Raw genomic sequence first — 144179 nt, forward strand, 5'->3', positions numbered from 1 at the left:
GAAAGCAATACATCAGGGCTTTATATTGTCACCCTGCTCATTTAACTTATATGCAGAGTACCTCATGAGAAATGTTAGGCTGAATGAAGCACAAACTGGAATGAAGATTGCTGGGAGAAATATCAATAACCTCAGATATGCAGATGACACCACCCTTATGGCAGAAAGTGAAGAGGAACTGAACACCTTCTTGGTGAAAGTGACAGAGGAGAGTGAAAAAGCTGGCGTAAAACTCAACATTCAAAAAACAAAGATCATGGCAACCGGTCCCATCACTTCATGGCAAATAGATGGGGAAACAGGGGAAAGACTGCCAAACTTTCTTTTCTTGGGCTCCAAAATCAGTACAGATTGTGACTGCAGCCATGAAATTAAAAGACACTTGTTCCTTGGAAGAAAAGCTATGACCAACCTAAATAGCATATTCTAAAGCAGAGATATTACTTTTCTGACAAAGGTCCATCTAGTGAGAGCTATGGTTTTCCCAGTAGTCATGTATGGATATGAGAGTTAGACTATAGAGAAAGCTGAGTGCCAAAGAATTGATGCTTTTGAACTGTGGTGTTGAAGAAGACTCTTGAGAGTCCCTTGGACTGCAAGGAGATCAAGCCAGTTGATCCTAAAGGAAATCAGTCCTGAATATTCATTGGAAGGACTGATGCTAAAGCTGAAGCTCCAATACTTTGGCCACCTAATGCGAAAAACTGGCTCATTGAAAAATACCCTAATGTTGGGAGAGATTGAAGGCAAGAACAGATGGGTTTGACAGTGGATGAGATGGTTGGGTGGCATCATCAACTTGATGGACATGAGTTTGACCAAGCTCCAGGATTTGGTGATGTACAGGGAGGCCTGGTGTTCTGTAGTCCATAGTGTTGCAAAGAGTTGAACATGACTGAGTGACTGAGTTGAACTGAAATAAAGAAAATGTGATGCTTCAAAAAGACTGTAGAGACAGTCTTTATTCATCAACTCTCATAACTTAAGATAAATAAATGGGTTTGCTTATCTTTATTACCATTGTTTACCTTGGGGTGAGGTAGGCCTTGTCTGCCTTTGTTACCCCACCCCAGGAGAAGTAGAACAACTTTCTGACATCACAGAATTGGTAATGGAAAATGTAGTGTTCCCACTCAATCTTGTCTTCAAAGCTTTCCCCCTATTTTGCCATGTTTCAAAGTATTGTAGAAAATATAGCAACTAGTTGGTTCAGTGTTTACCAGTTCCTCCCCATGGTGAGTGCATAATTCTATAGAGATGCTGGAACTATTCAGGCAGAACAGTAAGAGATAATTTAAGTTTAAATGTGATAATAAGCCATCCTAATACTAGTAAAAATAGTAGTAAGATTTAAAAACACAACAATAACAATATCTGAAATATACTGGATACATACAATTTGCCAAGCAAAACACAACTATAAATTAGATATTCTTGCATTACATATGAGACAATAGGCACAGAAGCATCAACTAACTTGGAATCGTGATTTGAAAGTAGGAGTCATAGTGAAAAAAACTCCTGTGGTTAACCATCATGCAATGTTCTAGAAATATTTCCATAGGTGCCTACCACCTAGGCATTTTTACAGTCCGTAAGGCAGCTGTATTTTAAAAATGTTCTCTTAAAAAATAAAAATGTTCATCTGCATATAAAATGCCCCATTGTTTCCTCAAAATGTTTATTTCTGATGATAGTGTCAGTTATATCTAGTTTTCTGCCTTTTCTCATTTTCTTTTCAAATCTGCACATCATTTGGGTAAGAAATCAATGTCCCCAAACTTCTGAGAACAGAAAAAAATCAGGATGTTTTAGTCTATGTTCCCTTGAGTCATCTTAAAACCCTCCCTCTAGTCGCAAGAATGATCCATATTAAATGCTTCCAAAGTGGTGGAAAAAAAATCACACAATCTTTAGACCCTCTCATCAAGACAATTAGGATCTTGAAACATAATCTATATCTTGAAGAAAGTCCTTCCTCACCAGAAGCTCACTAAGAATAAAGGGAACAAAGTTCAGCAAGAGGAAACTGTGTTGTGAACTGGACTGAGGAAATAACTGCATTTCAATGTGGTTCAGGGCTGTTAGGAGAGTTTATTATTTGGAGTATTCCTTTGTCTTCCTGATGTATTATTAATGCCGTGTAAATAAGGGCTCACAATGTACCAGCTTACATGAATTTTCAGCAACCAGTCCTGCTCCAGGGAGCTGTACTTGTAATAAAAGGAATAAAATCAGTATACTTCTTGTGTCATTTGATGTAAGTCGAGTCTCACTCTACAGGCAGAGAGAGTTTTGAATTATGACTGTGAGTGGATATGTTTGTTTTATTCAGTTTTAAGCTACTTAAATCTCAGCTAAGCTAATCATTATGGTTAAGTTTAGGTTACATGGAAGAACTGAGAAAATATTGTCTCTTGATCTTATGCTGGACTTCAATATGCCCTCATTGCATATTTTATTTCTGCTTTTCAAACTTGCCCATTTGACAAGATAATTCACTCTCTTTTTGGTTGCCTTTTAGCTCCCTGTTGATTTTCAGTTTGCTCTCTGTCTGGTTCTGTATGTTAATTTGCTATTTCTGCCATGCTCTTGGGTTACATTTGCATCAGTTGAACCATAATAAATACAAGCTTAATCTTTTTATCACATAAAGGAGAGCTTGGACTTTTTCATGATTTAGTCCAAATTACAAATAGTACTTGTATAATTTCCTGAAAGTTCTTAATTTACACTGAAAGATAGAATTGTTGAAATTGAACTTTTATTTTTAAGAAGTGTTAACTCAATATTGGAAAGTGGTGTGTGTGTGTGTGTGTGTGTGCGCACGCACCCACATGTGTGTGTTTAAGAGATGCAGACATACATAAAGAATCTAAACATTTGGAGGGTTGACAAAAAATTATGGTTGAAAGACAATGAGTGAAGTTTCCATCAAAGACCTTGCTCCAATGCCATAAATGTGTCTTTCCAAGTCACTACATTATATCCCTAGTCTTCATTTTTTGTGACTTCAATCTGAACAGGGTTGCTGAAGTCATTCTATGTCATAGCTGGAAATCATTTTGCCAAAAGGTAGATAGCAATGAATATATTAAAACTGAGGTAGATAATCTTCCTCCTCCAAGCATATTTGATTCAAATGAAGCAAGTACTTATGTTGTGATTTATGTCACATCAGTCTCTAATTTACCTGAAAGCTTTGGCTACTTGAGAAGGTGTCCTTAAAGAGCTAGTGTGACATGGTATCAATAGTGATGAATTGATTAAGACATATTTCTTTGAGGCAGGCAGAGGAGTATTATTTACTCATGATGGGCATCACAATCATTGACTATACAATAGCTGGATTTAATGTGTTTCATCTCTGTCAGTCACTGTTTCAAAGGTTTTCTGTGTATCGACTCATGGAATTATCACAACCATCTTAGAAGGTAGAAACTTTTGTCCTTACTTTATAGCTGAGGAAACTGAAACATGAAGCGTGTAAGTAATTTGTCTAAAATCAAACAGCTAATATCCTGCTTATTTATCCCAGACCCTTCATTCAATCATTGTGCTAGTCTACCTCTGGAAGTATGCTTATCCAGATCATGGACTGATACAGAGCAATTCCTGAAAGTTTCTACCTCTAACCTAATGCAAGGTATCAGAAATAACATAAGAGTTGTGGCTTTCACACTCTAGAATAAAAATAACATGTGTTTTCTACATAACTGTATTCAACTCACATTAAGGGTGTTGAGTGTCTCCTATCAGTGTCCAGTCCAGGTACCTGAGACCCTCAGTGTATTCACTGGAATATCTGCTTCTTCACCTGGTCTAGACAGTGCTCCATTTTGCTTGCAGCTCACACCTAAGTGCCAAGGAAGTAAAGTTCTTCCATATTATAAAGCCACTTGCTTGTTTCACTTGTGGTTGTGAAATACCATGTTTGTACCAAATGTGGTTGTGAAATACTGTGGTTTTCTTGCCTTTAACCAAGTTTCCAACCAACTTACTTAAGTTTTCAAAACTTTAGTTTCCTCATGTGTGCAGTAGGCAAGAGTAAAAATGATGCCTTCTTTATGTGGCTTTGTGTCTATATATGGAGTTTTTACATGTAAATTATTTTGCATCCATAATAACAGATGTTAGTTATTAGAGTGGGTACTGATACACTTCTGTCACTGCATTCAGGGTCAATGAGAAGAGATGCAGATTGGAAATGTCATATTTTTATTAGGGTCTGAACAAAAAATAAATCTTTTATTGCAAGGCTTCATGAGTTCCTGTGCTGCTCCATTCCACTACTTGACACCAGCAGAAGCTGAGGGTCAGGGTGCCTCTTGGGCTGTTTGGACTATAGTGGTTGTTGACTGAAAAAATATAAACAGACAAGCAAACAAAAACAAATAAACAAAAAAAAAGAAAGCACAATATGAGAGTTATGAGTTAAGTTTTATTGGGGGCAAAATGACAACTATAGCCCAGGAGACAGGACCTGAGATAACTCTGAGGAACTGCTCCAAAAAAGGGGGTCTGAAATAAAATTCACATTGTATGGCAAGACAGGAAAAATTAAAATTCTTCTCTGTCCTTTGCAGTCCCTCTTCCCTCACTGTGCATTGTATATCCACACTATGCATTGACCAAACATTCCCCCATCAGCAAGAATACCAGCCCAACCATCAACAGCAATCTTTTCCTAGCATCAGCAAAACAACTCCATAAAAGATGGCATTTCTTCTCAATCTTGTAAAGGGTCACAAGGTCTACCACTGAATGAAGAAGCTCAGTCATGTTAGACTCTTTGTAATCCCACTGACTGTGTAGCCCACCAGGCTCCTCTGTCCATGGGATTCTCCAGGCAAGAATACTGAAATGGATTGCCATTTCCTTCTCCAGAGGATCTTCCCGACCCACAGGCTGAACCTGGATCTCCTGAGGTGCAGGTAGATTCCTTACCATTTGACCGACAGGGAAGACCTTGAAAGGTCTACCACAATGGCACTTAAATCTGGATTGTGTAAACTATCTCTAATACATCATTTAATGTACAACCCTTTGCCTCAGAAACATATAAACTGTGTCTTGATTTCCAGTGGGTAGAACAATTCTCAGAGCTTTCTGAGATGCTCTTCCTATGTTATAATCTTCAAATTTGACTCAAAATTTTCTAATTCTTTCTTAGATCAACTAACTAATTTTTTGTTTACAGGTCTGTCAATTACAAATTGGCTCTTGCCATTGGCATTAGCTGTCCACTTGTACAAGGATTAAATCACATGCTACTGTAGCTGCTGGTTTTCAACACCCCCTGAAAGGAGTCCTGGGTGGAGAGCAGAAATGAGGCACTCTGTGCTTGGGAGAAAACTGGCAGGACAGGTCTTCAGATAAATATTTTCAGGAGTCGATTTTATGAGCCCAATTCTTATATCTCCTCATATCTTAAAAAAGCACTAAATCCTTCAGGGTGATGTCTGCTTCTTGTGAATTGTAGAAATGTGCAAAAACAAAACAAAACAAAACAAAGTGCTTGATTGTATGTACTCCACCTTCACCAAAATCACATATATATTGACCTTCCTTCTCCCTCCTCAGAGCAATTTCTCAGAGCTATCTGAGGTGCTATCTCTTCGGGTGCAGCCCTCATTTTGTCCCAAATAAGACTTAACTTGTAACTCTCACACTGTGCATTTTTTTTAAGTCAACAAGGGGAAGGTCAGTATTATATATAATTTTAGTCAAGCAGGGTATGTGCAGTCAAGCACATATTTTGGCAGAGGTTTGTCACAAGAAGCAGATGTCACCGTTAAAGATTTTAGTGCTTTTCTAGATGTGACGAGACACAAGAAGTTGGGCTCCTAAAGAAGTTAAAATCTCCTAAAAATACCCATCTAAAGACCTGTTCTGCCAGTTTTTCCCAGAGCACAGAGCGCCACATTCCTGATCTCCACCCTGAACTCCTTTCAGGGATGCTGAAGGTCAGTGACTACAGACCTCATGATTTAATCCTTTTAGAGACAGATGCAAGTGCCAATTTTTTGTTGTCATTAAGAGGAAGCAAACAAAAAATGTTTTCTTTCTTCCTTTCTAGATTCTTCAGCCAGTTTAATATTTAAAATGACATAAGATGATTAACAGAGAAAAAATTACACATATATGTGAGTCTCATAAGTACAGCCAATTAATTGAAGCTTATATAATGCCCTGAGCTAAGGAAAGGGGAAGCATCATAGATATCAAACCAGTCAACCCTAAAGGAAATCAACCCTGAATATTCATTGGAAAGAATTTTGCTGAAGTTCCAATACTTTGGCCAACTGATGTGAAGAGCCAACACATTGGAAAAGTTCCTGATACTGGGAAAGACTAAGGGTAGGAGGAGAAGGGGGCAACAGAGGATAAGATGATTACATAGCACTGCCAACTCATGAGGACATGAGTTTGAACAAGCTCTGAGAGATAGCGAAGGACAGGGAAACCTGGCATGCTGCAGTCCATGGAGTCGCAAAGAGTCGGGCTTGACTGAGCAACTGAATAACATCAAGGGATACAAAGAGGATAAGGGTTTTCACAGGTAGGCAGGGGACATGTTTAGAAAACAAATATTGCTCTGTTAGATGTTTCTCAGGTAATAACACATCAATGGTAATAGCACTCTTTCCAATGTAAATATCAGCAGTTGAATGTGTGCTAAGTCTCTTCAGTCATGTCTTACTTTTTGTGACCCTATGGACTGTAACCCTCCAGGCTCCTCTCTCTGTGGGGTTCTCCAGGCAAGAATACTGGAATAGGTTGCTATGTCCTTCAGCAGTTGCTTTTGTTGTTTACCTGCTTGGTTATGTCTGACTCTTTGAGACCTCATGGACTGTAGCCCACCAGGCTCCTCTGTCCCTGGGATTTCTAAAGCAGGAATCCTGGAATGGGTTGTCATTTTCTTCTCCAGGGGATTTTCCCAATCTAGGAATAAAACCGGGTCTCCTGGTTGGCAGGCAGATTTTTTATCACTAGCACCACCAGGGAAGTCCATTAAATTAAATCAGCAGTTGATGAAGAGGTAAATAGCTTTTCTTGAATGGACTGGGTTTTTGATTGCCTTTTATATCAAAATAATTCTCATAACAAAGTGACATATGTGGAGGTAGAGAAACCTACCCCCCTAAGCAGTAATGGACCTAACATCATAAATCACTTTGTAGACACTCTTCAGCAGTAACCAGATAAAGAGAACCAAGATCTTATGCCCTGAATTCCTCAAAGCCATTCTCTATGTACCTTTGACTTTGGAAATATTGGCTATAACATGTGCCAACTAAAAATCGGCACTTGCCATCTGCCTCTACAAGAACTAAGTCACAAGAACTAAGTCAGCTGCTATGGCTGCTGACCTTCAACATCCATTGAAAGGAATTCAGGGTGGAGATCAGGAATGAGGCATTCTGTACTCTGGGAAAAAGTGGTAGAGCAGGCCTTTATATAGTTAGATATTTTGAGGAGATTTTATGAGCCCAATTCTTTCATTTCCTTGTATCTTGTAAAGCAATAAAATCATTAATGGTCACATCTGTTCCTCATGGCTAGCAGCAATCTTCTGCAAAAATGTGTGCTTGACTGCACATGCCCACCTTCACGATAGTCACATATATCATGACCTTCCCTCCTACCTCTCCAGAGCATTTTCTCAGAGACAGCTGCAATGTTGTCTCCCAGGCTGTAGCCCTTGTTTGCCCCAAAGAAAGCTGGACTCACAACTGTCACATTGTGCGTTTATTTTCCCAGTGGGCACATCAGCCAAGGAAAATGGGGAAAGATACACTGTTCTTTCTAATTTCCAGGTCTCTCAGAAGGGAGAGAGGGAAAATAAAATTCTTATTTATTATTTTTAAGCAATTTAGGAAATCCTTTTCTGGAAATGCACACAGGTCAATTCTTACTCATTTAATGTCCTCTTGTGTAAAACTGACCACCATTATATCATCAGCTAATTTATATCACCTCCTCCCCTCAAAAATGTGCAAACCCACATCTTTCCTTTGGCACTAGGGATGTGTGTTTAAAAGTTATTCTTGAAGGGTTTCGTTTTTATAAGAAGTTGTGTTTCAGTCCTCAGTTCCCATTTGTTCTCCTAGATAAACAATATGGAACAGTTGCTGTTGTGCATGTTTGCTCAGTCCTGTTCGACTCTTTTTGACCCCATGGACTCTATCCCACCATATTCCTCTGTCTGTGGACTTCTCCAGGCAAGAATACTGGACTTCTCCAAGAATACTGGAGTATGTTGCCAGGTGATCTTCCCAACCCAGGGAATGAATTCACATCTGCATTGACAGGTGGATTCTTTATCACTACACCACCTAACATGTGACTGGGCACATGAACTATCTGGATCCAGATTAGTTTCCAGCTGTTAATATAAGCAGCTTAGCCTAGGGGCCCAGGTTTAGTCCACATAAACTTTGCTAATCAGGAATCATTCTCAGAACTAATATCTCCTGCAACAGTGATTTAGGAAGCGTATGCTGTTTCATGGTGTGACTTTAGATCCTTCATAACTTCCATTAGTCCTCAGAAGCTATCCCAAGTTAATAGACTATTAAAATGTTGCATTTTCTATGCAATGTAGTTTTGAGGCAGGAGATAGATGGGCCCCAGGCTGAGTAGCTGGAGTTTGTACTCCAAGACGAAGATAGGAGAGGCTGAGGCTTGCCCAGATGAAAGATAGAGACTGTGCATTTCTCATTCTCAATGTCAAGGAGACCTTCCCAACTATAACGCTCCTTGAAGGTCAAAAAGGGAGAGGGGCCAAACTATAATAGGTGATGTCACTATCCATTGACCTCTTTGCTAGAATCTATCTTGGGTAGGAGATGCATGTGCACACACATGGGAGGATCCTGAAATAAACCAAATATGGACTCAGAAACAGGCAAAGTGAAATGATTGGCTAAAGGAAATCTGGAAGATATGCCCCATAAAGGTGATTCAAACTACCAAGAGGGCACTACTCTCTCTTAGCCTGCCCTTGTATAGTGTCTATACACATGTACTCTTTTCCCTCCTAATAAACACTTTACTTGTTTCACCACTTTCCATCTTTGTGGGGATTCTTTTCTGCAAAGCCAAAGGGCCAGGGCCTTATCACTGACCACTGGTCTAGTGACTAGGATTCAACGTTCTTACTGCCACAACCTGTCCTCAATCTCTGGCCAGGAACTGAAACCCTGCTTCAAGATGCTGCAGGCTGAGGCCACCAGAGATCAGTTTCAAGAAGTGGAAAATAAGACTGCTTCTGTGAGCCATACTTAATAAGTCAAAGCTTGATGGCTATGAATATGGTGTCCCTTTCCTTGATGCTTTCTAAATGAGGGACAGTTACTTAAATCTATTCAGTTGACTGAAACTGACACTTCCTAGAATGCATCATTAGAAGAGGGCATGGTCTTTAATGGAACCTAGACTAGGAAAACTCCCAGAGGCAAAATTTAGCTTTGACTGGGGCACCTGTTATTAAAAATGGATGGTAGGAAAATCAGAATCTATTATTTAGAGAGTGGATAAACAGCAAGGTCCTACTTATAGAACAGGTAACTATATTCACTATGCTGTGATTAAATCACAATAGCAAAGAATATTAAAAAGAATATATATATATATATATATATATGTATGTATGTGTGTATGTGCGTGTGTGTGTGTATGTACAAGTGAATCACTTTGCTGCACAGTGGAAATTAACACATTGTAAAACAACTGCCCTTCATTTAAAAACAAGACAAACCAATACAATATTGTAAAGTTAAAAAATTAAAATTAAAAAAATTAAAAAAAAAAGAAACCCAAATCATTGTTCCTGATTATACAAGTGACCTTGGGCAGGTTTAGAAGATTATTTTATACTTCCATAAAAATCAAACACCTTGTACATTTGTTTTCCAGGTTAAATTAAATGAAATGAGTTGAAAAAAAATAAAAACAAGACAAACAAACAAAAAACACATACAAAGAATCTTCAAGTTACATGTGTTTTGAAGAGCTTGAGACACAGTCCCTAGAAGAGGTTCCCTTGACCTCTCCACAACAAGAGCAAATATTTCTCCAAACTATTCACTCTCTTTTGCCAAATTTACCAAGAATGTCAAGCAGCTTTCTTGTTAGTAAATCAGCTTTAGAGGTTTTTTGCATTTAACGGGGTAAGGGATACTTGGAGAGGGTGCACCGATGAAGCAGTCACTGGAAAATAATACATCTGTTCAACATTACTTGAGGAGGATTCTGGCTAAAGTAATAAGACCATCACATAAACCCAGTTGTCAAGAACTGGCTGGCAAATCTGATCTTTTCTAGTTGTGTTATGTTTTGTAGACCTCAAAAAAAGTATTTCCATCTAAGAACTGGTGTCCTGAGAGGACCAGAGCAAGTCAGCTTCAACTCTTAAGCTGCTGCTATAACAGGTACAGGGCATGATTTCAGAGCCAACAGGAAATTCCTGCTGCTCCAAAAATCTTGCAGCCACTTCTTGTGACAGTGACTGAAATTTTACCATAAGTTGCAATTTGGCACGATCAACACTTGTCAAGGTTATTGACAAGGTAAATTGTGACATGCCTGTTCAGCTCAGGCTGAAAGCTGTCTAGCAAGAAGTGTTACTTGTGTATTTTGTCTCAATTTGGTAAAGTTCAATGTGATTACCATTTTGGTGAAGCACAACTAGTTTCTTGTACAGAAATATTTATGGCTCTAAACAGACCAGAATGATTGTCTAAATGTTCCATGAAGATGCTAAAAGGAATCTTGAAATGATCATTTTAGTTCAAGCCCTTGATGATCATAGTTTAAGGATTAAGACATGGCAATTATTAAAACACTATATTTATTGGACAATTTGGTGACCATATAGCACTCTTCGTGGGAGGACTAGCATTTATGAAAAATGCTCGCTCTATGCCAAGGACAGTGCTAACATCTTTGTTTATGCACCTCATTTAAACATTATCATAACCAGGTAGAGTAAATTGTATGTTCATTTTAGAAATGGAGAGACTAGGACTCAGAGGAGTCAAGGATTGATTGTGCCTTCATACTTAGGACAAATGAAATCTAAGCCACCACATTAAATTATCTAATTCAGGACAAAATACTCATGTTGGCCACTGCATGTACTCTTTGGGAGAGAATCAAAGTTCTATTAACTTCTGTATTATGCAAATTTTAATTTTTTGATTCTTGTACTATATGGAAAGAGAGAGAAAAAGCTACCTGATTTTGTTCACCAACCAGAAAGAATTTGATGTTTATATATAGTACTAATAGTAATGTTTTGGCATCATCAGACTTAGCAAAACCACAGTATGTCACCTAGGAAGATTATAATATAAAGAAGAAAATGATGTGATAGAGACTTAAAATTTCTGGAGTCTTTTTTCTTACTAAAATTCTTTTATTTTTTAATTCAATTAATCATCACAATTTGGATAAGAAATAATCAAATCAATGTGTACTGAATAGTGATTTTCCAAAACAAGAGCTAGCTTGAACTGCACCTTTCCCACTTTAATAACTGTCCTTTGTGCAATTAAAGATGTGTGAGAGCAGAGGTATAGGGACTAGAAAGTTTGGGTTGGAAGCAGGTGGCTGAGACATCAATCTCTTCTTTTTATTTAAAATATATACATTCCACATGAAAATAAATTATATTGGAGCCTTATTTCATAATTTATTTAGTCTCCTCCATGAACTTTTGACCATCAAATTGCAATAATTTAATTTTCCTCTCTTGGAAAATTGCTGCAGTATGTTATGATGTGCACCCCAATTCCTGCTACATATTCCTCATTTATTTGGAAATGTGCCAAGTACGCTTTCGTGGAAGGGAGAAGCTATGGATGTTAGCAGGACTATGATCTATAATCATGAAAACATTGCACAGTAAAATATTTAACAAATAGGTCTAAACCTTACGAATCGAACACAGACTGGGAAGACATTCAGAAGCTAAACTTAATTTTGATTGGAGCACCAACTATTTGCTGCCACTAGCAACAAGCATAAGACAATTGTGGTCTTACTTAAGTACTTACATCTATATCCATTTCTATTTATTTATCAATCTATATACTTACCAATCAATCATCTATCATCTTTCTAGAAATTGTGAAATAGCATCTGGCTTGTGGCTTCCCCAGTGGCTCAGATGGTAAAGACTCTGTCTGCCATGAAGGAGACCCAGGTTTGATCCCTTATCCGGGAAGACCCCCTGGAGAAAGGAATGGCTGGCTACTCCAGTATTCTTGCCTGGAAAATTCCATGGACAGAGGAGTCTGGTGAGCTACAGCCCATGGGGTCATAAAGAGTGACTAACACTTTACTTTTCACTTTTGTGTTTCTCATAGTTCACGTTATTTTGTTTTCTATATGACAATTCTCCATTGGTAAAATATGTGATGAAAGACGAAGCATTCAAGGAAACCTCAGAACGGATACTCTCTCTGTGTAGACAATTTTATGGTCTCTGAGTGTTCAAGGTCTTCCTTATCCCCAGCTGGTCCACCTACTCAGCTCCATCTTCCAGTTGGAAATATCTATTGGTGAAAGCTGCTCTCCTCTCTGTCTTTCTCCTCCATCTATGGTTTGATCCTATCTCCTTCTGGAGCATAAAAAACCTCTCTCCACTTATGGACATGAACTTGGGCAAACTCTGGGAAATTCTGAGGTACAGGAAAGTCTGGTGTGCTGCAGTTCATGGGGTTGTGAAGAGTTGGACATAACTTGGGGACTGAACAACAACACCTTTCCAGGCCTTATCCATCCTTTCCTGCTCATCACAGATCCTATTCCTTCCAGAACATAACTCAGGTACATAGTGAACTTTTACTTTTCTGAGTTCTTAAAGCTTTCTAGTTCAGATATGGGTGTGTAAATACCTCAGTAAAAGCCATACTAATGTCACTGTTCATGCTGGAGGTAGATGGTGAAGCTTGTGATTATAGGAATGTATGAATGTGCCCTGTGACACGGTGACATTCATTCTGAGAGAATACCTTTCCTAGACAACTGAATATAGGGTCATGACTTTTGTCCAAACAACACATACCTTAATAAATGTATTTGCATTCTCATGTTTCATATGTGTAAATGTAATGTCTCAGATCACAGGCGAATTTAGGAAAGGGGCAGGTCATTTTTGTTAAACAATGTTTTCAGTGCCTGAATCATAGTGTAAATAAACCACTATTTGTAGAATAATGAAATTAATGGGTTGAGGCCTCTTTCAAAAGTAGAAAGCATCATTTAATCAAACTTGTATTTTTAGTATGTAGAAGACATACAATAAACATTTAATAAATATAATAAAATTTAAATAATAACAAATATTTATATATTAATATTCTATTTTTATATTATTATTGGTGCAAAGATAGGTCAATACATATAGAAGTTCAGGAAGCAATACCTTCTTCCTCCAACCACCAACACTGACTTTAATCTACACATTTCCCTTGTTCAGGAGTTTATTATAAATACAATTGTAACTACAGAAAGAAACCAGGTAATTTTATAAGGTAAATAACAGGAATTTTTACTAAACAATCATTCTCCAATCAGCAGGTCAGTTATCTTTGTGTCTCAACCTCTGATTTTGTACAACTATCATAAACTATAGTTTATGCTGTGTGCACAAACATTGGTCACTAAAATTGGGAAACCAGCTGGACAAATAAAAATAAAGATACCATGAAATTTTCATTAAGGACATGCAGTGTAAACTTAACACACTTTAATGAGACAATTCCAAGATGCTACACTCCTCCTATTAGTGTCTCCAACTAACAAGGGCTGGACCAGCTGTTGGACACACAACATTTTTCTTCTTGGAGGCAGGAGGTGCATTCTGTTAAATGAGGCTTTGAAACAGGTTTAGTTTCAAAGCAATAATGAAACAGTTTCAGCGGCAATAAAAACAAGAACTCATCAATCAGAGCCTACAATTGGCATTTCCAGAAACATTTGACATTTTTCTCTTGGAATTCAGAAATACATGTGGCACAGCATGCCAGAACTCTCATCAATGACTCGCAGATGCTGATATAAAACCTGTACTCAAACTCCAGTGTCTACTCTTTTGCTACCCCCAGAATTCTACTTAGCAATGTGTTCTTTACTGTCATATTAACTTGCTGGTGGTGTTTTACTTTAAAGCAGTTTAGCCTATATTCTTCTTGATCATTTGCTGTTTTCTCCTATAGTTATACGTCATATTTTCTTCCTTATCACCCTACACACTCTGACTTGATGTTCACAGCACCTTCTCGTCAAGCTGCCAATGAGATAATTGCAATAACTTGAATCAGTAATGCTTAGAATAGGCAACCAACAAACTCTGGTACAATGGATTTATTGCAGTAGAGTGTGTTTATATGTTATAGACAAATAAAAAGACCAAAAGGAGTTGAGAGACTGAAAGACGTGTCATATTTCTTCATCTTAACCAAAACAAAACAAAATCAAACAAAAAATGATCTATAAAGTTGTCTTATTATAATGCTTTTGTATAGATAACCTTTGGACTCTCAATGATAGAAAGCCCTGAATTTCAGTTGCAATGATGTATTAAGGCAGAATCTCTATATTTTGTCACTTTGTAAATTAATATGTATATACTATACATCATCTTAAGAATTGAATTTCTAGTCTTTTAAATTCAAAACTTTCCTTGTCTTATTTAACTCTGTTTTCCTTTTTTCTTTTTTAGCATAATAATTGTTTCTTTTACTCATTAGCTTGCCTGAGTCTCAAGTAAGTGTCTTTATTTTCTTACATTCTGCTAAGGACCTTTAGTGTTGCATTGTTGATGTAATTCTGTGCTTCTTTGTCTTCTAATTGTGCCAAACTCTGTCTTCCTATAGGGCTCATCTGTTAGTTGCTAAGTCGTTTCTGACTCTTGTCACCTTATGGACTATAGCCCACCAGGCTCCTCTGTCCATAGCATTTCCCATCCTGGAGTGGGTTGCTCTTTCCTTCTTCATCCTATAGGGCAGTATTTTTTGAACAACTAAATAAAAACTTCATAAATCTTTCACACCACTATAAATGACAATCTATTTCAATTTTTCATCATCTAATCCTTCTTTTATCTCACTTTAATTAAGATTATGCCAGAAATAGTTCTTTTTTAAAACCACCTCCCATATGAACTCCTTCCATTTGCCTTTATTTCCTTATGTCATTTAAATCCAAGCTCTATTTTTTACCATATGAAAGGGAGCAATGGATTAATGATTGCTCTAATCTAATATTAAAGATTAAATTCAGGAATCACTTCTTGATGAGCAGGTGGCAAACTAATGCTTGAGAGAGAAATTAAAAATGGATTCATATGCAAATCTAGTATTGTGCATCTTTAGCCCACTTAATGAAAGGTGCTATTGTTTTAATTAGGTTAATAATTTTGGATATGTAGATAATCAATTAGAAGAGTACAGCTCAATGGAAAAAGTCATATCTTGAATAGACAAATTATCAAGGTTGAAGGCTCCAACTGACTGAAGTGTCACTCTATTCATCCTGGTATTAATTACATTCATCAACTAACATGTTAGTCATGGCAATAATTTAACTTTTCAGCAAACCTGTGATCCAGTCCAAATATTTCTCTTTCTTCCCTGTTGCCTACTCAGAAAGCATGTATCAAAAACTTCTACATAAAATGAATAGAATATTGGAAATAGAAGGAAACTTGAAGTTTATTTTGTCCATTACTATTTATCCAACATTTATCCAATTTGTTCCTCAACATCATCCAGCATTGGGAAGCTGACATCACCCAGACAGGACAAGCATCTGAGGCTGGACAACTGCTGCTGCTGCTGCTGCTAAGTCGCTTCAGTCGTGTCCGACTCTGTGTGACCCCATAGATGGCAGCCCACCAGGCTCCCCCGTCCCTGGGATTCTCCAGGCAAGAACACTGGAGTGGGTTGCCATTTCTTTCTCCAATGCATGAAAGTGAAAAGTGAAAGTGAAGTCGCTCTGTCGTGCCCAACTCTTAGCAACCCCATGGACTGCAGCCTTCCAGGCTCCTCCGTCCATGTGATTTTCCAGGCAAGGACAACTGCAGATCATCCTAAACCGAAATTGAATATTCTGAACTCAAGTTTGCCTTTCTTTCAGTGATGCTGCTCTACCTGCTAAAATCTAGACCAGCAGCCTGGGATATATTTTGAAATATATAATAATACTTTTAACATATACATATGGTTATCATGTGCTCCATGAGATCTCTCTTTATAGCCTAATCATAAGGAAAATTGTTTTCAAAATATACCTTTTTTAAAATAACATTTTTTTGTGTGTTACATTAAGTTCAGAAGTAATTACCATATTCCAGATAAGTCTAGCTAATGAATATTCTATGACAATGTTTCATTAAAATGTTCATACAAATACAATTTATTTCCTTTTTTGTGTAATAATAATTTCATCTAACTTAAAAACTGATTCCCCTTTTAATAATCTGTACTTTTACTTTTTAATGTGCCCAAGACTTCTTTGTGTTTTTCTTACAAAAAATGTATATGACAGATATTTCATAAGTTGAGATTTTTAAATTTTTTCACCCAGTGATTTCCAAATGTTATTCCTAAGTCTCCCCAATTTAAATTGTTGCCACGATGATTGATGGTTTAGTCGCTAAGTTGTGTCCAACTCTTGCAACCCCATGGACTGTAGCCTGCCAGGCTCCTCTGTCCAGAGGACTTTTCCAGGCAAGAATACTGGAATGAGTTGCCATTTCCTTCTCCAGGGGGTGTTCCTGACCCAGGGATCAAACCAGGATCTCCTGCACTGCAGGAAGATTCTTTACCAACTGAGCTACCAGGGAAGCCCACCATGACAATTAGGGGTGGTAAAAGGAGAAAAGAATTTGATTTCCTCAGACTGAAAGGTTTTCTTCAGAGTTCCTTAAAACATAGAACTCTTTGATGCAATCAAAATCATAAATATTCTGTTCAATGTTTGTGGTTAATTGCTCAGTCCTGTCCAACTCTTTGCAACCCCATTGACTATAGCCTGCCAGGCTCCTCTTGTCCATGGGAATTCTCCAGGCAGGAATACTGGAGTGGGTTGTCATGCCCTCCTCCAGGGGATCTTCCTAACCCAGGGATCAAACCCAGATCTCCCAAATTGCAGGTGGATTCTTTACCATCTGAGCCACCTGGGAAGCCTTCTGTTCAATATAAACAATACATTTTAAAATGGATTTCTTTGGTTTGTTGATCAGTGTTTTTAAATAATTTGTCAGCTCATTTGCTATCTTATCTCAAGAACACAGAAAGATTAAGAAAAAGAATAAGAGAATCTCAACACAAATAAATATCTCTGTGACCTTGGACAAGAAACGAGCTTCTCCAAGATTCAGTTTTTCTCTCATGTGGAAAGTAGGCTATTTTTTTATTATTATTATTTTGCAAGATCATTTATGTGGATTAAAAGACATTATTAATGCATGTCAACCATATAATACAGTGTCTGCATCAAGATAGATGAAACAAGTGAAGTGAAGTTGCTCAGTTGTGTCCGATTCTTTGTGACCCTATGGACTGTAGCATACCAGGCTCCTCCATCCATGGGATTTTCCAGGCAAGTACTGAAGTGGATTGCCATTTCTTTCTTTTTCTTTTTTTTTCAAGTCTAGTGTATCTCTTTTTTTTTTTTTAATTTAATTTTATTTTTAAACTTTACATAACTGTATTAGTTTCTGCAGGCGATCTTCCTGACCCAAGGGTCAAACCCGGGTCTCCTGCATTGTAGGCAGATACTTTACCGTCTGAGCCACCAGGGAAGTCATAGATGAAAGAACATATTAGCAATTATTACTTTTTAAAATGTGAAAAGTTAAATGAGCAGGATATTTTATGTTAAGTATGTTGGTTTCTGACTAATTTAAGGAACACACATTTCAAAATATCTGTCTGGCTTGGCTTAAGACTCTGCTTATTCATTGTGAACTGCTATATACATGAAGAGAGACAGCAACTAACTATGCATGTTTGACAAGAACACTTAGATGACAAGCCATGTTGATGTAGTTGTTTTGGCACAAAAGCTACATAAATATTGTAGAATTTCTAGTACTAAATGATATGAGCAACTGACACCCTCTATCATACCTCTCTTCTTGTTCCATCCCTAACTCACACCACAGCATTTGCTCTATTTTTAGGTTTCATAGGATAGGATTTCACAGTTAGGGCAATCCCCAAGGATAGCACTGCTTCGGATAACTTGAAAGGTGATGTTATTAATAATTTATCTCTGTGGAGACATAAACAGAGAGTGGAGGTTCAGCATCCATCCAGCCAGAGTAACTGAAAACATATATCAAGGTTTACCAGATGTTTCAGCCAGTGCCTTCTCCTGTCTCACATTTCATATTCATGATGATGCTATAGTTTTCAAAATACTACAGAGGCTGATTAAAAAATCCACTGTTTTCAAAGGATGTTTGAGATCATGAAAAAGTGAAGTGTGTCACCCTTTAATAAACTACTCTCTCAGGGAGCTAGGATTAGTCTTTCAGGGGCGATCTGAGTCCAGAGATCATACTTTTTGACAACTAAGAACTTTACTATAATATGGCAATGGTGGCAAAATATGCCACTCCAATATATGCCACTTGGGCATAAGGGTTATTTTGGTCTAAAGGCATTTGAGAAACAACAGATGCAATAAGGGTGTCCTAACCTCATTTTTTTCTCCTAAAATTGACAGATAAAAAGCTCCTGTGAAATATGCTCTCCCTGTATCAGAAGAAAACAAACATTCTTTGACAGGGAGTTAAAGCTGAGAAAATTCTGTAAAAATAGAACTTATTAAAATAGTTTTTATTTTCTTTTAGCCACTCCATATGATTTTGTTACTTTCCCCAAATTGCTTCTCTTTGTTCAAATAAAAGAAATTAAGTCTTGCCACTTTGAGTTTTCCTTATGAAAGCTCTCATATCATAAAAAAAATTCAATAAATAAATTCATGTGTTTGCCTCTTATTAATCTGTCTAATAGTTTTAGTCCCAGGCAAAAAGCTCAAAGAGGACAGAGGTAAATTTTTCATCTCCTTTGCAAGTGCCTGAGTTAAAATTACATTTCTGTTTCTGCCACTCTCTTGCTTATGCATTCTGGCTATGGTGTACTGAATTTACATATTCTTCATTTCCACAATGCCAGGCAAAACTCCTTTTGTGTTTTAACAGTTCTAATGTTGGGAGACAAAAAGAGATGAATCAAAGTGTAAAGTAACTGGTCCTTACTGAGCATCCACTACATTGACAATGACCACATTGTCTCCTACATTTACTATCTCACTAAATATTTACTACATTGTTAAAAGTAATGATTATTTGTCCTTTTAACAGATAAAGAACCCAAAGCATTATAGAGATTGAACAAGTTACCAAATACATAGGTTGGTAAATAGAAAAATTAAAATCAATATTCATGTGTGATTAATTCTAAGTCTGTACAGTTTTTATAATCATCTGCTGTCCTTCTAGAAAAAAATACACTACTTATTAAAGCAGAGAGGTATTCTATAATAAGTGATAATGGAAAATAATTTGAAAAATAATATAAATATAATTATATATTATGCTGCTGCTGCTGCTGCTAAGTCGCTTCAGTCGTGTCCGACTCTGAGCGACCCCATACACGGCAGCCTACCAGGCTCCCCCATCCCTGGGATTCTCCAGGCAAAAACACTGGAGTTAACTAAATCAGTTTGTTGTATGCCAGAAAGTAACACAACATTGTAAATAAAATATGTTTCAATGAAAAACAAAGAATACATTTATAAAATAAAAAATAGACATAGGTGAAATGTATTCACAAATATTTTCATAAAAATAATGAGAATATTAAAAGCTCTATAATCTAAAATAAAAAACCTCAGTTATCTGAAAAATTAACTTTTATGGAACATATCATTCTCTAACACCGCTGAATAAATGAGGCATTGCTGTGACTGAGAAAGAGAATAAAATGATTGATAAAACACAAAATGTTACATGTGAACTTGCTTTTAAAACTTAAGACTCTTCTTTGCTTGATGAAGATTTATATCAATTGGATTTTACATCTGTGAACGGTCACTTCAAATTGTTCTAGTGTAAAATAAATTCAACATTGACAGCATTAAGAAAATGTTTGCATCCATATATTTATACAACAGACTCTATACTTACTTAGATTCAATTAAAGCTAAATGAAACAAGGACTGTCACATTATTGGCTGAAATGCTACTTGTCAAAATTAACACAGCAGTGCATCAGAAGATGAATGCAGTATTTCTGAAAATGCAATATAAAAATTTATACACACAAACATATACACATCTGAAACACAAATTGTCACATAACGAAGTTACTTGGAAATAGATTTCCAACATACAAATGAATAAGGGTAAAATGAGGAAAATTTTAAAAGAAAGTGAAAAAATCTAGCAATCATATATCAATCCCAGAGAACTTGCAATCTTTCTCTCATTTATTCTCTCCTAATCTTTCTCCAACTTTTCAGAGCTTAGAAACAAGAAATCAGTTTTTGGGAGGAGCCAAGATGGCGGAGGAGTAGGACGGGGAGAACACTTTCTCCCCCACAAATTCATCAAAAGAGCATTTAAACGTCGAGTAAATTCCACAGAACAACTTCTGAATGCTGGCAGAGGACATCAGGCACCCAGAAAAGCAACCCAACTCTTCGAAAGGAGGTAGGAAGTCTTAACAGAGAGAAGTTTCCAAACACCAGGAAACTTTCTCACTGCCGAATCTGTGCCGAGCTTTGGAAGCACAGAGGGCAACATAAAAGGGAGAAAAAATAAATAAATAAACAATTAAAAATCGCAGATTGTGAGCCCTATGGTAACTCCCCCAGCGGAGAAGCAGCACAGACGCCTGCACGCGGCATTAGCAAGCGGAGGCTGGGCAGGGAAGCGCGGCGCGGGCTGTGTCCCTTAGAGTAAGAATCCGCCCGAATGTCCTGAGCGCTATCTGAGCGAAATAATTTGGGCTAGCAAACTAGACTGTGGGATATCTACCACGCGAAAAGCCAGCCCTAACCTAAGACACCGCCAGGCCTGCACACGGAACAAAGGACTGAACTGAGATAGCCGGTGGCAGACCTTCCCCCTCCGGTGACAGGCAGCCAGAGCCGGAAGGGGGCAATCGCAGCCCAAGAGAGACACTATCTATAAAACTGTAAGCAGGCTTCTTTGCTAACTAAAACTTCTTGGGGGTCTGGACGGTCAACATCTGCCTGAGAAGGTGCGCCGGTTTTACACCCAGATAACCGAGTGGCGGGGAGGCGATAAGTCGCAGCATTGGCGCCCGCCAAACACATCACCTGAGCTGCTCGGATCTGGGAAGAGCACAAAACGCAGGCCCAACCGAGTCTGCGCCTCTGAGGACTACACGAGTGCCTGAACCTGAGCGGCTTGGACCTGGGAGCTCAGCCCAGGGCGGGCCTCTGATTGTTTCCGGCGGAACAAACTAGAGCCCGAGCAGTGTGGGCAGGGAGGCTACACGCGCCGTGAGCGGGGGCAGACCCAGAGTGGCTGAAGCACTGCGAGCGCACGCCAGTGTTATCTGTTTGCAGCATCCCTCCCTCCCTCCCCACAGCGCGGCTGAACAAGTGAGCCTAAATAAAATTAAAAAAATAGTGTCCTCCACCGTCCCCTTTGTGTCAGGGCGGGAACCAGACACTGAAGAGACCAGCAAACAGAAGAAGCTATAACAGAGGGAAACGCCTTGGAAGCTACAGGCCATAGATTAAAACCCTGTGGTTACTACGGACTACATAGGATCTTGAGAAATATAAGTCAGACCAAGGAACTAGCCAAAAATGAGCTGAACCCACAATACTCACAACAAAACCAGAGAAAGACCTAGATATATTTTTACTATTTTTACGATCAATCTTTCTTTCTTTTTTTTTAATTAAAAAAAAAAATTTAAGTCCTCTATTGTCCTTTAATTTTCACTTTCATAACTATTACTTTGCAAAAAAAAAAAAAGACCCTATTTTTTTTTCTTCTTCAGCAAACTTCATATATATATTTTATAATTTTTTGACCGTGTTTTTTTTTTTTTTTTTCTTTTTCTTCTTTTCTTTAACATTGTATTTTTGAAATTCCAAACTCGACTCTAGATTTTTAATTTTAGCCTTTTGGTATATGTTATCAATTTTGTACCTATAGTTTTTTTCATAATTTATGTGACTTTTTTTTCCTCTGTTTCTTTCTCTTCTTCTTTTGTATAACATCATATATCTGCAATTCCAAACTCTACTCAAGATTTTTAATTTATGCTTTTTGGTATTTGATATCAATTTTGTACCTGTATTTTCTTTATAATTTTTGTGACATTGTTTTTGTTGGTTTGTTGGTTTTCTCTCTTTATTTTTCTTCTTTTTTTTAACATTGTATTTTTGAAATTCCAAACTCTACTCTAGATTTTTAACTTTTGCTTTTTGGTATTAGTTATCAATTTTGTACCTGTAGTTTCTTTATAATTTTCATGACCTTGTTTGATTTTCTTTGTTTGTTTTTTCTCTCTTTCTTTTCCTTCTTCTTTTCTTTAACATCGTATTTTTGAAATTCCAAACTCTACTCTAGATTTTTAATTTTAGCCTTTTGGTATATGTTATCAATTTTGTACATATAGTTTTTTTTATAATTTCTGTGACTTTTTTTTTCTTTTTTTCCCCTCTGTTTCTTTCTCTTCTTATTTTATATAACATAGTATATCTGCAATTCCAAACTCTACTCAAGATTTTTAATTTATGCTTTTTGGTATTTGATATCAATTGTGTACCTGTATTTTCTTTATAATTTTTGCAACATTGTTTTTGTTGGTTTGTTTGTTTTCTCTCTTTATTTTTCTTCTTCTTTTTTTTTTTTTAACATTGTATTTTTGAAATTCCAAACTCTACTCTAGATTTTTAATTTTTGCTTTTTGGTATTAGTTATCAATTTTGTACCTGTAGTTTCTTTATAATTTTCGCGACCTTGTTTGTTTTTCTTTGTTTGTTTTTTCTCTTTCTTTTCCTTCTTCTTTTCATAAACATCACATTTTTGAAATTCCAAACTCTACTCTAGATTTTTAATTTTTGCTTTTATGTATTTGTTACCAATTTTGTACCTTTAAGAACCCAATCTTCAGGACCCATTTTTCACTAGAGAACGAGATTACTGGCTTGACTGCTCTCTCTCCCTTTGGACTCTCTGTTTTCTCCACCAGGTCGCCTGTATCTCCTCCCTAACCCCTCTCTACTCTACCCAACTCTGTGAATTTCTGTGTGTTCCAGACGGTGGAGAACACTTAGGGAACTGATTACTGGCTGGATCTGTCTCCCTCCTTTTCATTCCCACCTTTTATCCTTCTGGCCACCTCTGTCTCCTGCCTCCTTCTTCTCTTCTCTGTATAACTCCGTGAACATCTCTGAGCGGTCCAGTTGTGGAGTGCACATAAGGAAGTGACTACTGGCTAGCCCACTCTCTCCACTATTGATTCCACCTCATCTCATTTGGGTCAACTCTAACTCCCTCCTCCCACTTCTCTTCTCCATGTAATGCTGTGAACCTCCCTGAGTGACCCTCACAGTAGAGAAACTTTTCATCTTCAACGTAGGTGTTTTATCAATGGTGCTGTATAGAAGGAGAAGTTTTGAAACTACTGTAAAAATAAGACTGATAACTGGAAGTAGGAGGCTTAAATCCAAACCCTGACTCCAGGGAACTCCTGACTCCAAGGAACATTAATTGACAGGAGCTCATCAAACGCCTCCATACCGACACTGAAACCAAGCACCACACAAGGGCCAACAAGTTCCAGGGCAAGACATACCAAGCAAATTCTCCAGCAACAAAGGAACACAGCCCTGAGCTTCAAGATACAGGCTGCCCAAAGTCACCCCAAAACCATAGACATCTCATAACTCATTACTGGACATTTCATTACACTCCAGAGAGAAGAAATTCAGCTCCATCCACCAGAACATCAACACAAGCTTCCCTAACCAGGAAAACTTGACAAGCCACCTGTACAAACCCACACACAGTGACGAAAGGCCACAATAAAGAGAACTCCACAAACTGCCAGAATACAGAAAGGACACCCCAAACTCAGCAATTTAAACAAGATGAAGAGACAGAGGAATACCCAGCAGATAAAGGAACAGGATAAATGCACACCAAACCAAACCAAAGAGGAAGAGATAGGGAATCTACCTGATAAAGAATTCCGAATAATGATAGTGAAATTGATCCAAAATCTTGAAATTAAAATGGAATCACAGATAAATAGCCTGGAGGCAAGGATTGAGAAGATGCAAGAAAGGTTTAACAAGGACTTAGAAGAAATAAAAAAGAGTCAATATATAATGAATAATGCAATAAGTGAAATTAAAAACACTCTGGAGGCAACAAATAGTAGAATAACAGAGGCAGAAGATAGGATTAGTGAATTAGAAGATAGAATGGCAGAAATAAATGAATCAGAGAGGATAAAAGAAAAACGAATTAAAAGAAATGAGGACAATCTCAGAGACCTCCAGGACAATATTAAATGCTACAACATTCGAATCATAGGGGTCCCAGAAGAAGAAGACAAAAAGAAAGACCATGAGAAAATACTTGAGGAGATAATAGTTGAAAACTTCCCTAAAATGGGGAAGGAAATAATCACCCAAGTCCAAGAAACCCAGAGAGTCCCAAACAGGATAAACCCAAGGCGAAACACCCCAAGACACATATTAATCAAATTAACAAAGATCAAACACAAAGAACAAATATTAAAAGCAGCAAGGGAAAAACAACAAATAACACACAAGGGAATACCCATAAGGATAACAGCTGATCTTTCAATAGAAACTCTTCAAGCCAGGAGGGAATGGCAAGACATACTTAAAATGATGAAAGAAAATAACCTACAGCCCAGATTATTGTACCCAGCAAGGATCTCATTCAAGTATGAAGGAGAAATCAAAAGCTTTTCAGACAAGCAAAAGCTGAGAGAATTCTGCACCACCAAACCAGCTCTCCAACAAATACTAAAGGATATTCTCTAGACAGGAAACACAAAAACAGTGTATAAATTCAAACCCAAAACAATAAAGTAAATGGCAACGGGATCATACTTATCAGTTATTACCTTAAACATAAATGGGTTGAATGCCCCAACCAAAAGACAAAGACTGGCTGAATGGATACAAAAACAAGACCCCTACATATGTTGTCTACAAGAGACACACCTCAAAACAGGGGACACATACAGACTGAAAGTGAAGGGCTGGAAAAAGATTTTCCATGCAAATAGGGACCAAAAGAAAGCAGGAGTAGCAATACTCATATCAGATAAAATAGACTTTAAAACAAAGACTGTGAAAAGAGACAAAGATGGTCACTACATAATGATCAAAGGATAAATCCAAGAAGAAGATATAACAATTATAAATATATATGCACCCAACACGGGAGCACCGCAGTATGTAAGACAAATGCTAACAAGTATGAAAGGAGAAATTAACAATAACACATTAATAGTGGGAGACTTTAATACCCCACTCACACCTATGGATAGATCAACTAAACAGAAAATTAACAAGGAAACACAAACTTTAAATGATACAATAGACCAGTTAGACCTAATTGATATCTATAGGACATTTCATCCCAAAACAATAAATTTCACCTTTTTCTCAAGCCCACATGGAACCTTCTCCAGGATAGATCACATCCTGGGCCATAAAGCTAGCCTTGGTAAATTCAAAAAAATAGAAATCATTCCAAGCATCTTTTCTGACCACAATGCAGTAAGATTAGATCTCAATTACAGGACAAAAACTATTAAAAATTCCAACATATGGAGGCTGAACAACACGCTGCTGAATAACCAACAAATCACAGAAGAAATCAAAAAAGAAATAAAAATTTGCATAGAAACGAATGAAAATGAAAACACAACAACCCAAAACCTGTGGGACACGGTAAAAGGGGAAAGTTCATAGCAATACAGGCACACCTCAAGAAACAAGAACAAAGTCAAATAAATAACCTAACTCTACACCTAAAGCAACTAGAAAAGGAAGAAATGAAGAACCCCAGGGTTAGTAGAAGGAAAGAAATCTTAAAACTTAGAGCAGAAATAAATGCAAAAGAAACAAAAGAGATCATAGCAAAAATCAACAAAACCAAAAGCTGGTTTTTTGAAAGGATAAATAAAATTGACAAGCCATTATCCAGACTCATCAAGAAACAAAGGGAGAAGAATCAAATCAATAAAATTAGAAATGAAAATGGAGAGATCACAACAGACAACACAGAAATACAAAGGATCATAAGAGACTACTATCAACAATTATATGCCAATAAAATGGACAACGTGGAAGAAATGGACAAATTCTTAGAAAAGTACAACTTTCCAAAACTGGACCAGGAAGAAATAGAAAATCTTAACAGACTCATCACAAGCACGGAAATTGAAACTGTAATCAAAAATCTTCCAGCAAACAAAAGCCCAGGTTCAGACGGCTTCACAGCTGAATTCTACCAAAAATTTAGAGAAGAGCTAACACCTATCCTGCTCAAACTCTTCCAGAAAATTGCAGAGGATGGTAAACTTCCAAACTCATTCTATGAGGCCACCATCACCCTAATACCAAAACCTGACAAAGATCCCACAAAAAAAGAAAACTACAGGCCAATATCACTGATGAACATAGATGCAAAAATCCTTAACAAAATTCTAGCAATCAGAATCCAACAACACATTAAAAAGATCATACACCATGACCAAGTGGGCTTTATCCCAGGGATGCAAGGATTCTTCAATATCCGCAAATCAATCAATGTAATACACCACATTAACAAATTGAAAAATAAAAACCATATGATTATCTCAATAGATGCAAAGAAAGCCTTTGACAACTTTCAACATCCATTTATGATAAAAACTCTCCAGAAAGCAGGAATAGAAGGAACATACCTCAACATAATAAAAGCTATATATGACAAACCCACAGCAAACATTATCCTCAATGGTGAAAAATTGAAAGCATTTCCTCTAAAGTCAGGAACAAGACAAGGGAGCCCACTTTCACCATTACTATTCAACATAGTTTTGGAAGTTTTGGCCACAGCAATCAGAGCAGAAAAAGAAATAAAAGGAATCCAAATTGGAAAAGAAGAAGTAAAGCTCTCACTATTTGCAGATGACATGATCCTCTACATAGAAAACCCTAAAGACTCCACCAGAAAATTACTAGAACTAATCAATGACTATAGTAAAGTTGCAGGATATAAAATCAACACACAGAAATCCCTTGCATTCCTATACACTAATAATGAGAAAACAGAAAGAGAAATTAAGGAAACAATTCCATTCACCATTGCAACGGAAAGAATAAAATACTTAGGAATATATCTACCTAAAGAAACTAAAGACCTATATATAGAAAACTATAAAACACTGGTGAAAGAAATCAAAGAGGACACTAACAGATGGAGAAATATACCATGTTCATGGATTGGAAGAATCAATATAGTGAAAATGAGTATACTACCCAAAGCAATCTATAGATTCAATGCAATCCCTATCAAGCTACCAACAGTATTCTTCACAGAGCTAGAACAAATAATTTCACAATTTGTATGGAAATACAAAAAACCTCAAATAGCCAAAGCGATCTTGAGAAAGAAGAATGGAACTGGAGTAATCAACCTACCTGACTTCAGGCTCTACTACAAAGCCACAGTTATCAAGACAGTATGGTACTGGCACAAAGACAGGAATATAGATCAATGGAACAAAATAGAAAGCCCAGAGATAAATCCACGCACATATGGACACCTTATCTTTGACAAAGGAGGCAAGAATATACAATGGATTAAAGACAATCTCTTTAACAAGTGGTGCTGGGAAATCTGGTCAACCACTTGTAAAAGAATGAAACTAGAACACTTTCTAACACCATACACAAAAATAAACTCAAAATGGATTAAAGATCTAAACGTAAGACCAGAAACTATAAAACTCCTAGAGGAGAACATAGGCAAAACACTCTCTGACATACATCACAGCAGGATCCTCTATGACCCACCTCCCAGAATATTGGAAATAAAAGCAAAAATAAACAAATGGGACCTAATTAACCTTAAAAGCTTCTGCACATCAAAAGAAACTATTAGAAAGGTGAAAAGACAGCCTTCAGAATGGGAGAAGATAATAGCAAATGAAGCAACTGACAAACAACTAATCTCGAGAATATACAAGCAACTCCTACAGCTGAACTCCAGAAAAATAAATGATCCAATCAAAAAATGGGTCAAAGAACTAAATAGACATTTCTCCAAAGAAGACATACAGATGGCTAACAAACACATGAAAAGATGCTCAACATCACTCATTATCAGAGAAATGCAAATCAAAACCACTATGAGGTACCATTTCACACCAGTCAGAATGGCTGCGATCCAAAAGTCTACAAGTAATAAATGCTGGAGAGGGTGTGGAGAAAAGGGAACCCTCTTACACTGTTGGTGGGAATGCAAACTAGTACAGCCACTACGGAGAACAGTGTGGAGATTCCTTAAAAAACTGGAAATAGAACTGCCTTATGATCCAGCAATCCCACTGCTGGGCATACACACTGAGGAAACCAGAAGGGAAAGAGACACATGTACCCCAATGTTCATCGCAGCACTGTTTATAATAGCCAGGACATGGAAGCAACCTAGATGTCCATCAGCAGATGAATGGATAAGAAAGCAGTGGTACATATACACAATGGAGTATTACTCAGCCATTAAAAAGAATACATTTGAATCAGTTCTAATGAGGTGGATGAAACTGGAGCCTATTATACAGAGTGAAGTAAGCCAGAAAGAAAAACACCAATACAGTATACTAATGCATATATATGGAATTTAGAAAGATGGTAACAATAACCCTGTGTATGAGACAGCAAAAGAGACACTGATGTATAGAACAGTCTTATGGACTCTGAGAGAGAGGGAGGGAGAGGGCGGGAAGATTTGGGAGAATGGCATTGAAACATGTAAAATATCATGTATGAAACGAGCTGCCAGTCCAGGTTCGATGCACGATACTGGATGCTTGGGGCTGGTGCACTGGGACGACCCAGAGGGATGGAATGGGGAGGGAGGAGGGAGGAGGGTTTAGGATGGGGAACACATGTATCCCTGTTGCGGATTCATTTTGATATTTGGCAAAACTAATACAATTATGTAAAGTTTAAAAATAAAATAAAATTAAAAAAAAAAGAAGAAATCAAGCTGACAGCTTTTCTTTGTTTTATTTTTAAATTGATGGAATGCACATAAGAAATTTTGAATATGTTTAATCTCATAGGCTGCTGGTGGTAAGTAGTTTAAGTTGATGTAAATATCTTGGACATAAATTAGACAGATAGACGATAAGTCTATATGAATATACATGTTTGAAATAATTTTCCTCAAAATTTCAGTTCTCAGAATTTATGCAAGATATACAAAAGTATTTATTTAACATTCTTTATCATCATAAAAATTTAAAACATTCTCAATGTCCTACCTATACCAATCTTAAAGAAACTATATAAGCAAGAAAATAAAGTAAAATGTTGTAACTAAATGTTAATTATATATGGACACACACGAAGTAAACCAGTCTATAATATGTATAGAAAAACACTAAATAAAATCTGATGTTAACATTTCAATTTTGAGTAATATTTTCTTTCTTCATTTACATTTTCAGTGTCTAATTTTTCATAAATAAAATATATTGTTTTTGTTGTCAGAAAAAGAAAATTTTATTCATTCCTAATTTATCTAATCATCTGAGAAAAGATAATCCATTCATTCACACACACACACACACACACATATATGGAGAAATCACAACGTGTTTGATATTGTATGATGTTATATAATGGTCTGGGAAAAATAGGGAATGTTGTTGTTGTTGTTCAGTCACCACGTCGTGCCAACTCTTCGAGACCCCATGTAGTGCAGCATGCCAGGCCTCCCTGTCTCTCTTCATCTCCTGGAATTGGCTCAGGCTCATGTTCATTGCATTGGTGATGCCATACAATCATCTCATCCTCTGATGCCTTCTTCTCCTCTGCCCTCGATCTTTCCCAGAATCAGGGACTTTTCCAATGAGTTGTCTGTTTGCATCAGGTGACCAAAATACTGGAGCTTCAGCTTCAGGATCAGTCCTTCCAGTGAATATTCAGGGTTGACTTCCCTAAAGATTGACTGGCTTGATCTCCTTGCTGTCCAAGGGAATTTCAAGGGCTTCTCCAGCAACACAATTTGAAGGCATCAATTCTTTGGCATTCTGCCTTCTTTATGATCCAGCTGTCACAACCAGACGTGATCGCTGGGAAGACCATAACCTTGACTATATGGACCTTTGTTGGCAGAGTACCGTCTCTGCTTTTCAACACACTGTCTACATTTGTCCTCATTTTCCTGCCAAAAAGCAATCGTCTTCTGATTTCATAGCTGCAGTCACCGTCTGCAGTGATTTTGGAGCCCAAGAAGAAATCTGTCATTACTTCCACATTTTACCCTTCTATTTGTCATGCAGTAATGAGGCCAGTTCATGGTTCATGTATTGCTGAAGCTTGGCTTAGATAATTTTGAGCATTACTTTACCATGGTGTGAGATGAGTGCAATTGTGTGATGGCTTGAGCATTCTTTGACATTGCCCTTCTTTGGGATTGGAATGAAAATTGACCTTTTCCAGTCCTGTGGACACTGCTGAGTTTTCCAAATTTGCTGGCATATTGAGTGCAGCACTTTCACAGCATCAACTTTCAGGATTTGAAATAGCTCAACTGGAATTCCATAATCTCCACTAGTTTTGTTTGTAGTGATGCTTTCTAAGGCCCACTTGACTTCACATTCCAGAATGTTTGGCTCTAGGTGAGTGACCACACAATCATGATTCTCCAAGCCAGGCTTCAGCAGTGTGTGAACTGTGAAATTCCAGATGTTCAAGCTGGTTTTAGAAAAGGCAGAGGAACCAGAAACCAAATTGCCAACATCCGCTGAATCATGGAAAAAGTAAGAGAGTTCCAGAAAAACATTTATTTCTGCTTTATTGACTATGCCAAAGCCTTTGACTGTGTGGATCACAATAAACTGTGGAAAATTCTGAAAGAGATGAGAATACCAGACCACCTGACCTGACTCCTGAGAAGCCTATATGCAGGTCAGGAAGCAACAGTTAGAACTGGACATGGAACAACAGACTGGTTCCAAATAGGAAAATGAGTACGTCAAGGCTGTATATTGTCACCCTGCTTATTTAACTTATATGCAGAGTACATCATGAGAAATGCTGGGCTGGAAGAAGCACAAGCTGGAATCAAGATTGCCAGGAGAAATATCAATAACCTCAGATATGCAGATGACACCACCGTTATGGCAGAAAGTGAAGAGGAACTGAAAAGCCTCTTGATGAAAGTGAAAGAGGACAGTGAAAAAGTTGGCTTAAAGCTCAACATTCAGAAGACTAAGATCATGGCATCTGGTCCCATCACTTCATGGGAAACAGATGGGGAAACAATGGAAACAGTGGCTGACTTTAATTTTTTGGGCTCCAAAATCACTGCAGATGGTGATTGCAGCCATGAAATTAAAAGACGCTTACTCCTTAGAAGGAAAATTATGACCAAACTAGATAGCATATTGAAAAGCAGAGACATTGCTTTGCCAACAACAGTCCATCTAGTCAAGGCTATGGTTTTTCCAGTGGTCACGTATGGATGTGAGAGTTGAACCTTGAAGAAAACTGAACGCTGAAGAATTGATGCTTTTGAACTATGGTGTTGGAGAAGACTCTTGAGAGTCACTTGGACTGCAAGGAGATCCAACCAGTCCATTCTGAAGGAGATCAGCCCTGGGTGTTCTTTGGAAGGAATGATGCTAAAGCTGAAACTCCAGTACTTTGGCCACCTCATGCGAAGAGTTGACTCATTGGAAAAGACTCTGATGTTGGGAGGGATTGGGGGCAGGAGGAAAGGGGGACGACAGAGGATGAGATGGTTGGATGGCATCACCGACTGGATGGACGTGAATTTGAGTGAATTTCGGGAGTTGGTGATGGACAGGGAGGCCTGGCGTGCTGCAGTTCATGGGGTCACAAAGAGTCGGACACGACTGAGCGACTGAACTGAACTGAACTGAACTGAACTGAATGAGGCCAGGTGCTATTTATGATCTTAGTTTTTTTTTGTTTGTTTGTTTTTTTTTTTTTTTTTACTATTTAGTCTTAAGCTGGATCTTTTACTCTCCTCCTTCACCCACATCAAGAGGCTCTTTAGCTCCTCTTTATTTTCTGCCATTACAGTGTTAGGGAATGCAGAAGACAGAAAGTTAATAATTCTTGTTCTGCAGTAACTCACCATTTATCCATGACTGTGTGTACGGAAAGCAAAGTCATCTTAACAATAAAGTACAAAGTGAAGCACTTCCTTGTTGTTAAAATGCTGACTTTTGCTCCCAGAAATTCAGATTTCATGAGAGAATGAAATAAAAAAATATTAGACTGGTTAAAATAGTGTTATTAAATTTTACTGTGGAATGTAAAGAGATTTAAATAAACATTAAATGTAAAAGCATTTTACATTTATCAAATTGCTTAATTGATACAGAATTTAATAAAATTGTTTCCTTTTTGTAAAATTTGCTAATTTGGAAGTTCATACTCAATATGAGACATAGAATAATTCAAATGAATTATTACTTTACTGGATCTCACACTTTATTTTGAACATAATTTTTAAAAAATCTTATTTTACATGTAAATAATGACTAAGATAAAGCAATGTCCTAACATTTCCTTCAATTTTGTGTATTCTGAGCAAGAACTTTGAGACCACTGGTGTCTAAGCCTGAACATCTTTGAACCCTGATTGCTCAAGTCAAAAATGTATTTCTATGGATATTCTATTAAAAAAAAAGTCATATTCAACCACTAGTCATTAGCAGTTGAGAATCACATGTGTAGCTATTATCACCATGTCATCTTTGTTCCAATTATCCTCACCATCATCATCACCACCCTCACCACCTTCAGTAACAGCAGCAACAGCAACAGTACCATCACTATTATAAGCACCATTATTCGACATCATCAGCTGTTGATTCTATTTTAATGATTATGAAATATGCTAGAGGGATTTACTTGGATTTTTCTCAATTAATGTTCACTTTGACCTAATGAGATTTCTATACACTAATTATTACCACTCACGGATGTGTAGCAGAGCCTTAGAGGTGTTATCTGAGATCACATTGGAAATAAATGTCAAAAGTTCCAAAAGCCTGACCCAGGATCCTGTTTTATTTCTTGTGCTTTAGAGCAGTTGGAGCAATATCTGGCTGAATACATAGTTCATGTCATCTGACCCATGTATCTGTTGTGAGACTAAAACAAAATAATTCCTACAAAGTAGTAAAATGTAGATTAACGTGAAACATAAAGACATCTAAACATATTCTCATTAATTAGAGTACCTTAGGTGTAACTTGATAAAGTTTAGGTTATGAGAAAGAAGTGTATAAATGTATGTAGAAGGATGTGAAAGTGAAAGTCACTCACTCATGTCTGACTTTGCAACTCCATGGAATATACAGTCCATGGAATTCTTTAGGCCAGAATACTGGAGTGGGTAGCCTTTCCCTTCTCCAGGGGATCGTCCCAACCCACGAATCAAACCCAGGTCTCCTGCATTGCAGACGGATTCTTTACCAGCTGAGCCACCAGGGGAGCCCAAGAATACTGGAGTGGTAGCCTATCCCTTCTCCAGCAGATCTTCCCTACCCATGAATAGAACCAGAGTCTCCTGAATTGCAGGCTGCTTCTTTACCACCTGAGTATCAGGGAAGCAAAGAAGAATGTAGTATCACCCAAATGTTATCATAAGATTTTTCTTTTTGAACATGGACAAATTTAAGAAGCTATAATTTAATTATAGTACTCTTTTCTTACATGTGCCATATAAAGTCTTCTCATTCCCAAGACCTCTGTTTTGATACTCATGTGGGAGTATCAAAAGTATCAAGTATCAAGAGTCATGTGGGACTCTGAAAGAGGAGACGGAAACCTTTCTGATACCTTCTTTTCTTTAGCAAATCAGAAACAGATTTCTTTAGCAAAACATGATCAGCTTTTCAAAGATAATATCAAATTTTATAAAATAGATCTTATGTGAATATATGTATATGAAACTAAATTTTTCACACTGTAATAGATTGAAGCTTTTGTACAAGTGTAATTAATTAACATTAATTTTAAGTTTCATTAGAAAATATAAATATATTTAAATTCAGTTTACTACAGTAAAATCACATTTCATGGAGATTTTTAAACGTGAATGATGTAAAAACACCTTTTATTATAGCATTTGTTTTATTATATGAGTTTGCAGATGCCAATTACTCTTTCCTTGATAGGCATGCCCATACTTTAGGATGCTTCCTACAAATTTTTTCCCTTTCATATAAAAAAGTTATTTTTTTTTGCATTTTTTTCCCTTTGTCATTCTGTAAAAAGTGTGCCCCCTATAAGAAATAGCTGGGCTTCCCTGATGGCTCATTGGTTAAAGAATCCACCTGCAGTACAGAAGACAGAGGAGATGTGGGTTTGACCCCTGGGTAGAGGAGAGTCTCTGGAGGAGGAAATGTCAACCCATTCCAGTATGTTTGTCTGAAAAATCCCATGGGCAGAGGAGCTTGGCAGGCTACAGGACAAAGGATTGCAAAGAAACAGATATGACTGAGAGCAACACAGCACTAAGAAATGGCCACCTGTCCTTGGGGTTAGTATAACACAGTCTGGAAGTTTTTCTGGTATGTAGCCGCAGTGTTTTCATTACAAGCAAGTTTGTTTTTGAGAACAGAACTGACTCTCATATGTGTATATGAAGGCTAGGATAATTTCCAAAGTTCTTTGAAGATGTTTGACAAATTATCTCTCTATTAAAATGCTTTCATATTTTCTATAGATGTCTTGCTACAGTGGAGATGTAATTTTACATACAACATACTGAAAGAAGATGCAAATATATTTATTAAATATATGAATTTCTATAAAGGGTCATTGTCATGATTTGGATCCATCTTATATTCTTTATAAATTTCCCTCAAATGAGATGATATCTTTTAAAAAAATCTTAACAGAAAAACAGCTGGGCTAAGTGCAAGGCATTTTTAGACTTTCTTGCAAAACATATCCATTGCAACTACCTGATGTCAGATATCTTTATAATAAATTTCTGAAAGAACACATTTTGTCTAAGAATCTTCATATAGTCTTATTTGAGCCTCATAATAAAGCCAATCAATGGTAGGACAGGTTCTGTTCCCTCTTTGTCAGTTGAGAAACATACATGTAAAGAAACTTATTTCCTCAGAACTAGAGATCTAATGCCTAGAAGGCAATGGCACCCCACTCCAGTACTCTTGCCTGGAAAATCCCATGGATGGAGGAGCCTGGTGGGCTGCAGTCCCTGGGGTCGCTAAGAGTCAGACAAGACTGAGCGACTTCACTTTCACTTTTCAGTTTCATGCACTGGAGAAGGAAATGGCAACCCACTCCAGTGTTCTTGCCTGGAGAATCCCAGGGAAGGGGGAACCTGGTGGGCTGCTGTCTATGGGGTCGCACAGAGTCAGACATGACTGAAGCGACTTAGCAGCAGCAGCAGCAGAGATCTAATGAATTCTAATGCACAATTCCAGTTTTCTATTCCTTCCATCTCTGCATTTACTGACTAAACTTCCATGATCCCTATTAATATATATATTATCTGCCAATAATAGCTGATTATTGAACACAGTCACAATATTTGTTAGGCAACTGCTTAATTATAGACTGTATACACACTGCCTCATTTAAACATCACAACTAGATAGAGTTGATACTATTTTCTGTGAATTACACATAAGAAAATTATAGTATACATTGGTAGGTTCACCTCTATTACCTCCATCATTTTGATTCTGTTACAACTTTGTGCATAGCAATTGGTATAGTGTTATATGTCATTTGAATGAAGATTAATATTTTATTCTGTGGAAATCATGGTAATTAAACCAGTGCATAGAGTTTATTAGCTACTTAATATAATTCTTAATTATACAGAGGAACCCGTTAAGGAATGGCATTGTATCTATAGAATATACCCAAGTGAAGTGGTCAATGATCATTAGGCTCTAATATTTCCCAATGGCTAAACATAATTCATTTAAAACAAAGCAAAACACAAACTGGTTATTTTTTTTTTTTCTTCTTGGATTGAGGAAATTCACTTGGGTGCTGGTTATTATTGTTTACTGTACTGCTTATTTACATTCCCTTAAGGATTCCTCTGGGATTTTGTGCCCATTGTCTGTTATGTCAGAGATACAACCCAACTGATTGTGCAGGGAAGAAGATGAACTTTTTGAATACTGCTATTATTTATTTCAAGTAGACAAGCAAACCGCTCTCTCAGACATGGGCCTGTAATTAACCTTATAATGTGAATTTTTTTGTAAAGAGATGAGATAATTCCAGAAAATGACTAGGAGGGAGCCTCCAGAAATTCTGACACCTAAATCTTTCAGGTGAAAAGTTGAAGGCTATTATACATCTTTTAAGTCAAACACATTTTGTGAAATTTATAAAAAGAACAAAGAGTTTGTGTCACTTATGATGTGGGAAACTTTTCTTTCAATTTGCTTTTTCTCTTGACTTTATCTTTTCATTACTTCTCTTCTTGTAGCAAGATTGTAGCACTAAGCTTCTGAATTCTGCCTCTAACCTCCAATCCCAAGAAATGCTTTCTCTTTCTGTTTTGAATAAAAATCATTTTCTTACATACCTTCTCTATGGAGCATGGAATTGTGCAGTGGTTCGGAAACTTCAACATACATAAAAATCACCTAGAGCCTATGATTACAATGCAATCCAGACTATTCTGAATAGGTCCTCAGGATAGTGCCCAGGGACCTTTTAACAGATGACTTTCATGTACTGTTTGAGGGAAGCACACCAAATCAGTAGTCTAAAGCTGGGGTTGACAAAATATGACCAATGAGAAAAATCCAGCCTGATGCTTGCTTTGTTAAGTTTCATGGGAACACTGCCAAGTTAATTTGTTTACATGTTGTTTATGGCTTTATTCATACTCCAAGGAGAGTTGAGTACTTGCAACAGGTCTTTATGGACTGTGAAACTTAACATACTTACTCTCTGGTGTTTTGTAGAAAAAGTTTGCTGACTCCTGGTTTAAAATCCTGAAATATATTTGAATTATGTGTTCAGGCTCATGTACAGAATATTGTCAAATACTATTCCTATCAAAAAATGAAATACTATCACCTTAGAGACACTTGTTTCCATTCAGACCTTTGGGAAAGCTTCCATTGCCATGACACTAAATGAAAGTTTCCAATGCCATGACCTAAATGAATTAAAATGTGCATAAAGATAGCTTCCCCCTTCTGATGGTAAAATAATTGACCAGGTGAGCTTGTGTACATATTTTCTGCCATCTGTCCAACTGTAACTTGAAAGTTAGGTTGACTCTGAAAGGATTTAGTCGTTCATAGTTCTATCTTGAAAAAAGAAGGAAAATAATTTTAGAGTGGGTAGTGGACTGACTTTGTGCTTATTTCCTGGAGTAATCTTGATACTGAGAGATAGTAAACTTTGGAGTGAAGATGTTTCAACCTGCAAGCATGAGCTGGGATTTATTATTTTTTTTTTTAATTTTATTTTATTTTTAAACTTTACATAACTGTATTAGGGATTTATTTTTAAGTTTACTAATGACTAATTCAATTTATGAACATTTTTAAACATTTTTTGAACCTCACACATGCTACTCTTTAAGTTACAATTTCAAATCCCATTTACTGCACACTGCTTACCTTTCAACCACCTTAAATATCTGTATCAATCATGGCCTCATATATGAAATTTAAGTATATTTAAAAGGATAATTGAATCCTTAACACACTTAAAAGTATATATATTTATTTTTGTTAGCAAAATGGTGGACCAGGAAGCTCCAAACTCTTGTTTCTCCACAGAAACATTGAAAACAAACAAACAAAAAACTGATGTCTAAACCAACTTAGAGCTCTGAAAATAGTCAAAAGTTTACAACAATTAACCAAATTCTAATCAATATTTTTCTTTAAAATCATAGGAACGTATTGTGGTATTCATATCTGTCCTTGCATCAGTCCTTCCATAGCATAGCAGTGGTCTTCATCTTGAGCAGGTGCAAACTCAGTTCTAAGTCCTGCACCCCTCAAAATTGAAGAAAGCAGGACAAACTTTATTGGTAAATTATTGTGTATAATTGTCCTAACTTGCCTGAGGGGCATTCAAAAGATTGATACAATATATGTATCTGTTTTGCATAACATGGAAGGCAAGGGAAGAAAATGATGGACACTGCTTTTAAAAACTACAAGAAGACTGCAAAACCACAATGGCTTGGGGCAAGAGATTGTGGGTGGAAAAATATAACAGACCAACTAAGGAAGGTCCAGGAAGGAAGATCTAAGGAAGGAAAAGAAGGGGTTTACATTCCAAAGTGATTGTACATACGAGTGCCTGCATGCCCAAGGAAGGTATGTGCTCAGCAAAGCCCTGAGAATGGCTTAGGGTTTCATCTTGACCAATCCAGAGACTCAGAGAAAGCTTAGTTAAATGAAGAATCAGCACAGTGCCCATTTACAAACACTGGGAGAAGTGGCTGATATCCCTCTTATAAATATATTTTGGGAACTTCATCTATGTGTTTGTTTCTTTCATCTCTTGGCATTCCAGGAAATCACTGTCAAAAGTTTAACTGAACACAAACTAAAGGATCAGACTTAAGAGTCACTCATGAAGAGGAAAGTCTGTAAAAATAATTTGGAAGTTTCTTAAAATGAAAAGACTATAACAGTCTTCAAAAGCCCAAACAAAAATCAAGGCAAAACCAACAAAATCCAATCAGCAAGTCCTGGGGAATAAGGAAAACCTGATTGCTAGAGTAATCATGTTAAAATAGTCAAATAATCAAATCTCAACAAGAGCAAAAAATTACAATAAATGCAAAGAAATAGAAAGAATTGCTTAATTCAAAGGCACAAGTAAATTGACATCTATCTGTAGGCTACAGATAGATAGATATGCATATATAAAGTGAGCCTGGATACTGAAACTACTAATCAAATATTTTAAAATAATTGTCTTAAGTATATTCAAAGAGCTAAGGAAAAAACAAAAATGCACAAAGAGCTAAAAACAACAAAGGGGGAAAAAAACAAAAAAAAGTGTATGGTTTAAAGAAAGGAAGTATCAATAGAAAGAAATTACAATAAGCATTCACACAGTATTTCTGAAGTGGATATGCACAATAACAAAAACAAACAGTTATTATATGTATCTGACAACAAGTTTATACAAGCAGAAGGAAGAATCAGCAAACTTGGAAGATAAGATGACTGAAGTTACCAAGTCTGAAGGGAAAAAGAAAAAAAAAAAAAAGAAAGTGAAGCATCTAGTGAATTGCTGGGAGGGACATCATCAAACAGACCAGTATAATTATTATGGACATTACAGAAGAAAAGAAAGAAAATGAGGCTAAAGATTGTAGAGTAGCATGGAAACGTATGCATGACCATATGTAAAATAGATTGTCAGTGGAAATTTGCTGAATGATGCAGAGAGCTCAGATTAGGTGCTCTGTGACAACCTAGAGGGGTGGGATAGGGTGAGAGTGGGAGGGAGGTTCAAGAGGGATGGAATATGTGTGTATATATTTGTATATATACCTGTGGCTGGATGTTGATGTATGGCAGAGACCAAAACAATATTGTAAAGCAATTATCCTCCATCAAAAATTTAAAAAAATCTCAAAAATAAATTTAAAAAGTTAAAAAAAATAATAGACACAACTTCTCTAATTTTATGAAAAAACTGAATTGACAAATCTGTCATGCAATAAACTTTAAGTGGGAAAAACCCAAACAGACTTGGAGACACAAAGGGCTCAAGATTGAGAAAAAAAAAAAAAAAAGACATCTAAAAATAGCAAGAGAGGAACAATTTGTTATGTATAAGAGTTTCTCCATAATATTATCAGCTAATTTCTCATGAGAAACTGTAGAGGTAAGAAGGCAGTGAAATGATCTATTTAAAGTACTGAGGGAAAAAATTACAAAAAAAAAAAAGAAAAGAAAGAAAGAAACCCACAAAGAATTTTACATCTGGAAAAAGTGTCCTTCAAAGTAAGGAAGAATGTAAGACATACCAAGATTTTTGAAAAGCTGAGGTAGTTTACTACGTATAGGCTTGTTATACAGAAAGAAAAAAATTAGAAAGAAAGGAAAAATTTAATCCATTAGGCTGAAATAAAAGAATGCTGAAAAGTAACCTCAAAAATATGAAGTTATAAAATTTCCAGTGAAGATAAATACATGGGCAAATATAAAAACCACTATTATTCTAAATAATTATGATTTGTCACTCCAGGTTTCTTCCTATAGACTTAATGCATGAATGTGTAATTTGTGACATCAATAACAAAAAAAGGAAATGAAGTTGTACAAGAGTACAGTTTTGATATGAGGTTGAACTTCAGTTTATATCAATTCAAATTAGATAGTTTTAACTTTTAGGATGTCATATGCAATCCCCATGTTAACCACAATTAAAATATCAATAGAATACACATGAAAGGAGGTGAAACTGTTACCAAGTTCAAGCTCACTCTGCTTGCCACATAACAGGCCAAAAATCCTAGAGACAAGGTGGTGAAAAAGGGGCATGACTTTATTCAGAAAGCCAGCTGACCAAGAAGATGGTGAACTTATGTTTCAAAATAACCATCTTTTTGGCATCTGGATGCCAGGTTGTTTTATAGAACAGAGATGTGGGAAAGGTGAGGCAATAAAGTAAAGAAAGGCAAAATGGAGAGGGAGAAGAGATGAAGAAATAAAGTGAAAAGGGCCATGGAAGGGAGGTGTTAATCTCTTCTTTCTTGCAGCCTTTCACAAGGTGAGATCATTTCTCTGTGAGCTGAACAAAGGCACTGTAACTTAACAGTCAGGCTGAGGAGTGGGGTTTTCTGAGACAGGCCATTAGGTATGTTTATAATAACAAAAGCATTGAAAATAAAAGGAAACAGTTCCAGCATGGAGTTAAATTTTGCTCTTCCCTGTAACAAAACTGGAATCAAAATGTATCACCACAGGACATCAGCAAAAGACTAGACTAGGAAGCTCCAGGCCTTCATTGCTTATTTCCCCATAAAAACAAAAAACAATAATATAAAGACAAAAGTAGCTTTGTGGAACACTGGAATCCAATTAAGTTTCTGTAGCAATCAAACAAATGCCTAACTGAGAAAAGCACATTCAAAATTATAGAAAATATTGTGATCTTTTTCCTTACCTTTAGCCCAACCCCATACTCAAGACCATGGGACGTGGTCAGAAAAAAACCATCTAGTTCCTGTTTCCTCTTTCAGGTTGGAAGCTGAAGCAGAAACTTGCTGTCATTTTCATCTCAAGAATTGGTAAAGGAACTGCCTAAGTGTGTCTGTCTCTCCTAACCTAGAGGGCTAACAAGAAAGGTGGTTATCAAGACAGAGGTCAATGCAAGACACTGAGCCACAAGATTGCTCAGTGTGGCTTGCCTAGGGCCAAGAAAGTATCCATAAGGAAATGCTATAGAAGAAATAGCTAAGACTCTCAGAAGAAGCAAGGATAAGATTGTCAGAAAATTAAGGCCTTTAAACACAACAATGTATACAATGGAACTAGAATATAAATTCATACACAGACTCAGAGAAAATACACCCCCAGAAAATGCTTGAGCTTTTAGAACAGGCTGATTTCTGTTCTAAAAGCAATGGCCAGACCACAAAGAATGAGAAAAGTAATTGTTTTCTCAAAGGCCCAATTTTCAACAAAATATCACAGGACATCAGAAAGAAACACACAAAAATAACACAAAAGTATAAACAAGGAAAAAAAAACCCATTCAAAAAAAATAAATCTTTAATATATAAACAAAATGAGAATATAAACAAGAGGTAAAAAGGAAGAAATAACCCCCAAATTCTGAAGTTGAAAAACACAATAACTGAATTGAAAAGTTTACTTCAGAGGGTCCAACAAGAGTAGAACACTTAGAAGTAATAATTAGGGAACTGAACTCAAGTCATTTGAAATTATTGAATCTGAGGAGAAAATAATAATAATAGCTGAACAGAGACTAAGGCACTTATGAGACACCATTATGCAGAGCAGTATATGAATATAGGTATTCCAGAAGGTGGATAGAGTGTGAAAAGTGCAGAGATCTTATTTAAAAAAAATATTGACCAAAATTTTTCCAAATTTGGAAAAAGTAAAATATGAAAATGCAAATGCAAGAAGCTAACACAATGCAAGGAGGAAAAAAATCCAAAGAGACTCACATTGGAGCATATTATGATCAAACTTTTCAAAGTCAATGACAGAAAATCTTGAAAATACAGAAGAAAAGTGACTTGTCATATATCTGGGGACCTCTATAAACTTATCAACTGATTTCTCAGCAGAAACTTTGCAGGGCAGAATACAATGGAATGAAGTAATTTGTGTTAAAGGAAAAAAGTAATATAAAACAATTCCACATATAACAAAACTGCCCTTCAAAAATGGTAGATAATTTATGAATTTCCCAGATAAATAAAACCTGAGGAAATACACTGCATGATTTTCATTAAAGGGAGTCATTCAAGTTAAAACAAAAGATAGTAGACAGTATCTAGAATGCATTCATGCTATGTTGCTTCAGTCATGTCCAACTCTTTGTGAACCTGTGGACTGTAGCCCAGCAGGATCCTCTGTCCATGAGATTCTCCAGGTAAGAATATTGGATTGCCATGCACTCATCCAGGAGATCTTCCTGACCAGGGATCAAACCAACGTCTCTTATATCTCCTGCATTGGCAAGTGGGTTATTTAACACTAGCGCCACCTGGAAAGCACACCCCCCAGGAATGCATAAGAAAATATAAAGTTCTCAGATAAAGGTAAATAGTTAGACAAAATCTTGTCATACTGTAAATTTATTGCTAGCTATACTTTTCATTCATTTATGCAATTTAAAAGACAAAAGTATACATGATGATTTTAGATCTATATTAAAAGATATGCTTAGTCATTAGTCTTGTCTGACTCTTTGCAACCCCATGGACTATAGCCCATCAGCCTCCTTTGTCCATGGGGATTCTCCAGTCACAGATAGTGTTGGTATGCTCTCAAGATCTCCAGGGGATCTCCCCAACCCAGGAATCAAACCCAGGTGTCCCATTTTGCAGGCAGATTCTTTACAGTCTGAGCCACCAGTAAAGGTCATATTAAAGGATAAATAGTACATAAATATATTACTTGTGACACAAAAGATATAAAGTAAGGAAGGGACAAGGCAGTGAAAGGATAGAGAATTTTTATGTGATTGAAGTTAAGTTGCTATCAACTAAAAGGGATTGTTATAACTTTAAGATATTTTATGTAATCAGCTATAGGAAAACAAACATAGAATATATCACACACACACAAAATCTGAAAACAAAGGAAGACATAATAAAAACAAAGGACAATAAAGCTCTAAGGCATAAAAAGAAACAGAAACAAAATAGCAGTGTAAGTCCTCCCCTATCATCAATTACTTAAAAAAAAAAAAAAAAGTGGATTAATCAACAGACCTGGCTTAGTAGAATGGATAAGAAAAGAAGTATTATGCTCTATACTATTTTTAAGAAATTCACTTTTGATAAAAGGGCAAGCAAGCATTGGTTGAAAATGAAAAGATGGAAAAAGAGAGCATGCAATTTGTAACCAAAAACAAACAAACAATCCAAAGGTGAATAAAACAAAATTTAACAAATAAACTTTAAGTAAAAAACAGTTACAAATGATAAGTTAAGAAACTATATAATGATGTGTAATTTCATCAAAAGATACAGCAATTATGAACTAATGTTCATGAGATATATGAACTCCTAAATATACGACCAGTGTGTTAGTCACTCAGCAGTGTCAGACTGTCTGCAACTCCATGAACTATATCCCACCTGGCTCCTCTGTCCAAGGGATTTTCCAGGACAGAATACTAGACTGGGTTGTTCTTCCTTTCTCCAGGGGGGTCTTCCCAACCCAGGAATGAAACTTTGGTCTCCTGCATTGCAGGAGGAATCCTTACCATCTAAGCCACCAGGAAACCCAATAAATATATGAAGCAAACATTAACAGAATTGAAGGTAAATATCAACAGTTTTCCAGTAATAGAATATTTCAACAGCTTATTTTGGATAACACATAGAACTACAATAGCAGGTCAATAAGGAAATATAGCACATCAACAATACTACAGTTCAGATGAATCTAAAAAACATTTTTGGAATGCTGTAGTCAACAAGAGCAGATTATTATATTGCCCTTAAATAGACATAGAATATTCTCTAAAACAGACTGTATATGAGGTTTAAATTCTTAAAAAATTTGAAAACATTTATAAGACAGAGTATCTTTCTAATCACAGTGGGATAAAATTTGAAATTGATAGTAAGAGGAGAATTTTAAAAATCCAAAAATAACTTGCAGTTAAGAAGCACACCCTTTGCAATCAATTCTAAAAAGAAGTATCACAAGAGAATTAGAAAATGTCTTGAGATAAATGAATACGAAAAAAATATCAAAATGTATGGGATGTAGCAAAAGCAGTGCTGATAAAGAAAATTTATAGCTGTAAATACTTAGAGTAAAAAAGAACAAAGATGTTAAAGCAAAAATCTAAATTTTCAGCTTAAAGAACTAGAAAAAAAAATAATCCCAAGCTCTTAGAAGGAAGGAAATAATAAAGATTAGAAAAGAGAGAAACAAAACAAAGAATCAAAAGTATGGGGGGGGGAACCCTAAGAGTTGGTTATTCAAAAAGATCAGCAAAATTGGCAAACAAACAAATTGGAGGTTCACTAAGGAAAAAAAAAGACACAAAGAAGTAAAATCAAAAATAAGAAAGGAAATGTTTACAACTGATTTACCAGAAAAAAAAAAAAAGAAAAAAAAATATATATATGAGAGTACTTTGAAGAGCTACACACTGAAAAACTGGAAAATCTAAATGAAATGGATAACTCTATGGAAAAGGGTGGTTTGCCAGACTGAATTATGAAAAAAATAGAAAATTTAGGATACCTATAACTAGTAAGGAGACTGAATCTATAATCAAATTTCTCAAATAAAGAAAACCCAAGTACCGGAAATCTTGACTAGTGAACTCTACCAAACATGTAAAGAATAAAAAGCAATCAAGAAACACTTACTCTCTTCAAATTTTTACAAAAATTTGAAAAGAAGTGAACACTTCCAAACTCATTCAGTGAGACCAGACTTTCCTGGTATCAAAGCCAGACAGAAGTATTATAAGAAAATCAGTTCAGTTCAGTTCAGGTGCTCAGTCATGTCTGACTCTTTGCAACCCCATGAATCGCAGCACGCCAGGCCTCCCTGTCCATCACCATCATCATCCAGACTCACGTCCATCGAGCCGGTGATGCCATCCAGCCATCTCATCCTCTGTTGTCCCCTTCTCCTCTGCCCCCAATCCCTCCCAGCATCAGAGTCTTTTCCCATGAGTCAACTCTTCGCATGAGGTGGCCAAAGTACTGGAGTTTCAGCTTTAGCATCATCCCTTCCAAAGAACACCCAGGACTGATCTCCTTCAGAATGGACTGGTTGGATGTCCTTGCAGTCCAAGGGACTCACAAGAGTGTTTTCCGCCACCACAGTTCAAAAGCATCAATTCTTCGGCGCTCAGCCTTCTTCACAGTCCAACTCTCACATCCATACATGACCACAGGAAAAACCATAGCCTTGACTAGATGGACTGTTGTTGGCAAAGTAATGTCTCTGCTTTTGAATATGCTATCTAGGTTGGTCATAACTTTCCTTCCAAAGAATAAGCGTCTTTTAATTTCATGGCTGCAGTCACCCTCTGTAGTGATTTTGGAACCCAGAAAAATAAAGTCTGACACTGTTTCCACTGTTTCCCCATCTATTTGCCATGAAGTGATGGGACCAGATGCCATGATCTTCATTTTCTGAATGTTGAGCTTTAAGCCAACTTTTTCACTCTCCTCTTTCACTTTTATCAAGAGGCTTTTGAGTTCCTCTTCACTTTCTGCCATAAGGGTGGTGTCATCTGCATATCTGAGGTTATTGATATTTCTCTCTCTTCGGCTACAAAGCATATAATCAATTGACCATCTGGTGATGTCCATGTGTAGAGTCTTCTCTTGTGTTGTTGGAAGAGGATGTTTGCTATGTCAAGGTTTTTTCAACAAGTGAATAGATTTTTGATAGTGTACATATATTTATATACAATGGGATATTATTCAAGTTTTAAAAGGATGGGAATTCTGACACATGCCACAATGTAAAGTTAAGGACATTGTTAATTGAAATAAGCTCATTACAAAAAGACAAATACTGATGATTCCATTTACATGAGGTACATAGAATAGTTAAAATATGACACAGAAAGTAAAAGAGGGGCAGGAGGTTAAAAGAAATGGAGAGTGGCTATTTAATCAGTACAGTTACTGCTTGAGTTGATGAAACATTTCTGGGAATGGTTAGTGGTGACATTTGTGCACCAAATGAATGAACTCAATGTAGTAAGTTTGATACTTATAATGATACAATGGTAAATTTTATCTTATGTATCTTACCATAATGAAAAACTAAATGAAGGAGAGAAAATGAAAAGGGAGGGAAGAAGAAGGAAGGAGGAGGAAAAGAAGTGAAATAGAGGGAAAGAGGAGAAAAGACAGAAAGGACAGAGACTTCCTGGCTAATCCTAGTTAGGCTACACATTATATGCAAGTTTAACTGTAAAGTTAAAAAAATAAAAAATAAATCGAAAAAAATAAAAAAATTAAAAAAAAATAATTATCATCAAATAAAATGAGACTGGAACTTAAGCTTTTCCAGTCTCATTTTATTTGATGATAATTATTTTTTTTAATTTTTTTATTTTTTTCGATTTATTTTTTATTTTTTTAATTTTACAGTATTGTATTGGTTTTGCCATATATCAACATGAATCCACCACAGGTATACATGTGTTCCCCATCCTGAACCCTCCTCCCTCCTCCCTCCCCATACCATCCCTCTGGGTCGTCCCAGTGCACCAGCCCCAAGCATCCAGTGTCGTGCATTGAACCTGGACTGGCGACTACTTTCATATATATTATACATGTTTCAATGTCATTCTCCAAAATCATCCCACCCTCTCCCTCTCCCACAGAGTCCAAAAGACTGTTCTATACATCAATGTCTCTTTTGCTGTCTCATATACAGGGTTATTGTTACCATCTTTCTAAATTCCATATATATGCGTTAGTATACTGTATTGGTGTTTTTCTTTCTGGCTTACTTCACTCTGTATAATAGGCTCCAGTTTCATCCACCTCATTAGAACTGATTCAAATGTATTCTTTTTCATGGCTGAGTAATACTCCATTGTGTATATGTACCACAGCTTTCTTATCCATTCATCTGCTGATGGACATCTAGGTTGCTTCCAAGTCCTGGCTATTATAAACAGTGCTGTGACGCACATTGGGGTACACATGTCTTTCAATTCTGGTTTCCTCGGTGTGTATGCCTAGCAGTGGGATTGCTGGGTCATAAGGCAGTTCTATTTCCAGTTTTTTAAGGAATCTCCACACTGTTCTCCATAGTGGCTGTACTCGGTACTTTGCATTCCCACCAACAGTGTAAGAGGGTTCTCTTTCCTCCACACCCTCTCCAGCATTTATTGCTTGTAGACTTTTGGATCACAGCCATTCTGACTGGCGTGTAATGGTACCTCATAGTGGTTTTGATTTGCATTTCTCTGATAATGAGTGATGTTGAGCATCTTTTCATGGTTTGTTAGCCATCTGTATGTCTTCTTTGGAGAAATGTCTATTTAGTTCTTTGGCCCATTTTTTTGATTGGGTCATTTATTTTTCTGGAATTGAGCTGTAGGAGTTGCTTGTATATATTTGAGATTAGTTGTTTGTCAGTTGCTTCATTTGCTATTATTTTCTCCCATTCTGAAGGCTGTCTTTTCACCTTATTTTAATCAGAGGCTAAATACCTAGTTTTTAGGTTTGTTATTTATTTTAATTAGAGGCTAAATATCTAGTTTTTAGGTTTTCTTAAATCTTATATTAAATAAACATGAAATTTTTCAGTCATCATTCTAAATGAAATCAGTTATTTCAAGGAAATTTTGTGGTAATTTATAAATATAAGTTGGCACAGTAAAATTATACATATATATTAATGTGTTTACAAGATTGTACATAGCTTGATAAAGGGAATACATTTCATATTTTCTTTTGTAACAGTGCAGTTGATACAGCTGTAAGTATCTGGGTGTTTTGAATTTTATTTGATCCAGATTTATTTATTCAGTTTTACTAACTGAAACAAAAAGAAGTTTAGGAATAATCTAGGGAATTCAAACTATTGCTACATTATCTATTTCTAGGTTTTAGTTTAATAAACTAAAAAAAAAAGTCTTCGAGAAAATTCTAATCTCCCCAAAGTTATGCAAGCACTAAAACTGAAGACTCCAAAAGATGAACAGAAAAGAATTTGAATATAACTTAGCAGTGGCCACAGGACTGGAAAGGTCAGTTTTCATTCCAATCCCAAAGAAAGGCAATGCCAAAGAATGCTCAAACTACCGCACAATTGCACTCATCTCACACGCTAGTAAAGTCATGCTCAAAATTCTTCAAGCCAGGCTTCAGCAATATGTGAACCATGAACTTCCTGATGTTCAAGCTGGTTTTAGAAAAGGCAGAGGAACCAGAGATCAAATTGCCAACATCTGCTGGATCATCAAAAAAGCAAGAGAGTTCTAGAAAAACATCTATTTCTGCTTTATTGACTATGCCAAAGCCTTTGACTGTGTGGATCACAATAAACTGTGGGAAATTCTGAAAGAGATGGGAATACCAGACCACCTGACCTGCCTCTTGAGAAACCTATATGCAGGTCAAGAAGCAACAGTTAGAACTGGACATGGAACAACAGACTGGTTCCAAATAGGAAAAGGAGTACGTCAAGGCTGTATATTGTCACCCTGCTTATTTAATGTTTATGCAGAGTACATCATGAGAAACACTGGACTGGAAGAAACACAAGCTGGAATCAAGATTGCCGGGAGAAATATCAATAACGTCAGATATGCAGATGACACCACCCTTATGGGAGAAAGTGAAGAGGAACTAAAAGCCTCATGATGAAAGTGAAAGTGGAGAGTGAAAACAGTTGGTTTAAAGCTCAACATTCAGAAAACGAAGATCATGGCATCTGGTCCCATCACTTCATGGCAAATAGATGGGGAAACAGTGGAAACAGTGTCAGACTTTATTTTTCTGGGCTCCAAAATCACTACAGAGGGTGACTGCAGCCATGAAATTAAAAGACGTTTACTCCTTGGAAGGAAAGTTATGACCAATCTAGATAGCATATTGAAAAACAGAGACATTACTTTGCCAACAACAGTCCGTCTAGTCAAGGCTATGGTTTTTCCTGTGGTCATGTATGGATGTGAGAGATGGACTGTGAAGAAGGCTGAGGGCCGAAGAATTGATGCTTTTGAACTGTGGTGTTGGAAAACACTCTTGTGAGTCCCTTGGACTGCAAGGACATCCAACCAGTCCATTCTGAAGGAGATCAGTCCTGGGTGTTCTTTGGAAGGGATGATGCTAAAGCTGAAACTCCAGTACTTTGGCCACCTCATGCGAAGAGTTGACTCATGGGAAAAGACTCTGATGCTGGGAAGGATTGGGGGGCAGGAGGAGAAGGGGACGACAGAGGATGAGGTGACTGGATGGCATCACTGACTCGATGGACATGAGTCTGGGTGAACTCCCGGAGTTGGTGATGGACAGGGAGGCCTGGCATGCTGCGATTCATGGGGTCGCAAAGAGTCGGACATGACTGAGCAACTGAACTTAACTGAAGACCAATATAGTACTGTAGTACTGTTACTTTCATTGAAAATACAGAGATAATATATAGATATGTATCTTCCAAAACGCAAAAGCAGTGACCTGACTGGTAACTTCAAGAAGTGAAATAATATTGTTAATAGCCTCCAAAATGGCAGATTCAGCAAGATTAACAAGAATCTCTCTAGGATGACTGTGGGAAATAATTTACCAGTGACACTTAGAGCCAAATATATATTGAATGTGTCAACGGTATCTTAAATTTATTCTTTATTTTAATTCAAATAAGATGCCAAATTCTTATTGAAGAAAACCCATTTGTAATATTTGCATCCTACTCCTGGAACAATTTAGCTCTTTATTCACACTGTTTATATGCAATGTACTGTGATATAAATGGTTTTCATAAAAGTTGCCAACTTCCAACCACCTGCTGTTTACTGACAGCAGTAACAGCAATTCTGCTCCTGCAAAATAACATTCATTTGCAATATCTACTGTCAGATCCACAAATCGTTTTCTTAGGTTAAGTGGTTTGTTGGAATAAAACTGAATTTACTAGTTCTCCTTTTCTCTTTCAGTCTTCCTGGCATTATTCTCCTTGATTGATTCCACCAAGGCATGGAGCAAGCAGAAATGTGATCCTCTTTGGAAAGCTCATTTTCCTGTGGTTCATATACGGAGCAGCTACTGGAAAACATAAGGTTTAGAGAGTTCGCAGATATAAACAGTCCCAGGGATAGAAAATGTAGTGTAAAATGGAAATGCCTTACTGCCCATTCAGCTGTTTCTATGCCATTTTGCAGGCATATATTTCATTGCAAAACTTGGAGCTGATAGACTAGGATGCCAGCAAGAAAGTGCTTAAGAAGGCTCCAAGTTAATCTGAGTGAGGAAATACTTGTATGGAAAAGAAATGTTTTCTCCATATACTGAGACATCTTGATATTATTTGGAAGGAATGATGGGAAAAAAATAAAGCAAGGGTACGTTACTAAGTCACTTCCATCATCTCTGACCCTGTGCAACCCCATAGACAGCAGCCCACCAGGATCTCCAGTTCCTGGGATTCTCCAGGCAAGAACACTAGAGTGGGTTGCCATTTCCTTCTCCAATGCATGAAAGTGAAAAGTGAAAATGAAGTCGCTCAGTCGTGTCCGACTCTTTGCGACCCTATGGACTGCAGCCTACCAGGTTCCTCTATCCATGGGATATTCCAATAAGAGTACTCGAGCGGGGTGCCATTGCCTTCTTCGAAGGGTAGGTTACCTTTAATGAAATTTCAAAAGCACAAATCCTCCATCAGTGACCACATCAGTTCAGTTTAGTTCAGTTCAGTCGCTCAGTCATGTCTGACTCTTTGCGACCCCATGAATCGCATCAGGCCAGGCCTCCCTGTCATCACCAACTCCTGGCGTTCACTCACACTCACGTCCATCGAGTCAGCGATGCCATCAAGCCATCTCATCCTCTGTCCTCCCCTTCTCCTCCTGCCCCCCAATCCCTCCCAGCATCAGAGTCTTTTCCAATGAGTCAACTCTTCGCATGAGGTGGCCAAAGTACTGGAGTTTCAGCTTTAGCATCATCCCTTCCAAAGAACACCCAGGACTGATCTCCTTCAGAATGGACTGGTTGGATGTCCTTGCAGTCCAAGGGACTCACAAGAGTGTTTTCCAACACCACAGTTCAAAACCATCAATTCTTTGGTGCTCAGCCTTCTTCACAGTCCAACTCTCACATCCATACATGACCACTGGAAAAACCATAGCCTTGACTAGATGGACCTTTGTTGGCAAAGTAATGTCTCTGCTTTTCAATATGCTATCTAGATTGGTCATAACTTTCCTTCCAAGGAGTAAGCATCTTTTAATTTCATGGCTGCAGTCACCCTCTGCAGTGATTTTGGAGCCCAGAAAAATAAAGTCTGACACTGTTTCCACTGTTTCCCCATCTATTTGCCATGAAGTGATGGGACCAGATGCTATGATCTTCGTTTTCTGACTGTTGAGCTTTAAGCCAACTTTTTCACTCTCCATTTTCACTTTCACTTTCATCAAGAGGCTTTTGAGTTCCTCTTCACTTTCTGCCATAAGGGTGATGTCATCTGCATATCTGAGGTTATTGATATTTCTCCTGGCAATCTTGATTCCAGCTTGTGTTTCTTCCAGTCCAGTGTTTCTCATGACCACATAGCAGCAGTTAAAGTGGCATTTGGGGATCCTGAAGCCAACATAAATGGTTTAAGCAACCCAAGAATATATACCTAGATGTAAATGAAGAGATCCTTGGGAATGGTATTTGCCCCATTTAAGGGATGCAATTGCTTGTCAGCTCCTTCCCATTGTTGTCAAATTAGTATGAGTCCATATTCCACATTATCAGATATTTTTTCTTCTTTTTATGAAAGTCAGAAATTTTAATTTTATGTAAAGTATTGCAAAATTCCAAGTGATATAGCTTGGGGAGTAGTGTCTTCAGGGGGCACAGAGCAGAATAGAGAACAGTAAAGAATGTATTATATCTGTTGAAATGGAAAGTGTGTTTATGGGGGGGAGGTGGAGAAGACAGGGAGCAAATGTTAAAAAACAATGCATACTATTTTCTCATTCCTTTAAATAGTAAGGTGTACTTTCCATCTCCACCTTCGTGGAAGAATAAAAGGAAGTCATTTATAAAGAAATCCAGCCAATATTTGAGGAAGAAGTTATTACAAGCCTGCTAAGTCACTTCAGTCATGTCCGACTCTGTGCAACCCCATAGATGGTAGCCCACCAGGCTCCCCAGTCCCTGGCATTCTCCAGGCAAGAACACTGGAGTGGGTTGCCATTTCCTTCTCCAATGCATGAAAGTGAAAAGTGAAAGTGAAGTCGCTCAGTGGTGTCCGACTCTTAGCGAACCCATGGACTGCATGCAGCCCACCAGGCTCCTCTGTCCATGGGATTTTCCAGGCAAGAGTACTGGAGTGGGGTGCCATCGCTTTCTCCAATTACAAGCCTAGTGAACAACATATCTTAAGACCTGGGTATTTACTGTAATAATTATAAAATGTAAATATTTCAATAAGGCTGCAATGAGTTTATAAAAAATTCAACAAAGAAGGCAAGCCTGGGTCATAATTAGGAGTTTGGTTTCATCCTGAAGCAGATTTCTAGCAATCAGTTTACATTTTAGAAAAGAGCTAATCTGCAGCATTATATGTGTAAAATATTCCAAGGTGAGCATGCTAATGTAGATAAACTCATTTAGATCTGAATGGCATGACAGCTTTCAGTATTCTTCAAGGATACACAAATTCATTTATTTCCCCAGACTCTTGTCTCTGATTCCTATAGGAAATAGGACAAATTGCATGCTTATTTCAATAGAATCTGTTCACTCAAAGTCCCTTTATCTATGTCATCTCAACATGTTCTAGTTCTGAGTGAGTCCTGTGATGTGTAGCCAAATCCTGGTCCTTTTGAAGATGACTTTCTTTATGAACCACACACATATACACAGAGACACAAACATATGGAGTAAATTATTCAAAGTATGACACTTTTTCTGTGGTGAAATAGTGGAATGTGTTAGCAAAACATCTTTCTTGTAAATAGAACAGAAAAATAGGTGTAGGTTAGCACAGTTTGCGGAGAAGGCAATGGCAACCCACTCCAGTACTCTTGCCTGGACAATCTCATGGATGGAGGAGGCTGGTAGGCTACAGTCCATGGTGTCGCTTAGAGTCGGACATGACTGAGCGACTTCACTTTCACTTTTCACTTTCATGCATTGGAGAAGGAAATGGCAACCCACTCCAGTGTTCTTGCCTGGAGAATCCCAGGGACTGGGGAGCCTTGTGGGCTGCCATCTATGGGGTTGCACAGAGTCGGACATGACTGGTGTGACTTAGCAGCAGCAGCAGCAGCATGGTTTGAGAAGTCTTCTCAGGCAAACCAGATTTTCACTTCTTCAGTCTTCAGAAGTGAAACAGAGCTACAGAATAAGACAAAAATAACTGAATGAGAGTGAAATAATTTTCAAAGAAAAATTTGGAGTGGGGTTGGAGCAGGTACAGGGAGGCGATACATACTATTCTTAGGAGAGTGACCAGAACATTTAATATGTTCTATATTAGTCATATCAGTTCAGTTCCTGAGTTGTGTCCGAATCTTTGCAACCCAATGGACTGCAGCACACCAGACTTCCCTGTCCATCACCAACTCCTGGAGCCCACTCAAACTCATGTCCATTGACTAGGTGATGCAATCCAACCACCTCATACTCCATCATGCTCTCCTCTTCCTGTCTTCAATCTTTCCCAGCATCAAGGTCTTTTCCAATGAGTCAACTCTTCAAATGAGGTGGCCAAAGTATTGGAGTTTCAGCTTCAGCATCAGTCCTTCCAATGAACACCCAGGACTGATGTCCTTTAGGATGGACTGGTTGGATATCCTTGCAGTCCAAGGGACTCTCAAGAGTCTTCTCCAACACCACACTTCAAAAGCATTAATTCTTCGGTGCTCAGCTTTCTTTATAGTCCAACTCTCACATCCATACATAACCACTGGAAAAACCATAGCCTTGACTAGATGGACCGTTTTGGCAAAGTAATGGCTCTGCTTTTTAATATGCTGTCTAGGTTGGTCATAGCTTTTCTTCCAAGGAGCAAGTGTCTTTTAATTTCATGGCTACAGTCACTAGCTACAGTAATTTTGGAGCCCCCAAAATAAAGTCTTTCACAGTTTCCATTGTTTCCCCATCTATTTGCCATAAAGTGATGGGACCAGATGCCATGATCTTCATTTTCTTTTTTTTTTATTTTTATTTTATTTTTAAACTTTACATAATTGTATTAGTTTTGCCAAATATCAAAATGAATCCACCACAGGTATACATGTGTTCCCCATCCTGAACCCTCCTCCCTCCTCCCTCCCCATTCCATCCCTCTGGGTCGTCCCAGTGCACCAGCCCCAAGCATCCAGTACTGTGCATCGAACCTGAACTGGCAACTCGTTTCATACATGATATTTTACATGTTTCAATGCCATTCTCCCAAATCTTCCCACCCTCTCCCTCTCTCACAGAGTCCATAAGACTGTTCTATACATCAGTGTCTCTTTTGCTGTCTCGTACACAGGGTTATTGTTACCATCTTTCTAAATTCCATATATATGCATTAGTATACTGTATTGGTGTTTTTCTTTCTGGCTTACTTCACTCTGTATAATAGGCTCCAGTTTCATCCACCTCATTAGAACTGATTCAAATGGATTCTTTTTCATGGCTGAGTAATACTCCATTGTGTATATGTACCACTGCTTTCTTATCCATTCATCTGCTGATGGACATCTAGGTTGCTTCCATGTCCTGGCTATTATAAACAGTGTTGCGATGAACATTGGGTACACGTGTCTCTTTCCCTTCTGGTTTCCTCAGCGTGTATGCCCAGCAGTGGGATTGCTGGATCATAAGGCAGTTCTATTTCCAGTTTTTTAAGGAATCTCCACACTGTTCTCCATAGTGGCTGTACTAGTTTGCATTCCCACCAACAGTGTAAGAGGGTTCCCTTTTCTCCACACCCTCTCCAGCATTTATTACTTGTAGACTTTTGGATCGCAGCCATTCTGACTGGTGTGAAATGGTACCTCATAGTGGTTTTGATTTGCATTTCTCTGATAATGAGTGATGTTGAGCATCTTTTCATGTGTTTGTTAGCCATTGATCTTCATTTTCTGAATGAGATTTGAGTCAGCTTTTTCACTCTCCTCTTTTACTTTCATCAAGAGGCTCTTTAGTTTTTCTTCAGTTTCTTCCATAAAGGTGGTGTCATCTGCATATCTGAGGTTATTGATATTTCTCCCAGCAATCTTGATTCCAGGTTGTGCTTCATCAAGCCCTGGATTTTGCATGATGTACTCTCCATATAAATTAAATAAGCAAGGTGACAATATACAGTCTTGACATACTCCTTTCTCAATTTGGAATCAGTCCATTGTTCTATGTCTGGTTCTAACTGTTGCTTCTTGACCTGCATACCGATTTCTCAGGAAGCAGGTAAGGTGGTTTGATATTCCCATCTCTTTCAGAATTTTCCACAGTTTGTAGTGATCCACACAGTCAAAGGCTTTGCCTTAGTCAATAAAGCAGAAGTAAATGTTTTATTGGAGCTCTTTTGCTTTTTTGATGATCCAATGTATGTTCATTGGCTATTTGATCTGGTTCTTCTCCTTTTTCTAAATCCAGCTTGAACATCTGGAAGTTCATGGTTCACTGTTGAAGGCTAGGTTGGAGAATTTTGAGGATTATTTTGCTAACTTGTGAGAAGCATGTATTTGGGTGGTACTTTGAACATCAGACATTAGTCATATAATGTTCATATATGAACATTAGTCATATAATTTACATCAACTCTACTGAAGTTTGGGGCAGTAAAGTGTGCTGGGTCTCCAGCATGAGGAGATTGGTAAAATGCAGATTTGGGAGCTCCAATCTAAACCAGCATCTCTTGGGATGGAATCTAGAAATTTTAATTTTAAAAATATGTACACAATTATAGTATATCTGCTGAAGTTTAATAATTAATTTACTATTAAAATCTTGGAACCAATTAGTGATTAATGGCTAATGCTTGAAAATAATTCTTCTTGTTTCTAGAAATAAGAAGTTGATGGTAGCAGAGAGATCAAGCAAAATCAATGTGGTTTTGGTGTCAGGCAAACCAAGGCAATTAGATTAATTTTTATGTTTTGGAGTCCTCATAAAATAAAGCAGATGATTTCATTTCTTAGATTAAATTAATGAGTATAATATTTGCCCTAACTTCTGAATGAAGGTGAAATGAGATGAGTCTCTTGCATATAAGTGACTACTAAATAGGGGTTCATTGTTATTTGGGAATATTTTGTGTGAAATAAATGACAAGCAATATTTAGGAAAAATTAATTTAATATTAATATTTTAACATTCAGGAAAATGTTAAATGATTAGACTATTTAATGGGGTACTCTTTTTTAAAACTAATTGTTATTGGCATATAGTTGCTTTACAATGTTGTATTAGTTTCTGTTATACATCAAAGTCCATCAGCTATATGTACACATATATCCTCTCTTTTCTTGGATTTCCTTCACATTTAGCTCACCACAGAGCACTGAGTAGATTTCCCTGTGCTATACAGTAGGTTCTCTTCAGTTATCTGTTTTATAAATAGTATCAATAGTGTTCATATGTCAATCTTAGTCTCCCATTTCATCCCCTCCCTTCCCCTTTGGTGTCTGTAAGTTTTTACTCTATGCCCATGTCTCTATTGAATGGACTATTCTCTCCCACTTTTTTTTTTTTTTGGTCATGTCTGTGTAGCTTGCAGGATCATAATTCCCTGTCCAGGGATCAAACCCAGTACCAGCAGTAAGAGCACTGAGTCCTAACCACTGGACCTTCAGGAAATTCCTAATGTGTTACTCTTTTAAAGTTACATCCCTCCACTCCATACCAACTTGCTATATTCCCACTTTATAAACCAGTCAATAGTTGATTTAGAGCCTAAAATCATAAAACTTCTCAACTGTTTAAGTGGAATGGGTGTTTCCATTCTTTCCCAGTTAATTTTAATGGTAGGAATATTTGAAGTAGTATTATTTTCATAAAGTAATGAGGTAATTTTAAGATATAAATCATAGTTTATCCAACAAAGTTCAGATCCACCTTAAACTTTAAAGTGCCAGTTTTGTAAGATTTAATCTTAAAGATAAAAAAGAATAAGTGAAGACTCTGAATACTAAGCAATACATTTTAAAACATCTTATTAAATTTTTATTCCCATCCTATTGTCTGTCAGAAAATTCTCCATCATGAACTACACCATCTTTTTTAAGTGTTTATATATTTGCTATTTCCCTTGCACTTCTCCAGGTTTCATCTTTATAAGGCCACAACAATGTCTCATTTCTGTTTAAAAATCGTGAAAATAAAGGTTGAAGGAGCAAGATCTGACTGTTTTTAAAGACTGAAGTCAGTAAGAATTCTAGTTATATTGAGCATATTTTACTGACTGATAAACGAAAAATCATTCACTAGTTAACTTGTCCATTGACTGAATAGAATTTTATTATTTTTATTAATAGAGGAAATAAGCCAGTATTCTTAAAAATAAAAGTTTGAACAAAGGGACTAAATGTGGCAATTCAGTTCAGTTCAGTCGCTCGGTCATGTCCGACTCTTTGCGACCCCATGAATCACAGTGTGCCAGGCCTCCCTGTCCATCACCAACTCCTGGAGTCCACCCAAACTCATGTCCATCGAGTTGGTAATGCTATCCAGCCATCTCATCCTCTGTCGTCCCCTTCTCCTCCTACCTCAAATCCCTCCCAGCATCAGGGTCTTTTCCAATGAGTCAACTCTTCACATGAGGTGGCCAAAGTATCGGAGTTTCAGCTTCAGCATCAGTCCTTCCCATGAACACACAGGACTGATCTCCTTTAGGATGGACTGGTTGGATCTCCTTGCAGCCCAGCATTTCTCATGATGTACTCTGCATATAAGTTAAATAAGCAGGGTGACAATATACAGCCTTGACGGGCTCCTTTTCCTATTTGGAACCAGTCTGTTATTCCATGTGATTAACTATACCTAAAACAACCAAGATGATGCAAGCCAGACCACTGATGACCAATTTGAAGATGACTGTTAGAGATGACTCTTAACATTTCTACATGTAACCTCCCCCCTGCAACTGTGTCTATAAAAGTTCTCACCCCCTGTTTGTCAGGGGTGGGGAAGTCTGCCTTTGCACAGATGTCTTCAACCCTTCCCTCCAGTTGCTGGCATCTGAAATAAAGCAAACTTCCCTTTCCAACAACCTGGCCTGTTTACTGGCTTTTGAGTAGCAAGCAGTCTGACCCCCATGCATACCTTTTGATAACACTATGATTATACAGGACAAAACAATGGTTGGGTAAAAAAGAGGGTATATTACTGTAGCCAGGAGGTAGAGAATACAAGATGGCCAGATGGAGACCAGAGATGTGCCAAGAAAATGCACCAAATGTGTCCTTTAAAACAAGCAAGAAACTATGGGGCTCCTGGGTATGAAACCTACTTTGTATCCCCTATTTTTGTTTGTAAGAAATAGGTTTCATTAAGCCTCCTTGAAGGTGGGAGAAGGGGACAACAGAGGATGAGACGGTTGGATGGCATCATCAACGTGATGGACATGAGTTTGAGTAGGCTCTGGGAGTTGGTTGATGGACAGGGAAACCTGGCATGCTGCAGTCCATGGGGTCTTAAGGAGTCAGACACAACTGAGTGACTAAAATGGACTGGAGCCTCATTGACATTCCCTGAGTTCCAAAGGGTAGGTTAAAACAGTTGCTAACTAGAGAAGGGAGAGGATGCAGAGACAGGGGAGAAGCAGACTAGAATAGAGTAACCTTCAGGCAGGATCCTATCTCAAAGGATACACATAATATATCTTTGAACTCTTCTGCAGAACTAAAATCCCCAACAAATGGTAATTTAACTACTTGATGAAGCATTCTTCATTCCAGAGAAGATCACAATTTGATAAACTCTAGAAAAATAGATTCCAAAACACTCATAGGCAAGTCTGGCTCAGTCTCTTATGGGATTACATGGGTTGACAGTGGCATGTGTCAGGATCAGGGATACTGGCAGTACAGTCCTGAGAGGTACAATGTTTTGGCTTAGGCCTTCTTGGAGGAGGTCACCATTAGCTCTACCATAGACCCTATAGCCTTACCACAGAGACTGCAGACTCCAGGACTGAGACACCTCAGAGGAAACTATTGGAGGGTGGTGCATAGCTCCATCCATCAGCAGGAAATTAGACTAAAGATTTACTGAGCATGGTCCTGCCCACTGGAGCAAGTTTTCCTTGCAGCCAGTCACTCCCATCAAGAAGCTTGCACAAACCTCTTATCATCATCCATCAGAGGGCAGGCAGAATGAAAACCACAATCACAGAAAACTAACCAAAATGATCACATGGATCACAGCCTTGTATAACTCAATGAAACTATAAACCATGCCATGCAAGACTACCCAAGACTGATGGGTCACCATGGAGAGTTCTTACAAGTGGTCCACTGGAGAAACAAATGGCAGACCACTTCAGCATTCATGCTCTGAGAACCCCATGAACACTATGAAAAAGCAAAAAAAAAATATATATATATATATATATATATGTAAAACACTAAAAGATGAGCCCCCAGGTTAGTAGGTGTCCAATATGCTACTGGGAAAGAGCAGAGGAATAGTTCCATAAGGAATGAAGAGGTTGAGCCATGCAAAAATGGGCGCAATGAAGGGCAGAAATGGTAAGGACCTAACAGAAGCAGAACCGATTAAGAAGAGGTGGTAAGAATACACAGAATAATTGTACAAAAAAAAAGATCTTAATGACCCAAAGAGTCACAATGGTGTGGTCACTGTCCTACAGCCAAACATCATGCAGTGTGAAGTCAAGTGGGCTTTAGGAAGAGTTACTATGAACAAAGCTAGTGAATGTGATGGAATTCCAGCTGAGCTATTTGAAATTCTAAAAGATAATGCTGTTAAAGTGTTGCACTCAATGTGCCAGCAAATTTGGAAAACTCATCAGTGGCCACAGGACTGGAAAAGGTCAGTTTTTATTCCAACTCCAAAGAAAGGCAATACCTAAGAATGCTCAAACTACCGCACAATTGCATTCATCTCACACGCTAGTAAAGTCATGCTCAAAATCCTCCAAGACAGGCTTCAGTAATATGTGAACGGTGGACTTTAAGATGTTCAAGCTGGTTTTAGAAAAGGCAGAGTAACCAGAAATCAAATTGCCAACATCCGTTAGATCATCAAAAAAGCAAGAGAGTTCCAGAAAAACATCTATTTCTGCTTTATTGACTATGCCAAAGCCTTTAACTGTGTGGATCACAATAAACTGTGGAAAATTCTGAAAGGATGGGAATACCAGACCACCTGACCTGCCTCTTGAGAAACCTATATGCAGGTCGGAAGCAATGGTTAGAACTGGACATGGAACAACAGACTGGTTCCAAATAAGAAAAGGAGTACATCAACGCTGTATATTGTCACCCTGCTTATTTAACTTATATGCAGAGTCCATCATGAGAAACGCTGGGCTGGAATGAGCACAAGCTGGAATCAAGATTGCCAGAAAAATATCAATAACCTCAGATATGCAGATGACACCATCCTTATGGCAGAAAGTGAAGAGGAACTAAAAAGCCTCTTGATAAAAGTGAAAGAGGAGAGTGAAAAAGTTGGCTTAAAGCTCAACATTCAAAAAACGAAGATCATGGCATCTGGTCCCATCACTTCATGGGAAATAGATAGGGAAACAGTGAAACCAGTGTCAGACTTTATTTTTGGGGCTCCAAAATCACTGCAGAGGGTAATTGCAGCCATGAAATTAAAAGACCCTTACTCCTTGGAAGGAAAGTTATGACCAACCTATCTAGCATATTCAAAAGCAGAAATATTACTTTGCCAACAAAGGTCCATCTAGTCAAGGCTATGGTTTTTCCAGTGGTCATGTATGGATGTGAAAGTTGGACTGTAAATAATGCTGAGCACTGAAGAACTGATGCTTCTGAACTGTGGTGTTGGAGAAAACTCTTGAGAGTCCTTTGGACTGCAAGGAGATACAACCAGTCCATTCTAAAGGAGATCAGTCCTGGATGTTCATTGGAAGGACTGATGCTGAAGCTGAAACTCCAATACTTCAGCCACTTCATGTGAAGAGTTTACTCATTGGAAAAGAGTCTAATGCTGGGAGGGATTGGGGGCATGAGAAGAAGGGGACGCAGAGGATGAGATGGCTGGATGGCATCACCGACTCAATGAACATGAGTTTGAGTAAACTCTGGGAGTTGGTAATGGACAGGGAGGCCTGGCATGCTGCGATTCATTGGGCCGCAAAGAGTTGGACATGACTGAGCGGCTGAACCGAACTGAACTGAAGGACAAGGAAGCTTGGTATGCTGCAGTCCATGGGTTTGCAAACAGTCCAACAGGACTTAAGCACTGAGCAACAACACAAGAACACAGAAGCTCATCAGGAGATCACCTGAGGCCAGATTAAAGGAGTGCAGGCTCTACACAAACCCTGATCCTTATCAACAATTCAGCCCTTAAACTATTGCTATAAAACTCCTCACCAAATCCTCCCTAATGTGGAACACACATTTTTTGAATGCTTAAGCCCATTGTATCCACATTTGCTGGCAACACAATAAGACTATTCTTTTCTTCTTCACCAAAAATTCTGTCTCCAAGATTCAACACTGGTGCACAGAGGTCAAGTTTTGGCATCAGGCTTACAATTTAGTCACTGTGACTTTCAAACTTGTGGGCACTCTTCCATATATTTCCTTCAATTTGACCTTGGACTACAACTGTCCCCTATAGTGACAGTAGAGAATTGAGTTTGCCATATTTAGGTTAATATGCAGCTCTAATCTTTGACATTATGGTAAGAAGTTTCCTGTATGATACTTTAATAATTTTCCTTAGGGGGAAAAAAAACTGGAATCCAATTTCTATCTCTTCACTGACCTTCAGGATATCCATTAGGAGTTAAGCTATATATTGTTTTAGCAATAAATTAGGAGATAAGGGTAAGGTACTGTAGTTAAAAATGAAAACAGTGAGTGAGTGAGCAATAATTTCTTTCTATGGTTCACTCCTCCATATATCCTTCAAACACTAATTAACAAAAGCCATAGATTTACCTTGCTTGATGAAACAGTTCAATTAAAGTTCAGCTATAGTTTAAATGTAATGAATGCTTTAAGAGTGGCGACTTTGTGACAGGACATTATTTTAATATTAGAGGGAGATAAAATAAAGTACAACAAATTCTCTGTTGTAACAGGCTTATTTATAATAAATCCTTGAGAAATTTCATTTTGGTTTACCTGCAGTCCTAATTAAGAGTGAACAAGCATGTTTTTCTAACAGATAGTATTGAAGTCACTCACTTTACTCCAATAATATTAGACTCTTAGAGATAACTGAACTTAGAATGTTCACAAGAAATGTATAGTGATAACAATCATTCAGTACTCATGTAAAAATATCTAGCATTTAGGAGTTCTATTTGCTTCATTGCTGATACAGATCATAAAGCCTCTATCTCAAGAGTTAGTGATGGTGTGGAAAGCAGAAAGTCATAAAGAAGTAATAGGAAAAATTGTTGCTGTTCCTTAATATTGTACATGCATAGAAACTCCTAGAGGGAGAAACACCAGTGTTGGAGTTCGGAAGATGGAATATAAACAGAACTGTATCAACATTATGGAGAGCAGGAAATAGGAGGGAAGGAGGCAGAAATAGGAAAGAAAATTTCATCAAATGTGAAAATGGATTAGAGCAGACAACACAAAACATGGTAGCAGACTCAATTAATCCTTGTTCATAAAGAATTGCTTATGCACTTTTGTTTTTTGATAATTTTACTGATACTTTGCAAGATCTAGGTAAGGTATCTGTAAATGGTCTTTATTTGTTAGGTTATATTATGCATAATAGTGTATCATCACATGATATCTTGAAAATGAATTTATCAAATACTTGAAAATTAAATATTGAATAACTCCAATAATTGGCATCTTATGTACAATATTAAAATTATGTTATTAGCAAAGCTTTGTGAAATAAAGGTTCAGAAAGCTAAGGTCTAGTCATACTTAAAAAGCTCAAAAATATGTCAGTAGTAATTCACTCTTACATTTCACATTCTAGTAGGATCACTGTGTGGAGTAAGAGAGAAAAGAGAATAAAGGAAATAATGCTTGTTTGGGTACATAAGAAGCAAAATGGTTTCAGAAAAGCACCCATATTGCTCCTTATAAAACAGAGAATAACTGCTACACCTCAGGAAACTTCTAGGTAAAAATTAATCAAACTGATCTATCTTCAGGTCCATAAATCTCAGTAAATATGGCAGTGAGGCTGGTTAGTGAGAAAGTGCACGTGTCCTTCCCATGGGTGCTTTGGGTATATTTCCAGTCCTCAACACACTTTGACCATCTTCAGTTCAGTTCAGTTCGGTTGCTCAGTCCTGTCCGACTCTGCGACCCCATGAATTGCAGCACGCCAGGCCTCCCCGTCCATCAACCAACTCCCAGAGTTCACTCACACTCACGTCCATCGAGTCAGTGATGCCATCCAGCCATCTCATCCTCTGTCGTCCCTTTCTTCTCCTGCCCGCAATTCCTCCCAGCATCAGAGTCTTTTCCAATGAGTCAACTCTTTGCATGAGGTGGCCAAAGTACTGGAGTTTCAGCTTCAGTATCATTCCTTCCAAAGAAATCCCAGGGCTGATCTCCTTCAGAATGGACTGGTTGGATGTCCCTGGAATCCAAGGGACTCTCAAGAGTCTTCTCCAACACCACAGTTCAAAAGCATCAATTCTTCGGTGCTCAGCTTTCTTCACAGTCCAACTCTCACATCCATACATGACTACTGGACAAACCGTAGCCTTGACTAGATGGACCTTTGTTGGCAAAGTAATGTCTCTGCTTTTGACTATGCTATCTAGGTTGGTCATAACTTTTCTTCCAAGGAGTAAGCGTCTTTTAATTTCATGGCTGCAATCACCATCTTCAGTGATTTTGGAGCCCCCCAAAATAAAGCCTGACACTGTTTCCACTGTTTCCCCATCTATTTCCCATGAAGTGATGGGACCAGATGCCATGATCTTAGATCTCATTATAAAATTCTTATTTTGAAAGATAGCTTCTATGGATACTGTATTAATTTTTGCTTTAAATTTTAAAACATTTATTGTTTCATGGACTCTGATTGAGATACACAGATCAAACAAAGGCCAAACTAATCAGCTATTTACTTACTGAATATTAACATGTGAAGGAAAATCAAGAAGATGTGAAGGAGTCCATTATATGAATTTTAGGTGTCTATATGTCAAAGACCTCAGAAGAGCAGTATTTCTTCATTTATTTCCACTAAATCCCACACTTTTTTCTCCATTGTGTGATATTTTTTCTGATAAAAATGATGTCAAATATTCTTAATATACCACATTTAAAGGATTGACAATAATATCCTTGAGAGAGGTTCTAGAACTATTTGTAGATAGCAGACAGTAACACTTTCTTTTCTTTAGTAACTGATGAAGGCTAATGGTTGCATTTAAACTAGAATTTAGATTCACTCAGCTTTGACATTGTGCTGAAGGATATTTAACTGGCCTTTGAGGATCATAGAATAATTGCAAGTGAGAGACTATACATCAGAGCTGGCGATATGAGGCTCAGAAGGCAGAATAAATGCCTTTTTATAGACTCTGTTATGTTAATTAAGGACTAATATATTCTTTAAACTTCTTGAGAATAATACTTCTTACTATTTTGGACTGTGGTGATGGGCTTTTCTTAATATCTGAACACTGAAAAATGTTCTGATGTTTAGATAGTAGTGACTGTATCTTAAACTGTAACTGTGATTTTGTCAAATTTAAACTTTTTAATGCAGGCTATTCCCTCAGAGAGCCTCTTGATGAAAGTGAAAGAGGAGAGTAAAAACGTTGGCTTAAAACTCAACATTCAGAAAACTAAGATCATGGCATCTGGTTCCATCACTTCATGGCAAATAGATGGGGAAACAATGGAAAGAGTGACAGACTTAATTTTGTTGGGCTCCAAAAATTACTGCAGATGGTGACTGCAGCCATGAAATTAAAAGATGTTTCCTCCTTGGAAGAAAAGTTATGACCAATCTAGATAGCATATTAAAAAGCAGAGACATTACTTTGCCAACAAAGGTCCGTTTAGTCAAAGCTTTGGTTTTTCCAGTAGTCATGTGTGGATGTGAGATTTGCCTGTAAAGAAAGCTGAGCACCAAAGAATTGATTCTTTTGAACTGTGGTGTTGGAGAACACTCTTGAAAGTCCATCCCTTGGACAGCAAAGAGAGCCAACCAGTCCATCCTAAAGGAAATCAGTCCTGAGTATTCATTGGAAGGACTGGTGCTGAAGCTGAAACTCCAATACTGTGGATACCTGATGTGAAGTACTGACTCATTTGAAAAGACCCTGATGCTGGGAGAGATTGAAGGCGAGAGGAGAAGGGGAGGACAGAGGGTGAGATAATTGGATGGCATCAACAACTCAATGGACATGAGTTTGAGTAAGTTTCTGGAGTTGATGATGAACAGGGAAGCCTGGTGTACTGCAGTCCATGGGGTTGCAAAGAGTAGGACACAACTGAGTGACTGAACTGAAGTGGACTGATTCCCTCAGCACTATCCTCAGAAAGAGATTATAGAGAATTGGTATAAATTCTTCCTTAAATGGTTGGTAGATTCACCATTGGACCCACCTGGACCTGGTGCTTTCTGTTTTCAATCAATAATTATTGATTCAATTTCTTTAATAGATATAGATCTAGCAGGTTGTCTATTCCTTCTTGTCTAAATTATGGCAGATCATGTCATTCCAGAAATCTGCTTCATCTTAGGCTTTCTAATTTATAAACATAGACTTGTTTATAGTATTTTTATTGTTATTTTAATTTACATGGGAACTGTAGTGATGTGATATTTTATTTCTGATATTAGTAACGTGTGTTCTCATTTTCTCTCTCTCTCTCCTTAGTCTGGACAGAAGTTTATTGATTTTATTAATCACTGCAAAGAAACACCTTTTGGTTTTGTTGATTTTCTCTATTGATTTCCTATTTTATTTTCATTTATTCTTGCTCTCATTTTTGTTACTTACTCTGTTCTACTTACTTTCTTTTTTTTAGTTGCCAAAAGTAGAAGTTTTGGTGACTGATTTTAGATCTTTCTTCTTTTCTAATATATGCATTCAAAGCTATAAATTTCCTTCTAAGCACTATTTTCTCTGCATCTCACAAACTTTGATAAATTGTTCACATTTTAATTTAGTTCAAAACCATTTAAAATGTCTCTTGAGAAGTCTTAATTGATCCATATGTTATTTAAATTTTGTTGTTTGTCTCTACATGTTGCAAGATTTTCTAGTTATCTTTTTTGTTATTGATATCTAGTTTAATTCCATTTTGGTCTGATAGGAGACAGTATGATTTTCCTCTGCTAGGTACCCAAAGCAATTTATCTATAGTATTTATTGTAGGAACCTTTTTAAGCTTGTGGTAAATCTCACAAAGTGGCAGAGTCCCCTGAATGACTGGGGCCCTTTGGAGGTTTTAACTCATAGAATGATCCACACCTCAGTTTCAGTCTCAGCAGTGTGTCAATTACAGTTAGGTTTTCTTACCCTGACATAAATTCTTCAGGAGTTTTCTGCTGTTGAGTCTGCTCCAGTAAGCTGTGATTTCCTGTAATCACTTCTCTCTCCAATCTCAGGCGTAGTGGCTGCACTATTTCCTCCCTTCTTTATAGTTCCAGAAAGAATTGTTGACTTATTAGTCTGTTAAACTTTTTTGTCAGAATGGAGCAGTGCTTTCCAAACTCTTTACATGTGGAGCAAGAAACTGGTCATATCCTCCTGATATTTCATTATTCCTTCCTTTGTTTTCTCTTTTTGAATCCATGTGTGTGTGTGTGTGTGTGTTGTGAACAACTATTGCTAGATCATTTTTCATCTACTCCCATTCTTTATTTCTTTTTCTATTTTCCATTGAATATACAGAATTATCTTCAGGTTAACATCATAATTCTATTTTGAATCTACTAATTCACCCTACTTGCATCCATTTTTTTCTCTGTCAAATTCTAAATGTAGCAATAGGTATATCTTCCTCTTCAGAGGAAGTGTCTTAGTTATTTGTCACCTCCCTTATTTCATGCTTTGTGGGTATCTAGATCTAGAGTTTTAGTTTAAGATTGTTGTAAACATATTCTTTGTTGTTTTTGCAACTTTGCAAACCCAATGCTTTCCTAAGTTCATTACTTATCTTTACATACCATTTATTTTGACATATCCTTCTGAGTTGTTTTTCTACTGAATGGAGCTATTCTTGCAGACTACTTTTCAGGAAATAAAATTGTGCTTTACTATTCTGAGTCCATATATTATTGTTTATTTTTGCAGTCAAGATTATTTTTTGAAGTGTTATTTCTTAAAAAAAAAAAAGAAAACTTTATTTTATTTTCATGTATAATAGTGACTTTTTTGAGGAGTCTGTTTTATCATCTTATCCATTTTTAAGTTTACATATAAGAGTGTGGACTGTATCCATTTACTTTTGGGGAGACATACCAATTTTACTCTCATTAATACAATGTTAGAATATTGTGGCTTCTTTTATCATTCCTTCTTTTGTGATTATCCTTAAATTTATCTCATGTGATATTTACCAATCTGTGTGCCCAGAGAGTTTTGGCTTTTCATGTTTTAACAGTTATTTCCTTTAAAAAAAAAAATCCCCTTTGTTCACTTATTTCTCTGTCCTTTGGTGATTTTTATTGTAAAAATATCAATGTTGCTATTTTTATGACATGGCATTATTTTAACTTTTCATCTCTTTCAGCTTTCCTGATGCCTCTTGCCTGACTAATTAGTCTGAATTAATGTGCGTTAATTTGAAAATTTTGTAACATCATCCTTTACACCATTTAAGAAAATCTTTTAATGTACCATTTAAAATTTTTGCCTTAATTTCTAACTCTTCTGTTTTAGATACTGATTTTTTTTAAATATATTTATTGGAGAAGGTGGAGGAGAATTCATTTTCTTTATAAGTCTTAAGTCTTCCCATTTTATTAAACATTTAGAGTCATTGTTTTGAAAATAAATGCTTTCATTTGTTCTCGGTGAGCCTCACAATATTTGTCTTTTGATAAAATAATTTCATATTTTCGTGTTTTAACTGATATCTTTTATGCTTCTGTGCTTTAAATGTACAATTTTTTACATTTGATTGTTGACTTACCTTTGCCCCTCCTACCCTGTCTTTTTCATACTTTCACAGAGTTGTCCTTGCCTTTCTGTATTACTCTTTCTGATCTGTGTCCTTGTCTGGGAGTTTGGTAGTTATATTATGATTTTTTAATTCTCCTAGTGTTTGATGTCTTCTCTTTAACTGATCTATACAAATTGCCATTTCCTTGGTAGTGTATCTACACTACATAATATTGCTGCTTCCAGTCAAACGATTTCATTTCCTATACCTTTTCCTTCACCTAAGAGTTATAATTTTCTGAAAATCTCTATTTTCTATTTTTCTTTCTACAAGTTTGTGGTTATGTTTTCCTGCTATGTTTAGACCAATATTCAATTTTCCTTTTAATATACATTCTCTGCTCCAATAAAATATTAATCTCTTATAAATTCTCATTTATATATTATTTATCATTATTATTATTTATCATTTTAAGACATTCTATTTATTGTTAAATTAATTATTTACTTCTGTTTTTTCTACTCCTTTTTTTTTTTAAACTTTGAGATAAGTCTTCTAGTTTAATTGTTTTCATTCAGTTCTAATAGTGAGCAATTATTTTTGCCATTTAAGGTACAAAGTTCATGTATTTTCTGTTTTGTGGATATATGATTATAAAATTCTAGAGTGATGCTCTTGTTACTGCTTTTTTCATGCAAGAAGTATTTATATCTGTAAGTTTGTAAATTTAATATATATCCTGGTGATTAAAAAATTTCATAAGAAAATTTCATGCATATATGATACATATATGTGTATATATACATATATTTATATATACATGGGCCTTCCCTGGTGGCTCAGCAGTACAGAATCCTTCTGCCAATGCAGGAGATGCAGGTTCAATCCCTGGGTGGAAAGTTCCCCTGGAGAAGGAAATAGCAACCTACTCCAGTACTCTTGTCAGGGAAATCCGTGAACAGAGGAGCCTGGTGGGCTACAGTCCACAGGGTCACAAGAGTTGGAAACGACTTAGAGACTAAACCACCACCGTTTGCATATACATATATATATGCATATACATATGCATATACATATATAATCTCCTCCCTGAAATGGGTACAATATGACAAGAGAAGCCACAAAGATTCTTTAAAAATTTATTCTCTTAGAAGAAATTTCTTCTCTTAGAAATGCTGTGCTGTGTGTGCTAAATCACTTCAGTTGTGTCCAACCCTGTGACCCCATGGACTGTAGCCTGCCAGGTTTCCCTGTCCACAGGATTCTCCAGATAAGAATACTAGAGTGGGTAGCCATTTCCTTCTCCAGGGGATCTTCCCCACTCAAGGATCAAACCTGGGTCTCCCGCATTGAAGGTAGATTCTTTACTACCTGAACCACCCTACTGTGTCTCAGTATCTGTTATTCAAGTCCCCAGTCTGTTCTCTCAGTTTTTCCATATATGTGGGGTTTTAAGATTCTTTTCTTTCAGTTCATCTTTTAGAATACTAATTCAGGTCACAACAGTTCCTAGTCTTTGTGTTTTACTTTGCCTCATGTTGTGAATGTTTGAAAAAAAACTTTTATATCTATATATTTTTTTCTGTGTATTTGTTGAAATTTACTCTAAATCTCTAAATAAAAGTTGTTCCCAAGAATGATGCTTGCTTTTTTTGTTGCTGTTTTTGTTGAAATTCTCTTCAGTAATTTCCTTTTTTTTTTTTTTTCAGTCACTGTGATTCTTTCCTCAGTTTACTAATTCTTATTAATCTTGATTACAGTCTTATTATGTCAAGTTACTTGGGTATCACAGGTAAGCACTAAAGATTTTGGTTCTGACTGTTCCACGGTGACCAAATTGCATAACTAAGACCCCACCCTTTCTCAACCCTTGTACCTCTCTGCATAAGGACAGAGAGATGTATTTTACACTTTTAGGCTTCCTTGAGTACACATCAGGGAGCAGTCCCTAACACCTATAGAACCTGTGGGAAGTTTTTATCTGGTGCTATCCTATCCTACAGGCCATTGATAAGTCCATCTTTTAATGACAGTAGGCCTTATGATGCTAGTATTTCTTTTTGTCAGGGGAGTCTGTAATTTCCTTGGTTCTGTCTCATTGCAACAAAAATTTGAAGCAATGCTTGGACCAGTGTTACAGCCCCATGTAATTTCCGCGGATGGACCAGTGTTACAGCTCCGTGTTATAGCTCAGTTTTATTTAGAAAACAAAAGAAAATACATCCTCAAGTCATGAGGGCTGCTGCTGCTGCTGCTGCTAAGTCGCTTCAGTCATATCCGACTCTGTGCGACCCCATAGACAGCAGCCCATCAGGCTCTACCATCCCTGGGATTCTCCAGGCAAGAACACTGGAGCGGGTTGCCATTTCCCTCTCCAACGCATGAAAGTGAAAAGTGAAAGTGAAGTCTCTCAGTCGTGTCCGACTCTTAGCGACCCCATGGACTGCAGCCTACCAGGCTCCTCCTTCCTTGGGATTTTCCAGGCAAGAGTACTGGAGTGGGGTGCTATTGCCTTCTCCAGTCATGAGGGCAGGCTGACCCAAAAGACAGGAAGAGAAGAGAAATCCCTGGCTGGATTTTGGCTCCTCTTTTTATATGTTTTTTTTTTCTCCTCCCCCTGAGCCTGTCCTGTGTAAACTGGGCTAGCCAGGAGGGCTGTTTGTTTTATTTCAAGTTCTTACTCCAGTCCTTGGACCTTCTTTTGTTCTATTTTTAAGGGCTTGTCCCTTCTTCGTCTTTTAACCACTGCCATTCGTGACTCATTTTTCCTACTCTAACTTCCTAACATTTCCCCATAAAGAGATGGCAGGCCCAATTCTTTGGGAATAGGGACATCAAGATCTCTCTGGTTATTTCCTGCTGAACTGCAACAGTAAGGGTCATTGGGCAACGCCCTCTTGCTAATCTAAAGACTCAGAGTCTATATAGCGATGTCCATCTAAGGGTGAATGATATTTTCTTTGGTCTGCTATAGTTTTATATATCTTTGTTGAACTGGCACTGCGTGTTGTAGCTTGTTGACCTGGGCAGAGAAAAAATGGGTTAGACAATTGATAATACATGGAGCAATCATAAGCAGCATCAATATGGTGATAACAGGGATTAGTAGGGGCATTAGCCAACTCCAAGTTCTCCTTTGCCAGCAGAAGGATCCCCCAAAGAGAGATTGTAGCCACACCGAGAACTCTCCAGCTCATTCTTTGAGATCCTATAAGATCTCAAAGATCTGAATATTTTTCTTGAGAACTGTGAGACTTTCTTTACTTTAGCTGGAGGTATTAACCCAGAAACAACACGTATCATTCAAGATGGCTCAAGTCCCTCCTTATTCAGTGATCAGGAGATCTATCTCCTGTTTATTTTGGAGTACAACCCCTGCCAAGCTATGCTGGCTCTTTAGAGCTATCCTGAGAAATATTATCCCCAGAAACTTAATTTTTGTGGTGTTCACTAGAATAGCACTCATTTGTAGTTCTGGTTAAGTATCTGAGATCTCCCGGGGGCTCACAGGTGGATTGAGTGTCCTCTTCTGTTTTCTTCCATGGCTTGACTCATGAGTAGTGAATCCAGGAGTCATGTCATAGAACCTTGATTGCTGTAGGGGTAGAAAGTATTACAGTGTAGGGGTACTTCCATGTGGACTGGAATTGAGCCTTTGGGGACTGACCTTTCCAGACTTTAATTAGGACTTGAGTCCCTGGAACATATAATGGTGGCTCTTTAGAATCTTTTGAGTCTTGGTTGATACCCCGCAAGTGTACATCTTGTTGGAAATGCCCAATAGCCATGGTATAAGACCAGAGGGTCTGAGCCTCTGAATGTAGAAAGAGGTCATTGTCATCAACAAAAGGTCTCCCACATAGCATCTCAAAAGGACCAAGACCAACCTGTTCCTTAGGGGCAATACAGGTGCAGAAGAGATCTATTGGTAAAGCCTCCTTCCATCCTAGGGAGGTCTCCTGGATTATCTTTTTTATTGTTAATTTTAAGAATTGGTTGGCTCTTTCTACTTTTCCTGAAGACTGAGGCCTCAAGGCACAATGGAGATAATAAGTAATGCCCAATGCTTTAGAGACCCCTTGGGTGACCTTATAAGTAAATAATGCCCCATTGTCACTTTGTAATGACCTGGGAAGACCAAATCTTGGAATGATTTCATGGAGCAGTTTTTTTTTTTTTTTTCCACCACTTCCCTAGTCTTCTCAGTCTGGGTGGGAAAGCCTTCAATCAATCCTGTGAATGTATCTATCATGACTAATAGGTATTTATACCCTTGAGAAACTAGCATCTGGGTGAAGTCCAACTTCCATTCCTCTCCTGGGTAGATTCCACGTAATTGGATAGGCTGAGCCAGCTGGGGTCTTTGAACTCCCTGGGGGTTGTTTAATTGGCATGTGGGACAAGAGGAGACCACTTGCCTTATAGTCTTTTGGAGGTCTGTTCCTCTGAAGCACCTTTCTAGTAATATTTGGAGGGCATTCTCCCCTAAATGAGGCGTTGAATGTAAGGAGTTAATGAACTTCCATTGGAGGTTCTCAGGCAGAAAAAGGAGTCCCTCCTTTTGGAACCACCCCATGCTGCTTCTGCTGCTAAGTTGCTTCAGTTGTGTCTGACTCTGTGCGACCCCATAGACGGCAGCCCATCAGGCTCTGCCATCCCTGGGATTCTCCAGGCAAGAACACTGAAGTGGGTTGCCATTTCCTTTTCCAATGCATGAAAGTGAAAAGTGAAAGTGAAGTCACTTAGTCGTGTCCGACTCTTAGTGACCCCATGGACTGCAGCCCACCAGGCTCCTCCATCCATGGGATTTTCCAGGCAAGAGTACTGGAGTGGGGTGCCATTGCCACCCCATATGATCGCTCAAAAGCCTTCACTCTTAGCTTTAAGATTTTCACCTTTAGTATATGAAGGAATTTCTGGAAAATTTGTCTGTGGAGCTAAGGTGGCAACCCCTATTAGGTCTTTGTTCTGTAATGCTGCTCTCTTAGCTGTCTGATCAGCTCCTTGGTTCCCTTTTGCCATTTCCATGCTCCTTTTTTGGTATCCTTTACAAGTGGGAGACTGAAACCTTGGTGGGCGGATGTACTGCTCCCCAAAGCCTAAGGATTTGATCACCATATTTGATTGGGGACCCTCGGGTGCTCAAGTGGTCACTTTCTTTCCAAATAGCAGTATGTACATGTAGCACCAGAAAGGCATACTTGGAGTCAGGTAAATGGCTATTCTTTTTCCTTTTCCCAGCTGTAAAGCTCAAGTCAAGGCTATGAGCTCAGCTAATTGGGCTGAAGTGAAAGTGGAGAGTGAAAAAGTTGGCTTAAAACTCAACATTCAGAAAATGAAGATCATGGCATCCGGTCCTAGCACTTCATGGGAAATAGATGGGGAAACAGTGAAAATAGTGTCAGACTTTATTTTTCTGGGCTCCAAAATCACTGCAGATGGTGACTGCAGCCATGAAATTAAAAGACGCTTACTCCTTGGAAGGAAGGTTATGACCAACCTAGATAGCATATTCAAAAGCAGAGACATTACTTTGCCAACAAAGGTCCATCTAGTCAAGGCTATGGTTTTTCCTGTGGTCATGTATGGATGTGAGAGTTGGACTGTGAAGAAGGCTGAGTGCCGAAGAATTGATGCTTTTGAACTGTGGTGTTGGAGAAGACTCTTGAGAGTCCCTTGGACTGCAAGGAGACCTAACCAGTCCATTCTGAAGGAGATCAGCCTGGGATTTCTTTGGAAGGACTGATGCTGAAGCTGAAACTCCAGTACTTTGGCCACCTCATGTGAAGAGTTGACTCATTGGAAAAGACTCTGATGCTGGGAGGGATTGGGGACAGGAGGAGAAGGGGACGACAGAGGATGAGATGGCTGGATGGCATCACTGACTCGATGGATGTGAGTCTGAGTGAACTCCGGGAGTTGGTGATGGAGAGGGAGGCCTGGCGTGCTGCGATTCATGGGGTCGCAAAGAGTCGGACACGACTGAGTGACTGAACTGAACCTGGTGGCAGAGGCTTAGCCTCTTTGGTCTCAAAATTGGAGACTACCGCATATCTAGCTCTTCTTTTTCCATCCAAGACAAAGCTACTTTCATCAATGTACCAGATTTCCTCAGGATTGGTCAGAGGATATTAGGGTTTTGTCCAATTGTCCTTAGGATTTTGTCCAATTGTCCAAGGTTTCTACCCAAGAGTGAAAGGCAAGAGAGCCCTCAGGGGTAGGCAGGAGGGTGGCTAGGTCAAGAACCTCACAAAGGGATATAGTCAGGCCTGGATTTTCCATCAGCACTGTTTCATATCTGAGGATTCTTTGATCAGACATCCATAAATGTCCTCTCCCATTTAAGAGTTGTTTCACTTGGTGGCTGGTAAAAATAGTTATTTTGCCCTGCAAAGAGAGCTTTAAAGCATCTTCTATCAAGATTGCAATAGCTGTTAGATTTCAAAGGCTGGGAGGCCAGCCTCAGGTGGTTGGGTCGAGGCTCTTGGATAAGTGAGCTACAGGCTGAGGCTCAGGTCCCAACCTTTGAGTTAACATTCCCAAGGTTATTCCTTCTTTTTTCATGGACATAAAGTTGGAATGCTTTTTCTGGCTATGGCAACCTCAAGGCAGGTGCTTGAGTTAAGGCTTGTTTTAGTTTAGCCTCCGCCTTCTTTTGAGGAGTTCCCCACATCAGTGGGATTGAATCATAGCATCCCTTCAAGCTTTCGTATAAGGGCAATTAGACCATAGTTTGGTATCCAGATTCTACAATACCCAGTTAGCCCCAAGAAACCTTGCAATCGTTTTTATGTCCTGGGGGAGGGCAACTGGTGGGTTCCTTACACCCCATCAGAGGACAGCCTCCTGGATGTGTGTGTAATCTGAACTCCCAGGTAAGTGAATTTTGTGTGGACCATCTGTGCCTTAGCACAGGAGACTTTATATCCCCTCTCTGCCAAAAAGTTTAGAACCTGAATTGCATGTTTTTGGGCACTTTTCTCATCTGGAGGGCAGATTAGTAGGTCACCTATGTATTGTACTGTTTTCCCATTAGGTCTGGGCCCAGATTTAGGAGATCCCAGCTAACAGCCTGCCCAAACAGGTGGGGGCTATCTCTGAACACCTAAGGCAGTATTGTCCAAGTCATCTGTTAGTGTCTTTCTCCTGGAGCCTCCCACTCAAAGGCAAAACGATATTGTGATTCTTTAGCCAGTGATATAGAAAAGAATACATGTTTGAGATCCAAGACTGTAACCTACTTGGCACTGGGGTTGGGGGGAGTGGATTTCTCCCAAGATTACATAGGGATTGGGTACTGTGGGATGGAGGGGGACTACAGCTTCATTTATGATCCGGAGATTTTGAACCATTCACCAGGTCCTATCCTTTTTCTTTACAGGGAGGATTGGGGTGTTACCTGGTGAATTGGTGGGGACCAATAGCCCACAGAAAAGGAGTTTATTTATTAGAAGCTGTAGTCTTTCCCAAGCTTCTCTTTTGAGGGGATATTGTTTCTGGTTTGGAAACCGAGTGGGATCTTGGAGGACAATGGTGACTATTTCAGCTTGGTGGGCTCATCCAGGAGTCCCCTGGTCCCACACCTGAGGGTTAATTTAGTCCTTCCATAGTTTTTGATCCCTCTCTATTGGAGAGGGTGTAATGGGTTCCTCTGTAGTAACCATAAGCTGTAGGGCTCTAGGAGCTGAAAAGCTTCCCATCACAAGGGTGGTCCCCAGTTTAGTGAGTATATCTCTTCCCAATAAGGCAGTAGGATACTCAGGGACCACCAGAAACAGGTGGGAAAATATTTGTCCATCCCAGCAACAAATAAGTGCTCGGTGAATCTTTTAGTAATTGCTTTTCGTGTAGCACCCAAATTGGTACTGGTTTGGGAGGAGAAAGCTTAGGATTAGGAGGTCAGGACAGAGTAGGTAGCCCTTGTGTCAACCAAGAAATTCTTGGACCTACCTGACACATCCAGTTGCACCCTTGGCTCCAGCCCTGTGATGGTTATCTGTGACAGGCGGGCTGGCTGGAGTGGGCTGCATCATTCCTGTTGAGCCATTGTGAGGGAAGGCTTGGCACTTGACCTTAAGGCTCTTGAGTCCCAAGGGCAGAGTGCTGCCCAATGTCCTAATTGATGGCATTTGTAGCAAGCTGTTTTAGGAGGCTTGTCGTGGTTTGGACACTCTTTGGCCAAATGTCCTGCCTGTCTACAGATTAGGCATTTGTCTCATGCCTTGTCCTTCAAGGACTCAGGGTTTGCCATAGGGCTTCCCTGGAGGGCGGCCAGCATCTGGGTATGCCTTGTCTGTCTCTTTTCTCCCTTTTCTCGGTCTTGGCCTCCCTCTCCTGTTCTCTGTTATAAAAGGTATTTACAGCTGTCTGTAATGTCCTTGGTTCTGCCTCATCATAGCAAAAATTTGAAGTGACAGACAGACCAGTGTTACAGCTCTGTGTAATTTCCTTGGATGGACCAGTGTCACAGCTCTGTGTTACAACCCAGTTTTATTTAGAAAGTAAAGGAAAATATATCCTTGAGTGTAAGGGCAGGCTGACCCAAAAGACCAGTAGAGAAGACCCGGCCCAATTTTGGCTCATATATATATATATATATATATATATATATATATATATATATATATATATTTATATATATATATATTTTTTTTTTCCCCCTCCTCCTCCTGAGCCTACCCTATGTAAATTGGGTTAGCCAGGAAGCCTGTTTGTTTTACCTGAAGTTCTCATTCCGGTCCTCAGACCTTCTGTTGTTCCATTTCCCTTCTTTGTCTTTTAACCACCTCCATTCTGGACTCCTTTTTCCTATTCTAACTACCTAATACTTTATTCTTCAGACTTTCTTGGTTATGTCCCTATAGATATAAAAATAATTTTGTTAATAATATCAAAATATATAAATAAATGGAAATAAACATATTTTGTTTCATTGTTGTTAAGTAACTTAAATGAAAAAAAACTTTCAAAAATAAATAGTACCTCTCAGCTGGAATCACCATACTGCTAAGTTTTTGTGGATAAAATTGTGATGCTGGCATATAAACACTTAATTTGCTTGCCAAATCAGTTTGTTTACCACCTCTCTTACATTGCTTACCACAAGCAGAATACATATATACATGCATGTATTCAGTGTGTATGGGCTTCTCAGGTGGCTCAGTGTAAAGAATCTGCTTGGAATGCAGGCGACTTGGGTTCGATCCCTGGGTCAGGAAGATCCCCTGGAGAAGGAAATGGCAACCCACTCCAGTATCCTTGCCTGGAAAATTCCATGGACAGAGAAGCATGGTAAGCTATAGCCTAGGAGGTTGCAAAAAGAGTTGGACATAACTTAGACTAAATAGCAATTTGGTATGTATTTTTCTACCTATTAATATCTATTAATATCAGATCAATCTATGCTGGAGTCCAGCTCCAGCAGCCAGGCAATCAGCCTGAAGAGACGAGCAGTGTCGGTGGAGAATAATGTAGCTTCTGACTCAAGGTGCAGGACTGCATGTTTATTTCAAGCATAAGGTCTTCTTTTATACTTTTTCAAAAGCATTCAGTTCAGTTTAGTCTCTCAGTCGTGTCCGACTCTTTGTGACCCCATGAATCGCAGCACACCAGGCCTCCCTGTCCATCACCAACTCCCAGAGTTCCCTCAGACTCACGTCCATCGAGTCAGTGATGCCATCCAGCCATCTCATCCTCTGTCGTCCCCTTCTCCTCCTGCCCCCAATCCCTCTCAGCATCAGAGTGTTTTCAAAAGCATTAGGTCAGAGGTTTTACATTTTCAGCTCCCCCTCACCCAGATTAATTGTCTCCATAAATCATTGTTGCCCTTCAACCAGAATTACATTGTAACTCATGCTTATGGCTGGGCTGCATACCATATCCCTCAGTTTATTTCTTATCTTTCTAAATCCTGCCTGTCCATAGAATCCTAAGCTCACTATCTCCTAAAAAGGTTTCTAGCTATTCTTAATTATTCCTAAACCCTAAGCTCAGCAAATTTCCTTTGCCATAAACATTCCCCTCACAAACAGGTCTCAGATAACTATCCTTCCCATGGCCTCAACCTGTGGCCTACATGCTCATCCTGGAACATTCTTTGTAAAGATCCTTGAACAAATGTCAATGGTTACTTTATAGATTATTTTCTGGGCACAACTGCAGAAGGCTTTGTGCTTTCTCATGCTTCTCTCAAGAACAATAAACCCCTTAACATTCTTTCCAGCCAACTCAACTGAAGAAAAGAAAGAACAAGTCAGAATCACAAGACATAACTCCATCCTGGGACCATGTCTGCTGGATGAGGAGAGGGGGTTGGGGCCGTGCCTCCATTTTGTCAGTAATGCCTAGCATGGCTTCTGACAAATCTATATCTATAAATCTCCATTTTCTTTATTTGGATTAAGACATGAAGACTTCCCTGGTAGCTCAGTCAGTAAGGAATTTGCCTACAGTGCAAGAGACCAGGGTTCGATCCCTGGGTCAGGAAGATCTCCTGGAAAAGGAAATGGCAAACCACTTCAGTATCCTTGCCTGGAAAATCCCATAGACAGAGGAGCCTGGCAGGCTGCAGTCCATGGGATGGCAAAGAATCAGGCACAACTGAGCCACTCACACACATACACATGCATAATCAACATAAAACACTCTATTGGGCTTCCCTGGTACATCAGCTGGTAAAGAATCCTCCTACAATGCAGGAGACCCAGGTTACCCACTCCAGTGATCTTAGGCTTTCCTGGTGACTCAGACAGTAAAGAATCTGCCCACATTGCAGAAGACCTGGGTTCAATCCCTGGGTTGGGAAGATCCCCTGGAGAAGAGAATGGCAACCCATTCCATTATTCTTGCCGGGAGAATCCCCATGGACAGAGGAGCCTGGTAAGCTACAGTCCATGGGGGTCACAAAGTGTCAGACATGACTTAGCACATAAGCCCATTCTATTCTTTTTAGGTGTACAACATAATGATTTGATATATATATGCAAGTTACATACCATGATGAGTTTAGTTAGCGTCCATCACCATTCACAGTTATAAATTTTCCCTTGTGATGAGAACTTTCAAAATTTACTCCCTTAGTAATTTGCAAGTATACAATACAATATTGTTAACTATATTCATCGTGCTGTATATTACATCCTCAGGACTTATTCATCTCATCATTGAAATTTTATAACTTTTTGACCATACTCACTCAATTTATACTCAATTTGACCACACCACACTCATCTTTCTCCCACTTCCTACAGTCCTACAGCCACCAATCTGTTTTCTATAACTATGTGTTCAGTTTTTGTTTTCTAGATGACATATATATGTAGGCTTTCCTTCTGGTTCAGCTGGTAAAGAATCTGCCTGCAATGAGGGAGACATGAGTTTGATCCCTGGGTTGGGAAGGTCCCCTGAAGAAGGGAAAGGCTACCCATTGCAGTATTCTGGCCTGGAGAATTCCATGGACTCTGTTGTCCATGGGGTAGCAAAGAGTCAGACACAACTGAGCGACTTTCACTTTACTTCACATATATTGTTTTTCCCTAACTTATTTCACTTAGCATAATGCTCTCAAGGTCCATCTGTGTTACCATAAATAGGAATATTTCATTTTTATGACTGGGTTATATACATTATATATATATATGTCTGGATTATATGTATATAATATATAATTATAATGATATATATTATATATATATACATATATAGATATATAAATTACATTTCCCACAAGTCTCTTTCCCATTCATTAGTCAATAAATATTTGGATTTTAACTACTTTAAATAATGCTTAAATGAACCTATGGGTGTACATATCTTTTGGAGAGAGTGATTTTTGTCTCCTTTCATCAGAAATTCAATAATGGACATGCTGAGTGATGTGATAGCTCTATTTTTAATTTTTTGAGTAACTTCAATGCTGTTTTTGGTACTAGACGCATCAATCTACACTCCTACAAGCAGTGTAAGAATCTTCCTTTTTCTCCACATCCTCACCAACACTTGTCATTTTGATAATATATATTCTAACAAATGTAAAATAATATTTTATTTTAATTTGGTATATATTTATCTGATGATCAGTGACATTGCATCTTATTTTATGTATGTGTTGGTCAACTGTACATTTTTTTTGGGAAAATGTCTATTAAGATCCTTTGTCTATTTTTATTCAGATTTGTTTATTGTTTTTTTGCTATTGAATTTCAATATTTTAGATATTACCCCTTGATTAAACTTGTGATTTGCAAATATTTTCTCTGTGTAAATTATCCTTCCATTTCATTGATAGATTTCTTTGCTGTGCAGAACTTCTAAAATTTGATATAGTTCCACTCTTAACAAAACTGCTATTGTTGACTTTTCTTCTGGTATTATCTTCCTGAAATCATTTCCAGGAAAAATATGAAGAAGCTTAACACCTATACACCTATTTTTATTCTAGTCTTTTTTTTTTTTAATTTCTGAACTTAAATTCAAGTTTTTAATTCATTTTGAGTTAACTTCTGTGTATGGTATATTGATCCATTTTCATCCCTTTGCAAGTGACTGTCCAGTTTTTCTTTTAACATTTGTTGAAAAGATTGTCATTTTTCCTTGCATATTTTTGGCTACTTCATTGTAAACTGATGGAGCAAATATGCTTGAGTTTATTTCTAGGCTCTGTATTCTGTTTCATGGATCTATAATTCTATTTTTATGCCAATATAATACTGCTGATTACTATAGTTTTGTATATTGTTTTAAGTCAGGAAGTGTGATACTTTTAACTTTGTTCTCTTTCAAGATTTCTTTAACTATTTGGTATCTTTTGTAGTTCCATGCACATTTTAGAAGATCGCTTTAGAATTTTGATAGAGATTGCATTAACTCTGTAGATTACTTTGAGTTTTATAGACATTTTAGCAATATTAATCCTTATTCTCCATGAGCAAAAAAATATCTTTCCATCGAAAACAATTTATTTAATCAATGTCTTATAGTTTTCAAAGTACAGCTTTTTCATCTCCTTGGTTAATGATATTCCTATATATTTTATTCTTTTTGATGTAATTATAAAAGAGATTGTTTTCTTACTTTTGGAATTTATGATTAAAAAAATTAAATCTTTAGGTCAATCTGTAGACAGTTATATATTTACAAGACTGAATTTTCAACTCCATTTAGTCACAATTTTAAATTTTTTCAATAGTTTTTAAAGTTTCCTGCTTAGACATCTGAAGAGGTTTTGTTTCTGCTTGCTTTTATATGCTAATCTTCAAGTTTTTTCATACTATAAGGCTACTTTATATTTTAAAAAATTTCTAATTAATGCTATGCATGTGCTTGTGCTGTGCTGTGCTTAGTCACTAAGTCATGTCCGACTCTTTACAACCCCATGGACTGTAGGCTGGCAGGCTTTTCTGTCCATGGGATTCTCCAGGCAAGAATACTGGAGTGGGTTGCCATGCCCTTCAGGGGATTTACCTGACCCAAGGAGTGACTGGGTCACTCCCACAGGAGTCACAATCTCCTGTGACTCCTCCATTGGCAGGGTGGTTCACTACCACTAGTACCACCTGGGAAGCCCCCTTGAGAGTATGTTCTGTGCTGTGTTTAGTTGCTCAGTTGTTTCTGACTCTTTGTGACCCCAGTGACTGTAACCCACCAGCTTCTATGTCCATGGGGATTCTCCAGGAAGGAATACTGGAGTGGGTTGCCATGCCCTCCTCCAGGGGATCTTCTGATCCAGGAATTGAACTGGGGTCTCCTGCATTGCAGATGGATTCTTTACTAGCTGAGCTATCAGGGAAGCCCAATCCTATATATAAAATATTATTTTACATCAATTTTTAATTCAACAAACATTAAAATACCTTCTTAATTCAAATAGTTTTCTAGGTGTCTCTTCTCTTTTCTTTATCATAATTTTATCCACCAAAAATAGTAACATTTTTGCTTCTTTCCAGTTTTCTCTCTTTTCCTGCATTTTCCTGCTGTGTTGCATTGCTGAGGAACTTTTGTCCAAAAATCAATAGAAGACCTGAGAATAGTCTCCTTGCTTTCTTCCCAATAAAGCAATGCAAATTTTAATGTTTTATCAAAAATAATGTTTACTATTGATAGAAGATAAAAGATAAAAGTTAGATACCTTTTAAGAAAGTTTACTTCTATCCAAAGTTTGCTTTCTTCTTAATGAATGTTTATGAATTTTACTGATATGTTCAGCATGTATTTGGCATAAGAAATTGTGTCTATTGTGTGGCAATATGCAAGGGTATACATATTTATAACTATTATATCAAATATCAAATGAAACATTTGATATTCATGAGGCCAGATATCTATAGTAAACCCTTTTTATTTAGAATCTCTTTCTTCTAGATGGATTCAAATCCACCAGCTGTATTTGTTTACTTAGAATTCTTTTCTTATTTTATATTATCAATCTTCTTGTTAATTTATACTTAGATGTCTTTTGATAGCAACATATAATGCTTTTTAAAGTTTAATCTAAAATTTTTTCCTTTTTATTATATTATTTATACAAATTATATTAAATATAATACTGGTATATAGATTTAAATATATGATTGTATCCTGAACTTTCTATATGGTAGCCTCTTCTATGTCACTTAGCTCTTTTATTATTTTTTGGATAAATTATTTTTATTTAACTACTTTATATAAATTTAGAAATATGCCCCCAGTTTTCTAATCTTTTATTGATTATTCTAAGAATTAAAACATAGAATTTTGTTAAAGTCTTATCAACATCCAAATTATCTGGTACATTTTTCCTTTTCTCAGAAAATGGAAAAAATATTAAAGCATATAATTTTATTTAATTACTTCCAGAATTATATCACATATTTATGTTCTCAGAGGGCAGGTTCTTATCTCAATGCAGAGGGAATTCAGATATGTGACAGGGAGGTCTAGAAAGCAAACTTGATTAAGGGATAAGTATGCTCTCGAGGGGAGAGTGGACACACTAAGGTGAGAACCTTCCCTGAGTTTCTTGGCATAGAAACTGTTTTGTAGAGCATAAAATGAAGGGCTGGAGTGTTCACTGGAGAGAGAGGTGTTAAATGATTGAATTCTCTGATTTTCATCCCAGCTCTATCTTCCCTAGGAGACAGGGGGTTTGTCTTTATTTAATCTTTATAGAAAATGAAAAGACACTTGCTTTTTGGGGAAAAAAAAAGCTGTGACAAAACTGGACCGCATATTAAAAAGCAGACATATCACCTTGCCATCAAAGGTCCGTATACTCAATGCTATGGTTTTCCCAGTTCAGTTCAGTTCAGTCGCTCAGTCGTGTCCAACTCTTTGCAACCCCCATGAATCGCAGCACGCCAGGCCTCCCTGTCCATCACCAACTCCCGGAGTTCACTCAGACTCACGTCCATCGAGTCAGTGATGTCATCCAGCCATCTCATCCTCTGTCGTCCCCTTCTTTTCCTGCTCCCAATCCCTCCCAGCATCAGAGTCTTTTCCAATGAGTCAACTCTTCACATGAGGTGGCCAAAGTACTGGAGTTTCAGCTTTAGCATCATTCCTTCCAAAGAAATCCCAGGGCTGATCTCCTTCAGAATGGACTGGTTGGATCTCTTTGCAGTCCAAGGGACTCTCAAGAGTCTTCTCCAACACCACAGTTCAAAAGCATCAATTGTTCGGTGCTCAGCTTTCTTCACAGTCCAACTCTCACATCCATACATGACCACTGGAAAAACCATAGCCTTGACTAGACGGACCTTTGTTGGCAAAGTAATGTCTCTGCTTTTCAATATGCTATCTGGGTTGGTCACAACTTTTCTTCCAAATGTGAGAGTTGGACCATAAAGAAGGCTTAATGCTGAAGAATTGATGTTTTTGAATTGTGGTACTTGAAAAGACACTTGAGACTCTCTTGGATAGCAAGGAGACCAGACCTATCAATCCTAAAGGAAATCAACTCTGAATATTCATTTGAAGGACTGATGCTGAAGCTGAAGCTCCAATACTTTGGCCGCCTAGATCTTGACAAGACCGCACCAAATGGTGGCCTGAAGTGGGATCTTATTTCCTGCCCAGTAACTGAATCTGGGTAGCCTGGATGAAAACTAGAAATCCTAGCCATCAGACCAGAAATGGCTAGAGGCTAGAAGCTAATTTTCTCTGTATTTTCCTCAAAGTGAAAAATGCATTTATCATGGAAGCATAAAGTGTAAATGCAGGTACAAGGTTTTTTTGTTAGAAAAATACCTCAACAAAAAGTAGGAAAGCACATAGAGAAAGGGTTTGTTTAGCTGAGACAGAAGCAAGGCAGCGATGCATATTCTGAATAAAAGGGTGTGGGTGTCCCCTCAGTGAGGAGGAATGCAGTAAAGAGGCAGTTAAGGCGTTTATATAGGTCAATTTTTCTGTGTCTTTGCCTTGCTTCCGGTCAATTATCTGGTTTGTTTTTCCATACCCTACTTGTCCTGAAACCCTCCCCTGGGGTGCACATGCACCCCTCAGCCAAGATGGACCATGAAGTGAAGGCTTCTGGGAAGAGAAAGACTTATTATGGCCTGGGATTATCCCTTGACTTTTAACCCACAAGGAGACTTTCTGCCTATGTGTAGTGTCTCCCTTGTCCCAAAAGAGGAGGGAGGGAGATTCCTTAATCCCTTGCTCAAACAGAGTTTTGCCCCTCTTTGCTCTTGCTATGACTATTACCTTAGGGTATTTATAAGAGGCAAATATTTCATGAAAAGATGGGTATGATAAAGAACAGAAAATGAATGGACCTAACAGAAGAAGAAGATATTAAGAAGAGGTGGCAAGAATACAAAGAAGAACTATACAAAAAAAGATCTTCATAACCCAGGTAACCATGATGGTGTTATCACTCACCTAGAGCTAGATATTCTGGAATCTAAAGTCAAGTGTGCCTTAGGAAGCATAACTGCAAACAAAGCTAGTGGAGATGATGGAATTTCAGATGAGCTATTTCAAATCCTAAAAGATGATGCTGTTAAAGTGCTACACTCAGTATGTCAGCAAATTTGGAAAACTCAGCTGGGGCTACAGGACTGGAAAATGTCAATTTTCATTCCAATCTCAAAGAAGGGCAATATCAAAGAATTTTCAAGCCACAGCACAGTTGCACTCATCTCACATGCTAGCGAAGTAATGCTAAAAATTCTCCAAGCCAAGCTTCAATAATATTGAAGTGTGAACTTCCAGATGTTCAAGCTGGATTTAGAAAAGATAGAGGAACCAGAGATCAAATTGACAACATCTGTTATATCATATAAAAAGGAAGACAATTCCAGAAAAAAACATCTACTTCTGCTTTATTGATTATGCCAAAGCCTTTGACTGTAGATCACAACAAAATGTGAAAAATTTTTCAAGAGATGGGAATACCAGACCACCTTACTTGCTTCCTGAGAAATCAGGATGTCATGATTGTATGCAGGTCAAGAAGCAACAGTTAAAACTGGATATGGAGCAATATACTGTTTCCAAATTGGGAAAGGAGTATGTCAAGGCTGTATTTTGTTAACCTGCTTATTTAACTTATATCCAAAGTGCATCATGCGAAATGCCGAGTTGAATGAAGCTCAAACTGGAATCAAGATTGCCGGGAGAAGTATCAGTAACCTTAGATATGCAGCTGATACCACCCTATGGCAGAAGGTGAAAAGGAACTGAAGAGCCTCTTGATGAAAGTGCAAGAGGAGAGTGAAAAAGCTGGCTTAAAACAGTCTGTTGGACTCTGTGGGAGAGGGAGAGGGTGGGATGATTGGGAGAATGGCATTGAAACATGTATAATATCATATATGAAATGACAAAAAAAAGAACACTCAACTTTCAAAAAACTAAGATCATGACATCCAGTCCCATCACTTCATGGCAAATAGATGGGGAAGTCATGGAAACAGTGACGGACTTTATTTTCATGGGCTCCAAAACCACTGCAGATGGTGACTGCAGCCATGAAATTAAAAGACACTTGCTCCTTGGAAGAAAAGCTATGACCAAAATTGACAACATCTTAAAAAGCAGAGACATTACTTTGCTGACAAAGGTCCATCTAGTCAAAGCTAGGGTTTTTCCAGTAGTCATGTATGGATGTGAGAGTTGAACTATAAAGAAAGCTTAGTGTCAAAGTATTGATGCTTTTGAACTATGGTGTTGGAGAAGACTTGAGAGTCCCTTGGGCTTCAAGGAGATCAAACCAATCAATCTTAAAGGAAATCGGGCTTAAATATTCATTGGAAGGACTGATGGTGAAGCTGAAGCACCAATACTTTGGCCACCTAATGTGAAGAACTAACTCATTGGAAAAGACCCTGATGCTGGGAAAGGTTGAAGGCAGGAGGGGAAGGGGATGACAGAGGATGAGATGGTTGGATAGCATCACCAACTCAATTGACATGAGTTTGAGCAAGCTCCGGGAGTTGATGATGGACAGGGAAGCCTGGCGTGCTGCAGTACATAGGGTTGCAAAGTGGGACATGACTGCGCTAACTGAAGAGACAAACACTGGCTATTTACCTTGTTTCTACTATTATTTCCATTTTAGAGGGTGCACAAGAGGTTGATTGTAAATGCCCCAACTGGAGCTCACCTATCTCTTACCTTGGGAAATGCAGACAGGGGCTAGTTGTCAATTTCTACCCTGAACCCCATTTATCTCCTACGTCAACCTCTTGCAAAGAGCCAACTCTTTGGAAAAGACGGGGATGTTCGGAAAGATTGAGGACAGGATAATTAGGGAGCAGAGAATGAGATGGTTGGATGGCATCACTGAAATTAATGGACATGGGTTTGAACAAACTCCTGGAGATAGTGAAGGACAGGGAAGCCTGCTGCGCTGCAGTTCATGACGTCATAGAGTCAAACACAATTTAGTTACCAAACAACAACAGTACAAAGTGCTAAATTTTTTAACTAGAGATGTCTGATTTTCTTATTTAACAGTGGTTTTTTGTTTTTTTTTTTTAATGTTCTCATTACCTGGTTTTTGTTGCAAAAACCTCTATATACCCTGGCTCTTTCCTTACCTCTTCAGAACAGTCCCTCAGAGCATCTGTGAGGCTCTCTTCCAGGCTTAAGTCCTCAGGATATCTGTTGAATAAAAATATAATTGTCAGTTTCTAAGTTGTGCAGTTTTTTTCATTCGACACATAACTAGGTATTTGTACCTCTTGATCATCCTCACCAATTTCCACCTGCCTTCCCCCCAATCCTCTACCTCTGGCAAACACTAATGTGCTCTTTATTTCTACAAATTTGGTTTTATTAGATTCCACATATGAATAAGATCATATGGCATTTATCTTTCACTGTCTGATTTATTTCAGTTTATCCTGATTTGTTTTTTTCTTATATCCTGTATTTTATATATATTTTTGTCTTTCCTTAATTTATTACAGATGCTTTCTGCTGGTGTATAATAGGCTGCTAATTCTTTCTTGAATTGTGACTAAGCAGTTAATACATCTGTCCATTAATTTTTAAATTTTTGTTATCTTTTATCTTTACCTCCAAAGCATTGATTTTAAATTTAAAAATATAATGGTGATACATTTATGGATAATGCAATGTTGTTAGACTTCTAAGAATGCCTCCAAAATCCCCCATTCCTAAGTACATATACATCAAACCCCCAGAACTGTGAATATGATGGATTTTGCTATGTGAGAAGAAATTGATTTGCCTTTGTTAGTTTTTAAGATGGAAGAGAGGAGCTATGAGACAAAAAATGTAGGTAGCTTCTACATGATTGAAAAGCAAAGAATATGATGTTTTTCTTTAGAACCTACTAGAAAGAATGCATCACTGTCAATGTCCTGACCCTCTCCCAGATTCATGCTAGTCCTGAAAATCAGCAGCCTTGAAACCAGCAGAAAAGTTAATAAGGTTTAGGACTCTTTTAAAATGTCAGCATGTTTTGCAGCTTTCTGGAAAAGTCTTTTTCTTAAAGCATTGTGATTTTTCAACCTAAGTTAGAGTTCACTCGAAGGGAAAGTGGTATCCCTAGGGTTAAATATCCAATTTTCAAATCAATACACACATCAACTGCAGAAGAAAAAAAATAATAACATTATGAAATGCCACTAAATTGTGAAAAGCCAGTGTGTGTGTGTGTGTGTGTGTGTGTGTGTTTGTGTGTGTATAAACTAAGGCAAAGAGAACACTAATTAATGACGAAACTTACATTGTTCCTAATCAAACAGAAACACTATAATAAGAGATGTTATTGCTCCGAAAATTGATTAAAAAATTTAACAAAATCTCATTTATAACAGTATCAGAAATCCTAAAGTAACTTAATTTACTGCAAAAGTAATCTGAAAGAGAAACAAAAAAACAAAAAACAAACAAACAAAAAAACAGAACAGGGAATAATAACTAAGAATAATGTGAATTATTTTATCAGAAATGAAAACTTACTGTTAAACCAAAGAGATTCAGACAATATAGTGTTCACCCAGAATGTGCAAGTAAATAAAACTACTTCAGGGTCCAGAAATCAAACTGAACATACAGCAATATCAGTTCAGTTCAGTTGTTTAGTCGTGTCCGACTCTGTGACCCCATGAACTACAGCAGGCCAAGCCACCCTGTTCATCACCAACTCCTGGAGTTTACTCAAACTCATGTCCATTGAGTCGGTGATGCCATCCAACCATCTCATCCTCTGTTGTCCCCTTCTCCTCCTGCCCCCAATCCCTCCCAGCATCAGGGTCTTTTCAAATGAGGCAGTTCTTCACATTAGGTGGCCAAAGTATTGGAGTTTCAGCTTCAAGATCAGTCCTTTCAGTGCATATTCAGGACAGATTTCCTTTAGGATGGACTGGTTGGAGCTCCGTGCAGTCCAAGGGATACAGCAATATAGCATGCAAGAAATGGAGTGCTGTGTGCCATGCTTAGTCTCTCAATTGTGTCTGACTCTTTGTGACCCGTGGACTATAGCCGGCCAGGCTTCTCTATCCATGAAGATTCTCTAGGCAAGAATACTGGAGTGAGTTGCCTTTCCCTTCTCCAGGGTATCTGATTCCTTACCCAGGGATCAAACCCAGGTGTTCCACATTGCAGGTGGATTCTTTACCATCTGAGCCACCAGGAAAGCCCCGAGAAGTGGAATATTTCCTGCCATATCAGTAAACAAGGATGTCACAGCTTTCAGCGATTCTGGCCCTTCAAGTGTGAATTCCTGAGCCCTAAGGCCACTTGGAAAGATGTGCAAGATGCACAATCTTGCAGCCACAAGGCTGCAGCCACTCTCTTTGTTGAGTATTCAAGAATTCAGGATGTGAAATATGCAGGATACTAGCCCCAGACAGCTGAGAAGCCTATGAAAGGAATGATATCAGTGAACCCAGACTTTTGAATCTTCCCATACATAGGAAAGTGCTAAATTCCTTAACTTGAAATATCTGCTTTTCTTTAATTAAAAATAATCTTTAAAAATTCAGATTTCTTGCCCTTTGTTGCAAAACTTCTCTTTAACCTGGATCCTTCCCTCACCTCCTTGGAGCAGTTCCCTTAGGGTTACTTGAGATGCTTTTTCCTGGGCTTGAAATCCTAAAAATTCCAACCAAATAAAATGTAACTCTCAACTTTTAGGTTGTGAGTATTTTTTAAGTTGACACATGTATTCTGTTGTATTTCAAAATGGTAAATATAAAATAAATCAGTCAAATGTTGTGGGAATTGATTAGTATGGATTTGAAAAAAGCATATCAGTTGCATAAATTAATTATACCTTACAAATTGAGATAAAATAAATAATAATGTATTTTAATAATAAGGAATTATTAAATACAAAGATTATACTATAAAGAATGGATTAAAGAGGGACATTATGAGAACAAAACAGCATTTAAAAAATAAAAAACATATATGACTTCCAAAATTAAAAAAAATCTTTTACTGATGAAAAATACTAAATAAATATAAAATAAATAAATGGAAAGATATTTTCCATTCTCATGAATTGGAAGTTTCAACATTGTTAAGATGCCAATATTCTCCAAAGTTTTTGCTTAAATGCCAAAGACGATCTTCAAATTGATATGGAATTGCAAGAGGCTCCAAAGAGTCAAATTATTCTAGAAAAAGGACAAACTTGAAGGACTTACACTTCCTGACTTCAAATGTTACTACAAAAATTAAGAGGATATAGTACTTACATAAGGACATCGGAGAAGGCAATGACACCCCACTCCAGTACTCTTGCCTGGAAAATCCCATGGACGGAGGAGCCTGGTGGGCTGCAGTCCATGGGGTCGCTAAGGGTCGGACACGACTGAGCGACTTCACTTTCACTTTTCACTTTCATGCTCTGGAGAAGGAAATGGCAACCCACTCCAGTGTTCTTGCCTGGAGAATCCCAGGGACGGGGGAGCCTGGTGGGCTGCCATCTATGGAGTCGCACAGAGTCAGACACGACTGAAGCAACTTAGCAGCAGCAGTAGCATAAGGAAATATATAGAACAATGAAATAGAACAGAAATCCCAGAGATAAATCCTCATATATGGTCAACTGATTATTGACAAGAATACCAAGACTATTCAACAGGTAAAGGGCATTCTTTTTAACAATGGTGCTAAGAAAACTGAATACCCATTTGCAAAATAATGAATTTGGACCATTACTTCACATCATATGTAAAAATATACCTCAAATGAATCAAAACTTAAAAACTGAAAGTATAAAACCCTTGCAACAGAACAATATGGTGGTGGGGGCGGAATTCAGGTCATGGCTCTGACAACAATTTCATGGATGTGAGACAAAAATCTCAAACAACAAAATAACAAGCAAATAAATTAGACTTCAACAAAAATAAGAACTTTTGTGCATCAAAGGATACTATCAAGAAAATTAAAAGGCATTCTACAAACTAGGAGAAAATATGTACAAATCACATGTATGAAAAGAATGTAAAATCCAGAGTATATAAAAACTTCAAACTCAATGACAACAAAAATAAAACTAAACAAATAAAAGAAGATTAAAAATAGGCAAAGTGTTTGTGTAGAACTTTTCTACAGAAGATATGCAAATAACAACCACATGAAAAGATGCTCAACATCACTAGTCATCAAGGAAATGCAAATAAAAATCACAATGAAATTCCATTGTATACCCATTAGAGTGCTATTAAGGGGCGTCCCATGTGATGCAGTGGTAAAGAATATGCTTGCCAATGCAGGAGAGGCTTGAGATGCAGGTTGGGTTCCTGGGTAGGGAAGATCCCCTGGAGAAGGAAATGGAAAACTGTTCCAGTATTCTTGCTTGGAAAATTCCACAGAAAAAGGAGCCTGGTGGGCTACAGTCCATAGAATCCCAAAGGGTTGGAGTAGACTAAATGCAAAAACAACACACACACACACACACACACACACACACAGTGTTACTAAAAATAAATAATATTTTTTTGCCAAGAACATGAAGACATTAGAGCATGTGCATTTAAGATGGGAATGTAAAGTTAGGTAGGTACTGTCAAAAGCTACCCATTACTCAAAAAGTTATACATAAAATTGCCACATGATCTGGTAATGCCAGTCTTAGGTATATAGTAATTAACTATAACCAGAATTATAGAAGCAGAATTAAAAGCAGGGAATGTATTTTTACAACAATGTTCATAGTACCATTATTCAAAACAGCCAAAAGGTAGAAATAATTTAACTGTGCATCAATAGATGAATGGATAAACAAAATGTTGTATATAATAAAATGAAATACTATTACTCAACCTTAAAATGGAATGGAATTTTGGTACATACTCAGTTCAGTTCAGTTCAGTTCAGTCATGCAGTCATGTCTAACTCTCTGCTTCATCATGCACTGCAGCACGCCAGGCTTCCCTGTCCATTACCAACTCCCAGAGAATTTTCAAACTCATGTCCATCGAGTCAGAAATGCCATCTAAAATCTCATTCTCTGTCATCCCTTTCTCCTGCTTTCAATCTTTCCCAGAATCAGAGTCTTTTCCAATGAATCAGTACTTAGCATAGGTGGCCAAAATATTGAGCTTCAGCTTCAGCATTAGTCCTTCTAATAAATATTCAGGACTGATTTCCTTTGGGATTGACTGGTTTGCTCTCCTTGATGCCCAAGGAACTCTCAACAGTCTCCTCCAACACCACAGTTCAAAATCATCAATTTTTCAGTACTCAGGTTTCTCTATGGTCCAACTCTCACAGTCATGCATGACTACTGGAAAAACCATAGTTTGACTGGATGGACCTTTGTTGACAAAATAATGTCTCTGCTTTTAGTATGCTGTCTAGGTTGGTCATAGTTCTTCCTCCAAGGAGCAAGTGTCTTTTAATTTCATGGCTGTGGTCACCATCTGCAGTAATTTTGGAGCCCAAGGAAATAAAATCTCTCACTGTTTCCATTGTTTCCCCATTTATTTGCCATGAAGTGATGGGACTGGATGCCATGTACTTACTTTTTTGAATGCTGGGCTCAAGACAGGCTTTTTACTCTCCTCTTTTACTTTCAAGAGGCTCTATAGTTCCTCTTCACTTTCTGCAAAAGGGTGGTGTCATCTGTGTATCTGAGTTTATTAATATTTCTCATGGCAGTCTTGACTCCAGCTTGTGCTTCATTGAGCTTGGCATTTCCCATGATGTTCCAGGCATATAAGTTAAATAAGCAGGGTGACAATATACAGCATTGATATATTTCTTTCCCAATTTGGAACCAGTCCATGACTGTTTTAACTCTTGCTTCTTAACCTGCATACAGATTTCTCAGAAGGCAGGTCAGGTGGTCTGGTATCCCCAACTCTTGAAATCAAGATTGTTGGCAGAAATATCAATAACCTCAGATATGCAGATGACACAACCCTTATGGCAATAAGCAAAAAAGAACTGAAGAGCCTCTTGATGAACATGAAAGAGGAGAGTTAAAAATTTGGATTAAAACTCAACATCAGAAAACTGATCATGGCATTGGTCCCATCACATCATGGTAAATAGATGGAGAAACAATGGAAATACTGTGAAAATTTATTTCCTTGGGCACCAAAATCACTGCAGATGGTGACTGCAGCCATGAAATTAAAAGATGCTTCCTCCTTTGAAGAAAAGCTATGACAAACCTAGACAGAATAATAAAAAGTATAGATATTACTTTGCCAACAAAGGTCCATCTAGTCAAAGATGTGATTTTTCTAATAGTCATGTATGGATGTGAGAGCTGGACTATAAAGAAAGCTGACCACTGAAGAATTGATGATTTTGAACTCTGGTGTTGGAAAAGATTCTTGAGAGCCCCTTAGACAGCATAGAGATCCAACTAGTCCATCCTAAAGGAAATCAATCCTGAATATTCATTGGAATCTGAAGCTGAAACTCCGATACTTTGGCCACCTGATGTGAAGTTTTGACTCATTGTAAATAATCCTGATTCTGGGAGAGATTGACTGCTGGAGGAGAAGTGGAGGACAGAGGATGAGATGGTAGGATATCATCACCTACTCGATGGATAGGAGTTTGAGTAAGCTCCCAGAGCTGGTGATGGACAAGGAAGCCTGGTGTGCTGCAGTCCATGGGACACAGCTGAGCAACTGAACTGAACTTGCATGAAATGTACATGTTACAACATGGGTAAATCTTGAAAACATGCTAAATGCAATGTGCTGTGTGCTTGCTTAGTTGTTCAGTCTTTCCAATTCTTTCCGACCCCATAGACTGTAACCCACCAGGCTCCTGTGTCCATCAGGATTCTCCAGGCAAGAATACTAGTATGGGTTGCCATACCTTTCTCCAGGAGATCTTCCCAAACCAGGTCTTCCGCTTTGTAGGCAAAAGGCAGATATATACAATAAGGACACACATTGTACATCTCTAACTATATGGGGTATGTAGGATAAGCAAATTCACAGGGTCAGAAAGTAGTGTAGAATTTGAGAGAAGAGAGAGATGGGACCTTATAATTTTAATAGATAGTATTTTTATTGAGATAAAAGAAAAATTCGGATATAGATAATGATGGTTACACAATGTTGTGAATGTACACAATGGCTCTGGGTTATAAACTTGGAGATCATTTAAATGATAAAAATAAATATATGTATTTACCAAAATGCAAAAATATAACTTAAAGAAACATTTTTTAAAAGATAATTGACAAACTACAAAAAAAATATACTCCTACAAGGTAATAACTATTATAAAACATGTAATGTATTCTCTTATATGAATAAAACTTAAATAATAAAAAAATAAAAATTATATGAATAGTTAATTGAATTTAGAAGAAATACTAATGACTGATAGATACATGAAAATATGTCTGTCTCATCAGTAATTGAGTCAGTAAGAATCAAAACAATGACCTGATTAAAGAAAAAAGTGAAATAACCTGATATTTTTTAATGTAGGAAAAACAGTGCATTTACAGGTAATTCATGATAGAATACATTGAAATAGCACTTGTAAAAGGAGTTCAGCAGCTGTTCTAAAAATAAATGAATACATCTTAAAGGAAGAGGAAAAAAAAAACACAAAACAAAACATCAATCTGGATCTTTGACCCAGCAGTTTCTAGATAATTATCTTAAAAACATATGTCCGCATGAGAAAGTGTTACATTCTGACAAATGTTTAGTGTAGCATTATTTACAATGACAAATATTCTGAATACTATCTAAAATTCTATTGGCAGAAGAAACTGTGTAAGACTCTAAAATTGGCAAAAAAGAGAGCTGGTGGCTTGTCAAGCACACCCTCTAAGTTATCTCTGCCTGTCATAGTCTTTGAACAATTCTGTAGTGAACTAATAGTAGGTTCATTTATATATAAACGCAAATCAATTTAATCCGTTCGATCTGTAAATATTGGTAATTTTGTACATATCTATAAATTTATTTAGGTACATTCCCCTGAAGAAGGAAGTGGCAACCCACTGCAGTATTCTTGCCAGGAAAATCTCATGGAGAGTAGCCGGGCAGGCTATTGTCTGTGGGTCACAAAGAGTAGGACAAGACTGAGTGTGCACATACAAACACAAGATCGTATTTGTATATCTGTGTGTGTGTGTGTGTCTGTGCTGAATTCTTTGAACAAGTTCAAACATCTTACTGGTTTAATTAACCGATGAACTAAAGAAAGTCTTTGAAATGTTTTCAATTTATGGTCATATATTTAAAAAAATTATCCTTTAGCATCATAATAAGGAAATTATTATCATCTATATTAATAAATGTTTGTTCATCTTTTGATCTTTTGAGGAAGGAATACTACATAAATTAAAGGAATGAGCCTGAGTTATATTGTTATGAAAAATTCTTTAAGGAATATTATTATTAAATAGGTTGCTACAATGTATACAAAAATTTAAAATTTGCATATGTACAAGGTATACAAATTTAAATATGTAGAAGAAATGCATTTACACTGCTAACTGTTAACTGTTAATATAATTGATTATATGATATATCAATCAAACTTATACATTTCAATGAATGGAAAATGTTGCCTGTACTTTAACAATCACAGTTACCAAAGACCAGCAGGTATAAATTGGCATGTATGGCCACTCGGTTCCTAAGAATTGTTACTTCTGTGAAAGATAATTTATTTCTAGTCCCTAGTCATGTCAATATTTTAAAAAATATATAAAAATGTAGTCATTTATTTTTCTACATTTTTATATAAATAAAACCATTTTTGACCGTTGTTGTTCAGTTGCTAAGTTGTGTCCAACTCTTTTCGACCCCTTAGACTGCAGCACATCAGACTTCCCTGTCCTTCACTGTCTCCTGCAGATTGCTCTAACACATGTCCATTGAATTGGTGGTGCCATCCAGCCATCTCATCTTCTACTGCCTCCTTCTCCTCCTACCCTCAGTCTTCCCCAGCCTCAGGGTCTTTACCAATTAGTTGGCTCTTCACATCAGGTGGTCAAAGTATTGGAGCTTCAGCATCAGCACCAGTCCTTCAAATAAATATTTAGGTTTGATTTATTTTAGGATTGACTAGTTTGATCTCCTAGAAGTCCAAGGGATTCTCAAGAGTCTTCTGCAGCACCACAGTTTGAAAACATCAATTCTTTAGTGTTCAGCCTTCTTTATGGTCCAACCCTAACATCTGTACATGACTAGTGGAAAAACCATAGTTTGACTAGATGGACTTTGTTGGCAAAGTAATGTCTCTGCTTTTTAGTATGTTGTCTAGGTTTATCACTTTACTTCCAGTAGCAAGCATCTTTTCATTTCATGTCTGTAGTCACTCTCCACAGTGATTTTGCAGCCCCCAAAAATCTGTCACTGTTTCTACTTTTTCCCAACCTATTTGCTATGAAATGGTGGGCCTTGATACTATGATCTTAGATTTTTTGAATGTTGAGTTTTAACACAGCTTTTTCAACCTCCTCAAGAGGCTCTTTAGTTCCTGTTTACTTTCTGCCTTAAGAGTGTATCATCTGCATATCTTGATTCCAACTTGTGATCCATGCAGCCCAGCATTTTGCATGATGTACTCTGCATAGACATTGACTAAGCAAGGTGACAATATACAGCCTTGACATACTCCTTTCCCAATTTTGAACCAGTCCTTTGTTCCATGTCTGGTTCTAACTGTTGCTTCTTGACCTGCATACAGGTTTCTCAGGAGACAAGTTAAGTGGTCTGATATCCTCATTTCTTGAAGAATTTTCCACAGTTTGTTGTGAGCCATACAGTTAAAGACTTAAGCATATTCAGTGAAGCAGATGTTTTCACTGGCTGTGCTTAGAAAATACCATTTGAAAAGACAGTTTGATTACATTGTGGTTAATAGGTCAAATCTTTAACAATGGGGACTGATTAAATGAATTGTATCATAAATGTGAGATAAATTATTGAATGTATTTTAAACATACCCATTTCAGTAATGCTTAATTATATGGAAGATAGTATACACAATGAAATTAAAAAGCAGTACATGAACAATATAGAAACTAGACAATTCCAAACTAAAATACATATCTTGGGAAAAAAGCAGCTGATAATCAAGAGTAAAATGAATAATTTTTGTGTGCATTATACTTTTCCTATTTCCCAACATTTTCTGCAGTAGTCATTTATTTCTTATTCAATCATTAAAAAAATATTTGATATGATTTTGATGTTGTTAGCTTTCTTATTTAGATCCAAAAATCTCTTTTACCCAAGCTATGGGTCATCTAAAATTTTATTCCAACTTCTATAATCTATTAAAATTTGTTAAATGAAAAATAAAGTTTGTAAACATATATTTCATACTCCATGTCAAAATCAAGGTATTTACATATCTGACAAAGTGTTTGAATATATGACAAGGTGTTTACATATCTCCTGCATAAAGATAATTTTTTCTGGCAAAAAAAAAAAAAAATTTTCAGAGTCACAATGAGTATAGTGGATTCTAACTGCCCTAAATATGACTGTTCTGTGAGTAGTTTTCCCTTTTGAAACAGGCTACTTATATTTCATAGAAATATAAACTGCTAAGTTAGAAAAACCTCAACAGCTTTCTCAAGCTGTCATTCAACACTTGAACATCTTTATTGATGGGGAGCTCATTGCTTAAATTTTTCTTTTTTTACTTTCTTAAAGCCATTACAGAAATATTATAGGCAAAATGTGTCTCATGATCAATATCTCATCTTTTTATCATTGGGAAAACATTCATCCAATTGGAAATAATTTTTACAAGTTATGGTGTAAACTTTTTTCTACTTGTCACTCTGGGTGTCTTCTCCTCAACATAAATACCCTCCATCCCATGTGAGAGCAATTTGTTTATTCAATATCATTGTCCAGAAATATCTTCACTGTCCAAGATGAATCTCTTGTACTGATTCTATAAAGAAAATTTCTCAGTTTTCACAAACCACTGGGATTCAGTGGGATGCCATATAATATACATATCATTCATTTCTTTGCGCTTTCATAACATTTCCATTTTGTACTATTACTGTAAATAATTATCAAGTTTCAAACTTCAAGGTGATAAAAAGCAATATCCTTGAGTTTATGTTTATGTTCAGTGCAAAATATCTATATGTGCTTCAACTTCTCATGCCAGATTGAATAGACCTTTGAAATGCATAGTAAACCTGGAAAAGCAATCCATGTATATAATTTAATCCCTCAATAAAAGTAATGTTCCTTTCCATCTGGATATCCCTGCCTCCAAAAGACACCATTTAAAAATTAAGATTTTTTTTCTCTCTCCTCCAAGTCATGAGTGCTCCTACTGGGCAAAGCTGGTATTGAGCACTAAATACTAACCAAATTGTCATAGCAGCTTCACTTCCCAAACCTGACATGAAAGAACAAGGTGAATCTCTTTGACCCTTTGAATTTCATTGTCTTGACCACTCTGATGAATCTGCCTCAATAAAACTTCAATATTTCACCTCCTCCATCTCCCATAATGTATACCACTAACCAAAGTGACAGTAGATTTATTTAGTCCATCGCTTCTGCTCTGGTATATATTTTTCAGCTTCAGTGTTTCCAGGGATATACTTCAAAGAAAATAATGAAAATTGCTTTCGAGGTAAGAGTAGTTTTGAAACAGACTTAAGAAAAAGAAATCTCATTTATGGAACTCAAAAGAAATATGAGAGATGCCAGTTATAAATGTAGGTTTATATTCAAACTGGTGAGTGTTCAAATTCCGAGATTCTTCAGAGACAGCACTGGTGCTTTCACAGAGATCCTCATTTAGAAAGATGCCACTGGAAGAGGCCAGTGTGGGTTCTCAGCATGCCTGGGGGAAAATGCATGCAGTTATGGGGTTTTTTCATCTGTACTAGAAATTTGCCAATACAGTCTAACCAAATGCTTTATTAATTCAGAAGGTGCCAGGACTTTAATTTATTTTATATCTTTTACTGCTCAGACCAAATACTTTACTAGTCATCACATGTGTTTCAACGATTGAGGCATACATTAAAATACTTGACAGGGTTCCCATTAATCTACATGTTGCAGGCCACTGCACACTTGACTGAAGGAATTTGCATTTTATAGACCCATCTTTGAATTTTGATGATTTGGTTCAATACTGTTAGCAGAGAACTTGACTTCTTAGGGAATGTTTTGCCCATTAAAAGTGACATGCTAGTGTGATTGGAATGTGTTTTGATTTAACAATTAAGTTTATAATTGTGTACATTCCACTAATCATAAAGCTTTCTCTGCTGAAAGAGACTTAGACTCCTTGTGTGTCTCTATTATAAAATAACTTTCTTTCTTCTACTTTTGTACCTTAAATTGAAGCAAAATCTTTTTAAAGGTAAAATGGATACTATTTGAAGATCCTTTGGAACGTGTATATATTTTTCCTTTTTAAAAATATCATATCTCAAATCCTACCAAGTTACACTAAATAAAGAAGTCTTCAGAAACTGACCGTTACAAAGAAAAAAAACTTAAAATCCTCAGAACAGACTTTAGAAGATTCTAAGTGTTACATTTATACTATCATTAGCTGTATTGACTATCTTCAATATACTGCCAGATAAATTCAGTAAATACACAATAACAAAAAAGGAGAAAAAATAGATTATTTGACTTTTATTTTCCTAATGACACATCTACTATAATTTTGAATTTTCTCTAGTCATCTTAGTCTGGAATAACACAGTTTTAACCTTGTAGGTTACAGTCTATGGGGTTGCAAAAAGTTGGACACGACTAAGCAACTAACACACGCACACAACCTTGTAGGTGAATCACATCTGAAGGATGACCTGAATTGTATGCATACATATTTATTCAAGAGACACTTTTTGAGCTTCCTGCTATGTATTAATCATTTGGTTGAATGCAGTGTCCTCAAGGCAGTGGTTGGACAATGTACAGAAGAAGTTGAGAAACAATTTATCAGAAGTCAGAGTATGAATTTTTCAGTACATTTAGTGCAGTAAAAAAGTTAACACTTAACTTGAGAAAAATTAACATCAGTACAGGGATACAGATTGTATCCACTGTAGACTTTGAGTTTAGGTTAAGATTTACTCTAATTTCAGCCCTGGAATCACAGAGTTATGTGAACCAGAGCAAGATTTTTAAGTCTCTTTATGATATTTCCTTCTCTGTGCATTGAATCACTCATATTGAGCTTATGGATTGTTGTGATGAGTTAAGAATAAGACAGATACTGGGTATATAATGGTTCCAAATTGGGAAAGGAATATTTCAAGGCAGTATATTGTCACCCTACTATTTTAACTTATATGCAGAATGCTGCTGTTGCTGCTGCTGCTACTTTGCTTCAGTTGTGTCTGACTCTGTGTGACCCCATAGACAGCAGCCCACCAAGCTCTTCTGTCCCTGGGATTCTTCAGGCAAGATTACTGGAGTGGGTTGCCATTTCCTTCTCCAATACATGCCTTCATGCTAAGTCGCTTCAGTCATGTCCAACTCTGTGCGACCCTATGGACAGCAGCCCACCAGACTCCTCCGTCCACAGGATTCTCTAGGCAATAATACTGGAGTGGGTTGCCATTTCCTTCTCCATATATACAGAGTACATCATGCAAAATGCCTAGTTGGGTGAAGCACAAGCTGGAATCAAGATTGCTGGGAGAAATATCAATAACCTCAGATACACAAATGACACCACCCTTACAGCAGCCAGGGGAAAAAAAAAAACAGAAAACAAAACTAAAGAGCCTCTTGATTAAAGTGAAAGAGGAGAGTGAAACAGTTGGCTTAAAACTCATCATTCAAAAAAACTAAGATCATGGCTTGCAGTCTAATGCAATAGATGGGGAAACAATGGAAAGAGTGAAATTTTCTTTTATTGGGCTCCAAAATTACTGCAGATGGTGACTGCAGCCATGAATTTAAAAGATGCTTCCTCCTTTGAAGAAAAGCTATGACAAACCTAGACAGCATAATAAAAAGCAGAGACATTACTTTGCCAACAAAGGTCAGTCTAGCCAAAGCTATGGTTTTTCCAGTAGTCATGTATAGACATAAGAGTTGGACCATAAATAAAGCTGAGCACTGAAGAATTGATGCTTTTGAACTGTGGTGTTGAAGAAGACTCTTGAGAGTATCTTGGGCTGCAAGGAGATCAAACCAGTCCACCTTAAAGGAAAGCAGTCCTGAATATGTCCGAATACAGGGAAGCCTGATGTGCTGCAGTCCGTGGAACTGCAGAGTTGGACAGGACTGAGTGACTGAATGACAACAATGGTGGTTCAAGAACAGGGGCATGGTGAGCTGATACAGACTTGAATCTGTTTCTCTTGGGGCTAATGTAACATTGTAGATGGCTATGTACAGAGAACAGGCAAAAGCATCTTTATTTTATCATCGGTTCCCTAATTCAGAGGTGACTAGAGACACAAGTGGAGAAGGCAATGGCACCCCACTCCAGTACTCTTGCCTGGGGAATCCCATGGACAGAGGAGCCTGGAAGGCTGCAGTCCATGGGGTTGCTGAGGGTTGGACACGACTGAGCAACTTCACTTTCACTTTTCACTTTGATGCATTGGAGAAGGAGATGGCAACCCACTCCAGTGTTCTTGCCTGGAGAATCCCAGGGACAGGGAAGCCTGGTGGGCTGCCGTCTATGGGGTCGCACAGAGTCAGATACGACTGAAGTGACTTAGCAGCAGCAGAGACACAAGCAACTAATCCAACACATGCACAGTACAAGATGCAGTACCTCTGGCTTCTTCAGGAACCCATGTGGTCTGGGGCAGTTTTGCTAAGTATCTTTCTTCTGTAAAGATCCAGGAGCACATGCTGCTAAGAAGAATGCTTTGCAGAGTCTGATGGGGCTTCTGGTAAATATTGCAGTCCTCAGTTCAGTTCATTTCAGTCGCCCAATCATGTCCGATTCTTTGTGACCCTATGAATCACAGCACGCCAGGCCTCCCTGTTCATCGCCAACTCCCAGAGTTCATTCAAACTCATGTCCATTGAGTCATGCCATCCAGCCATCTCATCCTCTGCTGTCCCCTTCTCCTCCTGTCCCCAATCCCTCCCAGCATCAGAGTCTTTTCCAATGAGTCAACTCTTCGCATGAGGTGGCCAAAGTACTGGAGTTTCAGCTTCAGCATCAGTCCTTCCAATGAACACCCAGGACTGATTTCCTTTAGAATGGACTGGTTGGATCTCCTTGCAGTCCAAGGGACTCTCAAGAGTCCTCTCCAACACCATAGTTCAAAAGCATCAATTCTTTGGCACTCAGTTTTCTTCACAATCCAAATCTCACATCCATACATGACCACCGGAAAAACCGTAGCTTTGACTAGATGGACCTTTGTTGGCAAAGTAATGTCTCTGCTTTTGAATATGCTATCTAGGTTGGTCATAACTTTCCTTCCAAGGAGAAAGCGTCTTTTAATTTCATGGCTGCAATCACTATCTGCAGTGATTTTGGAGCTCAAAAAAAATAAAGTCTGCCACTGTTTCCACTGTTTCCCCATCTATTTCCCATGAAGTGATGGGACCAGATACCATGATCTTAGTTTTCTAAATGTTGAGCTTTAAGCCACCTTTTTCACTCTCCTCTTTAACTTTCATCAAGAGGCTTTTTAGTTCATCATCACTTTCTGCCATAAGGGTGGTGTCATCTGCATATCTGAGGTTATTGATATTTCTCCTGGCAATCTTGATTCCAGCTTGTGCTTCTTCCAGCTCAGTGTTTCTCATGATGTACTCTGCATATAAGTTAAATAAGCAGGGTGACAATATACAGCCTTGATGTACTTCTTTTCCTATTTGGAAACAGCCTGTTGTAGTTAACAAATTCAAGCTGAGTTGTAGTTCAGTCTTGGCAGTGCTATATAAACCTTCATTGATTGGCATGTGATTTATTGCCCTTGGGACATCATCTTGGAATTCTTGGATCTCAGTGCCTTTGTGAAGATCCCACTAAAACCACTTCTGCTCCAGATACCCTGGGCAACCCCCAAAGAATAGCTGTCTCTACTTACCTATAGGTAAGAAAATTTCACCCACTGACGAAGGAGATTTATTCCACCCTGAGAGACAAGTCAAGAAGTGTATTTTCTCTGGAACAGGACTGTAGCTCAGCAGGCCTGGTCTGAAAATGATTCATCCCCTTCCCTTGGTTCTACTCAATATGTAGCAGGTGACTAGAGTATATATGTTGGAGAAGGCAATGGCAACCCACTCCGGTACTCTTGCCTGGAAAATCCCATGGATGGAGGAGCCTGGTAGGCTGCAGTCCATGGGCTCACGAAGAGTCGGACACGACTGAAGAGACTAGCAGCAGCAGCAGTAGAGTATGTATGTACAGATTAATATATCCATCTCCATACCATTCTTAAGCAAGTGTATATGACATTGCCTATATCTTGTCCCACAGAGTAGTTTTGGATTCCGCCCATTTTTCTAGCTATCTTCTTCAAATTTTTCCATTTATTTTGTAATGTATACTGCTGTTGTTTAGTCAATAAGTTGTGTCTGACACTATTGCAACCCCATGGACTGTAGCCTGCCAGACTTCTCTGTCCATGGGATTTCCTAGGTAAGAGCGCTGAAATGGGTTGCTATTTCCTTTTTCAAGGGATCTTCCTGACCAAGGGATCAAATTTGTGTTTCCTGCATTGGCAAACAGAATATGTACCACTAAGCCACCAAGGAAGTACAATGTGCTTATATTCAATTATTTCTGTTTCAGCTAACCAGATTCACACAAGTAAGAATACTAGATGATTGAAGGTTTTGAGAAAGGGTCTCACCAAATTTGAATTTAAGAAGTTTTGCACTTAGGACTGAACTGGGATTAAGGCAGGTTTATGACACCAGCACAAAGGAAGTGGCATTTGGAAAGGGTGGAAAGGATTAATTACTGGGTGATTGTATAATGATTCTTCTCAAATAAATTTTATTGGATTTTCAACTTGGAAATGTTCTTTGCAGTCAATCATCAATTGAATCTGGTCAACGATGAGGCATTTGGTACAATGCATTGCACATTCAGGCAAGGATTTTTTTTTTTACATACTTATTGATTCATTGGATTACTAAAGACCTCACATATCACTGGTACACAGTTTGTGAGGCCATATATATAAATGTATGATATAAGGGTCCCTTTATGATTTTAGGGACCAAGGTTTAATTTTTCATTTAAAACAGATCTGTGTGTGTGTGTGTATGCTGCTGCTGCTGCTAAGTCACTTCAGTCGTGTCCAACTATGTGGGACCCCATAGACGGCAGCCCACCAGGCTCCCTCGTCCCTGGGATTCTCCAGGCAAGAACACTGGAGTGGGTTGCCATTTCCTTCTCCAATGCATGAAAGTGAAAAGTGAAAGTGAAGTCACTTAGTCGTGTCCGACTCTTAGCGACCAGGCTCCTCCATCCATGGGATTTTCCAGGCAAGAGTACTGGAGTGGGGTGCCATGTGTATAGATAATCACTAATATCATGTTGTGGAAATAGAAGCATTTGAAAGGAAAAGAGTTTTCAAGGACTTAGGAATAGTGACAAGTAAATCATTCAGTTCCTAAGAAGCAATATAAGACCATGAAGTCTGGAAATTTTCTTACCAAGAATATCCTAACATAATGCTCTTCATGGCTACAGTGGGAAATTTTTGTATACTAAAGAAAATACATTTTTTATGCTTTCAGTATAAATGCTGATTGAATGTGGTATTGCTATAAACCACAGTTGTGGGTGCCCTTTTTTTTTTTTTTTTGTAACACACCAGGGATGGTGAACAGAAATAGACCTTCTTTGAAGGGAATATTCAGGTTTATGGACTATATTTCATAACTGAATATAAATATTTACCAAAAAAACTATATCTAAGTACACATTGCTGAGAGTTACATTACTATGGGAAAATGTGTTTCTTTTGCCTTTTTAGCAATGATATATTCCTTTGATATTCAAACAAAGCAGAGTGTTTTCTTAATCATAAATAGTACTGCTCCCATGCCCACACCTCTAAGCTACCAATCTCTCTGTCTAAAGTCAATTTTGCATTCAAATATCTCTTATTTATTCTTTTTTTATTTCCTCTGCATAATTTCAACAGTAATTTGGTAGGATTATGTGACAAATTCCTCCCTTTTGATCATAATTCTCTCACTTTTTAAGTGAATTGTCAAAAATATCAGTATGTTAACTGTTCTTAGCAAGTAAAGGTTTATGATTCATCTGAGACCTGATAATGCACTAGCATATTCTGAATCCGTATTTGAGAGATGAAAACCTACAAAATCTATTCTGTGTTCCTTAGTCACTTCATTGTGGTACAACTCATATTTTATCTATCTTTATCTATCTATCTCTACCCTATCTATCTATCATCTTTTCTAATGAGTTGGCTCTTCATATCAGGTGTCCAAAGTATTGGAGCTTCAGCTTCAGCATCAGTCCTTCCAATAAATATTCAGGGTTGATCTCCTTTAGGATTGATTAGTTTGATCTCCTTGTAGTCCATGGGTAGTCCAAGGGACTGTCAAGAGTCTTCTCCAACACCACAGTTCAAAAGCATCAATTTTTCAGTCCTTAGCTTTCTTTATGGTCCAACGCTCACATCTATAAATGCATATTGGAAAAACCATAGCTTTGACTATATGGATATTTGTCAACAAAGTGATGTCTCTGCTTTTGAATATGCTGTCTAGGTTTGCCATAGCTTTCTTTCTGAGGAGCAAGTGTGTTTTAATTTCATGGCTGCAGCCACCACCTGCAGTGATTTGGGAGCCTAAGAAAAGAAATTCTGTCACTGTTTCCATTGTTTCCCCATCTATTTGCTATGAAGTGATGGAACTGGATGCCACCATCTTAGTTTTTGAATGTTGAATTTTAAGCCAGCTTTTTCACTCTGCTCTTTCACTTTCATCAAGAGGCTTTTTAGTTACTCTTTGATTTCTGCCATAAAGGTGATGTCATCTGCATATCTGAAGTTATTGATATTTTGCCCAGCAATCTTGATTCTGGCTTGTGTTGGAATGGTGAATCACCATTGCTGAGTTATAATTCTGCCATGGGTGCATCTGTAAAGCAATCATCCAATCATTCTTTGAGAAATTGTTTAGAATTTTTTTTTTTTTTCCCAGGGATTCTCCTGACTGCATTTCTGGTAACCAGTATGCCAGTATATCTAAGCAGTATATCATCACTTGTATTTTACTACCTAGCTGACAGTAATATTTGAGAGTGACATAGTATCTGTGAATCACAAATACCTCATTATCTTTATGTTTTTTTATTGACCTTCAAAACCCCAATATGATGAGCCTGTTTGCTCAAGCCAAAAGGGGTCTGCTTCTATTGAAAGATATGGGAAGTAGTTTTCACCCACCAATACTATACATAATTGGGAAGAAGTTCCCAATAAGGAGGAGCAGCTAATTAATATAAACTTGAATTAATGAATGCATAAATTGATTCTCCAGTGTTTCATCAACATGCAAGCAACTTCATAACTCTCTGGCACTTTCCAGTCATTTGCCAGATCCTTAAGTCTTTCTGTGCCTTTGTCAATGTTTATCTCCTCACTCTATCTCCTCACATACCTTCAAATTCCAAAATCAAGCAATTATTTTGTGGTTTAATTCTGAGAGGTAATCTTCCTTCTATAGGAAGTAAGATAGAATTAATTCTTTCTAAAGTTTCTTCTAAGCACATTTTGGGCTTCCCTGGTGGTTCAGTTGGTAAAGAATCTGCTTGCAATGAGGAGACCTGGGTTCAATCCCTGGGTCAGGAAGATCCCCTGGAGAGGGAAATGGCTACTGACTCCACCATTCTTGTTTGGAGAATTCCAGGGACAGAGGAGCCTGGTGGACTACAATCCATGAGGTCACAGAGAATCGAACATGACTGAATAACACCAATATTCTGGAAACATCTACCATAAATAACTGTTGCTTTATTTATCAAAATAAACACCTCTCAAAACACTCTCTCCAGCTCATAGAACCAAAAGGCATGAAGGCATTTTTTTTTTTTTCTCAAAGAGTTTTAAACTTCTATTATTTACATTTCATTTTATGGTTAAGGCCATTTAAAGCTCACTCTTAGACTATAGAATTGACTATATTTTATAATACTATACTTGGTGAAAATTATTGGATGGTGACATTTTCCAGCTTCAAGTAATGTCTTTAATATTTTGCTGATTATATCACTTAAGTTAAATCTCATATGTGAGAAAATGTTATCAAGTTTAATAAACTTGAAGCAAGTAATGAATGGAGATACCTTCCAAATTAGTAGGAGGATTGGTACCAGGAAACAGGTATTTCCTACCTGGAAAAAAGTTAAGTAGAGTATAAACATGATGAATTCAATGTGGAAGTGAGGACATCATTAGTTTTGATGCAAAGACATTAGGGCCAAAACAGACATGTTGGAAACCTTGAGGACTAGCATTAAATATTGAATGGCCTATCAATAAGAGTAATTCAAATAAGTTCTACTATAGAAAGGGCCATGGCTGCATAATGATATTTCAAGTTCCAAGGATGCATTCCAAGTTTGGAACTGAATGAACAAAGATATCTAGAAGAGAATCATTTTTTAAATTTCTATTACTGTGATATATTTTTAGCCATTTCATTTTCAAGGAAGGAACTTTGTAAAGTTCTGATGTTTATAGCCTAGACTTTGGTAGATTCACTAATATTTAAAAAAAGACTTCTGAAAAGAAGTTGGTCGCTCAGTCTTCTGTTATCTAAAAAGTCCCTGTCTACCTCTATTATTCCAGTAATTTTCTTCTGCTTTGTAACATAGCTTTTAAAATTCTGACCCAACAATATTTTCTTGCTATTCCTCTTCCATTAAATGAACACTGCAATACTGGCTTTGCAGAGTTTTGTAGAAGTCAATTTTTATGCACACAGCTCACTGTCTTATGCTTATTAGGGGTCTGTGATGTTATGTCTATCCTCCTTCCCCTGCCTTATTATATTATTCAGAAAAATCCTTTATAGAAAATACAAAATCATATACTGTCCAGTACAGAAATGTAAATAGTGTTTGACTGATTGGAGGAATTTCAAGCTGTTCCAAAGCCTAACTTTCATTACTAAGGAAACTGAGGCCCCAAACTATAAACTGATAGGCATAAAATTACTGGATACATGATTTTATGACATCTAAAAATAATGATTTTAATTAATAAATCAATAACATTATTGTAAGCATAGGGTTATAGCATTTTTGTAAGCATGGGAGCAAATAACTGCTTATTAAGAATTTTTAGGAGATAGCCAAGATGGTAACATAGAAAGACCTTGAACTCAAATCCTCCCAAAGATGTATCAAAATTAACTACAGAGATACTATTTTTAAGAATAACCTGAAGACTAGCAGGAAAGGTTTTACACAACAGAAGACAAAAAGAAGAAGCCACAAAATGGGTAGGAAGAGCAGAACATGGTATAGTCAGGACTGACATTCCTGAGTTAGCAAACTCCAAACAGGAAGGACAATCACAATTATAGAGGTTATCTCCGTGGAGTAAAGGAACTGAGTCTAACATTGAGCTCCTCAGCCTAGGAGTCCTATACTGGGAAGATGAACCCCTAATAAGTGTGACTTTGAACCAGTGGGGCTTATATTCAGGAGAGGTAAAGGATTATAGGAAACACAGACTTCACACTCAAAAAGTACCTGAAAAATCTCACATACTCTGAGTCCTAGAGCAGAGATGATAGTGAAAGGAGCTTAGGTCAGGCCTGCTTGTGGATCTTGGAGAACCTTCTAAAGAGAAAGCAGACAACTAAGACTCTCCCAGGGATATAGATGCTGGCAGCTATCACTTTTCAAAGCCTATTCTACTGCAATAACAATGATGCTGGCAATTACTATTATTTAATCCTCCCTCTAGCCCATTAGAGCCTACTCACCAACACTTTGGCACCAACCCTAAAATCCCATGGACATGCAGACAGTACAGGAAGAATCTGGCCCCTTCATTCAGTGTGTGAGCACCAACCCCAGTTCCCCTTGAGTTGTACAACACAAAAATACTGGGACTCAGCCCCATCCTCCAGCTGGACAGCACCAAGCCCAAGACTCCTCCCCTCACAAAAAGAGGCCCACACAGACAGCCATTCGGGAAGTCTACATTGCCATCTAGCTGGCCTGCAGCCATGACGTGAAGCCGCCACAGCCTCACAGACAACTTGCCCAAAGACTAGCCCTGCCTACTAGTGTGCCCTCAGCAGTCAGCCCCACCAGAGCAGAAGACTAACACAGCACACAGAGGGGGCACTCCTAGAGCATGTAGATCTCCTAGTCAGAGAGGAGATATTACTAGGTGTCATAGAACAGCTTCTACATAAGTCCACTTCTCCAAGATTGGGAAATGTAACTGACCTACTTAACACATTGGAATAAACAAATTGGGGAATGTGAGGAAACAGAGGAATGCATTTCAAACAAAAATCAAACATAACCTCAGAAAAAGAACTAAATGAAGTAGAGATAAGCAATCTACAGAATAAAGATTTCAAGACATGATTATAAAGACTCTCACTAAACTTGGGAAAAGAATGGATGAACATTGTAAGAAATTTAACAGAGTTAGAAAATATGATGAAGAACCAAGCAGAGGTAAAAATATAGTAACTGAAATTAAAAATGCACTCGCAGGATCAAACATAGATTAGATTATACAGAAAAACAAATCAGTGAACTTGACAAAGCAATGGAAATCACGAAACTGAACACATATAAAAAATTTAAAATGAGGATATATTTTAAATTTAAATTTAAATAGGAGACCTATAGGGCAATATCTCGGAGAAGACAATGGCACCCCACTCCAGTACTCTTGACTGGAAACTCCCATGGGTGGAGAAGCATGGTAGGCTGCAGTCCATGGGATCCTCAACAGTCGGACAGGACTGAGCGACCTCACTTTCACTTTTCACTTTCATGCATTGGAGAAGGAAATAGCAACCCACTCCTGTTCTTGCCTGGAGAATCCCAGGGAGGAGGGAGCCTGGTGGGCTGCCGTCTATGGGGTCGCACAGAGTCAGACACGACTGAAGCAACTTAGAACAGCATAGGGCAATATCTAGTGTACTACCATTAACATTATAGGGGTTAAATGGCAACCCACTCCAGTATTCTTGCCTGGAGAATCCCAGGGATGGGGGAGCCTGGTGGGCTACCTTCTATGGGGTCGCACAGAGTCGGACACAACTGAAGCGACTTAGCAGCAGAAGGAGAAGAAAAGGAGAAAAGGGCACAGAACTTATTTGAAGAAACAATAGTGGAAAGCTTCCCTAATCTGGGGAAGGAAACTGGCATCCAGGTCCAGGAAACACAGAGAATCCCAAACAAGATGAAACCAAGGAAGTCTACACCAAACACATCAAAATTAAAATGGCAAAACTTAAAGATAAAAGGAAAATCAAATGCAGCAAAGAAAGCAACTGCTTATGTTAAATACATATGCATACAAGTACACATATGTGCATTAAATACATATACACACGTATACACTGGCTATGTTAAATACGTACACAGACACACACACACACAAACCTTCCATAAGTATATAAACTAACTTTTCAGCAGAAATACTGAATGTCAGAGTGGCAAAACATATTCAAATTGATGAAAGAAAAGACCAAACGTTCAACAAAGTATACTCTACCCAGCAAGTTTATCATTCAGAACTGAAGGAGAGATAAAGAATTTTATAGAAAAGCTAAAGCTAAAAGAGTTCAACAATACTAAACTAGCTTTAAAAAAATGTTAAAGGGACTTAACACAAATGTTACAGGTACTTAGCAGAAAATAAAAGGCTATCAATAGAAATATGAAAATTAAGAAAGAAAAATTATAATTGGTAAAGGAAAATATAAGTAAAGTTATTATACCAATCACTTATAAAAAGCTATTCAGAAGCTTAAAAGACAAAACAGATAAAATCATCTATATCTGCAGTAGGTAGGTAGAAATAAACACATAAAACTATAAAATACAATGTCAGAAAAATTAAATGTGGAGTAAGATTTACAGTTGCAGGGTTGTTAGAATGCTGTCAACCATAAGAGCTCATCAACTAATTGCTGCACAATTAAATATGTGTGTTTCCCTTGATGCTTTTCAACTAGCAACCAAAACCTTGTTAAACTACTCTTATCTGCCTTGAACAAGATTAAATATCTTTGTGTTTCAATCTCTTCATCTGCACCTTTAAAACAGATTTAGCATAATTTCAGGAGGTGGTTAGGAGTTCTTTTTAATGAGCTGTTTTAAAACCCTACTACTTGCTATAGAGCACTGTACCTGCTTAGCTGATGGTCTTCTTCCTCCCATGTAAGCCTCATTATGCTGGAGAGATTGGCTGTCATTAAAGAAAGATTGGCAGAAGAGTTAAGAGCTGAGCTGCAAAGTAATGCAACTCAAGGATCCATTTCCTAAATAGCATCAAAAAAGTTTTTTTTTTTTTTTTTTTGAGACTAGATATTATTTTCGCATATGAACACATCTAATATTAAGTAGCTCTTCTAGGACTCATTCCCATCTCTTCTGCTCACTATTCCAAAGTAACCAGCACTGTCTTGTGTCCAAGAGACATGTACAGTGTTTCTGAATGCAGTTTTATCCTGGATTTTTTTTCTTATGCATTATTTTTTAAAAAGGGGGGAAGTCACAGATAATTTTAGGGTAATGCATTAATTTTGTAAAGTCAAGAGTAAAATATTGATTTATATAGGAAATAAATGAAGAAACAATCACATCACTAAAACCAAAGGAGGAGAAATCTCCATACTAGACTGGTCAATTTTATTAAAAAAAAATTTTCTTTAGATCTGGCTTTAAAGAAAGGATAGACAACTTACATAGGCTTGGCTGAAACAATGCAAATTTATATACTGTCACATTTAAGAATCAAAAAATTCACCTACCAAAATAAAATGCCAAACACACATCAATATTTCTTTTATGAATTAACATGCTCTAACACTGCACCTCAGTGATAAATATGTCAAAGATATGCTTATTATTGTCCCTTGCTGAAGAGTGAATTCATGGGTCTGTAAAAAGTTTGGCTGGTGGAGATGAAGATGAAATGGTTATGGCATATACTCTGTAAAGAGTCTATGGTTACTCCTGAGGAGCCTGGGGGTGAACAGGGTCATGTTTAATCAATGGAAATCAATGTACAACTGTTCAATGTCTACATCTATTAAACATCCCATAATTTACTTTTGAAGGATGATTTTATTAATGTTACTTTTTCTTTCCTATGCAGTTCTATTTCATTCTGCCAGATAGTTCAGTTCAGTTCAGTCACTCAGTTGTGTCCGACTCCTTGTGACCCTATGGACTGCAGCACGCTAGGCTTCCCTGTTCATCACAAGCTCCCAGAGATTAACTCAGTCTCATTTCTATTGTGTCGGTGATGCCATCCAACCATCTCATCCTCTGTCCTCCCCTTCACATCCCACCTTCAATCTTTCCCAGCATCAGGGTCTTTTCAAATAAGTTATTTCTTCTATCGGGTGGCCAGTGTATTGGAGTTTCAGCTTCAGCATCAGTGCTTCCAATGAATATTCAGGACTGATTTCCTTTAGGATGGACTGGCTGGATCTCCTTGCAGTTCAAGGGATTCTCAAGAGTCTTCTCCAACACCACAGCTAAAAAGCATCAATTATTTGGTGCTCAGCTTTATTTATAGTCCAACTCTCACATCCAAACATGACTACTCGAAAAACCATAGCTTTGACTAGACAGACCTTTGTTGGTAAAGTAATGCCTCTGCTTTTTAATATGCTGCCTAGGTTGGTCATAGTTCTTCTTCCAAAGAGCAGGTGTCTTAATTTCATGGCTGCAGTCACCGTCTGCAGTGATTTGGGAGCCCCCAAAATAAAGTCTCTCACTGTTTCCACTGTTTCCCCATCTATTTGCCATGAAGTGATTGGGCCAGATGCCATAATCTTAGTTTTATGAATGTTGAGTTTTAAGATCTTTTTCACTCTCCTCTTTCATGTTCATCAAGAGGCTCTTCAGTTCTTTCTGCCATAAAGGTGGTGTCATCTGCTTATCTGAGGTTATTGATATTTCTCCCAGCAATCTTGATTCCAGCTTGTGCTTCATCCAGCCTGGCATTTCACATGATGTACTCTTCATATAAGTTAAATAAGCAGGGTGACAATATACACCCTTGATGTACTCCTTTCACAATTTGAAATCAGTCTGTTGTTCCATGTTCACTTCTAACTGTTGCTTATTAATCTGCATACAGATTTCTCAGGATGCAGGACAGATGGCCTGGGATTCCCATCTGTTGAAGAATTTTCCACAGTTTGTTGTGATCCACACAGTCAAAGGCTTTGGCGTAGTCAATAAAGTAGATGTTTTTCTGTAACTCTCTTGCTTTTTTGATGATCCAGCAGATGTTGGCAATACGATCTCTGGTTCCTCTGCCTGTTCAAAATCCAGCTTGAACATCCAGAAGCTCATGGTTCTCATACTGTTGAAGCCTGGCGTGGAGAATTATTTTGCTAGCTTGTGAAATGAGTGCAATTGTATGGTAGTTTGAACATTCTTTGGCATTGCCTTTCTTTGGGATTGGAATGAAAACTGACTTTTTCCAGTCCTGTGTCCACTGCTGAGTTTTCCAAATTTGCTGGCATGTTGAGTGAAGCACTTTCACAGCATCATCTTTTAGGAGTTGAAATAGCCCAACTGGAATTCCATCACGTCCACTAGCTTTGTTCAAAGTGATGCTTCCTAAGACTCATTTGACTTTATATTCCATGCTGTTTGGTTCTAGGTGAGTGATCACACCATCGTGGTTATCTGGGTCATGAAGATCTTTTTTGTACAATTCTTCTGTGTATTCTTGCCACCTCTTCTTAATATCTTCTGCTTCTGTTAGATCCATACCATTTTTGTCCTTTATTCTGCTCATCTTTGCATGAAATATTCCTTTGGTATCTCTAATACTCTTGAATAGATCTCTAGTCCTTCACATTTAATTGTTTCCCCTGTTTATTTGCATTGATTGCTGATGAAGGCTTTCTTATTTCTCCTTGCTGTTCTTTGGAACTCTGCATTCAAACTGGTATATCTTTCCTTTTCTCCTTTGCCTTTAGCTTCTCTTCTTTTTTCATCTATTTATAAGGCCTTGTCAGACAATCATTCTGCCTTTTTGCATTTCTTTTTCTTGGGGATGGTCTTGATCACTGCCTCCTGTACAATGTCATGAACTTCTGTCTATAGTTCTTCAGGCACTCTATCAGATCTAATCCCTTGAATCTATTTGTCACTTCCACTGTATAATCATAAGGGATTTGATTTAGGTCATACCTGAATGGTCTAGTGGTTTTCCCTACTTTCTTCAATTTAAGTCTGAATTTGGCAATAAGGAGTTCACGATTTGAGTCACAGTCAGCTTCTTGGGCTTATATTTAGCAGGCAATATTATTTTTATAATGTGTACAATTGAAATCTTGGGGAAATACTTAGACATCTTATAAAAATGGAGAAATCAAGCAGAATGATGACATACCAACTCAAAGATTTATCATAGACCAATGGAGAAGATTTAGATAAAGATAACATCATGCCATGAAAAAAATGCCAATATGAAATGAAAGTAAGGGCTAACAGTTGTTTAGGCAAATGATTGCACTCAGGTATATTAAAAAAAATCTAGATTGGTAATAGCACCAAAATTTTTTTTAAAGAATTTAAATCCTTCATATTTAGTTATAGTATTTTCCATATGTGTTTATAAATGTTTGTTAACTTAGAATTGAAAAATACTTGTTTTCATCCAAAAGATAAAAAGCATGTTTCTGATTTTTAAGAAAATATAAATTCATTTTCCTTATGACTTACCCATCCTAGTCTTGAGTTCAAATTTTCTAACTTTATTTTTAATAATGTTACATGTTTGTAAATGTGTATTTGATTTTTGTGTGACTTGATTTCAATTTTGATGTTGCTGTTTTTGTTTTGATCCAATGTTGTTGTTGTTGCTGTTGATTGTGATAGGGTTATATTTTTTAAAATCACTGACTTTCACAAGTCACCAAATCATTCTTGTAAGCAAATATTTTAAGTTGTTCTTAAACCATTTAGTAGTAACATAATGTTTTACTTATGAATTAGATGTTAAAACTTTAATTTTCCCAAGCAAAACTACTATTTGTTCTATGAAATTTCTTTACAAAGACTAATAGAACAAAACTGAGAATCTGATTCACTGCCCAACTCTCTCCTTTCTCTCTCATTGCAAGATTCATCCAGATCTTGTTTCTTATTAAGGCTAAATATACAGAAATATGAAGAGAATGTAAGAATGTTGATAATAGTAATGACATCAACTAATATTATTTGCATAATCTCCCCATGTGCTGTTATACTTATTTGCTCAGTCGTGTCTGACACTTTGCAACCCCAAGGACTGTAGACTGCCGGGATTCTCTGTCCATGGGGATTCTTTAGGCAAGAATACTGGAGTGGGTTGCCATGCCCTCCTCTAAGAGATTTTTCCAACCCAGGTCTCCCGCATAGAAGGTGGATTCCTTACCACCTGAGCCACCAGGTAAGCCCACGAATCCTGGAGTGGGTATCCTTTCCCTTCTCCAGGGGATCTTCCTAACCCAGGAATCAAACTGGAGTCTCCTGCATTGCAGGCAGATTCTTTAACAGCTGAGCTACCAGGGAAGCCTGTAAACTCTCTATGCTAGACATTATTCCAAGTACTTTATATATGTTATTTTAGTTATTGCTGTTATTCTCTCTATATTGAAAAAAAAAAATAAACCTCCTTTTCTTGGACATTATACCTGCATGTTTATCAGCATAGATCTTGAGAGACAACTCCACTTATATGACTCTGACCTCACTACTAGAAAGTTCAAGAGGACACATCAAAGTCTCATTTCAAATTCATTGCTTTATTTTCTTACTATTTCTCATTTCTTCATTCAGTCAACCCATCCTTTAGGAACTGAAGGTATGCAAAATGATAATTTTAAAAAAGAAAAATGGTTGCCCTCATTGCATTTATGTCTAAGAGAAGAAAAATAAGTAAAATAATTAATATCTCAGAGAGTAATGATGACTTTACAGTGAGAAATATATAGCAGGGAAGTGATAGTAGAGAATGATGATATATGGGATTTTAAATAAGGTAATTAGGATCAGGCATGCTGAGAAAGTGAAGTGCAGCAAAGATCTGAAAGAGGTGAGGTAATGAGCCTGAGCCATATTACCTGGAGGAAGCTCATTATATATTCAGTGAAACAACAAACTCAAATGTCCTGATGCAAAGTTCATCCAGTAGAAGTCAGCGTTTCCTGGTAAAGCCTTAAGAGAAGTGATGCTGGATGAAGAGAAAATGTGACAGAAAATGAAGGCTCTGATATTTCAGGGGCCAGTTTAGAGACACAAAAGTCATTAGAAGGATTTTGTCTTTTATTAGCATTTGTGAGGGACTCTTGGTAGTTTTCATCCAGAGAAGGAGCAGAGTCTGGTATTATGGAGGGAATAGATCACATAGGGGAGTGACAGAGCAGGAAACCCAGTGGTGAGAGGGTGATTTTAGGACACTTAAACTGATAATCCAGTAGAGAGATTATGGTGAGTTGCTTCAGTAGAGTAGCAGGGAAGTGGTCGGTTCTGAATATATTATGAAGGAGGAATCAAAGGGATTACTGAGAAATCAGATGTAGGGTATGATAGAAAGAATGGAACACAAAAAGACTAAGATTCTTGTGCTGAGTATCTATAGCAATGGATGTGTCGATTATTTAGTATTTTTTATTAGTTACCTATCACTTAAATTATTCGCAAGCTTAGTGACTTAAAACAGCACATGTTTATTATCTCACGATTGTTTCTGGGATCACTTACCTGGGTATGGCTTAGCTGGGTCCTCTACTTCAAGGCCTCTGACTGGCTGCTGTCTTGGTCTGAGATAGAGCTGTGATTTTAGCACCAAGTTCAAATGGGGAAGGATCTTCTTCTAAGCTCATATATGTGGTTATAAACAAGATTTAATTTCTTGCAGTTGGATTGGAGATCACAGTTGCTTGCAGATTGTTGGATGAAAGACACTTTTACTTTCTTCTCATGTGTATCTCTCCAACAAGACAGCCTACTTTATCAAAGCAAGCAATAGAGAGTCAGTAGATAAGAGTTTGTGGTAACTTAATCACAAGGAGATCATTCTATCCATACTCTGTTACCTAGAACCAAATTACTCAATATAAAGGGATTATATATGACCATAATTACCAGGAGAATATTGGGGGAAAGAATATTCAGATGTCTTCCCACTAACAGGATATTCTTTCATATCCATCATTTTTTGTATGTTACTCACAATAACCGTCTGTACTGATCACCATTTCCCTTGTTTTAAAGATGAAGACAAGATCCCAAGATTTAAGTGATTTATCCAGAGTCATAAGACCACTAAAAGACAGAATTGGGCTTCAACTCCAAAGGTTAACTCTATTTCCTCTGAAAAGATACCTCATTTTCCAAGTTTGGCTTAGTGACTACCCAATATATGTTATCTGTTTAAGAGCCACAAGGAATACAGATAAGTTATAGTTCTCTAATGCTTGACCTATGGCACCCTTGAATTTTATTCTTTTGATTTTTAGCTACCTTCAATTTTTCTCATTAGAAAATTAATAATGGAAAGGAGCCCTGGGTGATTTATAGTCTATTTATGGAAACATTATGGAATACTAAAAAACAGGTCTTTCAACGTGTTTGACTGACACAGTATTATGAGTCCCAAAGAATTTATTGGTTAGTAGAGGTAAGATATCAGAAAGAAACATTCAGACAATTGAAAAATTTCTGCTGATTGTTATACTCACTATAGTTCCAAAGATGAAATAGACATAAATAGTAATTTAATAATGTCCATAATATATTTTACAAATAAATCCTGTGTTCAATTTACTGTAAAAAAGAAAGAGACTTTCACTAGCCACTGATGCATTTCATCTCTGAACATCTAACTTCTTCTGAGGCTAATACTTGTTGCCACTGGAAGACAAGGGAATCCAGAAAATAACTTATGCATTTAACTATGGGCCTTCTGAGCAGAATAGTTCTGCTTAGGTCTTTTCAATATGTCTTCTACCTTCTGCTTCATCCTAAGAATTAATTTAGATTCTTTCTTCTCTTTTGTATCCAAGTGCCTCATGAGAATAGTGAAGAGATTTTAAACACGTGATTTATCAAAAGCCTCTTAAAGGAAATGGTAGAAACAAGGGTCTAAGAAAGCTATAGAAACCCCCAAATTACAGTCAAGTGTACGTGCACTTGGCATTATCTAAACCTCTTCTGATCATTAATGTGGAAAAATTGAAGTTGATTGTGTTTGCTGCGGGCCGCTTCTCAATTGTAATCCTTCACTTAAACAAAAAGAAAAAAAGGTAAAAGACCAGTTGGATTTTTGCTGTAAAAAATGCTCTTTAAATCTATCTATCTATCTATATTCACACAATATTAAATGTCTGTATCTGGTTCTACATTCAAATGCTGTTGAATGTTTTGAATGTTTCTGAACTCTGTTCATTTACCAGCTGTGCTTTCCTCTGACCGAAATGAATGTATAGCCATGACCAATGTCAAAGACTCAATTCAAGTTGAGATCACATAGGGAAGTGACTTATGGTTTAAAGTAAATCTCTGTGGAAAATTAAAAAAATATCTATCTATCTATCTATCTGTGTATGTATATATATATATATATATATATATAGGCAATGGCACCCCATGCCAGTACTCTTGCCTGGAAAATCTCATGGACTGAGGAGGCTGGTAGGCTGCAGTCCATGAGGTCGCTAAGAGTCAGACAGGACTGAGCAACTTCACTTTCACTTTTCACTTTCATGCATTGGAGAAGGAAGTGGCAACCCACTCCAGTGTTCTTGCCTGGAGAATCCCAGGGATGGGGGAGCCTGGTGGGAGGCCGTCTGTGGGGTCGCACAGAGTCGGACATGACTGAAGTGACTTAGCAGCATATATACCCTGTCTACTGTCTGAATTAGCAAAACTAAATATGAAGAAGAAAGATGAATATAATGAAATAAATGACTTAATAGCAGTCTTTAATTGAAAGACCTCTGATGGTAAGTTCTATCTTTTGATCTAAAAAAATACTTTGCCAAATTACAGATTTTTTTATAAAGATGCCCCTGATAGGGCAAAAGAAGTTAAATTAATATTTATTGTCATGACATTGAGATGCCCAGATTAATTAGAAAATATGTTTGGTCACAAAAGACTATCAATTTTCTCTTTTTTCCCCCATGATAAACTTAAAAATGTACTTGATAAATGAAGGCAAAGAGGGGAAAAAAATTATACATGGCATTTTTTGAAGGTGTTACAAGGACAACTGTAATTAAATATTAAATATAAATAAATATTCTTTATATTTTCTTATTTATTCTGTATGACCAGTATGATTTTGGCTATAAAACAAAACCATTGTTAAAGTTACATAAATGAAGGAGATAATGGAATTGTATCTATTAAATCTAACAACAGAGTTCACTCCTCTTTTGATTGTCACATGGATATAATTCCACATGTATAAATTAAAGTCAATTACTTTGGGATGGGGAGAGATCGATGTCAGTGGGAGAAGTTAATGAATGTAGATATTCAATAGGAAGTTTACCATGAAACCATCCTTGAGGATAATTTACTAATCAACTCATCTACTCTGATAGCTTCCAAGCACAGACCAAAATTTAGTTAACATATACATAGGTGTGGTGGGAATGATCATAGTGTTGTGACTGCTGTTAACAAGCGTTATTGCTTAAAAAAATAGCAGGATTCTTTAAAGACACAGTCAAATCTTCACAGTTATTTATAGAACTATTTAACCACAGCAGGCTAAGACAGGAGAAGGAGTTCTGACATTATAGGCTAACACATGCATCTGATTAAGGATGTCACAACTTGTCCAAAGACATAAGGCAGTTACTGTCAATAATGTTGGTTATGCATTCAAGTATTTTCCTCCAGACTCTGCCAAGTGATGATGTCTTTTCTTAGCTCATCTTTATAGGAAAACCCACTGTCTTCTCTATTCAAAACTATACATATAATCAATAAATCTTCATGAGCAAATTAAAAAAAAAAAAACCAACACTGCAATGCCATTTACATTACCATCCAAAACTTGAAATGTTAAGCTATAAATATACCAAACTTTGTATAATATTAATGTAAAGGAAACTATAAAATTCAAAGGAAATATGTTAAAGACTAAACAAATGAAGGAATGTTTCATGTTCTTGGATAGAAAGACCAGATATTGTCACAATGCCAGTTCTTCCCAACTTTATCTGTAATTCTGTAAAATTCAATGAAAATCCCAACAAATTATCTTGTGGATATTGATAAACTAGTGCTAAATGTTATATGAAAAGTAAAATCCAAAATAGCCAATGAAATATTTAAAAAATAATTAAGTTGGAGGACTAGCTCACTCAACATTGACTTCTTCTCAAGCTTCCATATCAAGACAATGTGGGTTTGAGCAAAGCAAAAATTAACTAACAGACAAACAAAAGAAAATCAATGGGACAAAATATAGAGCCATAAAAACGTATTCAATTATCACTGACAGAAGGAAAGGTAATTCAACGAAGAAACTGTATTTTTTTTTCCCAAGAAAAGTACTGGAACAACTTAATATCACATGTAAACAAAATTTGAAAAGCAACATTGACATACACTTTACACACTTTACAAAAATTAACTCAATTTCTAGACCTATTGTAAAACGTGAAACTAAAAATCTCCTAGAATGTAACAGAGAAGAAAATCTAGATGATACTGCTTTTAATGATGATTTTTATGTATAACATCAAAGGTATAATACATGAAAGAAACCTAGATATGTTGGATTTCATTAAAATTAAAATTCTCTAACATGCAAAAGACACTGGCAAGAAAGTGAAAAGACAAGCCACAGAAAAGAAGAAATATTTGCAAAAGTTATATCCAATAAAGGGTCATTTTCCAAAATATATAATATAAATCTCAACAGTAAGGAAACAACCTACTAGCAAACTGAAAGTTAAACACTTTAAAAGAATTATACATCATAATCCAGTGAGATTTATTCCAGGGATGCAAAAATGATTCAACATCCACAAATCAATCAATGAGATACATCACAATAACAAAATGAAAGATTAAAACCATATAATCATCTAATTATTCAGTTCAGTTCAGTTCAGTTCGATCAGTCAGTTGTGTTTGACTGTTTATGACCCCATGGACTGCAGCACTCCAGGCTTCCCTGTAAATCACCAACTCCCAGAGCTTGCTCAAACTCAAGTCCATTGAATCGGGGATGCCATCCAACCATCTCATCTTCTGCCGTCCCCTTCTCCTTCTGCCTTCAATCTTTCCCAGCATCAAGTTCTTTTCCAATGAGTCAGCTCTTTGCATCAGTTGGCCAAAGTATTGCAGCTTCAGCATCAGTCCTTCCAATGAATATTCAGGGCCGATCTCATTTAGGATTGACTGGTTGGATCTCCTTGCAGTCCAAGGGACTCTCAAGAGTCTTCTTCAACACCACAATTCAAAAGCAGCAATTCTTCAGCACTCAGCTTTCTTTATGGTTCAACTCTCACATCCATACATGACTACTGGAAAAACCCTAGCTTTGACTAGATGGACCTTTGTTGGCAAAGTAATGTGTCTGCTTTTTAATATGCTGTCTAGGTTTGTCATAGGTTTTCTTTAATTATATATTAATAACTAATAATCTAATGGGGCTTCCTTCATAGCTCAGTCAGTAAAGAATCTGCCTGCAATGCAGGAGACTCAGGTTCAATTCCTGGGTTGGTAAGATCCCCTGAAGAAGGAAATAACAATCAACTCCAGGATTCTTGCCATAAGAATCCCATGGACAGAGGAACCTTGAAGGCTACAGACCTGGGTTCTCAAGAGTTGGACACAACTTAGTGACTAAACCACCATCAATCATCTAATAGATAAGCAACTATCACTTTGGCTTTCTTCATGAAAACACAAAGGCTACAAATGGCTCAAGCAATCTTGAGAAAGAAGAACAAAGCTAGAGACATCACATTTTCTGATTTCAAGTTATATTACAAAGCTCTAGCAGTCAAAACAGTATGATTTTTGTATGAAAGAGGCACATAGATCAATGCAACATAAAGAGAGTCCAGAAATAAACTCAAGCATATTTTGTAAGTTAATTTATGACAAAGGAGCTAAGTATACACAATGAGGAAGGTATAGTTTCCTCAGTAAATTATGTTGGGAAAGCTGAATGTGCAAAATAATAAATTTGAACTACTATCTAACATGATACACAAAGCTAACTCAAACTGGATTAAAGACATAAGACCATAAAACTTCTAGAAGGAAACACAGGTAATGAGCTCTTTGACATTAGTCTTGGCAATGAGATTTTGGATTTGACACCTAAATGAAAGCCAATACAAGCAAGAAAAAACTAGTGGGTATGCATCAAACTACAAAACTTATGCAAAGGAAAGATAATCAACAAAATAAAAATATAACCTACCAAATGGAAGAAAATATTTGTAAATTACATAGGTATCTATCTATCTATATAATCAAACTCACTTTTAACTATTTCAATTAAATAATGCACAGAGAATTCAAATAGGTATGTATCCAAAGAATACACACAGATGGTCAATATACACACATAGGTATATTAAAAGGTGCTCATCATCACTAATCATGAGGGAAATGTAAATAAAAACCATAAGAAATTACTTTTTACCTACCTTTCCTTGCTCTTCTTTGGAACTCTGCATGTAGAGTTCAGAAGAAGAGCAAGGAGAGATAAGAAGGCCTTCAATGATCAATGCAAAGAAAGAAAGAGAAAAAAAAAAATGGAATGGGAAAGACTAGAGATCTCTTCAAGAAAATTAGAGATATCAAGGGAACACTTCATGCAAAGATGGGCACAATAAAGAACAGAAACATTAGGGAGCTAGCAGAAGTAGAAGATATTAAGAAAAGGTGGGAACAATACACAGAAGAACTATGCAGAAAAGACCGTCTTGACCCAGATAACCATGATGGTGTGATCGCTCACCTAGAGTCAGACATCCTGGAATGCGAAGTCAAGTGGGCCTTAGCAAGCATTGCTACAAACAAAGCTAGTGGAGACAATTCCTCCACTAGCTCAAATGGAATTCTAGTTGAGCTATTTCAAATCCTAAAAGATGATGCTATGAAAGTGCTGCACTCAATATGCCAGCAAATTTAGAAAACTCAGCAGTAGCCACAGGACTGGATAAGGTCAGTTTTCATTCCAATCCCAAAGAAAAGCAATGCCAAAGAATGTTAAAACTACCACACAATTGCAATCATCTTACATGCTAGCAAAGTAATGCTCAAATATCTCCAAGCCAGACTTCACAGTACATGAGCACTGAACTTCCAGACATTCAAGCTGGATTTAGAAAAGACAGAGAAATCAAAGATCAAATTGCCAACATTTGTTGGATCATCAAAAAAGCAAGAGAATTCCAGAAAAATATCTTCTTTATTGATTATGCCAAAAACTTTGACTGTGTGGATCACCACAAATGGTGGAAAATTCTTCAAGAGATGTGAATCGCAGATCACCTTACCTGCCTCATGAAAAATCTGAATGCAGTTCAAGAAGCAACACTTAGAACTGGACATGGAACAATAGACTGGTTCCAAATCGGAAAAGGAGTATGTCAAGGGTGTATATTGTCCCCCTGCTAATTTCAATTATATGTAGAGCACATCTTGTGAAATGCTGAGTTTGATGAAGTATAAGCTAGAATCAAAATTGCAGAGAGAAATATCAATAATCTCAGACATTCAGATGACACCACCCTTATGGTAGAAAGTGAGAAAGAACTAAAGAACCTCTTGATGAAAGTGAAAGGGGAGAATGAAAAAGTTGGATTAAAACTCAATATTCAGAAAACTAAGATTATGGCATCTGGTTCCATCACTTTATGGCAATTAGATGCAGAAACAATGGAAACAATGGCTGACTTTATTTTGGGGGGCTCCCAAATCACTATAGATGGTGACTGCAGCCATGAAACTAAAAGACCCTTGCTCCTTGGAAGAATTATGACCAACCTAGACAGCATATTAAAAAGCAGAAAGATTGCTGACAAAGGTCCATCTAGTCAAAGCTATGGTTTTTCTAGTAGTCATGTATGGATGTGAGAGTTGGATTATAAAGAAAGCTGAGCTCCAAAGAATTGATGCTTTTGAACTGTGGTGTTGGAGAAGACTCTTGAGAGTTCTTTGGACTTCAAGGAGAACAAACCAGTCAATCCTAAAGGAAATCAGTCCTAAATATTCATTGGAAGGACTGATGCTGGGGCTGAAACTCCAATACTTTGGCCAGCTGATGCAAAGAACTGACTCATTGGAAAGAACCTGATGCTGAAAAAGATTGAAGGCAGGAGGATAAGGGGATGACAGAAGATGAAATTGTTGGATGGCATCACTGACTTGATGGACATGAGTTTGAGCAATCTCTGGGAGCCAGTGATGAACAGGGAAGCCTGGTGTGCTGCAGTCCATGGGGTTGCAAAGAGTAGGACCTGACTGAGTGACTGAACTAACTAACTAAAAATAATAATAAACATTAGTGAGAATGTGGAAAAAAGGAAAACCTCAAACACTATTTGTGGTAATGTAAATTGATTACACCATCAATGTAAAACAGTATAAATGTTTCTTTAAAATTAAATTAAATTATAACAGTACCACATGATCCAACAATTCCACTTTCAGGTATTTATTCAAATAAAATGAAAATGCACTAATTTGAAAAGATATGTGTATCCTTATATTAATTGAAGCATCATTAACAATACTAGAAACATGGAAACAACCTAACGTCTATCAATGGATGAATCAATGAAGAAAATGTGTTGCATGTATGCAATGGAATATTATTTGACCATTAAACACAATGAAACCTTGGGATGTATGTGTATTTTTGAACTATGTTTTTCTCAGGAAATATACCCAGGAGTGGAACATAAGGTAGTTCTATTTTTAATTTTTTAAGGAACCTCCATACTATTCTCCATAATGACTGTAACAATTTACATTCCCACCAACAGTGTAGGATGGTTTCCTTTTCTCCACACCACCCCGTCCAGCATTTATTCTTAGTAAGTGTATATATATATATATGTTTTATAATGGCTATTATGATCAGTGTGAAGTGATACTTCATTGTAATTTTGATTTACATTTCCCTAATAATTATATCAATAACCTCAGATATGCAGATGACACCACCCTTACGGCAGAAAGTGAAGAGGAACTCAAAAGCCTCTTGATGAAAGTGAAAGTGGAGAGTGAAAAAGTTGGCTTAAAGCTCAACATTCAGAAGACGAAAATCATGGCATCTGGTCCCATCACTTCATGGGAAATAGATGGGGAAACAGTGGAAACAGTGTCAGACTTTATTTTGGGGGGCTCCAAAATTACTGCAGATGGTGACTGCAGCCATGAAATTAAAAGATGCTTATTCCTTGGAAGGAAAGTTATGACCAAACTAAATAGCATATTGAAAAGCAGAGACATTACTTTGCCAACAAAGGTCTGTCTAGTCAAGGCTAAGGTTTTTCCTGTGGTCATGTATGGATGTGAGAGTTGGACTGTGAAGAAAGCTGAGCACTGAAGAATTGATGCTTTTGAACTGTGGTGTTGGAGAAGACTCTTGAGAGTCCCTTGGACTGCAAGGAGATCCAACCAGTCCATTCTGAAGATCAGCCCTGGGATTTCTTTGGAAGGACTGATGCTGAAGCTGAGACTCCAGTACTTTGGCCACCTCATACGAAGAGTTGATTCATTGGAAAAGGCTCTGATGCTGGGAGGGATTGAGGGCAGTAGGAGAAGGGGACGACAGAGGATGAGATGGCTGGATGGCATCACAGACTTGATGGACGTGAGTCTGAGTGAACTCCGGGAGATGGTGATGGACAGGGAGGCCTGGCTTGCTGTGATTCATGGGGTCGCAAAGAGTCAGACATGACTGAGTGACTGAACTGAACTGAATAATTAGTATTGGTGAGCTTCTTTTCATGTGTTTCTTGGCCATCTATAAGTCTTCCTTGGAGAAATGTCATACAGAGTAAAGTATTTCAGAAAGAGAAAAACAAATATATTAACATGTATATGCAGAATGTATACAAATGGTACAGAAGACTTTTTGCAGGGTGGAGAGAGAGAGAGAGAGAGCGAGATAGAGAACAGATCTGTGAACATGCGGTAAGAGGAGATGGTTGGGATGAATTGGGAGACTGGAATTGAAATACATACACTACCATGTGCAAAATGGATAGCTAGTAGGAACAAGCTGTATAGCACAGGGAGCTCAGCTCAATGCTCTATGGTAACCTAGATGGGTGGGATTGTGGGGGGTTGAGTGGGAGGTCCAAGAGGGAGGGAATATATAGCTAATTATATATAAGCTAGTATATAGCTATATATAATATACACATATAGCTAATTCACTTCATTGTACAGTAGAAATGAAGCACCTATACCTAAACAAGATAGGAAAAATTGAGATGTTGCCATATTTAGCAACATAGGTGGATCTCAAAGGAAAAAAAAATAGCAAGTGAACTAAGTCAAATCAGACAGAGAACAATAAGTATCATGTTGTGTCACATATATATGTAACTTAGAAAGAAAAGGAATTTATAGGTACAGAGACTAGATTAATAATGACTGCCAAAGTGGGAGTGTGGGAGAGCAAAATGGGCAAGGGAGTTCAAAAAGTAGAAACTGGAAGTTATAAAATAAATCAGTCATGGGAATGTAATGTAAAATATAACAATATTTAAATGTTTGTAAATGAGTTTATCTTAAATAGTATCATCACAAGGATGAGGTGTGTGTGGTTATGGATGTAAACTAGACACATTGTGGTGATCGTTGGCAATATATACATGTGTCAAATCATTAAGTTGTATACCTAAGACTACTACAGTGTCTTACCTCAATTATTTATCAATTAAATAAAGATAGTCTTATGTCTAACTGGATTTAAACATTCAAAACTGGGCATACCTATACTCCTAACTAAGAATAGATCTGTTAATTCATTAAACATTCTATCAAAGTTTGACAGCAGCAAAATTACTCATAAATTTTATGTTTTAAACCAATAATTTTCATGGCTACAAGACACAAAAATACACTTGCCAGAGAAATGACTCATTAGGAAAATTGGGAGGAAAAGAAAATAGTTATAGTTTTAGCTGATCTTTCCTTAGCATTTGTTCTATGCACAGGCCATGGTTTCCACAGAGTCCCAAGGTAATCTAAAAATGGCTGTTAACAGCCAATTCATAGACACTTGAGAAAGTTGTTATCCTTCAGAAGTCAAGACACAATAACAGGTAACTTATATTAAATAAGTACACTTTGTCCTAGGTTTATAAAGTTCCAGAAACTTAGTTCCTCAATCTAGGGAAGAGTGGCAAGTGTGGCTTTTAATGTCAGCCTTTTCAGTCATGACAAACACATCTTGACATTTTCAAGCTACCTCAGAATTTATGGAACAATGAATAGCATTTCATTTTTGAAGATTCCAAGTCTTTTAGTTTTTAAAATAATATGAAAGCTTATGATGGCTTTAAAAGGATGTTGACTGAAAACATATGCAACCTAAAAGTTGAGAGTTATGTTTTATTAGGTGGAAATTTTTAAGACTTCAAGCTTGAGAGGCAGAATGTCAAGTGACCCTGAGAGAACTGGTCCAAGGAAGCAAGGGAAGGAGCCAGGGTATGTAGAAGTCTTGTAACAAAGGGCAGGTAGTCTGAACTTCAGAAGTTTTTTTTGTTTTGTTTTGTTTTTAATAAATTAAAGAAAATCAGATGTTAAAGAATTTAGTGCTTTTCTATGCATGGAAAGATGCAAGAGTCTGGGTTCACTGAAATCCTTTCTTCCTTTGATATGCACCTTAGCTATCTCGGGCCAGTAGCCTGTGTTTTCACATCCTGAGTTTCTCAGGACTCACTATGTGGAGTGACTGCAGTCTGATGGCTACTATATAGCAGGTATTCTTTGTCTTCCTGAGTTTTCTTAGGGCTCAGTGGCTTACATTGGAGGGCTAAAAATGCTGATGACTGTGAAATTCATTTTTACTGGTATGGCAGGAAATATTCCATTTCTCAAGGACATTAGCAAGAGTTATATCAAGGACATCCTATAAAGAGATTTCTTACAAACCCACCAGAGATACAAATTACAGAACAAAGGAAAACCTATGAGCAAATGTATGACCATTGGGCAATTTTACCTTAAGAAACTTGCTAAATCCCTAGCAAAGTTGGTGACTAGGGAAGGATTTTAAATTGTCCCTATTTTCTACAGGTATTACTCCATTATAGATTAATATTTAATATTATGAATGAGTTATTAATCAAGGGTTACAAGTTCAAAATCTTGATTCCAGCTTGTGTTTCTTCCAGTCCAGCGTTTCTCATGATGTACTCTGCATATAAGTTAAATAAGCAGGGTGACAATATACAGCCTTGACATACTCCTTTTCCTATTTGGAACCAGTCTGTTGTTCCATGCCCAGTTCTAACTGTTGCTTTCTGACCTGCATACAAATTTCTCAAGAGGCAGATCAGGTGGTCTGGTATTCCCATCTCTTTCAGAATTTTCCACAGTTTATTGTGATCCACACAGTCAAATATCAATAACCTCAGATATGCAGATGACACCACCCTTATGGCAGAAAGTGAAGAGGAACTCAAAAGCCTCTTGATAAAAGTGAAAGTGGAGAGTGAAAAAGTTGGCTTAAAGCTCAAGATTCAGAAAACGAAGAACATGGCATCTGGTCCCATCACTTCATGGCAAATAGATGGGGAAACAGTGGAAACAGTGTCAGACTTTATTTTTGGGGCTCCAAAATCACTGCAGATGGTGATTGCAGCCATGAAATTAAAAGATGCTTACTCCTTGGAAGGAAAGTTATGACCAACCTAGATAGCATATACAAAAGCAGAGACATTACTTTGCCAACAAAGGTCCATCTAGTCAAGGCTATGGTTTTTCCTGTGGTCATGTATGGATGTGAGAGTTGGACTGTGAAGAAGGCTGAGCACAGAAGAATTGATGCCTTTGAACTGTGGTGTTGGAGAAGACTCTTGAGAGTCCCTTGGACTGCAAGGAGATCCAACAAGTCCATTCTGAAGGAGATCAGCCCTGGGATTTCTTTGGAAAGAATGATGCTAAAGCTGAAACTCCAGTACTTTGGCCACCTCATGCGAAGAGTTGACGCATTGGAAAAGACTCTGATATTGGTAGGGATTGGGGGTAGGAGGAGAAGGGGACGACAGAGGATGAGATGGCTGGATGGCATCACTGACTGGATGGACATGAGTCTGGGTGAACTCCCGGAGTTGGTGATGGACAGGGAGGCCTGTTGTGCTGCGATTCATGGGGTTGCAAGGAGTCGGACACGACTGAGCAACTGAACTGAACTGAACAAGTTCAAAATAGATTTTTGATTAGGTACTTCTCATCTCATAAGAAGCAAAATCAATAAGGAAGATGTTCTGATTAAAAAAAAAAAAGTAGAAAAAGTAAAAAAACGACTTCATTAAACAAAGTGCCAAAGACCTGAACAATACCAACCACATCAAAGATATATAGAGATAGTAAATAAACACATGAAAAGATAGCCACATCAGATATCATTGCTGCTAAGTCGCTTCAGTCATGTCCGACTCTGTGTGACCCCATAGACGGCAGCCCACCAGGCTTCCCTGCCCCTGGGATTCTCCTGGCAAGAACACTGGAATGGGTTGCCATTTCCTTCTCCAATGCATGAAAGTGAAAAGTGAAAGTGAAGTCGCTCAGTCGTGTCCGACTCCTAGTGACCCCATGGACTGCAGCCTACCAGGCTCCTCTGTCCATGGGATTTTCCAGGCAAGAGTACTGGAGTGGGGTGCCATTGCCTTCTCCGCAGATATCATAGGGAAATGCAAATTAAAACAGATACCACTATAACTTCACTTATTAGAATTTTCTAATATGCATTGGCCAAAATTAAGAACACTGATATCTCCAAATGCTGGCACGAACATGAAATAGGAACCCATTCATTGCTGACAGGAATGTAAATTGTTACATCTCCTTTGGAAGACAGTGTGGTGGTTTTGTAGAGAAGGAAATGGCAACCCACTCCAGTGTTCTTGCCTGGAGAATCCCAGGGATGGGGGAGCCTGGCGGGCTGCCATCTATGGGGTCGCACAGAGTCGGACACAACTGAAGCGACTTAGCAGCAGCAGCAGCAAACACACTTTTACTCTAATGTCCAGCAATAACATTTCTTGGTATTTATCCAAAGGAGTTAAAAAGTTCCATCCACACAAAAGCTTTACAGAGATGTTTAGAGCAGTTTTGTTCATAATTGCCAACAGTTGGAAGTAACCAATAAGTCCTTTAGTATGTGAGTGATAAACAAACTATAGTATTAATATGAACAGTGATTAATATTAATCACTGTTCATATTAATATTAATATTAATATGAACATTGATTAAAAACAATTGATCAGTTAGTGAAAATTCAAGAAGCTTTTGGTAAAAAGTAAGAATTCCCCTTGATTATTAACTCAGCATCAGTGATTTTTGAGTTGGAAATTAAGCAACTCTGATAATTCTTTTGACTGGTTTCTTTGATTACTTTGTATCTCATCTTTGATGGGTATCAAGCTTAGAGGGTGAATATTCTATGAAAGCCAGTCAATTAATTTTCTGGGTCACAAGACATACTCCTCCTTGATATCAGACCAGCTCATAGATTAACAAGTCTCCCCAGGGATTTAAAGACTATAGAATGCCCACCATTAGGTACTTGTTTGATTACTCAGCTTGCAAATGTCTTTCTTCTTTTCAAGCTATTCCTGACTCTGGGAAGATGCCATTTATTGCCTACAATCCTGCATTTGTCTCAATTAACTCATACTAGGTTTTCCTCAGATCCTGGCATGCTCTAGAGAAAGTGGATCCCTATTCCAAACTTGAAACTTATAGGTCTATCTGCACCATTCCCTTTAGCCAGTAATTGATTTAGGAAATAGCAAGTAAATCAGCTCTAGACAAGAAGATGTGAGGTGAAGTCTTGGAACTCAGGATGGGAGAAAGTTCTGGGAAATATTTTTGTCTTGGAAAGAAATGAAGTTTTATGAGGAAAGTTTCTCTTGCCATCTTGTTTCTTGCCTCAAAATTGGTATTAGTTAGGGAAGATGTTGTCTGGAGTATACCAACCACATCAGACTTAGGAGTGACTAGTTAAAAGATTGTGGAGGATAGAATAATAATACAGAGACAACTGCTGCACTAGGTTTGAGCAATAGATCCCTGCTCTCTCCCAAATCTTCCATGGCTCTCCATCTCATTCCTTATAAAAGACAAAGCCTCATGGCTTAGAAGACTCAGGTGAAATGTGCCAGCCCCTCCATCCTACCTCCCAGGATTCTCTCTTTCTTTCTTTCTCCATCCATTAAGCAGTCCATCTTACTATTCAATGCTTGTGTCAGGCATGCATTTGCCTCAGAGCCTTTGCATCTGCTGTTCTTTTCTGAGAGCACATTTTCCTAGGGCGTGTGTAAGATATTCCACCACTTCCTTAAGGCCTCTGCTCCAAAGTCACCTTTTCAGACACAATTCTATCTTTTAGGTCCTCAGCTTCTTTGTCTTCTTGGCCCTTGACACCCTACTTGGAAAGTCAAAACAATACCAAACAAAGCCTAGACCCTGCATTCAGACTTATTTGAGATTAGCTGCTATGTTTGTTTCTCAATCTACTATATAATTATGTTACAGGCACCTACTCCTTCTACAAGATCAAGGAAAGGCTTATCTCACTTTTTCAAGTGCCCCTAACTGATTGGGCCTGGACATGCATGACCTAGTCTAAGCCACCAACCAGATTTTTGGCCGCCTGGATCTTGAATCTGGAATTAGCAGTACAGAGAAGCAGAGAGGAGAGAATTCATGAAGTCTTCAGTTACAGCAGCATGGTGTCTGCCCTGCTGTGGGGGAGCAGCAGCTGTAGCATCAGTAGAGGGTCAGGAACAATGCCACCCAGGTTGGATGCAAGGGGAACTGAGGGGATTCTCTGTGGTCCTGGTTACCTTCCCACTTTACATCACTCCAATCTTCCCAAATTTGGTTCTCCAGCTTTCCTGGGGAACCTAAGAACTTTCATTTACCCTTTTAATATATTCAACCTAAGTTGGTTTTATCCAGTTGTAACTGAGGATAATAATTGACACATACATAAATATCTTGTTCCTAGTCCAGGAATGTCTAAGGTAAAATTGAGAGCAGAGATTCTGGAAATGAGGTAAGTATTAATGTCTAGGCAATGACAAAATTCACTAGTTGGTAGAACCTTTGTTAAAAACAAACAAAAATAAAAATTTTGGTTTACATTGTTAATTAAATTGGAGCTTTCTGGACAAGTGACCTCTCAAGGCTTTTTTCAGCACTGACATTGTTTCAATCTCTACTTGAAGCTTCTCTGGATGCAAGTGAAATGCCTCTTTCCTTAGGAGCAGAAACAGCCTTTGGTGAAAACCTTCAGTTAGCTCAATTTCCTTTAAGAATCTCTTCATCCTACCTGTTTCCCATCCTATCTTCTGCTTTCTTGCACTCAGATGCTCACCTGCTTTCTCGTAGTACAGAGAACACTTTCCCTGCCTTCACTAGAAGCTCTGTTCAGACAGAAGAATTTGATAACAAACATTCCATCTTTAGTGTGAATGTAAGCCACTTTTTTCTCTCATAAAAATATTTGCATTTAGTTTTCTATCTCAAAGTGGAAAAATTATCCCTAGAAAAATGTGAACATCATAAAAATAAAATGAGCTTTATTTGTGAACATAAGATTTTATTCAGGAGTTAGGAAGAAGTTCCCTTATTTGAAACACATATGAAGCAAGATTTTCTAATATGGAGAATATAAGTAACTCAATTTGAAGCCTATTTTAAAAGATATTTCAATAGCAGTTTAATGAAGTAAAGAATTAGCTGTTTGTATTAATTAATTAATTTGTATTAAGTCAAATTTTCAACTAAGTTAAATGGATAAATATAACAAAGACATTTATTTTGGGTCAAAAGGAAAAGAGTAAAAATGACCTTTTATTGAATTTATTGAATTTTATCAATAAATAAAAATCTCCAGAAGACTGTGCTTTGCTTAATCATAGGATCTCAGACTTGGAAACAAATTAAAATGTTTCCCAGATTACCCTCTCATTCATTTAGAAGTTTTGTTGTTGCTATTTTTTTTAATAAAGGATATACCAACTAGTGAATTTTGCTTTTGCATAGACATTAATAAATACTTTGTTTCTTTATAACCTCATAATCATCTTATGAGGTAAGAAATATATATATATATATATATATATAAATAATATGACTAATTTATATGTATATTAGTCATATAAAAACTGCAAGGTTTAGAGAGTTTAATCAGTTTATGATTATATAACTTGCTGATATCACAGCTGGAATTCAGATTCATGCCCTGAAACAAGGTGTTTTCCAGTGGCATTTGCAGTTACAAGTTAAGAGAAGAAATGTCTAGGAGTCACCCCTGGAAATGAAGAGTTTCAAGGAATAGGAGATTTGTGAGTAAAGGCCCTTGTGCCTTCATATATTTAATGATCTACTTTTCTGCTGAGAAATTAAAACTTTTCCTTGAGGACCAGCACTGTGACTGAACTTTGTGAAGACACTCTGGTTCTCTAGGAAGAACCTCAGGATGCCTCACATATATGCATAGGCATTGCTTCTCACCTGAGATGAGTGTGAAGAAGGCTTTAAGACAGGACTACATTTCAGTTATTTCCTGATATATATCACAGTGTCTGACACAGAGATGCTACTCAGTAAACATGTGTGGAATCCCTCAGAGCCAAAGGCAGAGTTCCATAAAAGAAAACTAAAAGCTGTGAAGTGGTATGCTGATGTCTTTCTGCTCTGTGCTTTTCCAAATCTGAAGGAATTTTTATCAGCACAGATCTTTCATTTACAGAATTCCATCTGTGCTGTATATTCTGCTTCACTCTTAGGAGATATGCATAATTTTGCAGAATGAACACTACTTAATGTTGGGAAATTAGGAGGGAAATCATCTCATTCCTTTTTCCTGGAGCAATAGCTGAAAATCTTTGAAAAGTTGAGAGATTCATGGAACTCAGTATATTGAAGCAAAATACCAGGAATTTACTCTACTTGAAATCCTTCTTGACTTGATGATGAGTTAAATTTTATTCCTATTTTGAAGCTGCAGAATTGAGGGAGCCCAGTTGCTCTGAGTATTCTTTTTAAGAGTATCTCCTATGGCAATAATTTTGTAGAAAAGTAATTGCAACTTATTGTTGGAGAAATTCTGCCATTGTGGATTAGCAATGTTTTGTAGAATATTATCCTTTTGAGGTAGGAGATACATGGGCCCTAGGCTGAGCAGTTGCAACCAGTATCCTGCTGACACATCAAGATAACAGTGGAAATAAAGCTCTGATAGGGTAAAAACTACATTTATTACTTTTTTTTTTCTTATTTTGGCAGCATCTCCTTCCTTCCTTTGATACCCGAGGAACTTCTATGAACATGTGTGGGTTGGGAAATCTCCTTTACCATCAAAATGAAAAAAAAAAAAAAATGTACTTTTTACCCTATCAGAGCTTTACTCCCACTGCCAGGCTGCCAACTTCCCAGAAACCCTTAAGATAGAATTTATCTTGGGGGAAGGATGTATGTGAACACTGGGTAGGGCCCTGAGTCAGACCAAATATGAGAAAGCTCAAAATGATTGGCCAAAAGGGAGCCCAGAAAACTGTCCCCATATAAGTGTGCTTAAGCTATCCCTATTATGCACGACTCACTCTGAATCCACTCTTGTGTTATTTCACAGGTACTTCACTTCTAACCAGTCCTCTACTTCACAATCTCTGTTTGTTGAATACTTTCTTCAAATAAGACAAGGACCAAGGTCCTGCTTCAAGCCACCTCATCCTTTGCTCACTTTGAAGATAAGAAGAGAATTTTTGTGAAGATCATTTATAAAGTGAGCTCTGTTGAGAAGATAGCGGAGTGAATGCAAGCTTTGGAGATAGGCAACCATTGGTTGAGATTTTCTGTTGACATCTGTTCTTGTCTCTTTGCAGAAACAATTCAGAGAAGAGACAGAGAGGTCAACAAAGCAAACTGAAGATTTAATTAAGCAATAGTTTGCTCTCAAAGGGCGACTAGGAGGCTCAGGTATGTAGCTTCCCTGGCTTTCTTTGGCAAGCTGGTTATGCGGGGCATAGAAATGAAGGAACACGTATTTATTGTGGAGGGAGAGGTTTGGGGGTTGTGTTTCCTGATTTTCATCCTAGCTCCACCTTCCTGAGAGGAGGAGGAATTTTTGTCCTTATTTAGTCCTGATGGGAACTGTCATAGTCTCAGTGGATGACAGAGACTTTTTACCTGCAAGGCTTATTTTATTGTAGTGAGAACATAATGTGCAAAAGGTTTCATTTGGAAGCTGAAGATTCACCATTTTCCCACCTTTCTTGGTCTGCCTCCAGGACACTAATCACACCAATATGTTTGATTTCTTGTCAGTTTGGAGGTTCCTGCTTTTCTTTGTCTGCCCAAGGAACCTCACTGTTTACAAGATGTGTGGTTTCCTGCCATGTGGCCTGCGTCCCTCTTTCCTGCCAGTGTCTACTACCTGACTGCTATAACATCTATGTGGTATGGCTTAATAAAAGTTCAAAACTGGACAATTATCTCCCTTGGAAACTGAAAAAGCTGAGCTTGTCTCACTGGTACTATTTCTTATGTTATTTGTGTGTGTGTGTGTGTGTTATATTTTATGTCAGCTTCTGCTATCACATGAAGAAACTGAATAAAAGAAACTCATTTTACTGGATAATCAAATGTTCATTTATTAAATTATTACAAAGGCAAATAAAATAAAAGATGTATTGAGTGGTAGCTGCCCTTTAACCCTCCACCTGCAAAATGGACAAATGGGTTAGATATTTCTTTTAAAGTGAGCATCTGTGAAAACTTCCACTGTATTTCTTTTAAGCTAGACAGCTGTTTCAACTAAGAGTCTTGATCATGATTAATACTCACAAATATTGTCATAAAACTGATTTCTAGGATAAGAGTGTTGTGAGTTTATAAAAATAGTTTCATGCTGTCTTGGTGTTTGATAAATATAAAAATAGATCAGATTTTACAGTTTTTGAGAATTTTTAAAGTAAAGCACTGTTGTAATAACAACCAAACATCCTAACTAAATCTCCAGTCCAGCATGGACAAACAGTGAAACTTTTGGAACTTTTTCTTTTTATTGTTTGTTTATTTAATCTTGTTCATATATAATTATCTCTAGCTGCAGAAGAGAAGCAGGAAGCACAGTAGAATGAGTACAGGTTTTGGAGTCAGATGTATTCTGAAGTCTTGATCGGTTACTTGATAACTGGGTAACTTTGAGCAAGTTATCTATCCACATGGAAACCTCAGTTTTCCTATCTGTAGAATCATAATAACAGTGATTATTGAGGAGGATTTCTGTGTGGATCAAATGAGATGAGGCATTTAATATTTTTAGCTCAGTGCAAGAATATAATAACTGCCCAACTGCTAGGATATTCGCTATTACTAACATTTTTACTATGAAGTTTGTGATTAAAAGATGGAATTGACAGTGGAAGCAAAAGAAGTAAGAGAAATATAAAACCAATCTAGCCAATCTACAGGTCATTCAACATCTTGAAGCAAATGTTAGAATAAGAAAAAGAGTATTTCATTGAAGCTTTTTGTATATAAGGTTTTATTGACACTGTGACACACACACACACAAATGGATAAACTCCATTTAACCTGTGAAAAGTAACCTACAAAGAGCATTTGGGTGGAAGCTATGGTTTGCATTTTTTTTGTATTTCTCTATTTCAGAGCTGGCCATTCTGCTATTAGTCTGTGCATTATAGGCAATTAAATTTTTCTTCATGTTAAATGTGAGCTCATTTTCTTTTCAATTCTTTGATTTTTGTTGGTATCATAAACATCAGATACTAATATGCAAATGAGTTGTATGAAATTGCTCTTTTCAAAGCCCTACTACAATTGCTCAAGAAAAGACTGTCTTCTCAGAATTCTGACTGTCTCACCAATCACAGGTGGGGGTGCCTTGGGGCACTATGGCCCATCTGCTTTGCTGACATGAATAAACTCACGAGCAGGTTTTAAGAGAAGAAGGAAGGATACTTCCTCAATTAAAAATATATGCTTGAGCTTGGCAGAATGCAATTACTCAAATTGGAAAAGGGCCAAGATATCAAGGTTAACTATCATGCCTGAAAATAATATGTATGTCTTGGGACATTTTTAATGATCACTTTCTCTCAGTATTTCAATACCCACTTAAAATCCCAAAGCCCCCAAAGTAGGGAGGACTACATAGAAACAGTCATTCCAACTCAGTTTGATGGGGTCTGAAACAAATCTGGCAGTTGGTTGAAGTGCTTCAAGGACAGAGATCTTATGTTCTCAAGGACCATGGTATCTGCAAGAAAATGAAAGTTCTACCTTCTGGAAACTTACTCTCAAGTGTCCAGAGAATGTTATTGGCTATTTTCATTATTACAATTATGTCCAGGCAAGATGATGTGTGATGTCTCATTTGTGCCTCCCCTGGGCTAGGCTTGGTAAGGAAGGGTGTTGAGGAGGAGCCAGTCTGTCAAACTCTGCTGTGCACTCAGGTGGATCCAGAGTGACCTATCTTCTGCACCCTGTCACCTTGTCATATAGGTTATGATGCTCAGACTTGAAAAGGCCACCTTGAGGAAGAATAAGGGCTATTCACCATGTATCATATGAGGAGAATTCCATAGAACAAAATCAAAGTTCCTTAGGGACATCAGGGGCTGAACTGAAAGTTATAATTAATCAGGAAAGGGATTAGTACGTACATTTTATCTAGCAAACTGTACCTTGGGAGGATTATGCTTGGCAAGTCATGACATTATCATCTGTGCAAGGGACTGTGCTGGTGTGGTTTGATTTCAGGTGACCTTATATGTAATCAGAGAAGGAAAGTAATGAGCCTCACCAACTGCTAGCCAAAAAGAATAAGAAAAGGAAATAGTATTTACATTGATTATATCTATCGTTTCTTACAGGAGATTCATAATACTTTCCCAAAATTTTTCATGAAGAGGGTGTGGTGACTGGCACAAGGACAGGACCCCAGAGGACTGGATAATCACAGAGGAACCTCTACGAGACAAAGGAAGATACAAAGTTTAGGAAACAGGGACTTCAGGTGCATGGCCCAGATCTCCAGGGAGTTTCAGAAAGACAGAGAATCCATAGGGGCCAAAGCAGAGATCACATCTCAGGACAGAGAGCCAAAATCTGCTCCTTTGGAGACATGACAGTGGACATGCTGGGATCCAGTAGTAGTGACACAGACTGGTCCTGAGGACACTTGACTCTGAGAGTCACTTAGCTGCTGAGAACTTCTTGTCAGGGATGACAGGAGTGTACATTGTGGTTATGTTACCAAACTCAGGTTTGGCTGCTCAGCACTTGAAAGTCAATAATCCGAGAGGCAAGAGTCAGTAGACAAGAAAGTTTCTTTAATCAGAAAAGCCAACAATCTGGGGAGATAGTGGACTTGTGTCCAGAGATCAACTCCCAAGATTCTGCTCGACTGTGAATCATTGAAGCAAGAGATTGGGTTCTGCATCCTTCTCCATTTCATGCAGACTGATTGATTTCTCCAGATGTTAATTTCCCCATGTGACTGGCTAAAGGGACTGTCAGGGGTAGAGAGTCAGTCATTTTTTGACTGCTTAATTCTTCATCCTTACTTCTTTTTATCTAGGAAAACATTTAGGAGCACATAAGTTAGAAGCTACTTTCAATTACTTAGTGATCTCTTTCCTATAATTAGGTTCTTTTAAGGCTATAGAGAAATAGAAATGGGCAAACAGGAAAGAAGCAAAATAGCTGCTTTCAGACATTCCAAATTGGCTTAATGTTAGACCCTATGAATAAAATAAGGTAACTGCCTACTCAGTGTGGTAGGTAAACAGATAAAATTCTTTGCTAACATTTATTTTTCATATACAGTATTATTTTAAAAATTTCCAATTCCAGAAAGATATTAAAATCCAGTTAGCATTAAAAAAATAAGAGCCTATTATTAGCAACAAATGAAAAATGTACCTCAGTGTTCTTAAACAATTGCACAGAGAGTAGGAGATTCATTTAATCACTTCAATCCCCCAAAGTTATTTCAAAATTCTCATTTTCATTTTCCTACAATAAATATGTATTTTTACATAATTTTAAAATCATCCTAATCATTGTCATCCAAAAGAAAAATCTCAGGCATCAAGTGAACAAGACATCCAATTTTTAGATTCAATATTTTCTTAAATTATAGACTGTCATATATTTGGTTAGAAAAAAAATTAGTATCTGCCTATGATTGTTTGCTAAATCTATTTTCTTCTCTAAATCCTACCCTATCACTTCATATGAAGACTCATTCTTTGTCTATCTCATTCTGGTGGGTAGATTGACTTGATAACAGAGCCACTTATATAAATTAGAATTAACCTGAAGAGGAAATAGTTTGGACTTTTCTCCTCAGTTCCTATGAAGAGAAATGTTATATTTCAAGTTTGAACTAGATAAAAATTCTTGAAAAAGAGTTAGGACACACATGTTGATTGCTGTCAAACATAATAATGAGATTATTTTGCATAGAATAATACTGATGACATAATTCTAACTATTAAAAGGATAGAAAACCATGCATATAATAGAGTTAATATAAATATGCATAAAGGATATGCAACAAAATGTTAATGATAGCTATCTAGGACATAGTATAATGGTTGTTAGTTATTTCTTTCACTATTACCAACCTATTTTTCTATCATAATAAACAGAGAACAAAATTACAATTTTAAAAAAAAAGTAACATAAAAAGTCTTTGATGACTTTAATTTGAGCCATAAATAGTTGGACTTTAAGCATATTAGAACTCAGATTTGTCAGATTATATAAAATTATTCAAGATAAGCTCTTCACACATAATGTGACCTTAATACATTCTTGTTTACTCCTTATTATGATAGTTGCATGCTCAAAAAATAGGTAGTACATCATCTCAAAGTGAAATCAACTCAAGGATACTTCCCAGGTACACTAGTGGTAAAGAACCTGTTTGTAATGCAGAAAACATAAGAGCCACAAGCTCAATCCCTGGGTCAGGAAGATTCCCTGGAGGGCATGGCAATCCATTCCAGTATCCTTGCTTGGAAAATCCTGTGGACAGAGATGTCTGATGGGTTACAGTCCACAGGGTTACAAAGAATCAGAATGACTGAAGCATCTTATCTCTCTCACACACAAATCATCTCAAAATACTTAAATGGTAATTAGATGTATTCTTGGAATACTACTCAGTCCTATGGAGTTACAAGAGAAAGAAAATCCCAAGGTTACCATCTTCCTTCTCATAAACTCAGAGTGTTCAGCCTAGTGCTTATAATAAGGACAGAGTAAAGGGACAGAGTAGGTGATTAGTTAATCTCACCAGGGGATTGTAAGTAGGAGAAAATATGGGAGACCCGTATAAATTAATGATTACTCAAGAAAGCAGATTTGCTTAACACCAAAACCAAGCAAGCTAAACCACAAAACTATGCAACAGAAACAGGAAACATGCCCCCAAATAATAAACAATCGTGGCATGAGACCCACATCCTGCCCAGTGAGCTCAGTAAGCTAATGTTCTCTAGGATTGAAGGGTGCTCATTATACAGAGAATGGAAATAATTTTTACAGTTCTGGATTGACCAGGTAGGGACAAGAAAACTCCCCTGCCCATCCGGGAGGAGGAGTTGATGATGGAATCATGACGTCTACTCATGAGAAAGAAGGTGTATTTTTCACCCTCCCCTCTTTCCTTTGATTATAGGAAACTGTAGCTAATTAAGTTGTAGGAGTGTGGCACCCTCTCACTCAGTTGCTTGTAATCCTCACAAAAGTCCTATTTTAATAAATCACGTCTTATTTACCATTTTGCCTTTCACTGCACTAAGTGATTTTTTTTTTTTTTTTTTACTTTATAATATTGTATTGGTTTTGCCATACATCAACATGAATCCACCACGGGTATACACGTGTTCCTCATCCTGAACCCCCCCTCCCACCTTTCTGCACTGAGACATAAAGGACTGGTGCTCTTTGGAGATGGAGAAGGCAATGGCACCCCACTCCAGTACTCTTGCCTGGAAAAATCCCATGGACAGAGGAGCCTGGTAGGCTGCAGTCCATGGGGTCGCTGAGTCGGACAGGACTGAGTGACTTCACTTTTACTTTTCACTTTCCTGCATTGGAGAAGGAAATGGCCACCCACTCCAGTGTTCTAGACTGGAGAATCCCAGGGACGGGGGAGCCTGGTGGGCTGCCGTCTATGGGGTCGCACAGAGTTGGACACGACTGAAGCGACTTAGCAATAGCAGCTCTTTGGAGACCCTGAAATGCCACCTAGTGGTTTCACTTAGAAAATATTCCAGAAAACTGGAAAAAAAAAAAAAAAAATAAGGCAAATATCTACAAGAGTCAGGGGATATATTTTTATGTGCTAACTAACAGAATCTGTGTGCAGTTATCAGTTTGGAATTCACATCTATTCAATACTTTATTTATATGATTAAAATAAATTCACTTAAATGTGAAAAACTGTGAAACTGACTGGCAGATAGATGAAAAATGATGAATAATCCAACCATTTATAGACAAAATATTTTCTCTTAGATAGCAATATACTCATTAGTAAAACTTTGGACATTACTATTAAATATTTCTCAAGAACTGTGTTTTCTCCTACCAACACCCAAAAATCCTACGCTAGTCAACGCATATGTTTGCTTCCTATATTGACATTTCTACATATTGATTTATTTTCTTAGTTTTCCTAACAATGAGGTAGACAAAATATTAGCAAATATATCAAATATTCACTGAACTCCTGTATCATGCCCAATGTTGTGAACTGTTTGAATATAGAAATATAAGACACAATTATTAACCTTGAATCACTTCCAATCTACTTGCAATGATAAAATGATAAATCTAAGTAGATTAAAGATGTTAAAAAAAAATGGGAAGGGACTTAGAAATTATTTTCTATTTCAACAATTGCCAAAGTTAGGCCTGAAAATTTATATGGAATTTAGACTATTTCTACCATATCACCTTGGAATCTAAGTATAAATATTGATTACTAAACTTACTATGAAGTTCCTGATGTTATCATGCAAGACACTAGAAAGATCCTTAGAACTTTTAATTTAGTAATTTATTAATTCCCATTTTTTATCCAGTTTTAGACACATTTCTTGTAACCAGAAGAGTCCATGATAATTCAAAGTAGCTGTTTCCACACCAAAAATGGGAATTCTTTCACGAAGTTACTTCCCTGGTGGCTCAGACGGTAAAGCGTCTGTCTACAATGCGGTATACGCGGGTTCGATCCCTGGGTTGGGAAGATCCCCTGGCGAAGGAAACGGCAATCCGCTCCAGGACTATTGCCTGGAAAATCCCATGGACAGAGGAGCCTGGTAGGCTACAGTCCATGGGGTCGCAAAGAGTCGGAGATGACTGAGTGATTTCACTTTTGCTTTTCATGCGTTGGTCACTCTTGTGTCTTAATTCAGTGGTCAACATTTATGGAGCACCAAAAGGAAAAAAAAAAAAAATCCGGAACTGAACTGACAATACAAGTAAGCATTGACAGCTTGGCTCAGAATATAGGTGTTAGATGTTCCCACTAGAGAACAATCATGTAGGGCTGCATTGTTTACAAAGAGGGAGGTAAAAAGTATTAAATGAAGTATTAAATAGATGGAAATTTAAAGCTAATAATGTTTCTATGATTGTGCAACTTGATATACAGGCAAAAAATGATGAACAGAAATTGCAATATATTAAAGAAAGAAAGGGGTATTCCATTCCCTTGCAGACTTATGGGAGTTAACACAGAGAGGCACATGAGGGGCCACTGGAGAAAAAGGTGGGACATGTGAGGATGGAGCAAAATGTTAAGGGTTTGAAAAGCTATAGATGAATACAGACAGTGTGAAGGAACCCAGAGATTGCAAAGATACAGATGATGTCTTTGAAGGACTGAGTTAAAAAGACTGAGAGGAAAAAAAAAAA

The sequence above is a fragment of the Bubalus bubalis genome, chromosome 2 (assembly GCF_019923935.1).
Source record: "Bubalus bubalis isolate 160015118507 breed Murrah chromosome 2, NDDB_SH_1, whole genome shotgun sequence".
In the NCBI taxonomy this organism is placed as follows: domain Eukaryota; kingdom Metazoa; phylum Chordata; class Mammalia; order Artiodactyla; family Bovidae; genus Bubalus; species Bubalus bubalis.